Source organism: Salvia hispanica, chromosome 2, assembly GCF_029641045.1.
Source record: "Salvia hispanica isolate PSC_SH4W2 chromosome 2, Shi_PSC_v1, whole genome shotgun sequence".
Taxonomy (NCBI): Eukaryota; Viridiplantae; Streptophyta; class Magnoliopsida; order Lamiales; family Lamiaceae; genus Salvia; species Salvia hispanica.
In genome coordinates, this window is record NC_142693.1 from 18,080,089 (window position 1) to 18,205,278 (window position 125,190).

General features: G+C 37.2%; 16 protein-coding genes, 3 long non-coding RNA genes, 1 other non-coding gene and 6 pseudogenes across 26 annotated transcripts; 16 read left to right on the forward strand and 10 right to left on the reverse strand.

Annotated features, from left to right (window-relative positions):
- The first annotated feature begins 9,553 nt into the window (after positions 1-9,553).
- Positions 9,554-12,593, forward strand: LOC148931714 (cysteine-rich receptor-like protein kinase 8). The gene is made up of 7 exons (XM_089063851.1): positions 9,554-10,361; positions 10,636-10,803; positions 10,892-11,013; positions 11,109-11,319; positions 11,410-11,647; positions 11,733-11,883; positions 11,976-12,593. The coding sequence occupies exons 1-7, from the start codon at positions 9,578-9,580 to the stop codon at positions 12,327-12,329; spliced, it is 2,028 nt and encodes a 675-aa protein (XP_088919977.1). The 5' UTR covers positions 9,554-9,577; the 3' UTR covers positions 12,330-12,593.
- A 573-nt stretch (positions 12,594-13,166) lies between these two features.
- Positions 13,167-14,115, forward strand: LOC148931715 (uncharacterized). Its single transcript, XR_016135297.1, has 3 exons — positions 13,167-13,256; positions 13,338-13,631; positions 13,871-14,115. It is a non-coding gene; the product is annotated as an uncharacterized LOC148931715 (long non-coding RNA).
- Positions 14,116-14,138: 23 nt separating this feature from the next.
- On the forward strand, positions 14,139-15,632 carry LOC125201348 (cysteine-rich receptor-like protein kinase 10). Its single transcript, XM_089064345.1, has 5 exons — positions 14,139-14,295; positions 14,370-14,580; positions 14,666-14,903; positions 14,983-15,145; positions 15,222-15,632. Exons 1-5 carry the CDS (start codon positions 14,152-14,154, stop codon positions 15,531-15,533), a joined length of 1,068 nt encoding a protein of 355 aa, XP_088920471.1. The 5' UTR covers positions 14,139-14,151; the 3' UTR covers positions 15,534-15,632.
- Positions 15,633-16,544: 912 nt separating this feature from the next.
- On the forward strand, positions 16,545-19,951 carry LOC125188252 (cysteine-rich receptor-like protein kinase 8). The gene is made up of 7 exons (XM_089064868.1): positions 16,545-17,385; positions 18,277-18,288; positions 18,579-18,700; positions 18,774-18,984; positions 19,074-19,311; positions 19,394-19,556; positions 19,643-19,951. Exons 1-7 carry the CDS (start codon positions 16,545-16,547, stop codon positions 19,949-19,951), a joined length of 1,896 nt encoding a protein of 631 aa, XP_088920994.1.
- Positions 19,952-21,073: 1,122 nt separating this feature from the next.
- LOC125201353 (cysteine-rich receptor-like protein kinase 10) lies at positions 21,074-23,832 on the forward strand. The gene is made up of 7 exons (XM_089064567.1): positions 21,074-21,880; positions 22,059-22,226; positions 22,314-22,435; positions 22,519-22,729; positions 22,811-23,048; positions 23,122-23,272; positions 23,358-23,832. Exons 1-7 carry the CDS (start codon positions 21,103-21,105, stop codon positions 23,694-23,696), a joined length of 2,007 nt encoding a protein of 668 aa, XP_088920693.1. The 5' UTR covers positions 21,074-21,102; the 3' UTR covers positions 23,697-23,832.
- Positions 23,833-24,224: 392 nt separating this feature from the next.
- On the forward strand, positions 24,225-24,954 carry LOC148931716 (cysteine-rich repeat secretory protein 38-like; annotated as a pseudogene).
- Positions 24,955-30,415: 5,461 nt separating this feature from the next.
- Positions 30,416-32,172, forward strand: LOC125201350 (cysteine-rich receptor-like protein kinase 8). 3 transcript variants are annotated; one of them, XM_089064566.1, is made up of 6 exons: positions 30,416-30,585; positions 30,670-30,791; positions 30,866-31,076; positions 31,148-31,385; positions 31,453-31,603; positions 31,671-32,172. In XM_089064566.1, exons 3-6 carry the CDS (start codon positions 31,007-31,009, stop codon positions 31,998-32,000), a joined length of 789 nt encoding a protein of 262 aa, XP_088920692.1. In that variant the 5' UTR covers positions 30,416-30,585; positions 30,670-30,791; positions 30,866-31,006; the 3' UTR covers positions 32,001-32,172. The 3 variants fall into 3 exon arrangements, with proteins under 3 accessions (XP_088920692.1, XP_088920690.1, XP_088920691.1); XM_089064564.1 differs by lacking the exons at positions 30,416-30,585; positions 30,670-30,791 and having other exon boundaries at positions 30,898-31,076; positions 31,141-31,385; XM_089064565.1 differs by lacking the exons at positions 30,416-30,585; positions 30,670-30,791 and having other exon boundaries at positions 30,967-31,076; positions 31,138-31,385.
- Positions 32,173-38,861: 6,689 nt separating this feature from the next.
- On the forward strand, positions 38,862-41,225 carry LOC148931717 (uncharacterized; annotated as a pseudogene).
- A 1,299-nt stretch (positions 41,226-42,524) lies between these two features.
- Positions 42,525-43,220, forward strand: LOC125202687 (uncharacterized). The gene is made up of 2 exons (XR_016136033.1): positions 42,525-42,765; positions 42,837-43,220. It is a non-coding gene; the product is annotated as an uncharacterized LOC125202687 (long non-coding RNA).
- A 1,636-nt stretch (positions 43,221-44,856) lies between these two features.
- TRNAH-GUG (transfer RNA histidin (anticodon GUG)) lies at positions 44,857-44,928 on the forward strand. The gene has a single exon. It is a non-coding gene; the product is annotated as a tRNA-His (tRNA).
- A 1,498-nt stretch (positions 44,929-46,426) lies between these two features.
- On the forward strand, positions 46,427-48,992 carry LOC125202747 (sulfite exporter TauE/SafE family protein 2-like). The gene is made up of 4 exons (XM_048101195.2): positions 46,427-47,277; positions 48,107-48,247; positions 48,325-48,474; positions 48,558-48,992. The coding sequence occupies exons 1-4, from the start codon at positions 46,594-46,596 to the stop codon at positions 48,864-48,866; spliced, it is 1,284 nt and encodes a 427-aa protein (XP_047957152.2). The 5' UTR covers positions 46,427-46,593; the 3' UTR covers positions 48,867-48,992.
- Positions 48,993-49,481: 489 nt separating this feature from the next.
- On the forward strand, positions 49,482-51,063 carry LOC125207194 (oxygen-evolving enhancer protein 3-2, chloroplastic). The gene is made up of 3 exons (XM_048106438.2): positions 49,482-49,813; positions 50,494-50,789; positions 50,876-51,063. The coding sequence occupies exons 1-3, from the start codon at positions 49,525-49,527 to the stop codon at positions 50,972-50,974; spliced, it is 684 nt and encodes a 227-aa protein (XP_047962395.2). The 5' UTR covers positions 49,482-49,524; the 3' UTR covers positions 50,975-51,063.
- A 564-nt stretch (positions 51,064-51,627) lies between these two features.
- LOC125202830 (uncharacterized) lies at positions 51,628-53,864 on the forward strand. Its single transcript, XR_007173199.2, has 2 exons — positions 51,628-52,153; positions 52,684-53,864. It is a non-coding gene; the product is annotated as an uncharacterized LOC125202830 (long non-coding RNA).
- Positions 52,652-53,495, reverse strand: LOC148931718 (protein DESIGUAL 2-like). Its single transcript, XM_089063764.1, has 3 exons — positions 53,366-53,495; positions 53,087-53,292; positions 52,652-53,016 (listed from the first exon to the last, which is right to left on the reverse strand). Exons 1-3 carry the CDS (start codon positions 53,462-53,464, stop codon positions 52,767-52,769), a joined length of 555 nt encoding a protein of 184 aa, XP_088919890.1. The 5' UTR covers positions 53,465-53,495; the 3' UTR covers positions 52,652-52,766.
- A 735-nt stretch (positions 53,865-54,599) lies between the features above and the next one.
- HSA32 (Aldolase-type TIM barrel family protein) lies at positions 54,600-57,224 on the forward strand. 2 transcript variants are annotated; one of them, XM_048098437.2, is made up of 5 exons: positions 54,600-54,862; positions 55,387-55,578; positions 55,669-55,879; positions 56,576-56,799; positions 56,892-57,224. In XM_048098437.2, exons 1-5 carry the CDS (start codon positions 54,740-54,742, stop codon positions 57,000-57,002), a joined length of 861 nt encoding a protein of 286 aa, XP_047954394.1. In that variant the 5' UTR covers positions 54,600-54,739; the 3' UTR covers positions 57,003-57,224. The 2 variants fall into 2 exon arrangements, with proteins under 2 accessions (XP_047954394.1, XP_088921779.1); XM_089065653.1 differs by having other exon boundaries at positions 54,728-54,862; positions 55,370-55,578.
- A 144-nt stretch (positions 57,225-57,368) lies between these two features.
- LOC125200698 (uncharacterized) lies at positions 57,369-60,810 on the forward strand. Of its 3 annotated transcripts, none has more exons than XM_048098435.2 (3): positions 57,369-58,067; positions 58,298-59,046; positions 60,119-60,810. In XM_048098435.2, exons 2-3 carry the CDS (start codon positions 58,515-58,517, stop codon positions 60,703-60,705), a joined length of 1,119 nt encoding a protein of 372 aa, XP_047954392.2. In that variant the 5' UTR covers positions 57,369-58,067; positions 58,298-58,514; the 3' UTR covers positions 60,706-60,810. The 3 variants fall into 3 exon arrangements, with proteins under 3 accessions (XP_047954392.2, XP_047954393.2, XP_088921778.1); XM_048098436.2 differs by having other exon boundaries at positions 58,524-59,046; XM_089065652.1 differs by lacking the exon at positions 57,369-58,067 and having other exon boundaries at positions 58,074-59,046.
- Positions 60,811-61,678: 868 nt separating this feature from the next.
- On the forward strand, positions 61,679-66,612 carry LOC125220887 (eukaryotic translation initiation factor-like protein). The gene is made up of 6 exons (XM_048123022.2): positions 61,679-62,051; positions 62,477-63,467; positions 63,562-63,716; positions 65,386-65,422; positions 65,676-65,737; positions 65,859-66,612. The coding sequence occupies exons 1-6, from the start codon at positions 61,963-61,965 to the stop codon at positions 66,340-66,342; spliced, it is 1,818 nt and encodes a 605-aa protein (XP_047978979.2). The 5' UTR covers positions 61,679-61,962; the 3' UTR covers positions 66,343-66,612.
- Positions 66,613-67,154: 542 nt separating this feature from the next.
- Positions 67,155-69,304, reverse strand: LOC125220895 (exo-alpha-bergamotene synthase-like). Its single transcript, XM_048123038.2, has 7 exons — positions 69,208-69,304; positions 68,884-69,139; positions 68,405-68,780; positions 68,120-68,338; positions 67,895-68,033; positions 67,572-67,817; positions 67,155-67,499 (listed from the first exon to the last, which is right to left on the reverse strand). The coding sequence occupies exons 1-7, from the start codon at positions 69,292-69,294 to the stop codon at positions 67,155-67,157; spliced, it is 1,668 nt and encodes a 555-aa protein (XP_047978995.2). The 5' UTR covers positions 69,295-69,304.
- Positions 69,305-77,811: 8,507 nt separating this feature from the next.
- On the reverse strand, positions 77,812-80,011 carry LOC148931719 (exo-alpha-bergamotene synthase-like). The gene is made up of 7 exons (XM_089066096.1): positions 79,925-80,011; positions 79,594-79,849; positions 79,123-79,498; positions 78,833-79,051; positions 78,621-78,759; positions 78,286-78,531; positions 77,812-78,212 (listed from the first exon to the last, which is right to left on the reverse strand). Exons 1-7 carry the CDS (start codon positions 80,009-80,011, stop codon positions 77,919-77,921), a joined length of 1,617 nt encoding a protein of 538 aa, XP_088922222.1. The 3' UTR covers positions 77,812-77,918.
- Positions 80,012-86,416: 6,405 nt separating this feature from the next.
- Positions 86,417-87,528, reverse strand: LOC148931720 (uncharacterized). The gene is made up of 2 exons (XM_089064013.1): positions 87,222-87,528; positions 86,417-86,661 (listed from the first exon to the last, which is right to left on the reverse strand). Exons 1-2 carry the CDS (start codon positions 87,526-87,528, stop codon positions 86,624-86,626), a joined length of 345 nt encoding a protein of 114 aa, XP_088920139.1. The 3' UTR covers positions 86,417-86,623.
- A 31-nt stretch (positions 87,529-87,559) lies between these two features.
- On the reverse strand, positions 87,560-88,347 carry LOC148931721 (uncharacterized). The gene is made up of 2 exons (XM_089064870.1): positions 87,747-88,347; positions 87,560-87,639 (listed from the first exon to the last, which is right to left on the reverse strand). Exons 1-2 carry the CDS (start codon positions 88,345-88,347, stop codon positions 87,560-87,562), a joined length of 681 nt encoding a protein of 226 aa, XP_088920996.1.
- Positions 88,348-89,057: 710 nt separating this feature from the next.
- On the reverse strand, positions 89,058-91,102 carry LOC125216308 (exo-alpha-bergamotene synthase-like; annotated as a pseudogene).
- Positions 91,103-102,948: 11,846 nt separating this feature from the next.
- Positions 102,949-105,338, reverse strand: LOC125216301 (exo-alpha-bergamotene synthase-like). Its single transcript, XM_048117983.2, has 7 exons — positions 104,993-105,338; positions 104,672-104,927; positions 104,203-104,578; positions 103,907-104,125; positions 103,685-103,823; positions 103,358-103,603; positions 102,949-103,277 (listed from the first exon to the last, which is right to left on the reverse strand). The coding sequence occupies exons 1-7, from the start codon at positions 105,077-105,079 to the stop codon at positions 102,984-102,986; spliced, it is 1,617 nt and encodes a 538-aa protein (XP_047973940.2). The 5' UTR covers positions 105,080-105,338; the 3' UTR covers positions 102,949-102,983.
- A 6,387-nt stretch (positions 105,339-111,725) lies between these two features.
- LOC125202723 (exo-alpha-bergamotene synthase-like) lies at positions 111,726-113,997 on the reverse strand (annotated as a pseudogene).
- Positions 113,998-116,876: 2,879 nt separating this feature from the next.
- LOC125202724 (exo-alpha-bergamotene synthase-like) lies at positions 116,877-118,583 on the reverse strand (annotated as a pseudogene).
- Positions 118,584-119,614: 1,031 nt separating this feature from the next.
- LOC125202721 (exo-alpha-bergamotene synthase-like) lies at positions 119,615-121,787 on the reverse strand (annotated as a pseudogene). Its single transcript, XR_016135923.1, has 6 exons — positions 121,657-121,787; positions 121,316-121,571; positions 120,852-121,227; positions 120,555-120,773; positions 120,346-120,484; positions 119,615-120,253 (listed from the first exon to the last, which is right to left on the reverse strand). The product of XR_016135923.1 is annotated as an exo-alpha-bergamotene synthase-like (transcript).
- Positions 121,788-125,190: the final 3,403 nt, after the last annotated feature.

Sequence of the window (125,190 nt, forward strand, 5' to 3'; positions counted from 1 at the left end):
GATAACTTGTTACCACAAGTGGTGCGAATGAAATGAAGTTCAACGAGCCGTATATATAGAATTTTTTTAAAAAGAAAAAAGAAAAAATCGGAAGTCTGCGCCGGACGTCCTGCCTCAGCCGCGGATGAGCTGTGTCCTCACCGGATGTCTACGTCCTCGCCTTCCGCACCTAATGGCGGACGTCCTACGCGGACGATCTGTTGGGACTACCGCAGCGGAAGACACGGAAAAACAAACAGGTCCAAGACGGATCTATTTAGGTGATTATGCATTCGACTCCAATTTCATGCAATAAACATAGATCCATAGATATAACATCAAATAAACACATAATCATGCATATTTGATGTAGATTCGATTGTTACCTCATAATCCATCATTGGATTGACGTTGCTAGCTGCACCACCCGGAGATCCTTGGTTTATCGACCACGAATCTTCCGTACTATTCCCTTGTCCTTGATTCTCCATCCGTGTGGGCGGATCTTAGATTATCAATTAAATAACTTTGAATGGATCTAGGGAAACTCAATACAAACACCAAAATTGTCTAGATCTAATCCTATGAATTAGGATAGATCAAGAACAATAATCAAAACCCTAATTCTCCCACGTGCTAGGCACGAAAATCGAGACCAAGTGAGAGAGAAGAGGGAGGCGCCGATTTGCCTCCCTCCTAGGGTTAGGGTTTTGTGTTGTCTTGGATTGTGTGCTAGGGTTTCCACTTCATTCATTATTTATAGTGGACCTTATTGGGCTAGTAAGGGGATCCATGGAATGACTTAAGTGTTGGGCTCACCCATTAGATAATTAACTAATTAAATCAAATGACCCATGATTTAATATATTATCAATGGAATATAATTTTGTTCCACTAAAGAATAATATTGCACTCCCACTTAAATCACCAAATTACAAATAACTTGGGTCCATTTTATTTTATAATATTTCCCGCGTTTAAGATTATCTTGATCCGTCAATTTAATTCTTTTGTCTGCTATGTGACTAGAATTAAATTAATTCTCCAAAGAGTTTTTCTAGTTTGAAACTTTATTTATTATTCGTGGAATAAATTCCAACTGCGCAGCTTTCTGAATAATAAATTCCTTTTTCAAACACCTCTTGGGGATCGCCCCTTAGGGATTTAATCATACCACACTGGGCACGCGAATTCTATGAAATAATATTCCAATACCTTCATGTTATTCAACTACTACCATCCAAGATATCATGAACTTGAGTTACGTACAAACTCTCACATATTGATAAGTCAAAGTGGCGTTTGATTGAATAAACAATATTGATATTAATATCATAGACTATAAAATACTAAACTTTCTGAAATATATTCTTTCAGTAGATAGCAATAAAGAATACATTTCGGATTAGATCCTTTCAGTGCTTTACCACACCGGTGTTACTAATCTCTTCTTAGGTAAGAGAGAATTATCACAAACACCGCAACCGTACCAATAGGTAGCCAAAGCCTATCTAGGTTGTGAATACGTTTTTCTTCTTACTAGATCTGGCCAAGTCCCCTACTGGAAAACTCATGAGGAGATTCATCGAATTTCCCTACTTGACCTTCTTAGTAAAAAGCCTTAGACTTGTTTATTATATTTCAATAATAAACCATTATATTATATTAGTTATTCTCATAAATAGGTAAACAAGTGGACGTGGCGTTTCTCGTATACATGCACAAGCTGACTGTACAAAGGAATGTACGCTCGAAGCATCTTTTAGTATACAAACCCCAACAATCTTCCACTTATACTCATCTTCCACTTTATTGGCCTTGTGCTACACATTCACACACATTTTCTCCCAGTTATACTCAAAGCAGGCTTTGACCACTATGTACTCAAAACTATAATTCTTTAAAAAGAATCTACCAACATAGTTTTCTATAGTACATAAAACGAAAATATACTTGTAATTTATAACCTTAATTCTTGCTAAGGAGCATGATTATTTGATCAAAATATTTCTAGGCCCTTTGATCCAGTGGAATAATTTTATGTGCCTTTCTCAAGTGCACTTATACATATTCCTCTATCAAAATCCATTATTTTAATCCTTCTGAATTTCTACTAATTAAAGTAGAATACTTATAACAATATATAAAGTTTTAATCATGTCGAATATGATTCTCAAAACTTTAATTATATAATACCAACTTAACTTGGTATTATCTTTGCTATATAATTCGTGATGTAAATTTATGTATGAACATAATTACCTCATCACAATGACTAATTGGAAATTAGTCCTTATGACAAAATAAAACCGAATGTTTGCATTCTTTGTTTTATAGTCATAAATTCCAAGAGTTCATTTATTTAACCATTTGTTGTGATCTTTAGAAATACTTTCTTTGGAAATCCAAAAGCAATTCTTATTTTAATAGCTAACTTGGAAGTGTCTTTTAATGTTATTAGAGTCTTAGAAAGTGTGCAATTCATCACTTCTTTCATTCTAGGGTGTGAACCCTTTTAACTCAATCAAACATTACCTTAATTCCATTTATGAATATTCTATGAGACAAATTTAGCTCCCACTTTTAAAAGTAAAAAAATACCAGTCCCAATATTCTCTAAGGCTATTAAAATAATTTAAACAGTGCTTGGAGTTAAATTCATCCTAGTTTAATAAAATGAGCTATGAAGCTCTTATTAAACACTTAGAATTTAATCATTCATTTAAGAAAAGCTCCCACTATTTTAATTATCACTTTCACAACAAAATAAATAAAACAATAACTAATCAAATAGTCAACTCTAGGCTTGGAACATTAAAACAAATTTAATGTGCATACTATATTTACTATACAAGAACTTCTAGTATTTATAACAAATACTTATCTTGTTTCTAGTTGAATTTAATTTACTTGTCTTGTAATCAATTATTGTGATTATTTTTCTTACACCTTTATTTGAACAAACGCGATCATAAGATCATTTTATTTTGTATTGAATCCATATCGAACATTAATGTTCTATTGACTCATCAACAAAATAATGGTTCAAAAAGACTTAAGGATTAAAGAAACTTAATAATCATTATTTCTAGAAGAAAACTTCATAATAATTGAATCAACAAATTTATTCGCAAGTAAACATTTTGATATTAACCATGTTATATTTGATGTCATAAATAATTGGATAATCAAAATTTCATTTATCTAATAATGCAAGCATTATAAAATGACATTGATAATCCAAAAACACAATTGATAAACTGGGAATAAAATTCCATACCAATAATCCATATGATATCAAAACCAAACAATATAAAAAAAAAACTCTTAAAATTCAACAATGTAAACATAAAAGCAAAAATAAACTCTTCTGACTTGAACATGATCATCTCAAAAGTCCACCCCTTCTTTTCATCTTTGTTTGAGCAATCACAAGCTTGTTATAAAGCTCCAAAAACGAAAACTTTTTGTCGCTAAATAAAATTTCATTTCTGACTTCATTAAAGCTATCTGGAAGCCCATCAAGGATCATTATCTGTTGGGTTTCTGGGTCAACTTTCCCCCCCGACAAGTGAAGTTTATTGAAGTAGCCAAGCATGACTAGGGCATATACCCCCACGTCTTGGCCCTCTTCAAATACATCATGCCTTAAATGCTTCACAGCGATACCAGCTCTTACCTTAGGGGACTTTTCTTCAAACCACGTGGGCTTGTTGACCAACGGCCTATTGGGTTTATCAAACCTCTCAAGGGCATTGCCAACACTGGCCAAAACGAAGCCCTTGGGATGACATTCCGCGGTATGCCACTGATCACGAAACTCCTTGTCCTCTTCTTGTAGATGGTATGTGGGCGGACGATACTTGCTGAGGATCAATCTCAAGTCATTGATCAACCGATCAACATCAAGTTTACTTTTCCATTCCTTAAACAATTCAGAATCATGCTTCCTCGAACTAAGTATGACATAATAAATATCTCAAGTATCAATCATCTTTCGTTCAAGCTGAGAATAAATACCAATAATATAAACATGTAAAATTTCAAAGAATTGCAAATAACCACAAAACAATTCATCAATTTTACATCCACAAAAATCAAGCACAAACGTTCTTCTACTAGGTAGCCATGTCATATTCATGCAAGAAATTCATTATTTTTACTGGCCACAATGTCGACAGATAGTCCAGAGACCATAAGAATTGCATGGCTGACTAAGAATGCTAAAGCGTATAACCATAAAATTAAGCACTAAGGATTCTTTACTTGTGCGTGAACTCCTCTAAAGAAAGGTCGAACCGGACAAGCACCTCCTCCTATAGCGTCCTCTAAGTATTATTAAAATACAATCCTTATAATTTCGCAGCAATATTGCTCCGGTAAAGACAGGCCGGTCACTACTTCGCACTAAGACCAATTTTATGGAAGCCATATACAAACGTGTTGTAATTATCGCTGCATATTTTCTTGTTGGTGGTTTTAATAGTTTAATTATCACTTAAGCAGATAAGGCAGATATCCACATTCAAAGTATAATTAAACATGTACTAGCTATGCATGCAAAGCAATAAGTACATAGGCGATGCATGAGTTAAACTAGATTTTAACAAATAAAATCATAACTCAAATTAAATATTCATCTTTCATCAATAAAACATGTAAATACATTTACAAAAGGTTCACATAAACATAATGACGAAACTTGATCATTTAATTAAGCATCTAAAATAAATAGATAGAATTAAAATTCTATCTACACATAAACAAGATTATCTAAACATTAAGTCCAATCTTAAAAAATCATACATTATTAGTTAAAATAACGTATCTTGATTATTAGAATTACCTTTTAATACAATTAGGATTTACTTAGATAGAATTAATCCATCCTTATCCTAAAATTAATATCTAGGTGTATATCATAAAAGATTAGCTAAGTCTTAATTTTAAATGCCCACTTGGATATATATATCCGCATTTATCCAATTAAGACTAAATCCATTTAAAACACACCAATTAAATTTGAGAACTAAATTTCTCATAGCTTTCATAAAATCACATGACAAGAAGAATCTTATTACATCTTTAATTCAAAATGATGTTTTCTAGATGAAATAAAATTCACCTTCATCAAAATTAAAGACAAAATTCAACTTAAATAAATAATTAAGGATTTTAATAGCAAAATTAATGCTCTATGAATTTTCATACCTTTAAATCACATTTGATGTTATCTAGATGAAACAAATTCACCTTCATCAAAATTAAAGATAAAATTCAAATTAAACTCTGAATTGAATTCCAATTAAAATCCAATTAAAATCCAATTAACTATTTCAAACTTTAATAATTTAGGATTTAAGTAGCATGTTAATGCCAAATGAATTTTTCACTTCTTTAATTAAACCGATGTTATCTAGATGAAATAAAATTCACCTACATCAAATTAAAGACAAAATTCAAACTAGGAATTAGATTCCAATTAAAAAACCATCCAATTATTATACATGTAATTTTCGAAATTTTAAGGTTTATAAAACAATTGAAAACTTATGTCTTTTCCTTAGGTATATTTCTAGGAAATAATTCCATAACACACCAATTAAAATAAAGACAATTTCAATTAAACCTTAAAAATAAAATATGAAAGCATATAGAGAGAATATTCTTTAAAATTCCATCCGATTATGGAAGAGCCAAAAATTAAATTAAACAAATATTGAATTTCCTTATGTTAATTACCATGATATTATCTAGATGGAAACAATCCACCAAAATCAACTAATTAACAAATTAAAACAATTATTTGACTAATTATTCAATTGCCAATATTTAAAGAAAGCAATTATTCTCTTTTAAATTAGAATCTTGATTTAATTGCAAAATCATTCTAATTCCCACAAGATATTTAATTATTCTAGATTTAGGATTTTAAACCACAATTATAAATAACTTGTGCCTTAAGAAACGAAAACACAAAAACGAAAAACGAAGACGAGACGACGACGCAACCCAAAACCCTAATTAGGGTTTGGGCCACCACGGGCCACGCAGCAGCCGCTGCTGCCGCGTCTAGCCACTGCCGCCGCTGCTGCCACTGCAGCGTCGCCGCTGTTGCTCCTGTCCGCCGGTCGCCTCTGCCGCTCCCACTGGAGCAGCCGGCTCTGACCAGCAATGAAGACCGCTGCTGCCGCCATCGCTCCCACTGGAACAGCCGCCGCCGCCGCTGCCCGCCGCCGTCCGTCTCTGCCGCTCCCACTGGAGCAGCCACCGACGCTTGGCAACGAAGACCGCTGCTTGCGCAGCTCCTCGCGGCCTCCGACGCTGCAGACCTCACGGCTGCCGCTGCTGTCCGAAGACAGCGCAGCCGCTGACTGTGGCTGTCGCTGGTGCCGCTGGTCAGCCCCTCCATCGTCGCCCGAAGACGACGTAGCTGCTGGAGCTCGCTGCTGTCACGTGACTGTGCAGCCGCTGCCTGGAGTAGATGACGTCACAGCTGCCTGTTCTGGAGCTGATCGCCGCCGCCGCCGCTGCCGCTGCCCGCCCGAAGACGATGCCGCAGCTGCTGGCCACCGCCGCTGCCTCGCTTAGCCGGATCTGGATCGACGATCCCCGAATAAGCAAGAACCACAGCCCGGTGCTTGAACACATCTAGGGTTTAAACCCTTGCGTTCATTTATTCGTTTTCAATTTTAATCAACTTGATTTATCGCGGTCGCTTCGCTTGACCGCGATCTTAAATCTTAATTAATCGTTTCTTAATTTGTAACAATCTTTTATGTTCAACACATATGCATATTTAAATTTCAAGCATCTAGCAATTTAAATAGATCTAGCATATTAAGAACATAAAACTATAGATCTAATGAATACTTGTTTAAATCTAGAATATTCTTGTGAAAAACTTGAATAAAATCCAAGATTCATAATATTCTATCATCGATCCAAGTATTCTATCATGGACCACTTTATTTCTTGATTCAAACACATATATTCACTTAAACACATACATATATGTAATCAACAAACATATAATCTAGTACATATTACTTAGAATATATAGATCTAATGATGTTCATCATAGATCTAGAATATTTTTGTGAAAAACTTGAATAAAATTCAAGATTCATAATATTCTTTCATCGATCTAGAACATCATATCATGGATCCGAAAATAAAATCAAGAAAAACATAGATCCAACAACTATTGCATTATTTTCGAAAATCCCAAGTTCTCACACTACAATTTTCGAAAAATTCAATTAATCAAATACATAATCAGAGCCTAAAAATTGGCTCTGATACCAGTTGTTGGGACTACCGCAGCGGAAGACACAGAAAAACAAACAGGTCCTAGACGGATCTATTTAGGTGATTATGCATTCGACTCCAATTTCATGCAATAAACTTAGATCTATAGATATAACATCAAATAAACACATAATCATGCATATTTGATGTAGATTCGATTGTTACCTCATAATCCATCATTGGATTGACGTTGCTAGCTGCACCACCCGGAGATCCTTGGTTTATCGACCACGAATCTTCCATACTATTCCCTTGTCCTTGATTCTCCATCCGTGTGGGCGGATCTTAGATTATCAATTAAATAACTTTGAATGGATCTAGGGAAACTCAATACAAACACCAAAATTGTCTAGATCTAATCCTATGAATTAGGATAGATCAAGAACAATAATCAAAACCCTAATTCTCCCACGTGCTAGGCACGAAAATCGAGACCAAGTGAGAGAGAAGAGGGAGGCGCCGATTTGCCTCCCTCCTAGGGTTAGGGTTTTGTGTTGTCTTGGATTGTGTGCTAGGGTTTCCACTTCATTCATTATTTATAGTGGACCTTATTGGGCTAGTAAGGGGATCCATGGAATGACTTAAGTGTTGGGCTCACCCATTAGATAATTAACTAATTAAATCAAATGACCCATGATTTAATATATTATCAATGGAATATAATTTTGTTCCACTAAAGAATAATATTGCACTCCCACTTAAATCACCAAATTACAAATAACTTGGGTCCATTTTATTTTATAATATTTCCCGCGTTTAAGATTATCTTGATCCGTCAATTTAATTCTTTTGTCTGCTATGTGACTAGAATTAAATTAATTCTCCAAAGAGTTTTTCTAGTTTGAAACTTTATTTATTATTCGTGGAATAAATTCCAACTGCGCAGCTTTCTGAATAATAAATTCCTTTTTCAAACACCTCTTGGGGATCGCCCCTTAGGGATTTAATCATACCACACTGGGCACGCGAATTCTATGAAATAATATTCCAATACCTTCATGTTATTCAACTACTACCACCCAAGATATCATGAACTTGAGTTACGTACAAACTCTCACATATTGATAAGTCAAAGTGGCGTTTGATTGAATAAACAATATTGATATTAATATCATAGACTATAAAATACTAAACTTTCTGAAATATATTCTTTCAGTAGATAGCAATAAAGAATACATTTCGGATTAGATCCTTTCAGTGCTTTACCACACCGGTGTTACTAATCTCTTCTTAGGTAAGAGAGAATTATCACAAACACCGCAACCGTACCAATAGGTAGCCAAAGCCTATCTAGGTTGTGAATACGTTTTTCTTCTTACTAGATCTGGCCAAGTCCCCTACTGGAAAACTCATGAGGAGATTCATCGAATTTCCCTACTTGTCCTTCTTAGTAAAAAGCCTTAGACTTGTTTATTATATTTCAATAATAAACCATTATATTATATTACTTATTCTCATAAATAGGTAAACAAGTGGACGTGGCGTTTCTCGTATACATGCACAAGCTGACTGTACAAAGGCATGTACGCTCGAAGCATCTTTTAGTATACAAACTCCAACACGATCTGCACGCCGGTCGAACGTCCGGCGAAAAGTCCACCGCTGGAGATGCTCTCGAATTAGGCTTCCTTTTTTTCAGTTTTTTTTCTGACTAGAACTTTGTGACATTAATCTTTCTGTTTTTTTTTATCAAATACTCCCTCCGTCCGCCATTAGGAGTCTCATTCATGGGCGGCACGGGTTTTAAGAAATGTTAAGAAAAGTGGGTGGAAAAAAGTTAGTGGAATAGGAGTTCCACTTGTTTATATTAGTTTTAAATGAAATGTGAGTGTAATGAATTAGTGGAAGGTGGAACCCTATTACCATTTATGGCATAAGTGAATCGGGACTTCTATTCGCGGACGGACTAAAATGAAAAAATTGGACTCCTATTCGCGGACAGAGGGAGTAACTATCTAAAACGAGCAGATAAAATTGATAATTTACTCTTCGATTTGCAAGCAGACCAACACTACACCTTACTCTTAACTATGGAAAAACATATTTTAAACTTTAGCGCGAATATCTTAGAAATAATATAAAAGGGAGAAATTCTGTCAGCGAATAGAAACATCCTCTCAACCCACTTAAATTCTAAGAAGGAAGTTGTGAATGCCATTAAATGAACTAGACTTTCCATGGTTTGGGGCTACTGCGTATATACACATGGTAATACAATTCAAAAGGGAAAATTTCTTTGGGAGAATTGGAAGAAACACTCTGGTTCCTCCATTCCTCCTCTCCACAAATGTATTCATGGCGTCGCAGCAGAGCGTTCATGATTGCGTTGATCCTCATATACCTTTCATCCTTAGCTACAGCCCAGAATCCCTTACAATGCACCAGCAACGGAAACTACACAGCCAACAGCACCTACAGCAACAATCTCGACGCCTTACTCCGCTCTCTCTCCTCCAACATGACCGATTTCGGCTTCCGCAGCGCCTCCGTCGGCCAGGCCGCAAACACCGTCAACGGCTTCGCCCTCTGCAGAGCCGACCAAACCCTCGATCTCTGCCGCCGTTGCGTCGACGCCGCCGCGCGAGAGGTGCGCCAGTCCTGCCCCAACGAGAGGCAGGCCGTGATTTGGTACGAATTCTGCACCCTGCGCTACTCCAACGACCCTATATACCAAACGCAGACGGCGGATCCCACGGTTATGCTGCGGAACACGCAAAATGTCACGGATGGAGATCGATTTACGGCGGAGAGGACGGCGCTGGTGACCGACCTCGCGGCGGTGGCGGCTAACGGAAGCGCGCAGCTCAAGGTCGGCGTAGGGAGTCGGAATTTCTCCGATTCGACAATTTATGCTCTGGTGCAGTGTACTCCGGATTTCTCACGAGAAGAGTGCCAGAGATGCTTGAGCGGGGCTTCACAAGGTTACCAGAGTTATCTTTCGCAGGGCTTCAGAGTTCTAAACCCCAATTGCAATATTCGCTATGAGCTTTCTACCTTCTACAATGAAACTCGGCTGAGGGAATTAAGGGTGGCAATTGTAGCTCCAGCACCTCCGCCGAGCTCTCCTCCAGGTAATTCTGCTCTCTCGAAAAAAATCCCCAAATTGATTTTAAGAATTCGAACCCTAAGATGAACTTGTTGTTAGTCCTTGATAAAATTGCATATGTTAATTGAGTTTTGAGATTTGAATCAGAATATGCTGCCGGAAAACTTAACAACTATCAACAAATTATGCTCTGTTTTTTTTTTTTTTTTTTTTTAATTTGCTTGTGTATCTTCTAATGAAGAACTGCAAATCAGTGGCTATACTACATGTAGGTTAAACAGCTTTCCTTATAACTGCAGGAACCAATGGTACTGATCCAATACCAGGAAATAAAGATGATAATACTACAAAAGTTATCATCATCATCATTGTTGTTCCGGTTGCGGTGTCTCTGATAATTGCTGCTTTTGCCATCGTCTTTGTTATAAGAAGAAGGAAGCAGAATAAGGCATATGAAGCCGGCGAGAGTAAGGCTGTTTCTACTTTTAGATCTATATGCATCCTAATTTAGTGGGAACTAACCTTGATTATTTGTTCTGTTTGGTGAAAAATCAGCTGCTGACGATATCAGTAATGTCGAATCCTTGCAATATGAGTTTAGCAGCATTAGAGCTGCCACTAATGATTTTGATGATGTTAACAAGCTGGGGCAAGGTGGATTCGGGGCTGTTTATAAGGTAGATTAATATTGTACTTCAATAAAACAGAGCATGCATAATTCTCATCTCCGTCTCAGATCAAGTAATGCAAGTCTATTTTGCTGCAAACGCAGGGAAAACTTCAAACTGGCGAAGAAGTAGCAGTTAAAAGGCTGTCCAAGGATTCAGGGCAAGGCAATGTGGAATTCAAGAATGAGGTTTTGTTGGTTGCCAAGCTTCTACATAGGAATCTTGTCAGGCTCTTAGGTTTCTCTATGGAAGGAGCCGAGAGGGTACTAATATATGAATTCGTTCAGAATGCAAGCCTTGACCAGTTCATCTTTGGTAATCCTTTTCTTTAGTTTTGATTGAATATCAATTGTTGTTGGTTCATTTTACTAAGTAGGAATGGTTCGGTTTATATTGGACAAGCAGATCCAGTCAAGCGTTCACAGTTGGATTGGGATAGTCGCTACAAGATCATCGGGGGTATTGCAAAGGGAATTCTGTATTTGCACGAAGACTCTCGACTCAAGATCATTCATCGTGATCTCAAAGCTAGTAATGTGCTGTTAGATGGAGAAATGAACCCCAAAATTGCAGATTTTGGGATGGCAAGATTATTTAAACCCGATGAAACTCAAGGAAACACAAGCAAGATCGTCGGAACTTAGTAAGTCCAATACTAACCATCACGCAAATTCTCTAAGCAAGTATTTCTAATCCGTCCCTTACTGAATAACCTAATCTGTATACAGTGGATATATGTCACCTGAATACGCAATGCACGGGCAGTACTCCATCAAGTCAGATGTGTTTAGTTTCGGAGTGCTGGTTCTGGAAATCGTGAGTGGTCAGAGAAATGTTTGTATCCAAAATGGGGATAATGTGGAGGACCTCCTGACTCTTGTAAGCTATACACAATTCCTCTATCAATGTTCATAACAAGGCCAAATTAAGCAGACTGATATTTATTGCATCTAATGGCCACACATTCGCAGACATGGAAGAACTGGCGAGAAGGGACAGCTACGAGTATGGTAGATCCTACGCTGACGAATGGCGCTGGTTCTGTGCGCGACATGATTAGATGCATTCACATGGGACTGTTGTGTGTCCAAGAAAATCCCGCAAACAGGCCAACAATGGCTACCGTTGCTCTAATGCTCAGTAGCTCAACAATGACCCTGCCGGTACCTGCTGAGCCTGCGTTTTATATGGCTAGCCGTTATGGTCCCATGGATTCAACGAATCAGAATTCAAAAGATTCGACCTCGCTTAAGTTTGGAACGGTAGTATCTGAAGGCTCGGCATCTGTAAATGATGTTTCAGTCACCGAGCTATATCCTCGTTGATTTTGTCTTCCTGCCGAGGTTTGTGCTTTCCTCGACACAAAAATTATGCATGTAATTTTGTTATGTTTTCTCTTTTATCCGTGTATCTGAGCTAGAACTTTTGAAATAATAAAGCTGTGTAGATAATATAATGCTGTAATCAGGTAAATTAGGAGGGACTATTGTTTCAACTTCTGTAACACTAGATGTAATAGGATTATTGTTGTGTTGCGTGAATTTTATAAATACTATTTATAAAGAAATTTTAGATGATTTTTGTAATAATATAGGCTAATTTGGCAGCACTCTGTTGAATTTTAGTAAATGGTAAGATTGTATGGTCTGTTCTACCATTTTAGGAAGTTAGACTATTACACTATCTTGTAATGTAAATCTCGTGCTCGATCATCTGAATGTTGATGATTGAGGTTTTTTGTCTTTAAATTTGGCAACAATCCCGCAAAGAATTTCTCTGGAGAATTGAAAAAAATGTATTCATGTTGTAGCAGAAAAATGTCCATGATCGTCTTGATCATCATTTACCTTTCATCAACCTTCGTTACAGCAGAGAAATATCTATTCAAATGTACCAACAATGGAAACTATACACTAAACAAACCTATAACATACCTCAACACCACCATAACGAATTACACAGTATACTCAGTCAATCTCCACGCCTTGATCGTCTCCCTTCACTCGAACATGAGTGACTACGGCTTCCACAGCGCGTCCATCGGGCATGCCCCAAACACCGTTAACGGCTTCGCCCTCTGCAGAGCTGACGTGACCCTCAACGCCTGTCGCGTCTGTATGAAGCTGGCCTCGGTACAGGTGCTTCGTGAGTGCCCCAATTCGAGACAGGCTGCTATATGGTACAAACACTGTTCCATGCGCTACACTAACGATCCACTATACGAGATGAAGACGGTAGAACCCAATTTTCTGGTAAGCAGTGATCGAAATGTTTCGAATGGAGAAAAGTTCAGGGCGGAGAGGGCAGTTCTGATGGCCGATCTCGTGGCACAGGCAGCTAAAGGCAGCTCCAAGATCAAGGTCGGTGTAGGGAGTAGGGCTTTCTCGGATAATTCGAAGATTTATGGTTTGGTGCAGTGTTCTCCGGATTATCGTTGCTAGATTGTCAGGCATGCCTTAGAGAGGCATCCAAATCTTTCCAAAGTATTGCTGCGGAAGGCTTCAGAGTGCTAAACCCCGACTGCAACGTTCTATATGAACCTTCTGTGTTCTACAATGGAACTCGTCTGGCGGAATTAGGGGTGCCTGTTATTGGTTCACTACCTTCCTCGCCGGCCCGTCAGCCAGGTAATTCTTTCTGTTGGACGAAAGTAAGAAAAATTATTTTTATTGTGTTAAGTGGAGAGAGAATAAAGTAAAAAAGAGGATACAGTAGGAGTAGAAGAGAGGAAATAGGTTGTTATTTTTTCTAACAATAGAAATTGATTACCTGTAGTGGGAAACCAAAAAATTTTACTCCACTTGTTTGTGCTAATGTATTTGTTGTGTGCATCATCTAAAGAAGAACTCTTTTCTTATTTCCGCAGAAAAAGATACAATACCAGGTAACACTTCAAAACCGGATGTAAGAATCAATGGTAAAAATACAATACCAGAAAAGAAAGATGATAACACTACAAGACAAGTTTACATCAGCACTGCTGCTTCAGTTGCAATGGCTCTAATATTTACTGCGGGTATCTTTATCTTGGTTCGAGCAAGTAGGACATCATACGAAGCCACCGAGAGTAAGAGTATTTTTTGTGTATATCCATCATAAGAGAAGTTCAAGTATTGTTGTAAATTTGGTGGGAACTAACCCCTGATAATGTCTTTGCTTGGTGAATCAGCTGCTGACTATCTCGGTGTTGGTGAATTTCAGCAATATGACTTTATCAACATTAGTGCTGCAACTAATGGTTTTGATGAAGCTAACATGCTGGGGAGAGGTGGATTTGGGAATGTTTATAAGGTAATTAAGTAATAAACTAGGCCAAGCATGATTCTCAGATCAACTAATATGAGTCTATTTTGCTGCGAATGCAGGGAAACCTTATAACCGGAGAAGAAGTAGCAGTTAAAAGGCTGTCGAAATATTCAACGCAAGGCGAACCGCAATTCAAGAATGAGGTTTTCTTGGTTGCAAAACTTAAACATATGAATTTGGTGAAACTCTTAGGTTTCTCTATGGAAGGAGCTGAGAGGTTACTAATATATGAATTTGTTCAGAATGCAAGCCTTGACAAGTTCATATTTGGTAATCATTTTCTTTAGTTTTGACTGAATAGCAATTGTTTCATTTTTACTAAGTAGTAATGATTTGATTTATATTGGACTAGCAGATCCAGTTAAGCGTTCGCAGTTGGATTGGGATAGTCGCTACAAGATCATAAGGGGCATTGTGAAGGGAATGTCGTATTTGCACGAAGAGTCTGGACTCAAGATCATTCATCGTGATCTCAAAGCAAGTAATGTAATGCTAGATGATAAATTGAATCCAAAAATTTCAGATTTTGGGCTGGCAAGATTAATTAAACAAGATGATAATGGCGGAAGTACACTCAACGTTGTTGGAACTTAGTAAGTACTACATAACTAAGCAAGTATATATTCCTATTATAATACGTGCCTTACTGAATATCCGAATTTGCGTATGCAGTGGATATATGGCACCTGAATACGCAATGCAAGGAAAATACTCCTTAAAGTCTGATGTGTTTAGTTTCGGGGTGTTGGTTCTGGAAATCGTGAGTGGTCAAAGAAATAGTTGCGTCCAAAAAGAGAAGAAGAATGTGGAGGAGCTGTTGACTCTTGTAAGCAAGGTATACACAAGGCCTCTATCTATTTTAATAATATAACCAAATAATGTAGATTGATTTTATTTTTTGTAATGACCAGACATGGAAGAACTGGCAAGAAGGAAGAGCATTAAATATGATAGATCCCATGCTGACAAGTAGTTCTTGTTCAGTGCGTGATATGGTGAGATGCATTCACATCGGATTGCTATGTGTACAAGAAGATCCTGCAAACAGGCCGACAATGGCTTCGGTTGCTCTAATGCTCAGTAGCTCAACAATCTCTCTGCCTCTACCTGATCAACCTGCATTTCATATGGATTTGACGAAGCAAAATTTAAATGAGGCGAACTCCAGTGTAGGCTCGTTATCTGTAAATGATATTTCAGCAACCGAGTTATATCCTCGTTGATCACGGGCACATTGGTGGCCATGGCTGGTTCCTTGATCACGGACACATTGGTAGTCACGGCTAGTTTCTTTGAATGCCACTCAGAGCACTAATGTTATGATTAAACGATAAAACTTGCTCCAAATATTAGTCTACCATGAGAAAGACCACATTTAGCCTATAACCCAAATTATGCATGTAACTTTGTTATGTTTTCTGTTTTTCTGTGTATGTAAACCCTTGTGTAGGTAATATAATGCTGTAAACGGGTAAATTAGGAGGGACTACTGTTACATATTCTGAACCACGAGATGTAATGGGATTATTGTTTGTGTTATATGAATTGCATGAATTTCTATAAACGTCCAATTTATATAAGGTTCCGTTTGGTATATGGAATTGGGCCCATAGAATTGGAATTGAAAGTTCAATTCCAAATCCAACGTTTGGTACCACAAATATTTGGAATTAAATTCCATTCTAGTTTTTTCTCAATTCCACCATTTGAATTCTAAATAGTGTTATAAAATTGGGCCCCTACACACACTATACGCACTACACACATTATGCACACATAAACACACTGCATACACACTTTCTATATATCATTTTTACTGAACAAAGAATTGGAATTGAATTAATTCCATCAAATTCGATTCTGTGGGATTTTATTTTCAATACAAGTCCAATTATGTGTGACCCTAAAGTTATTTAAATTTGTAATAATATAGGGCTAATTGGGCATCACTCTATTGAATTCTAGTAATTGGTAAGGTTGTATGGTCTGTTGATCTACCACTTGGTACAAACACAAATATTGAAGATGTTTTGTTTCATAAGCCCTAATACCTTATTTTGGAAAGTCGTATTATTACACTATCTTGTAATGTAAATCTCATGCTCGATCATCAGAATAATGATAACTATCTTGTAATGTAAATCTCATGCTCAATCATCTGAATATTGATCATTGGGTTTTTCTTTAAATTTGCCAACAACCCCACAAAGAAATTCTCTAGAGAATTGAAAAAAATGTATTCATGTTGTTGCACAAAAATGTCCATGATTGTCTTGATCATCATATACCTTTCATCAACCTGCGTTACATCAGATAAACATCCATTCAAATGTACCAACAATGGAAACTATACACTAAACAAGCCTATAACATACCTCAACACTACCATAACAAATTACACACCATACACAATCAATCTCCACGCCTTGTTCATCTCTCTCTACTCAAACATAAGCGACTACGGCTTCCACAGCGCGTCCGTCGGGCACGCACCAAACACCGTCAACGGCTTCGTCCTCTGCAGAGCGGACGTGACTCTCCAGACATGTCGGGTTTGTGTGAAGCAGGCCTCGGTCCAGGTGCTTCGTGAGTGCCCCAACGCGAGACAGGCTGCTATATGGTACAAACACTGCGCCATGCGCTACACTAACGATCCCCTGTACGAGATGAAGACATCAGATCCCACTTTTCTGGTAAGAAGTGATCGAAATGTTTCAAATGGAAAGCGGTTCAGGGAGGAGAGGGCAGCGTTGATGGCCGATCTCGTGGCACAGGCAGCTAAAGGCAGCTCTGAGATTAAGGTTGGGGTCGGGAGTAGGGATTTTTCGGATAATGAGTTTTCGAAGATTTATGGTCTGGTGCAGTGTTCTCCGGAATTATCGTTGCTAGATTGTCAGACATGCCTGAGAGAGGCATCCAAATCTTTCCAAAGTGTTGCTGCGGAAGGCTTCAGAGTGCTAAACCCCGATTGCAACGTTAGATATGAACTTTCTGTGTTCTACAATGAAACTCGCCTGGCGGAATTAGGGGTGCCTGTTATTGCTTCACTGCGTTCCTCGCCGGCCTCTCAGCCAGGTAATCCTGTTTTGTCGGATAAAATTAAGAAAATTATATTTATTGTGTTAGGTGGAGAAAATAAAGTAAAAAATGAAAGAGAGATTAAAGAAAAATACAGAAGCAAGAGAGTAAATAGGTTGTTTTTTTTCTAAAATTAGAAATTGTTCACTTGTAGTGGAAAACCAAAAAACGAATATCAATTACTTGTGGTGGAACAGAGTGAGTCTTTAGTTTCAATTTCTATGTTAGGTGGGTCAAAAAATCAACAAAATTTGAAACGATGTATTTCTACATAAAATTTACTCACTCTGATGACTCACTTTCCTTTTTGGTTTGTCCCAATAAAATGACCCATTACTAAAACTTAAAACACTTTTATCTCTACTTTATTCGCTCTCTCTAACTTTACTATTTCAACTTACACACACAAAATAAAACTAAATAAAATTCCGTGCCGCACAAGGACATAAGGATGTCTATGGGCGGAGGGAGTACTTGTTTGTGCTAATGTTTATGTTGTGTGTACAATGTAGAGTTATTATTGTGTGATGTGGTGTGTCGTGTGTATATTGTGTAAAGTATGTGTGTGCAGTGTATATATGTGCTGATATGTGTGAATAGTATGTGTGTGTGTGGTTAAGAGCTTCTTGATTACAACTATTTGGAGTTCTAAATATTTATGTTAGTTAAGGAATACATAGAGTGGAAATGAGAGGATTTGGAGTGAAAGTCAATTCTAAATCCAATCATTTTTATTGTACAAAGTAATGGATTTAGAATGATAGGCTCCAATTCTAAATCTAAACCCTCAATTCTATGTTACCAAATTAACAAACCCTACAGTTAATTTTTGGAAGTGAAACCCTAGCTTTGTCCTTGAAGATTTGTTGTGTGCATCATCTAACGAAGATACAATACCAGGTAACCCTTTTAGACCCGATGTAAGAATCAATGGTAAAAACAGAATACCAGAAAAGAAAGATGGTAACACTACAAAACTGGTTTACATCCGCATTGCTGCCTCGGTTGCACTAGCTCTAATATTTATTGTGTGTATCGCTATCTTCGTTCAAGCAAGTAGGCCATCATACGAAATCACCGAGAGTAAGAGTATTTTTTGTATTTATATATATCCATCATAAGAGAAGTTCAAGTGTTGTAAATTTGGTGGCACTAATAACCCTTGATAATTTCTTTGCTTGGTGAATCAGCTGCTGACTATACTGGTAATAGTGAGTTTCTGCAATATGACTTTATCAGCATTAGAGCTGCAACTAATGGTTTTGATAAAGCTAACAAGCTGGGGAGAGGTGGATTTGGAAATGTTTATAAGGTAATCAATAATAAATTAGGTCAAACATGATTCTCAGATCAACTTTTACGAGTTTATTTTGCTGCGAACGCAGGGAAACCTTATAACTGGAGAAGAAGTAGCAGTTAAAAGATTGTCCAAATTTTCAACGCAAGGCGAGCCGCAATTCAAGAATGAGGTTTTCTTGGTTTCCCAACTTAAACATAAGAACCTGGTGAAACTCTTAGGTTTCTCCATGGAAGGAGCTGAGAGGTTACTAATATATGAATTTGTTCAGAATGCAAGCCTTGACAAGTTTATATTTGGTAGTCATTTTTTTTAGTTTCATTGAATATCAATTGTTGTTGGTTCATTTTGCTAAGTAGTAATGGTTTGACTTATATTGGACAAGCAGATCCAATCAAGCGTTCGCAGTTGGGTTGGAACAGCCGCTACCAGATCATAAGGGGCATTGCGAAGGGAATGTTGTATTTGCACGAAGAGTCGGGATGCAAGATCATTCATTGCGATCTCAAAGCAAGTAATGTAATGCTAGATGAAAATTTGAATCCCAAAATTTCAGATTTTGGGATGGCAAGATTAATTACACAAGATGGTAGTGGCGGAAGTACAATCCATGTCGCTGGAACCTAGTAAGTAGTAGTACATAAGTAAGCAAGTATATATTTCTATTTTAATCCATCCCTTACTGAATATCCGAATTTGCGTATGCAGTGGATATATGGCACCTGAATACGCAATGCAAGGAAAATACTCCTTCAAGTCTGATGTGTTTAGTTTCGGGGTGCTGGTTCTAGAAATCCTAAGTGGTCAAAGAAATGGTTGCGTTCGAAAAGAGAAGATGAATGCGGAGGATCTCGTGACACTTGTAAGCAAGGTATACACAAGGCCTCTATCAATGTTAATAAATAACCAAATAATGTAGATTGATTTTTATTTTTTGTTATGGCCACAAATTAACAGACTTGGAAGAACTGGCAAGAAGGAAGAGCATTAAATATGATAGATCCCGTGTTGACAAGTAGTTCTGGTTCCGTGCGCGATATGGTGAGATGCATTCACATCGGATTGTTGTGTGTTCAAGAAGATCCTGCAAATAGACCATCAATGTCTTCGGTTGCTCTAATGCTCAGTAGCTCAACAATGACTCTGCCTCTACCTGATGAACCTGCATTCCATATGGATTTAACGAATCGGAATTTAAAAGAGGAAAACTCCAGCGTAGGCTCATCTGTAAATGCTATTTCAGTAACCGAGTTATATCCTCGTTGATCACGGCCGTTTGCTTGATCACGGGCATATTGGTGGTCATGACTTGTATCTTCGCATGCCACTCGAAGCACTAATGTTAGGAATAGACGATAAAAATTATTCCATAATACTAGTCTACTCATGAAAAAGACCACATTTAGCTTATAAACCCATCATAATCCTACGAATGTGGGACAAGTTTAATTGTACCGGAGTCTTGAGATAAAACTGTCGTAAATAGTTAACGAAAAGGGTACGTAGATTCTTTTATGCACTGTTGTTTTATGAGTTAAGTAGTGATGTTTCTATTTTAGAATACATGTCACTTTAAGCATGACTTGGTGAAATTTTAGGGCTAAGAGCATCCGCAATGGTGGATGTCCCGGCGGACATCGGACCGCTGTGTGGGAAATTCGCGCGGGACATCCGCCATTAGGCGTGGGAGGGGTGGATGCGGACATCGGCTGTGGACACCTCTCATCCGCAGCTTTCCAGCAACTTCCGTCGCGACATCCACCATTGTGGTGCCATGACGGACGTCCGCCAATTTTTTATTTTTATTTAAAACTCTATATATACGGCTCGTGTCGAAATTTGAATTCCGTAATAAATTGTATATTTGTAAATTTGTGAATTTTTTATTATTGTGAATGTCCGTCATTGTGCAGTGGGATGTACTTATGACGTGACAGTTTAGTGGGAGGTCCTTATGACATGAGATGAGGTGTTTTTGGGAAGTCCAATGGAACATCCGTCCCATTGGAAATGCTCTAATAGCAAAAAAATACCAAATCTTTTTGGTCATTTCAAGTTTTTACCACAAACTAACGTAAGGAAAAATACACCAACTTCTAACTTCTAAATTTATCACAAAATTCTATTTTGCCCAAATTTAATCATATGTGATTCTTGTCTACCGAAATTCAAATTCAATCCCACTTATCTTTAAAAAAAATTCAATGTGATGATCATAGAATTCTTAAAACTATTATTCATAATCTCGTGCGTTGAATTGTTCTTGACATGCAATTTTCAAGTGATTGGGACATGATTGAATATAAAGGAGCTCTAATTCTATCTCTACGAATCAAAACTTGGAAAAAATTAGTTAAAATATGATGACAATTCATGAATCAAAGCTAGTTGCTTCGTTTTCGAGCTTGTCTCCAGTTATGAATTGGCGAAAACTGCGCATGATTCTACTAATCTTCATACACCTTTCATCCATGGCGCTGGGGCAGGGCAATCCCTACAACTGCACCACCACCACCGCCTCCAATTTCACAAACAACAGCGCCGATCTCACCGCCTTACTCCGCTCTCTCTCCTCCAACATCACCGACTACGGCTTCATCACCGCCTCCGTCGGCGCAGCCAACGGCCTCGCCCTCTGCCGCGCCGACCAATCCCCGCACATGTGCCGCGCCTGCATCCAATCCGCGTCGCGCGAGCTGCTCGAATCGTGCCCCGGCGCGAGGCAGGCTGCGATATGGTACGAGTACTGCACCCTGCGCTACTCCGACGATCCCATACACAGCACGCGTGTCGCCGATCCAGTTAAGAGACTGCGAAATACACAAAATGCTGCGAATGGAGCTGCGTTCAAGGAGGATAGGGTGAGGCTGCTGGCTGATCTCACTGCGCAGGCGGCTAACGGCACGTTCCAGCTCAAGGTCGGTGCGGGAGCTAGGAATCTATCGCGCTCTGATTTTGCGACGATTTATGGACTGGTGCAGTGTACGCCGGACTTTTCGTCGGAGGATTGCCGGAGATGCTTGACTGAAATTGCGGAAATCCTTCAGAATTATACGTCGATTGGATTCAGAGTGCTAGGGTCTGATTGCGTTATTCGATATGAAGTAGTTGATTTCTACAATGAAACTAGGCTTGAGGAATTGGGGGTAAAACTTGTAGCTTCGCAACCGCCGCCGCCGGCGACCTCGCAGCCTGGTAATTGTACTACTCAAATCCCTAATTTTAATTTGGGAAATTCCTTGGATTTGGTCCTTTGAATTAAGATGAACCTGTTGTTTTTTAATTATGTTTTTGTTAGAATGTAGAGAATCGATCTTAATTAATTTTGGGGAAAAAATGCTATAGATTAAACAACATTTTCTTATTTCCGCAGGAAGCAATGGTGATAATACAATATTGGGAAGGAAAGATGATAATAAGACAAAAGTAATGATCTTCATTGCTGTTCCAGCTGGGGCAACACTTATATTTGCTGCTTGTGCTATCATTATCTTCATTAGAAGAAGAATGAAGCGGAGTAGTGCATATGAAATAGCGAAGAGTGAGATTTCTTCTTCTCTTTTATCCATACTCATCATGGTGCATGAGTAATGCAATGCAACTGACCCTCAATTCTTTCTTGAATTAGCTGCTGATGACATTAGTAATGTTGATTCCCTGCAATATGATTTTAGCAGCATCAGAGCTGCAACTAATGATTTTTCCGATGCTAACAAGTTGGGGCAAGGTGGATTTGGGGCTGTTTATGAGGTTATTCTATATTGTACTTCGATTACTAGAACTAGCGGGATTGTCAGTTCGACTAATATCGGCCTATTTTGCTGCGAACTCAGGGGAAACTGCAAACTGGTGAAGAAATAGCAGTGAAAAGATTGTCCATAGATTCAGGGCAAGGCAATCTGGAATTCAAGAATGAGGGTTTGTTAGTTTCCAAACTTCAACATAGGAATCTGGTGAAGCTCTTAGGTTTTTCTATGGAAGGAACTGAGAGGGTACTAATATATGAGTTCGTTGAGAGTGCAAGCCTTGACCAGTTCATATTTGGTAATGTTTTACTCTAATGTCAGTAACGAACATCGTTCTTGATTGCTCATTTCAGTATATACTACTCTTTTGGAAATGTAGATCCAGTCAAACGTTCACAGTTGGACTGGGATAAACGCTACAAGATCATAAGGGGTATCGCGAAGGGGCTTCTGTACTTGCACGAAGACTCTCGACTCAAGATCATTCATCGTGATTTAAAAGCTAGTAACATACTGCTGGATGGAGATATGAATCCCAAGATTGCAGATTTTGGCATGGCAAGATTATTTAAACAAGATGAAACTCATGGAAATACAAGAAAGATTGTTGGAACTTAGTAAGTCTATAACTCAATATTTCAATTTTTTGATAGTTCTTCATAACTCAATATTTCAAATTTGAATAAGCAGTGGATATATGTCACCTGAATACGCAATGCATGGTAAGTATTCGGATAAGTCAGACGTGTTCAGTTTTGGAGTGATTGTTCTGGAAATCTTGAGTGGACAGAGAAATGTTTGTATCCAAAAGGAGGAGAATGGAGAGAGCCTCTTGACTCTTGTAAGAAATTATATCGAATGCCCTTGGCTGTGTTATTATTAAAACAAAATTATGATTATTGCAACTAAGAGTCTCAAACTCTCAGGCATGGAAGAAGTGGAGAGAAGGGACATCTGCAAATGTGATAGATCCGGCGCTGAGAAATGGCACAGGTTCTGTACGTGATATGGTGAGATGCATTCACATTGGACTGTTGTGTGTTCAAGAAAATGCTGCAAAGAGGCCAACAATGGCTTCGGTTGCTGTAATGCTCAGTAGTACAACAATGAGTCTGACAGTGCCTTCTCATCCCGCATTTTATTTGAGTTGTCGCTATGGCCCCCTAGACTCCAAAGATTCCTACTCCAGCGAAGTTAGAACAGGTGTATCTCAAGGCTCATCGTCTGTAAACGATGTTTCCGTAACCGAGATATATCCTCGTTGATTTTTCCATCCTGCCAAGGTTTGAGCTTTGCTCAACACAAAAATTATGCATGTAATTTTGTTCTGTTTTTCTCTTGTATCTGTGTATATGAGTTAGAACTTTTGAAATAATAAAGCTGTGTAGACAAAGTCTTAAACAGTTAATGAGGAAAGGGACGATTGTTTTGAATTTCGAACCACGTTGATCATAGAATTCTAACAATGAGGGTTGAACTGGTCTTGTGAGCTAGAAGACATGACTATATCCAAGTGGTGGTGTCAAATCATGTAGAGAAAATTATGAGCATTTGAGTGGAGATTAAGTTCTCTGTTTCTTCTTATGTCTTTTTCCAATTCCACTCCTGTCTTATTCCTGTAATCATGGCCCTGTTTGACACTTTCATTGACTTTCTTCTTCTTTGTGTTTGCAAAGTTAATTGGAAAAAACCGCTTATGAATTCAATAGACGATGAAACGCAACGCAGCTCAGTTGAGTAGACGCTTCTTCTCCATCCAATAGGTTGGAGTTCTTGAAATGTATCCAGTGCGCATGATTCTAATAATCATCATATACCTTTCATCCCGGGTGAGAGCACAGGAGAATCCCTTCGGATGTACCAGCAACGGGGGCTACAAGAATAATAGTGTATACAGCGCCAACCTCAACGCCCTACGCCTCTCTCTCCACCAACATGAGCAACTACGGCTTCCACAGCACATCCGTCGGCGCAGTCAACGGGCTCGCCCTATGTAGGGCCGACCAAACCCTTGAGGCGTGTCGCACTTGTGTCGAGTCAGCCTCACGCGAGGTGCTTCAGTTGTGCCCCAGCGCGAGACAGGCGGTTATATGGTATGAACGCTGCTCCTTGCGCTACTCTAACGATCCCATACACAATACGCAGACGGAAGATCCCACCTATCTGCTAATAAATACACAAAATGCTTCGAATGGAGATGCGTTCAAGGAGGACAGGGCGAGGCTGCTGTCTGATCTCACCGCACAGGCGGCTAACGGCACGTTCGAGCTCAAAGTTGGTGCAGGGGCTAGGAATCTCTCACGCTCAGAGTTTTCGATGATTTATGCTCTGGTGCAGTGTACACCGGACTTTTCATCGGAAAATTGCCGGAGATGCTTGGCTGGGCATTCCCAATTCCTTCAAAGTTATATTTCGATTGGGTTCAGAGTGTTGGAAAGACAACTTGAAGTATCCAAGAATGTGGGGAAGAGAAAGTATGAAGTTCCAACTCATTGGAAAGAGGATATAGCATTTATAATGTAGAGTCCCAATAGTCTAGTCCCTATGTATATTTGCCCTATAAATACCAATGTACAATGTATCAAATAAACACAATTCAGTGAATAAACAATCTTCTCCAATGTTCAATATCTGATTATTCAACATGGTATCACGAGCAATGTTTCGATCCTAGTTTTTTCAATCCAAAATCAGGAAACACCTTTTTCGAACTCAGAATTTTTTTCATCATCGTTCAGTACCATTACAGCCCTCTGGCCAAGATCCAGCAATATACAACTCCTTTTTTTTTCCAATCTCAAACCTGCAAACCAAAATCAAGTGAGAATCCAATTCAAATGGCCAAATCAATTGAATCAGTTTCAATAGGATTCAAACTCGATGGAAAAAACTTCCCTATTTGGTCCAAACTCATGCTCGTTGCCGTCGGCAGCCGAGACAAACTGGACCATCTTGAGGGGGATGCCATTCCTCCCAAATCTGACGATCCAAAATTCAAAGAATGGCAGGCTGCTGACTACACGGTGTTCTCATGGCTGATCCAAAACATGGAGCCCCGGCTAGTCATACAGTTTGCCCAACATCAGACGGCCAAGGCCATGTGGAAGAGCTTGGTCACAACCTTCGGCGTGAGAGCCGATCGAGTCCAAATCTATGATCTCGAAATGACAACAATCAAGACGATTCAAGGAGATAACACACTCGAGTTCTACTGGGGAGAACTCCAGAAACACTGGATCAATTTCGATGCAAGAAAACCATGTCCCTACACCTGTTGTGACAAGGGAATCGAAATTTACATGAAGGAGACGAATATTCAAAGGTTACACCAGTTTCTCGGTGGCCTCAACGACAAGTACGACAGCCTCCGGAGAGAAATTCTCAAACTTGGGGATGACACAACAGCCGAGGAAGCTTTTGGCATCGTCAAACAAGAAGAAGGGCGGACTGCGGTTTGGAAGCCATCGGTCAACCCGACTACTGACTCAGGGGAGGCCGGAATTGGAGCCGGTTTTGGAGCCCGATTCAGGCAACCGCCGCCACCCGCTCAGAACCGAACACCCGCACCACCACACACCCGCGACCAGCAACCACCACAACCACATGGATACACCCAGAATCGTCCAGCAAAAATCGACAAATCCAAGCTTTACTGTACACACTGTGGTATGAACAAACACACAATGGAGACATGCTTCAAACGCATCGGATATCCGGAGTGGTGGGAGGACGGGCACAAATTGAATCGGAATGGAACGGCGAAAGGAAAATCAGCGGTGGGGCGAGATGAGAGCACCGGAGTCGTCGCCACTGCGGGTAGCCAAAAGGCCGCCTACGCCGGCAACGACACCAAAATAACGATCGAACCTCCAATCGGAGGCGGGTGGTGGCCAGAAGCCGAAGAGGCAGCGGCAGCGGCGGCGGAAATAGCAAAGGCCCGGTGTGGGAATGCGAACGAAGGTAAAGGGTTTGGGATTTTAATCCCAAACCCTCCTCTTTTTAACTTATTACAAAATCCACCCCACATTTTTCCCCCACCCCCCTCCATTTTTAATAATTTACGAAAACCACCCCATTCTGGTAATATTTATCAAACTGGACCTCAAACTCCCCACATATACGAAACAGCCCCCCAAAGCTCATTAATCCCTGTTTTTGGCCATAAAAATTGTTCTACCTTAGACGATCCATATATGGCTCGAATATGTCATGTTCAATCGACGGAGGGTAAGAAAGATAAGCGATGGATTTTTGATTGTGGTGCTACTGATACAATGACATATGATTTAGAAGATTTATGTAACTTAACTACGTCACGGAGAAAATATGTTGAAACTGCTAGTGGAGAACTAGCTCGGGTGGAAGGGGCTGGCACTATTCGAATTTCTCCGTTATTAACTCTATCAAATTGTCTTTATGTTCCGTCTCTATGCCAAAAGTTGATGTCTGTTAGCCATGTAACAAAGGAGCTCAATTGCACCCTTCTAATGCATCCTAAGTTTTGTGTTCTACAGGGTATTCGGACGGGAGCGATTATTGGGCGTGGCACTGAAAGCTATGGGTTGTACTACGTGGATGAGATAGCTAAACCGGGCAAAGTAATGTTGGCTCAAAGAACTTCAGAACAGGATATGATGTTATGGCATAGGCGGTTCGGACATCCATCTTCGGGTTATTTGAAAATTTTATTTCCTAGTCTTGTTTCAAATTCAGCATTTAATTGTGAAACTTGTGTTTTGGCAAAGAGCCACAAACAATCTTTTCCTTCTACCGATACTAGAGTTGAGACTATGTTTTCATTAATACATTCTGATGTGTGGGGTCCGTCTCCTATTACCGGGGGACATGGGTTCCGCTATTTTGTCTTATTCATTGATGATTGCACTCGAATGACGTGGGTCTATTTTTTGAAAAATAAATCTGATGTTTTTTCAAAGTTTGTTGATTTCTACTCGATGATTCTTACCCAATTTCAAACCAAAATTCAAATTCTTCGGTCTGATAACGGGGGAGAATTCGTGAACTCAAAAATGAAAGATTTTTGTGCTAAAAAAGGCTTATTGCATCAAACATCTTGTGCCTATACACCTGAGCAAAATGGGGTAGCCGAACGGAAAAATAGGGTCGTCCTAGAAATGACTAGGGCACTTCTCCTTGATTCCAAGGTTCCAAAATATTTTTGGTTAGAGGCTGTAGCTACTTCCATTTATCTCCTCAATCGCCTTCCTACTCGCAGTTTAAAAATGAGATCTCCTCTCCAAGCCTTGTCTTCCTTAACAACAGTCCCATCTGCTCTATCTCTTGAACCCCGTATTTTTGGATGTTCCGTATTTGTTCATATTCCGAAAAATGACCGTACCAAACTGTCTCCCTGTGCCCTAAAATGTGTTTTTGTAGGATATGGCATAAACCAAAAAGGATATAGATGCTACGATCCTAACAGTCGACAAGTCATTACCACAATGAACTGTCATTTTTTGGAAAATGAGTTCTTTTATGGTTCCCAACTTCCAAGTCAGGGGGAGGGAAATACGATAGACTTCCTGAGTTGGTCACCTATGCCATACACAACAGATCCTACTGAGGGTCTACCTGAACCACCTAATACTGCCCCCGAGCAAGTCTTGCACACTATACAACCTGTGGAACCCGGTGACTCACCAATAACCCGTCCGACGCCTGAGGTAAACAATACTGCAATTGAAATTCCTGTTATTACTGATGATACTTCTGAATGTTACCCAGTAGATGGAGACACTGGACAATACATCCTTCCTTACCGGAGTAATCGAGGTGTCCCACCCAAAAGATATTCGCCGGAAAGAAGGGGGAAAGCAAGATACTCAGTAGGGAATATAGCCAGGGCAAACTTGACAAAAATGGCTAGAGCTTTTGAAGAAGCATTATATGAGGAAGAGGAGATTCCCCAGTCAGTTGAAGAAGCCATGAAAAATAAAAAGTGGAGAGAAGCTATGCAGATAGAATTGAAGGCACTTGCAAGGAATCATACTTGGGAAAAATGTCTGCTCCCAGAAGGGAAAAGCGCAGTGGGATGTAGATGGGTATTCACAATCAAACGACGACCAGATGGATCCATTGAAAGGTACAAAGCCCGACTTGTAGCAAAAGGATACACTCAAACCTATGGAGTGGATTATTCCGAAACCTTCTCCCCAGTAGCCAAGATGGATACCGTTCGAGTATTACTCTCAATTGCAGCAAACAAAGATTGGCCTTTACATCAATTCGACGTTACAAATGCCTTTCTACATGGAGAGTTGAAGAAAGAAGTCTATATGGAGAGCCCTCCTGGCTTTGATGGAGAATTCAAAGAAGGAGAGGTATGCCGACTGAAGAAAACTTTGTACGGACTAAAACAGTCTCCAAGAGCATGGTTTGGTAGATTCAGTGAGGCAATGAAGAAATATGAATATCAACAAAGCAATGCAGATCACACCTTGTTCCTAAAAAGGAAAGGAGAAAAGATTACTTGCCTACTGATCTATGTTGACGATATGATCATAACAGGAAATGATGAAGAGGAGATCGATCAACTCAAGAAAAATCTAGCAACTGAATTTGAGATGAAAGATCTAGGAGCATTGAAATACTTTCTTGGAGTAGAAGTATTAAGATCAAGGAAAGGGATCTTCATCAACCAAAGGAAATATATCCTTGATCTATTGGCGGAAATAGGAATGATGGATTGTAAACCAGCAGAAACACCCATCATTGTCAACCATGGTCTACAAATTGAAGAAGGTGCTCAACTGACAGACCGAGAAAGTTACCAAAGGCTTGTGGGGAAGCTAATCTACTTATCTCATACTAGACCTGATATTGCATACGCAGTCAGTATAGTAAGTCAGTTTATGCACCAACCTCAACAAAAGCATCTCGAAGCAGCACTAAGGATCGTGAGATATCTAAAAGGAACATTTGATCACGGGATCATGTTCAAAAAGAATGACCATTTGGAAATTCATGGGTACACTGATGCAGACTGGGCAGGGAATCCTGTTGACAGGAGATCCACTTCTGGTTACTTTACATTCATTGGGGAAATTTGGTCACCTGGAAAAGTAAGAAACAGAAAGTGGTGGCACTCTCAAGCGCAGAAGCAGAATTTAGAGGTATTAGAAATGGATTGACAGAACTCTTATGGTTACGAAGACTAATGGAAGAATTGGGGTTATTTTCACAGAAAACATGTCAGCTTTTTTGTGATAACAAAGCTGCCATTAGTATATCAGAAAATCCAGTTCAACATGATCGAACAAAACATGTTGAAGTTGACAGACACTTCATCAAGGAAAAAATTGAGGCAGGAATTGTTGAATTCCCTTTTGTTCGATCCAAAGATCAACTTGCAGACATATTGACTAAGGCAGTTGGCGCAAGAGATTTCTCGGTTGTACTTGGCAAGTTAAGTATCGGGAATCCCGTTACTTAACTTGAGGGGGAGTGTTGGAAAGACAACTTGAAGTATCCAAGAATGTGGGGAAGAGAAAGTATGAAGTTCCAACTCATTGGAAAGAGGATATAGCATTTATAATGTAGAGTCCCAATAGTCTAGTCCCTATGTATATTTGCCCTATAAATACCAATGTACAATGTATCAAATAAACACAATTCAGTGAATAAACAATCTTCTCCAATGTTCAATATCTGATTATTCAACACAGAGTGCTAGGACCCAACTGCATTATTTGGTATGAAGAAATTAATTTCTACAATGAAACTCGGCTTAGGGAATTGGGGGTGCAAATTGTAGCTTCGCAGCCTCAGCCACAGCCACAAGGTAAGTGTACACATTGTGTGGCTTGATTTTGCGTGCGAATGTGTGATCTAGAGCATTATAAACACAACATGTTTCTTTATTAGCCATACAGATTAGTCAAATTCCTATATTTACCAAATAATTAAGCATGCAGTGTGATTAACTAGTTATAAGATAAGAACATTTTCTTATTTCTGCAGAAAGTAATGGAAATAATACAACACTTATACAAGGAAAGAAAGATGATAATACGGCAAAAGTTATCATCTTCATTGCTGTCCCAGTTGGAGCAACTCTATTATTTGCTGCTTGTGCCATTATCATCTTCACTAGGAGAAGAACGAAGCAGAGCAGTGCATATAAAATAGCCGAGTGTAAGATTTATTCATCTTCTCTTTTATCCATACTCATGAGTAATGCAGCTGACCCTTAATTATATCTTCTCACTGGTGATTCAGCTGCTGACGACATTTGTAATGTTGAATCCCTGCAATATGATTTTCGCATCATCAGAGCTGCAACTAATGATTTTTCCGATGCTAACAAGCTCGGCCAAGGCGGATTCGGGGCTGTTTATAAGGTAGTTCTATTTTGTATTTTGAATCTTTGATAAACAAGAACAAGCACGATTGTCATACCGACCAATATTGACAGGGAAAACTTCAAAGTGGCGAAGAAATAGCAGTTAAACGGTTTTCCAGAGATTCAAGGCAAGGCAATGTGGAATTCAAGAATGAGGTTTTGTTAGTTGCCAAACTTCAACATAGGAATCTGGTGAAACTCTTAGGTTTCTCTATGGAAGGAACCGAGAGGGTACTAATATATGAATTCGTTCCGAATGCAAGCCTTGACAAGTTCATATTTGGTAATGTTTTTCTAGTTTCAATATAGAACATCAACCCTTGCTTGCTCATTTCAGTAATTAGTAGTATGCAGATCCAGTCAAAAGTTCGCAGTTGGATTGGGACAGACGCTACATGATCATAAGGGGTGTCGCGAAGGGGCTTCTGTACTTGCACGAAGACTCTCGACTCAGGATCATTCACCGTGATCTAAAAGCCAGCAACGTACTGTTGGATGGAGATATGAATCCCAACATTGCAGATTTTGGCATGGCGAGATTGTTTAAACAAGATGAAACTCAAGGAAATACAAGCAAGATTGTTGGAACATAGTAAGTTTTTTATATTGATAGTTCCTTTATTCCCCACTAACTCAATATTTCAATTTTGAATACGCAGTGGTTATATGTCGCCTGAATACGTGATGCATGGTATGTACTCGAATAAGTCTGATGTGTATAGTTTTGGGGTGCTTGTTCTGGAAATCTTGAGTGGTCAGAGAAGTGCTTGTATAAAAAATGAGGAGAATGGAGAGGACTTATTGACTATTGTAAGTAACATTATTATTAAAACAATACTATGTTTATCACAACTAATTAAGATTCTCAAACACTCAGACATGGAAGAAGTGGAGTGAAGGGACAGCTGCAGATATGATAGATCCTGTGGTGAGGAATGGAGCGGGATCTGAACGTGACATGGTGAGATGCATTCACATCGGACTGTTGTGCGTTCAAGAGAATGCTGCAACGAGGCCAACGATGGCTTCGGTTGCTCAAATGCTCGGTAGAACGACAATGAGTCTGCCAGTGCCCTCTGAGCCCGCATTTTATTTGAGTAGTCGCTATGGCCCCGTAGACTCCTGCTCAAGCGAAGTGAGAACAGGTGTATCCCAAGGCTCGTCGTCTGTAAACGATGTTTCAATCAGCGAGTTATGTCCTCGTTGATTTTGTCTCTACATACAAATTAATTATACATGTAAATTTGTTCTGTTTTTCTCTTGTATCGGTGTTTGTGAGTTAGAACTTTTGAAATAGTAACGCTTTGTAGATAATGTCTAAAACAGTTAATGAGGAAAAGGAGGATTGATTCAAATTCCAAACCACGAGATTCATCGTTGATCATAGCCTTTGATCATAGAATTGGTCTTGTAGAGAAAATTATGAGCATTTGATGGAGATTGAGCTAGTGAGGCTGGATTATCCGTTTCTGCATTTGAACATTTCCACTCCTTGTCTTATTTATGTAATGGAGATAATAAAGTACTAGAATGAAAGAAAAAATAAAGTATAAAGAAGAAAGTATGTTAATAATTTAACATTTCATCCATAAAAATAGTTTCGTGATTTCATTTTTGTCCCTCCATCAAAATTAGTCTAGTTATAAAAATGAAAATTTTTCCCAAATTATTATTCTTTTTTTTATCTTCCCTTCCCTTACTTTATGCACATTTTCTCTTTCTCTCCTAATTCGTCCACTTATTTCTTTGTCTATCTTATTTTATCAATTTTACATAAAAATTTGTGTCGTCCACCAATGAGATTATTTCAAATTTTCAACTAGAGGAATGTCTAGTAATTTTGTATTATAAATTTAAATTATTTTTTTATATATTTGAAAATTTCTAAATTTGAGTAATGGAAATAAAAATAAACAATATATTTGAAGATTATGTATGCAAATAAAAGAAAACTGAATATTTTATTAAAATATTGAGTAGATATGATTAACTACTAATATCTGAGATGACCAATCAAGCTGACTCAAGTCTTCCAGGTTCATCAGTGTATGAACATTAGTGGGGTGTATTTTTGTGAAGCTGCATCGTCCAGCCCATATGGACACATTTTGGGCCTAGCATTTTCTCTAGCCCAAATATAAATAAGTACTCATATTTCTCTTATTGCCTAAAAGGTGTACTAATATCCTCCTATGAAAAACGGCCCAAAAATAAATAAAAATTTCTTTTAGGGGTTACAATACTGTAATAATAGTTTAACTGTACCGGCGGCTAACGGCATGTTGCAGCTCAAGGTTGGTGCAGGGGCTAGGAATCTCTCACACTCGGAATTTTCGACGATTTATGCGCTGGTGCAGTGTACACGAAATTTTCATCAGAAGATTGCCGGAGATGCTTGCCTCGGATTTCCCAATTCCTTCAAAGTTATATTTCGACTGGGTTCAAAGTGCTACGACCCAACTGCATTATTCGGTATGGAGAAATTGGTTTCTACCGTCCTACAAGTGTACACATGTTTATTTACCGTCCTAAAGTACAACTATTGCAAGATTTTAGCTTCGTTAGTATTTAAGGGTCGATTCCACATGGACGTAAACGGTTATTAAATTGAATTAAAATGATAAATTACACCAATAGATGATAAAATTGAAATCATACAACCCATGGTGATCAAAACCCAAGATTTTAGCTTCGTTGGTTGTATATATTATTTTGGATCTTTTTATAGTTGTATGATTAAGACATACTCTCTCCGTCCCATAAAATTTGAGACAAAACTTTTGGGCACGAAGTTTAAGAATTTATATCATATAAATAAGAGAGATGAAAAAAGTAGGAAAGATAAAGAGAGTAAAGTAAATGATGGAAAAAAAAAAAAGTGATTAGATGTTGTCTTTTGCTAAAAATGGAAATGACTCAATTTTGTTGGGACGGACTAAAAAGAAATACGACTCAATTTTTTTGGGACGGAGGGAGTAATTTTTAGGTATTAAAAATTATTGCTAACTAAATATTAAAAAATCTTAATATATTTGAAGTGAAAGAGAAAAATTTAAAAATTAATAGATATTTGTGGGGCGAATGTAATTCCAAATATTTATGGGAGGTATACTGTAAATTCTCCCGCTAATAAATATGTGTAGTCTTAGGGTAGATTGACAGTATACGTGGTTGTATAGGACACTTTTAGGCGTAGTATTCCCTCCGTCCCAAGGAAGATGACCCTTTCTTGGACGACACGAGATTTTATACAACTTTATTTTGTGTGTTAAGTGGAGAGAGTAAAGTAAGAGAGAGAGAATAAAGTAGAGATAAAGGGGTTTCCATTTTAAGCAATGAGTCATCTTGATTGGGACAAACTAAAAAGGAAAGTGGGTCATCTTCAATGGGATGGAGGGAGTAATATACTTTATCCTTACATCTGATCTATCATTACATTGACTGACAAGCACTTGTATCAATGGTAGTCGGTAGATTATGTGGCATAACAATAGATTTTCAGTGACGTTTTCAAGTGACATAAAAGACCAATTTTCTAGTAGCTGAGTTATTTTTTTCCTCGCCTTTTAGTGTTTTTCACTTGTGTGGTAAAGAAAGACATATACCACAAAAATTCCGTCATTCAAATGTGATTTTCGCATAACTGTTTTCGCTACCCAATCGGGTGGAATGTGGTGACAAAGTCACCCGGACAGGTAGATGTCAACAAATTTGTGTGGTTCTCCCTGCCTAGTGAAATGTGACAAGTTTATCGGGCCATGTAAAACTTAGTTCACATTAAAAACTCCTCGTTCTTGCTCCAAATTTTGTCTTTAGCCCGTTTCGCGCCTTAATTCTTGACCTATAATCAAGCATGCAGTGTAATTCACTATAAGATTAAAGAACATTATCTTGTTTCTGCAGAAACCAATGGAAATAATACAATACTTATACAAGGAAAGAAAGATGATAATACGGCAAAAGTTATCATCTTCATTGCTGTCAAAGTTAGGAGGAGAATCGAAGCGCAGTGAAGCTGTGTAGATAATGTCTAAAACAGTTAATGAGGAAAGGGACGATTGATTCAAATTCCGAACCACGAGATTCATCGTTGATCATAAAATTCTAACAATATTATTCATTGTATTTGAGCGTTGAATTGGTCTTGTAGAGAAAGTTAAGAGCATTTGATGGAGATTAAGCGAGTGAGGCTGGATATTACCTTACCTTTCTTCTCCGCTTCTGCATTTGTCTTTGTCCATTTCCACTCTTGTCTTATTCCTGTGGTCATGGCCCTGTAAACACTCTCATTTACTGTCTTCTTCTTTGTGTAGGGCACCACACAAGTGGGTGAAAATTTAAAACTTTTCTGCTATTGTTTTGTTTTAATCTTTATTCCTAGTATTATTGTATTTGAATTTTCTTTATTCATTTGACACTCTTAGTTAAATATTCTTTCCGTTCTAACATATATAGTTGGATTTTTTATTTTTTTTTGGCAAAGAGATTTAAGAAAAATACTTCTTCCGTTATGCAACAGTGGAATCATTTTGACATTTTGATAGTATATTCTACTCCCTCCATTCTATAGTAATAAAGTCATTTTGCCATTTTGGTACGTTCCATAGTAATAGAGTCATTTCCCTTTTTAGTAAAAGTCAACACATTTTTCCACACCTACTTTACTCTCTTACTTTTTTCTCTCTTCATCTCTCTACCTTTTTCATTTTCCACTTTATTCTCCCTTTACTTAACTCACCTAACACGATTTTTCTTAATCTTCGTGCCGAAAAGAAATGCCTATATTACTATGGAACAGAGGGAATATAATAATGGAGTCATTTCTTTTTCTAGTAATATACTCCATTACTTATCTCTTATTTTACTTTCTTTTCATCTCTCTACCTTTTTTCATTTTTAATTATATTTTTCTTTTACTTTACTCACTTAACACAATTTTTTTTCTTAAATCGCGTGCCGAAAAGAAACGCATCCACTACTATGGAACGAAGGGACTATATTTCTTCCATAAGAAAAAAGAGAAAATGAAAATAAGGTTTGAAAGAGAAAATATGTTAATTGTTACTCCCTCCGTCCCATAAGTTTTGTCATACTTTGACCGGATACGAGTTTTAAGAAATATAACGGAAAGTAACTTAAAAAAGTTAGTGCAGAATGGGTCTTACTTTTATATATTAGTTTTACAATAAAATGGATCAGGAATGAGATAGCGGAATATGAGGTTCACTACCAAAAATGGTAAAGAGCGAAATGTAACAAATTTTGTGGGACGGACGGAAATGAAAATATGTGACAAAATTTAAGGGACGTAGCGAGTATTTCTTTTGTCCATAAAAAATAGTCTCATGATTTTATTTCAGTTTGTCCATCAAAATTAGTCTCACAATAAAAATTAAAAAAATCCTAATTTGTTACCCTTTTTTTATCCTTCTTTCTCCTATTTTATCCATATTTTCTCTTTTTGTTCTAATTTACTCATTTTATCTATTTATCTCTCATGCTTTACCAATTTTCCATAAAAATTTGTGTCAACTACCAATGAGACTATTTTGATGGAGTGAGGAATTGTCATATATAGAAATGATTCAACTAAGGTGGAACGTCCTAAAGTGGAAAAACGACTCAACTATGGTGGAGTAAGTATATATTTATGTCTTTTTTATTGTATTTTAATTTTTTAACTCTTAATATATAACTTAATTAAGTTATTCTACTTATATCCTATTTCTTTTGTTTTATATAAATTTAATGGAAATAAAAATAGAAATGAATATTTTATATAGTTGAATAAATTCTAAAAATATAAAATGGGACAGTTTCATTTCATTACTACTTTTTATATAGAAGTGGAGTCCACCTACACTAACTCCAAATTTTTTTATTATAAATATAAATTGATATTTTATATGTTTAGAATATATTCAAATCTATAAAAAAAATCAATATATATAAATAAAAAATATATATTTTATTAAAAAAATTGAGTGAGATAAGAAAGGATTAACTACTAAGATCTTAGATGACCAAATCAAGCTGACTAAGTCTTCCATGTTCATCAGTATATGAAAATTCCACAAAATAATACTCCCTCCGTCCCATATTTGGAGTCACTTATTGTTATGGCTCGGATTTTAAGAAAAAAGATGTAGTGTGTAATAAATGAAGTGAGATAGTGGAGTGTGTAATAAATGAAGTGAGATGGTAGAGTGTGTAATAAATGAAGTGAGATGGTAGAGTTGGTTGAAGGTGGGTCCCTTTTGACTTTTGATTTTTGTTTTAGTTTATTTTAATGTAGATAATGGCATTTGGATGTAATTTTGATGAAGAATGGGGTAAAATTGTATGACCAAATATGGAAAATTCTAAAAGTGACTCTTAAATTGGGACGGACTTTTATGGCAAAAAGTGACTCTTAATCTGGGACGGAGGGAGTAAATGTGAAAGGAGGACATAAGTGGGAACACTTGAAATGGAAAAGTGATGTATTTTGATGCTAGTTATGTACCATCAACTACCACTCCTCCGTTTCACAGTAATGGAGTTATTTTACTATTTTGGTATGTTTTATAGTAGTTGAGTCATTTCTCTCTTTAGTAAAAGTCAATATATTTCTTCTCACTTACTTACTCTATCTTACTTTATTCTCTTTTTATCTTTCTATCTTTTTCAATTACTATTTTATTCTTCATTCACTTAATCCAATTAACATAATTTTTTTTAATCTCCATGCTAGAAAGAAATGCATCTTAATTTTTTTTTTAATCATCATAAAAAAATATCTTAAACCATATAAAAAATATCTTAAACCATTAATTAATTTGATAACATTTTGTATCATATTCAAATATTTTGTAAAGCACTGATTCACTTTCTTGCATGAACTGATACTGTCGAAGCATGCAACAACAAACGTCATTCTCATTCATATTGAAGTTCACTACATTTATGTTGATTATTATCCTATTGATATGTTGTTATATGAGATTTAATAATATTCTTATTTATTTCCAACTGATACAGGTATACGGGCCAACTGATATGTGCTTATGCGAGACTGATATGAATGAAAAATATTTCGGCATAACTGATAATCCCTCCGTCACAAGATATTAGACCTCTTTCTTTTTTCGCACTCATTTTTGAAAAATAATATATAATACTCCCCCCATCCCACAAAAGATGTCACACTTTCCTTTTTAGTTTGTCCCACAAAAGATGTTACATTTTCTTTTTTGGAAAAAGTTCTCTCTCACATGCAGGGGCGGAGGGAGGGTGGGGCCAGGGGGGCCCATGGTCCCCCCACCAATTCTTAAAAAACCTAGGGGTATTTTAGTAATTTCACTATAATTATAATTTATATTATATATAATATTAGATATAGGTTTCAGAATCTTCGTTCCTCTTAATTTTATATATATAAATATTAGTGATATATAAGTTTACCTTCCTCTTAATTTATATATATATAATATTAGTGATAGGTTTCAAAAAATTAGATATAGGTTTCAGAATCTTCGTTCCTCTTAATTTATATATATAAATATTAGTGATAGGTTTACCTTCCTCTTAATTTATATATATATAATATTAGTGATAGGTTTCAAAAAATTTATACGAATCGTTGCTCTTAATTTCTCCTTCAGCCGTTCCAATTCTGAAATTGGTTATTTAGAATTAGGTATATTTCAAAACTCAAATATAATTTAATTGATTTTTCTACATGGTTGTATTTTTGTTTGGTTGCAATAATAATTCAAAGGGGGAGAAAGAAGATAGGTATGTAATTCAATGCTATGGTTGTTCTGATGTTGGAATTTTTTAACCCCAATTCTTTATTTGATGTGTATGTGTTAATAGGTTTATACTATTTGATTTGTGAGTGTGAGTCCCAATGTTATTTCTAAATTATTGTTTGTAATGACAACTTTTTAGATGTGATATTTTGGTTACTCTTTATTCTTTTAGTTGTAAAGTATAAGATGAACTTTATTATGTTTTGTGTAATTGTTTATATTTTTGTGTAATGATTTATATTCTTTTACTAATTATTGTTGACTATTTTTGTAGATATATGGATCGTTATTTCAAGAAACTTTCTTCCGTTGATTCTTCATCAGTTGAACCTTCACTTCTTCAACCTCAAGAATCATCCAATGAAAATAAAAATAAGGTTGATTTAGAGAATCTCCCAAGTGATCCAGGAGAACGACCTGATATAATGAGTTATCCACCAAATTTAATAGAACAAGTTCGCAGAGCTTACTTACTTAAAGGTCCGTGTCAACCACGTAATCATGATTTTCGTCCTACAGTAGATGGAAATCGAAAACGTAAATTTGTCTCACATTGGTTTGATGAATTTAAGGATTGGTTGGAATATAGTGTTACGAAGGAAGCAGCTTTTTGTTTATATTGCTATCTTTTTTCAAGACTCCACGGAAATGGACAAGACGCTTTTGTATCAGGGGGATTTACGGTCTGACGCAAGAAAGAAAGATTAAGAGATCATGTTGGAAACCATAAAAGTGCTCATAACAGGTGTAGATTAGCATGTGAGGATTTGATGAATCAAGCCCAACACATTGAGGTCTCTTTAGCAAAACAGTCAACACAGTCTAAGCTTGATTACCGCCTGCGATTAAATGCAACGATTATTTCTCTTCGTTATCTTATAATGCAAGGATTGCCTTTCCGCGGTCATGATGAGTCAGAAGAATCATTAAATCAAGGTAATTTTCTTGAGTTCTTGAAAGTTATTTCTTCTTGCAATGAAGAGATAGCTAGTGTTGTGCTAAAAAATGCTCCGGAAAATCTCAAACTTACATCACCAGATATTCAGAGAGATATTATAAATGCATTTGCTGTTGAGACAACAAAAGCTATTGTACATGATATGGGAAATGAATTTTTCTCTATATTAGTCGATGAGTGTCGAGATGTATCTGTCAAAGAGCAAATGGGTGTTGTAGTACGATATGTGGACAAGTATGGATGTGTTATAGAACGTTTTCTTGGTGTTGTTCATGTTAGTGATACAGCTGCAACCTCACTTGAGAAAGCACTTGATTATTTGTTATCTACTTATGATTTAAGTATATCTAGTTTGAGAGGTCAAGGATATGATGGCGCAAGCAATATGAGAGGAGAATTCAATGGATTGAAGAGTTTGATACTCAAGAGAAATTCTAGTGCTTATTATGTACATTGCTTCGCTCATCAGCTTCAGCTCACAATTGTTGCTGTTGCTAAAAAACATAAAATTGTCGGGTCTTTTTATAATTCTATCTCTCGTTTGTGTAATACTGTTGGAGGTTCTTGTAAGCGCAGAGATATACTTCGGGAGAAACAGAGAGAGAATATTATTAAAGAGATTGCAAGTGATGAAATAAGCACGGGAAGAGGACTAAATCAAGAAATGTCATTGAAGCGACCTGGAGATACTCGTTGGAGTTCACATTACGGTACTCTTGTCAGCTTGATACATTTATATTCTTCTATTGTTGATGTTCTTGAGTATGTTGGGGAGGATGGTCATGACGATTCAATAAGGGCTGAAGCTGATGATGTGTTAGAAATTATAAATAGTTTTGAGTTTGTCTTTGTGTTACATCTGATGAAGCAAATCTTGGGAATTACACATGAACTCTCTCAAGTGCTACAAAAGAAAGATCAAGACATTGTTAATGCGATGAATCTTGTCAAGGTAGCAAAATCACGTCTGCAAATAATGAGGGAAAAAGATTGGGATATATTGCTTGCTGATGTTTCTAGGTTTTGTAGCAAATATGATCTGGATGTGCTTGACATGGAAGATGAGTTTGTAGCTCGAAAAAAAGGAAGACGTAGAGCTGAGAAAATGAAGAATCTCCACTATTATCGAGTTGAGCTCTTTTGTTCTGTTATTGACTTGCAAGCTCAGGAGTTGAATCAACGTTTTAATGAAGTCAACACAGACTTAGTTTTATGCATGTCATGTTTTGATCCTAGGGATTCATTTTCTGCATTTGATTTGGAGAAGCTGCTTCGTCTTGCACGGTATTATCCTTCTGAATTTTCTGAAGTTGCTTTGTCTGAGCTTGAAAATCAACTTGAGAACTTTATTTTCGATGTGCGCATAGATGAAAAGTTTTCACAAATATCAGGAATCAGTGGTCTTGCTCAAAAGATGGTTTCTACAAGGAAACATGAAGTTTTTCCAATGGTTTATTTATTAGTTAAGCTGTCATTGATTTTACCAGTTGCCACTGCATCAGTAGAAAGAGCCTTTTCAGCAATGAAGATCATCAAGACTTCTCTACGTAATAGCATGGGAGACCAACTATTGAATGATTGCTTAGTTCCTTACATTGAAAAGGATGTGTTTGTTAAAGTTACTAATGAAACTATTATGCAGCGATTTCAGAAGATGAAGAATAGAAGACAAATGTTATGATGTGATTGCATTTAAATTTTACATTTTGAACCTTATAATTTAATTATGTAATTATTTTTTGAAGTTTAATTTTGGACCCCCCACTATGAAATCTCTGGCTCCGCCACTGCTCACATGAATATAAAAATTATATTTTCTCTCTCCATTTAACACACAAAACAAACCTCCTAAAATTCCGTGTCGTCCCACAAATATGACATCTTTTGTGGGACGGAGTGGAGAGAGAGTACAGTAAGAGAGAGAATTATGTAGATGAGAGTCTTTTCTACATAATTCTTTTTCTTATTTTACTTTTTCTCCACTCCAACTATTTTATATTATTTTTCTAAACGAGTGCGAAAAAGAAAAGGGTCTAATATCTTGGGACGAAGGGAGTTTCTTGATACCCTGACCGAGCGAGGAAGGGAGTACGAGGTAATTCTACGAGGGGATCTAACCGAATTGCATATGTTCAAATTATAAATTTGATAACAATTTGTATCATGTTCATATATATTCCAAAAATAGTCATAATTTATATTAACTGTTGCAGTATTGAATATATCAGTTTCTAATACAAAACATATCAGTTTTACGATACAATATTACAATATATTTTCAAATTTATCGATCGGAACGTATTTAATTAGGATCTTGTTAGATTTCTTATAAAATTATCTTTATTTTGATATTTTTTTTAAAAAAATTATTGAAAATATATAACTACGTAAAAAGTTCAAAATTTTAAAAATATTGTATGATGGGATAAGGTAGATAGCTAACCATATACTACTATTTCATTTTAATGCAAGATGAGAAATTGTATTTATAAAAAGATGAGATAAGATTTACTCTAAAAATGACGTTATTCACACTTTTTTAAGACCCCGCCTCTATCAACCATGTAATATCTTTTATATCATCAAAAAATTATATCAAAATTCATAATTTGATCCTCTATAAATAGAGATTACATTTACTACAATTTTGCACACCAAAAAAAATTGAGTTCACCGTAAAGATGTGGGAGATTCCAAACCTAATAATCCTCCTTCTTCTTCTTCTTCCATTGCACATTTACGTAGCCACGTCCCAGCCAATTTGCGGCGTTAGCGGCGAGACATTCGCAAACAACAGCAGCTACGAGGCCAACCTCAACACCCTCATCGCCTCCCTCTCCTCTGGCGGCATAGGCAGCAGGCGATTCCTCAACACCTCTGTCGGCAACAGCCCCGACACCGTCAACGCCGTCGTCGTCTGCAGAGGAAACATCTCGCTCCCTTCTTGCCGCAAATGCGTCGCCGCCGCAGCTCCAGCAACTGGAAAGAAGCCGTCTTCTGGAACGAAACGTGCACGTTCAAGTACTCCCACAAACCCATATCCGGAGTCCTAAACATCCAGTCATTTCCTCACCTTCCAAGCAAGAAGATCTTGCTGGAGAGCTTCAGTCGATTCGCGACCATCCCATGCGCCGGTAACAGTACTACTAATGGAACTGGTGACGGTACTACTAGTAAAAGTGGTGTCGATTCGCCGGCAGACACAGTACCATCCACAAAAGGTCCTTTTTCTGTCACTTTCTGACTTTTGATTTGAGTGTCAGCAAGTGAAGTTTGTTTTACTAATTTGCAGGAACGAGTGTGGATACAACGCGTATCATTGATTCAGTTATCAGTTCCGTAGGTGCGACGGTACTACTAGTTGTGGTTGGCGTCTTATTTAAAAGGAGAAAAGAGAAGCAGAAGGCGAAGACGAATTTTGAGATTAAAAATGAAGTAAATGTCGGTTCCGTATCCACGCGCTAGCCTCGTTTTGTGTTTCGAGTGGGGTGTAGCTTTCCACTGCAATTGTTAGCACAGCATCACGGGTCGTCACGGGTTGTGTTTGTGATTTACATTTTACACTATACCATTGTGGTTTATGGGCATCCTCTCCCTCATAGAGGATAAGTTGTGCTTGAGATGTTGAAAATTCATGTATATTGAATGAATATGCAAGTGTGTTTTAATACTAAAACTATCGGTACCAATCTTTATCTAAATAAGGTGTGTTCCTTTTTGGCCTGTTCTAAAATAGTATAAATGATCACCTATAACATTGCTTACTATATACTCCCATCGCTCAATGGTAATAGAGACATTTTTTTCGTCACACAATTTTTGTGTCAAGTGAGTTAAGTAAAAAAAGAATAAAATAAGAAATGGAAAGGGTAGAGAGATGAAGAGTGAATAAAGTAAAAAATTACTTCCTCCGTCCGCCATTAAATATCCCATTTTTCCTTTTTTGTCCTTCTGCCAATAAATGTTTCATTTCACTTTTACCATATTTAGTAGGTGGACCATATATTCCACTAACTCATTTCATTCACATTTTATTATAAAATTAATATATAAAAGTATGTTCCACATTTCACCAACTTTTCTACCCACTTTACTTCATAAAGTCAAATAATTTCTTAAAACTCGTGCCGGTCAAATATGAGACATTAATGACGGACAGAGGGAGTATAAAATAAGAGAGAAAAAATATGTTGACTTTTACTATAAAAGAAATAACTCCACTATAATAGAATATACCAAAATGACTCTATTACTATGGAACGAATGAAGTAATTATTAGTTCACCAGTAAGAAACCAATATAGATCAATCTCAAAAAGAAAATGAATGTGGAAATACTCTACTAAATAAATTTGAATGTGGATGCTAGAATTCTCACCAATAAATTACAGCCACCTCATAATTGAGTCATTTTTCCATTTCGAAAAGTTCCCTCGTAGTTGAGTCATTTTCATATATAGTACTCCCTCCGTCCCATAAAAGTTAAGTCGTATTCCTTTTTAGTCCGTCCCAACAAAGTTGAGTCATTTCCTTTTTTAACAAAAAACAAAACATCTAATCACTCTTACTGTATTCCATCATTTACTTTACTCTCTCTTATCTTTCCTACTTTTTTCATCTCTCCTATTTATTTAATATAAATTCTTAATCTCCGTGCCCAAAAGTTTTGTCTCAACTTTTATGGGACGGAGGGAGTAACTTTTTCCTCTTTCTTATTTTACTCTCTCTGACTTTATTCACTTTTTACATTATTCTCTCTACCTTTTCTCTTTCTTACTTTTTTTATCTATTTATTTAACACACTCAACATTCATTTCTTAAACTCCGTGCTGAAAAGTTCCGCCTCAACTATGAGGGAACGGATGGAGTAGTATTTTATACTCCCTTCATCCATGGTTTAAAGTCTCATTTTAACTCATTAGGGATTTTAAGATATGTGAAGAAAAATGAGTAGAAAATTATAATGGAACGTGAATCTCACTTTATATATTAATTTTATAATAGAATGTGAGTGTATTGAATTAGTGGAAGATGGAGTTCATTTAGTAAAATGAAAAAAGTAAATGTAGATATTATTTCGTGGATGGAGGGAGTTTTAATAAGGTTTTATTTTTGTGAAGCTGCATCGTCCAGCCCAGATGGACACATTTTGGGCCTAGCGATTTCAGTAGCCCAGATGCAAATAAGTATATTTCTCTTATTGCCTAAAAAAAAGTTGTACTACTGTCCTCCTATTAAAAACGGCCCAAAAAAAAATCTCTTAAGTGTGATACATTACATTAATAAAGTTTAAATTTAATTGTATACAACAAAGTGGCTGTAGTTTAGTGGTAAGAATTCCACGTTGTGGCCGTGGAGACCTGGGCTCGAATCCCAGCAGCCACATTTCTTTTGTTATTGAGAGTCACCATCTGGCATTCTGGCTATATTTACTTATTCTTTTTATATATTTATTAATTATTAATAAATAAATGTAAAGAAAGAGTTAAATGATTACAAACCACCAAATAGTTGGAGAGTTTCATGTCAACATTTGACGTGTCAATAAATAAATATTCGAGAAAAATAAAATTGACAATGGCAATTTATGGGACGTAGGTGGTAGGGCTAGATCAATAAAAAGACGACAATATGGTAAATTGGTACTAGTAAAATCAATATTGCAGTTATCTGATCGTAGAATATAAAGCAAAAGGCGTTTTTTCTAGATAAGTATGACTAGAATCATTTGTCGCCGCGTGTGCATATAGTATTTCGCACTAAACACTTACCTAAAATTTGAATTGATAGATTACTGAATTTCTCGATTCAATGCGTTTCTTTTCAGTAATACTATTTTTAGTTAAATAGGCCCTAAGTTTCTGTTAGTTCACCATGAATATCTCATATCTCATATTGTTATTTGATTATTCGCTAAATGACTAATTTTAGTGTTACTTTATTTATTTCATAAAATAAAAAGTTTGAGAATAATAAAGATTTCAATGCAAAAATAATAAAGTGTGAGAGATAGAAAAAAAGTGATTAAGATATTATTAGTAAAAAAAACACCAAAAACCGAAACTGGACATTACTTTTGAATGGGCAAAAATGTAAATGTGGTCAATTTTTTAATGAAGTAGTATTATTTTTAGTATATAGGCATGACATTTTATTAGATCATTTTACTACGTGTTTTACTATTACTATGAAAATAATTCCCCTTTTACATGATTTAAAGTCTCGTTATAGGTAAGTGTTTTAAGAACAACTATGAAAGGAAAACTGATGAAAAAAATTAATACTATGTAGTAATTCTCATTTCATATATCAATTTTATAAGGAAATACGAGTATATTGATTTAATGAAGTATGATGCCATTTATTCAAAATGGAAATAAATAAATAGATATTTAAATCATGGACATCTATACGGAGGATGGAGTATACTAGTTAGTATTACCTCCGTCCCTCAAATTTTGACATTGTTTACTATTTCGGTACGTCCCTAAAAATTTGACACAATTCATTTTTTACCATTTTTGGTAGTGGACCTCGTATTCCACTAATTCATTCCTACTCATATTTTATTATAAAACTAATACTTTAAAAATAGACCCACATCATACCAACTTTTTCAACTCACTTTCTATTATATTTCTTAAAACCCGTGCCAAGTCAAAATGTGTCAAAATTTTGAGGACAGAGGTAGAGCCGTAGAGGTAGCTACCTAAAAGTGAAGCTTACATTTTACTAATTTTTTTTCGCTCAGTTTTTCATCACATTTTCAGAAACACGGTGTCAGCACCAAAATGGGACACTTAATCACTTGAATGGAGTAAAATTTAATTTATGAATACATAGACAGTCTCTTAATTTGTTAGTACGCATAATTCCAAATTCCGGTACCACTTTTAACCTGCAATCCTTATTCCAGAATTAGAGTTTTTCTTAATCTTTCGCTATTTCTAACTGAAATTGTGTAGATTCCAGCAAATCATTCATCATCTCCAGATTGCCAATTTCCTATAAATTCAAGGTTTTGAGAATCCAAAATTTCAGAAAAAAAAAATGAAACATACATTATTCCTCAAATGTCTGTTCCTTCTCACCATCTTGTCTTCCACCTCGTCTAAATCTGGCGTTGAAACATCCAACACAGTTGAAGGGATCGGCATTCGGTCCGCGGCAGTCGCAGCCTTGTCATCCCTCGCCGCCGCCATCTCCAGCGCGGGAGGCGTCGGCGGCGGGGGGCTGTTCATACCCATCCTGACCATCGTCGGCGGCCACGACGTGAAAACAGCGTCCACATATTCAGCTTTCATGGTAACGGGCGGCTCTGTTGCCAACGTGGCGGCCTACACTCTGTGGAGGAGCGGCGGCGCCAGGCGGCTGATTGACTGCGAGATGGCGCTGCTGTGCCAGCCGTGGCTGCTGCTGGGCGTGAGCTGCGGGGTGGTGCTCAATGTGGTGTTCCCGGAGTGGCTGATCATGCTCATGTTTGTGGTCTTCGTCGCTGGATGCACCTTCAAGACGTGCAGGTCGGGGGCTGCGTGCTGGAGGTTGGAATCGCGCGGGTTTAGAGAGGAAACGAAGAACGGTACTGGTGAAAGTACGAAAATGCCCCTGTTGCGCGCTACTGCGGATCAAGTCGAAGACGAGGTGCGGACTCCATGGGTGTCCATTGGGATGTTGGTCCTCATCTGGTTTTCCTTCTTTGCTCTGTATCTCCTTCGCGGAAACCACTACGGACATGTACGCTTAACTACAAACTTTTTTTTATCTCTACTAATTTAATCGATCCTCTAAGATCCAGCGACTTCGTTGGTCACGCCTGGCCCCTTCACTAGGCCATTTTTTATGGACCAAACAAGAGAATCACTAAACAAATTAGTCTGTTAGGAGGAGGAATCAATTTAGTCTATATACACCCCACTACTTGCTTGTTACAATTGATATGGGATATTAAAATCCGTCGCAATCGGCCCTTCTTCAGAGCCAACGTCCTAGTTGGTCACGGCTAGTTATTTGCTAAGCCAACACTTTGCCTTGTTGGTCAATACTGTTTTTTTATCAGGCCACCACTATGATTTGACTCCCAAAATCATTGTTGGTAATGGCGTTGGTCACGGTTGTCATCCGCAAGCCACTATTTCGAGTAATTTTGGCTATCAACAAAAGTATCAATAATATTATACCTTAAACAAAAGAACTCATTCCATGATACTAGCCTATTAGGTCGAGTTCCTTTAGTCTATAAATCTCTCATCAGTTGTCCTTCACAATCGATATGGAGCATCAAAGTCCGTAACACAAACACTCCAAGCGGAGCCAATGCCCTCATTGACGACGACGGGATCTTTCCCCATGCCACTAGAGTTGGTTCTCATATGTCATGATTCGTTTCTTCCTCAAGCCATCACTCTAAGTCGTCGAACATCTCAATGGAAGCATCAATGTCAAACCAAACATGAAAATTCATCCCAAAAAACTAACATATAAAGAGAATTCATTTTATCTATAAACTCCACATTTTTGCTTTACCCAACCAATATGGGGTATTATGAGTTGCTGGTTTTTGCAGGGTATCATTGAGATAGAGGCTTGTCGAACAGGGTACTGGATAATCTCATCGATGCAAATTCCTCTTGCCATTTTCTTCACTTCATGGATCCTCTTCCGCAGAAAGAGTCCTACAAATAGTACTATTGCTTCAACTCAGCAGGTATCTCAACGAACATTGACTGCAATCTGTTCTCTTCTCTGCTACTACAATTTAACTATCTCTCTTGATGACAAAAGGAAAACGGAGGGCGAACGAGAAGGCGGCCATCCAGCGAACTCGTGTTCCCGATAATGGCCCTACTAGCCGGCCTTCTTGGTGGAGTTTTCGGAATCGGAGGTGGAATGCTCATAAGCCCAATTCTCCTTCAAATGGGAATTGAGCCTCAAGTAAGTAGTTAATTACTAGCATTGGTTCAACTGAGTCATGTTATCTGACTAGTTTACACCATTAAACTTGCGTTGTTGCGTAGGTGACAGCAGCGACGTGTTCTTTCATGGTACTCGTGTCATCGAGCATGTCCGCGCTCCAGTACTTGCTGTTGGGAATGAAGCAGATCTATGCTGCTCTAACGTATGCAGCCGTCTGCTTCGTTGCCTCACTTGTTGGACTGACCGTGATACGAAAGGCGATACTTAGACACGGCCGCCCCTCCATCATCGTCTTCTCTGTGGCGACGGTGATGGCTCTGAGCATTGTTTTGATGACTAGCTTTGGAGCTATAGATGTGTGGAGAAGTTACACAACTGGCCAGAACATGGGCTTCAAGAACCCATGCTGACTTGTCTCCCCTAGCTTCTTACATCTCTGCTTTTTTGAGTTTTGACTATTTTGAAGAGTCATGTAGTAATAATATATTGCCTTTACAACAATGTGTTACTATATATGCCTATATGTTTACCCAAATAAAAAAAAAAAACTGCTTTGCGTTGGCTTCGAAATACTTGCGTTATGTGTGTTATAATCAAAACTGAACCACATCTTATTGCAAAACGCAAAACTGTCATTTTAGGTAACATATAACTCACTGTTAGTTTGTTTTAAATTATTTCAAGTCATCTTTTTAAAAAAAATGACCTTAAAAATAGACTAACATTGACCTCCACTACTATCCCTCGAAATGACTTTCATATTTTGATTCTGTATTCTGCAATAAATCAAGTTATGTGCAATATATCACAACCTTGTATCACTATCATGAGACTCATAATTTTATGATTCAAGAAAAGACAAAGGAAATTGAAGACAAAAAATCATTAAGGCCTACGTGGCATAAGCCCAGTGGCTAGAAGAGCATACATGTCATGATATTGCAGACTGATTGGTTGATTGCATATCCAAACTCAGATAAGGCGCTTCCTCATCTCATTTATACTCTGAAAAAAACACTGATATTTTTTATTTTGCTTTTTAACAAACTAGGAAAACAATTTTAAAGAATGGCTCAAGCTATGGCTTCAATGGCTGGCTTACGCGGCTCTTCCCAGGCGGTCCTCGACGGCAGCCTTCAATCCAACCGCATGAACAGCAGCGGCAACGCCACCCGGACCGCCGCCACGAGAACCGGATTCAGCATCCGCGCGCAGCAAGGCGAGACCGAGACCAGCCGCCGCGCCATGCTGGGGCTTGTCGCTGCTGGGATAGTCTCCGGCTCCTTCGTTCAAGCCGTGCTCGCTGAAGCCAAGCCCATCAAGATCGGAGGCCCACCACCTCCCTCTGGTGGCCTACGTAAGTAGCCCAGTTTCTGTTTCATCTTTACTAGGGGTGGATCGGTACGGTATATCGTATTGAGAACGTCATACCGCATACCTTACCGAAAACTGTGGTATGACAAAATATCATACCGATACCAATGCGGTATATACCGAAACTTCGGTATCGTTAATTTTTTATACTGTTATCGCGGTATTCCGTGCTTTTACGATATACCTTAGTACGGTATGATATACCGTAGTACCGTTATGAAAAACAAATATCTTTTATACGCAAAATATTTAAAAATATAATTTCGGAGATTTTTTCTTTCTAATTCTATTTTAGATTATATAAATATATTAAATATAATGTAATATATATAATATTTCAACATATACCGATTTTTCGGTATATGTTGAAAGGATTCGGTATACTGATTCCACGTTATATACCAAATATTCGGTATATCACGGTATACTGAGGTATAGGAGAATTGGTACATTTACCTTACCGAAAGATTTCATACCGTACCGAAAATTACGGTATAACGAAAAACCGGTATTTTCGGTACGATAAGTGCGGTATTTCGGTATTTTTGTCGAGCCCTAATCTTTACTAAATACTGCTTCCATCCCTAATAAATAGTTCTGTTTTCTCATTTCATTATCTCTCTCGTATTTTACCAATTTTTATATTAAAAACAACTGTGACAGCTGGAACTTTGAACTCGGACCAAGCAAGAGACTTTGACTTGCCATTGAAGAACAGGTTTTTCATTCAGCCACTGGCACCGACGGAGGCAGCAGCGAGAGCTAAGGAATCCGCGAAGGAAATCGTCGGTGTGAAGTCGTTGATCGAGAAGAAGGCGTGGCCGTACGTGCAGAACGACCTTCGTTCGAAGGCAGAGTACCTTCGCTATGACCTCAACACCATCATCTCTGCCAAGTCCAAGGAAGAGAAGCAATCTCTCAAGGAGCTCACGGGGAAGCTCTTCGCAGATATCAGCAACGTTAGTTCTTTAATTTATGATCTTCTACGCCTTTTTCACCATTCACAGCTACTGATCTTGATGTGATTTGATTTGTGTGTTATCAGCTGGATTATGCTGCCAAGATCAAGAGCCCTTCTGATGCAGAGAAGTATTATGCCATAGCTGTATCTACGCTTAATGACGTTCTTGCTAAGCTTGCTTAGATGCTACTAATGTTGTAAGAATATGTTTTTAGTTAATGGGATGTATCTACATGAATCTTAAATAATTTTGTTTCTATTTTTATCAATAACATGTGCATTAAATGATTATTAATCGAGTATCGTAGTTGATGTTGATGTATTTATACGTGAGTTTCTTATCTAAAAAAATCTGAAACAAAAAGATGGAGCAGTAACTTAAAGATTTTCAATGATATTGTTCTTAGTTTGTACTACTTCATACTGAACAAAAAGATGGAGTAGTAACTTAAAGATTTTCAATGATATTGTTCTTAGTTTGTACTACTTCATACGTCCACGAAAAATAGTTTAACTTTTTCATTTTAAGATGTTCACTAAAATAATTTCATTTCAATGATTAAAAAGTTTTTATTTTATCCTGTATTTTACTTATCAATGAGATCACAAAATCAGTGCGTAGATTTCAACGTTTATTGCGGGTCCATAACATACAAAATAATAAACTCAAATAGTTTCAAAGTATAAAATTAAGGACGTCTCATATAAATAGGAACTTTAAAGATGGCGCAAATTTTAATGCGAAATTTATAAGGTATAGGGATATTTCAAAAGGTTTACCGCACAAATGTCATAGATATCGAATAAGTATACCACTTAGTTCATTGGATACATAGTGGAATTCGCAAAAATCAAAGATCACGGGATAAGTTTTTATAATTATACAAGCTCTAGAAAATCAAATTTCGACATGGAAAACAATTGTTAATTAATTTTCTTTTCTCACCTGTCTTTCACTCAATACATATCATTGGGCCCAATTAATCACAAAACCCTTGATTTTTGTATATACAACCGCCACCAACCGCTCGATTGATTTGATTTCCTCTCTAATTTTCTTATATTAACCCCTTTCTGTAATTTTTCAGTTTATTCTCTTCCTCCTTGAGCGTTCTTGCTTGGAAAAAGTCACCTCTTTTGTCCTAGTAGTATATTATTGTTAATAAATTCGTGAAATGAGTTCAAATCTGGATCGGACTTTATCCAGATTCGAATTCGTACATGAATTTATAATAACAATCGAATTCAGGAGCTGTGAGTGTCGAGGGAACGAATTCGCCACCGAAATGACTTGAATCGAGTGGCAGAGGCGAAGGTTGATTCGGAATTTATGAATAAGAGGTTTTACTGAGGTGCAGGAAGGTTAATTTTTTTCTCTGAATTGTTCTTATAAATTGCAAGGATTTTCCGTTATATTGTGTTTATGACAACTGATTAATCTTTGTTACTGACTTCTAGATACGTTTTGCTATCGAACTCCATTGTTTAATGACTCGTTCACTGAAAAATATTTCCTTATTTTCACTCTGAATGAGGAGTTATTTCTTTTGTTTAACTGTGTGTTTACTCATCTGGCTTGTTATGTTGTCTCGATTTGGGGAACTTTCTTGTTCTCTTCCTTTCTATCATCTGTTCTTCAAGTGTTGACTTGTAGTTAGGGATTTTGACTATGGGTTATAGTAATCTTTCACAGATAGTTTGATCATTTTTTGATGCATGTGGCCTGATGAGTTACCATAGGCCATAGCATGGTTGGGACCAAATCTTTCATTAAAGTATTTCGATTGTTCATCGTGGTTTGTTCGTATGTAAAGCATAACATGTTAATGATCTGAGCTGCGCTTCCTATAATACTAGTACTAGGTATGTAAGGTCAGAATGTCATTTTCCAGAATGAAAAGAAAGAATCATGTAAAGATGACTAGTTGAAAATGAAACATCAAGGCCAAGAAAGGAATGTGGAAGATGTGAAAAATCAGGCAGGAAGTGGTTGCTGATCTGGTTTGGGTTGGTGGGCGTGGTTGTGTTGCTGATGCGGATTTTTTTCGTCTCTAAGAACAGCAGCTGCAGATACATAATAGGCAACCGCAAACAGTCCATGAATGAAACACAGGATCCCTCCAATAGACAGCTGCTGTTGATGGCTCATGCCGCAGTTCTTTCTTGTTTTCGAGTTGGACAACACTCCCGATATCAGCAGGATGAATGCAATCCCCAACATAATCCTGTCAGAATCCACCATTAGTTTCAACAGTGTCTAGAAACACTGTGCTAAACAATCTGATAATCAAATACCATGACATCATGAGGGAGGCAGCAGCGAGTTGCTTATTAGGCGAAGCCCTGTCGAGTTCTTCTTTGGAGCTGATGAAGACGCATCCCGCCAGCAGATTGGCTACAATGTGTGCCAGGCACAGCATCACCACCGCAGCCAGCCCAAATTTGAAAGCCTCGTAGCTGGGATCTCGGCACTCGAATATCCACACCCTCAGGTTTTGAGCCTATACACATCAAGCCATATGTTAATGGTACTTATTACAATAATTGAAATGGGAGTGAGATGGAAAGACGAACCTTGTTCTGAGCAACCTCGCCCTGTATGCCGAGAACCCCGGCTATGATGTCCAGAGCCATGATGAGGAGACATACGAGGAAATCCATGTTCTTGGCCATGGCTGTCTCTTGAAATTGAATGGATGTCGGAACTGTTTAGGTTTTGAGTATATATTGTTGTTGAATGTGGAGGAATCAGAATAAAGAGGAGGTGGATTAGCTGGGTTTGATTCTTGGAGTAGAAAAGGTGTCTTTTGTCTAACTTTAATGGTGGGATGGATTCGTTTCATGGCGAGGAAGAAAAGCAGTGCATCTCCAGACTAGACCTGCAAACACCTTACTCCATCTCCATCTTCATCTTCTTCTTCCTATTCATCCTTTAAACATAGTACTATTTCCTATTATTGAACATAATACAACAGTATTTTCTCTTTGACAGTAGGTGATTTTTCCTTGTGAAAAGATAAAAAAACTAGTACTACTACTATAATACTCCGTATTTGGATTTTGATTTTTTTAATTTTATAACAATCTGAATATTTATATATATACTACAATGGTGTTCGGTTTACTAGATAAAATAATACCAAGATGTAATCTAAGATTGAGTTGTGAGATTATTTTAATCGTAGGGATTTAGCTATGACAAATTATCTCATCTGAAATTGAATTGTGGGGTTGAATTTTATGAGTCAAACACACTACACATTTAATCCGAATTACAATCTTGCAAACCGAACACCTAGGCAAAGTCAATTGAGTTATTGAGAAATCGCCTCAAAATAAATTACAGTACTATTAAGAACCACTAGTACTGAATATGCAGTCACAATAAACACAGCATAATAAATGCATGTGACTTCAATTCTCTTACTATAATTATTTTGCAAAAAAATATTTTTTCAAAACTTATGTCAAAGAAGTTATCAATTGCAGAAAATAAAAGAAAGTTAACTGTCAAAAACAATTAAATATCTACGTGTCCTTCTCAGAGTTTTGTTCTTTTGTATTTTTCATTTAATTTATTTGCTTAATCGTTCACACAAAATACACGTAGATGCTAATTAAAGGGAAATTATTTGATTTAATTTTTGTAATTTAATTTTTGAACGCACTTACATGAATTCGTAATATAAGAATTTAATCTTAGCTCATTGACTGGAATAAACGTTGCCATTTTTCAAAAAGAAAAGGGTTGCTATTTCGAATGAATTTATCATTATCCATTAAAATAATAAAATGAAATATTTCCAGAAGGTGCTCCAGACTTCTACCACCATCAATGGACGTTCTCTCCTACCTCTTTGTATGTCAGCTATATTCCAATCAGATCAAATTCATATCACATTCTATTGAAATTCGGTATCAAAGAAGGGGTAAAAGGAGGAGGAGAAAATGGCAAGTTATCGATGGAAGACACTCTTCGAAGAAGAAGATCGTCCAGAGAAGCCTAGGAGGTATGGTGTCACCGAAATGAGGGGACCTCATCACTCTCTTTTCCCCCAAAATCTCCTCCAGGTAATTTCCCCTTGATCCACTGAATCATCACTGCATTATTTCCTTGTAATTTCTCCGTCCTAATCTGTTTGGTTAGTATTTTAACTGGTAATTGTGGTATGAGCGGTGCTTCGATTTCAAGTTTCTTCAAGCTCATCTCTCCTTTTAATCTTTTACTGATTTGGAATTCCGAAGTATGCTTGTCAGATCAGAGGTGACGGTTTCGCATTATGATTCATTCACTTCCATTTTTCTTCAAATTTCGGACTGATTTTTGTGTGCATGGAATGATGATGAGGTCGTGAAGATCTATGGCTTAACTTCGTATGTTTTAATAGAAATTCTGGTTATTAGATTAGTCGGTGTTTCCCCTCGAGTAGAATCGCTGTCATTGCCAATTTATTTAATTGAATCATTATTTAGGGCTTAGATTGTCAAATTGTGCAATTTGCTGCTTAAGACATGGATGCAATTTTGTTCGAGTATCAATTGTGCAATTTGCTGCTTAATAGTTCTGTAAACTGACATGAACCTATTTGGCACAGGATGTTTTTGACTCTATGGGGCAATTTGTTGATGGTCTCAAGTTTGCTGGAGGCTCTCATAGTTTGATGCCTAAGAGTTACATCAAAGAAGTGACTAACCTGGCACATAAGCACAATGTGTACGTTAGCACTGGGGACTGGGCTGAATACCTACAGCGCGGAGGTCCTTCTGCTTTCAAAGACTATATTGAGGTAATGTTGTTGAAAAGTTTTCCTGTTACAGAATTTCATATCATAAATATGACTACTTTTCCTTGTGATAAATATGCAATTATGTATTAGGAATGCAAAGAATTGGGATTTGATACCATTGAGATTGACGCTGGCTCACTTGGAATTCCTGAAGAGATTCTTCTGAGATATGTGAGGCTTGTCAAAACGGGGGGTCTCAGAGCTAAGCCTCTGTTTGCTGTGAAGTTTAACAAGTCAGATATACCTATTAGTGGTAATAGAGCATTTGGATCTTACACGGTCCCTGTGCAGCGAACATCTGGTGAGCACTTAACTTGTTAGAGCTATAATAGCACCATGGATTATCTAGTGTTCTACTTCTATTAGTGAAGTTGCATCTGTAATGCCTATATTATACGTCAAGCATTTCATAGGACTAAGGGCTCTCAGTGCTAAAAGGGGTAGGGTTTAGGGCATTCTCTCTGTTAAGTTCTTTTGTGGAAAGTGATAGCATCAGATTGTTTAGTTTGAAAGCATTCTATTGGTATGGATCCTTGGATTCACAAATAAGGTAGAAATCACTATAGCAATCAGCTAAAGCAAGAGGGTTAACAAAATAAGATTACAAGAGACAGTTGGATCTCCAATTTTTAAACCCTTTTTAATATACTTATATCCTTCAGTAGATCATTCCAAATGACAATAGCCGTTTGCTTCATTAAACGAGCATGCACCGTCACATCATTGCGTTTAGAAGTCAGGTTAATAAGTCAGTCACTTAACTGATCTGGAGTGATGTGTTCATCATCTTTATATTAGACTAGTCACAGTAGGATTATCACCTGTTGGATGAAGTTAGATAGATGTGCTCTTATAAAGTACTTGATAGTTTTAAGAAATCCCTCACATAATGCTTTAAAATGCCCAAATCTAAGCTGAGATCAGAACATAAATAGTGAAGGTTATGGTGCAATATCAGCCAAGCTACATAGACTAATATTGTTTCCTTATTCTTCAGAGCTTGTTGAGGATGTGAATCTATTGATTAGGAGGGCAGAGAGATGCCTTGAAGCTGGAGCAGACATGATAATGATTGATGCTGATGATGTCTGTAGACAAGCAGATTCTGTGAGGGCTGACATTATAGCAAAAGTCGTGAGCCGTTTGGGGCTTGAAAAAACCATGTTTGAAGCATCAAATCCTAAGACGTCTGAGTGGTTTATCAAACAATATGGTCCACATGTAATTCCTTCTAATCCCCTTTTCAAATATCTGTTCCTTTTTCATTTTTTATTTGCTGCATGTCTAAAGTTTTGTGTCTAATATGCCTTAAGGTAAATCTTTTCGTGGATCATTCTCAACTCATGGATCTGGAATGTCTCCGCGGCTGTAACCTGGGCAAGGATCATGTATCTGTTCTTGGTTCATCATATTACCGATCCTAAGCTGATGTTCTATCATAGAAGTTCTCCACTAAAGTCATAAGTAGTAAAGCTTTGTATGCAGTGATATGTTATATTCTCAATCGTGTTAAATCGTTCGTAGCACCTGCTTCCTCGACTTGTAATGTTTGTGTGTTTAAGACATCATAATAGCTTAAATGTAATACACTCTATCTGGCTGTATGTTTTTGTGTCTTAGTGTACAAAGTTATGTGGATTTCGGAACTGAATCTATGTAGAATTGAGCAGAGGGGAACTTTCGCTGAGCTTTGTAATGCCGATGTATAGTGGTTACTTAGCTCAGGTTGCTCTATGCATACTTCAAATTACATCTCTGAGCCCAACTGATTTTCATGATTGCAGTTTTCTACTTCTGGAAGTAAAAGGAATGTGATGTGTGTATGAATTTGGCTGTATTTGTTCGGTTTCTATATCAATATGTTATGTTGCACCTTTATTCTGGGCGGCCCTAATGAAGTAATTGATCTTTACTTTTCAATCTTTCTTGTTAAACAGGTCTTATCTTCCTCTCCTTTTCTTCCAAATGTACATCTTGTCCAGTTTTATCTGTGGGGAATCTTGGTCTGAGTGCATGTTGCTGTGTTATACTAATTTGATTTTAGTTGATTAGGCTTTATGACCCACTGATGCATCAATTTATTATCCTAACGTATGGAAAATTGAATTTCTGATTATTTTTGGTCTGTGAGGGCAAATCTGGGCAGGAAGGCATGTGCCTAGTTAATGTAAAGCATGGCCTGGGTTGGTAGAGCATTTAAATGTATCATAAATGAGAGTATTTCCTCGACACTTTATTGATTTGACTCATATAATGATTCTCAATGAATTGAGGAACCTAAACATTTATATTGAACTGAATAAATTGCTTTAATAGTGTCAGATTTGCTCTTGTCTTGGGCAGCTCTTGATCATTGTGCCCAGCATTTTTCCCAGTAGAATTGATGACTAGTGAGGTTGGTGGTGCTAACATGGAGATGAAACAAGGTCTGGATCGAGTTTGACCCGCGCATACAAGAGTGCAACCTACGTAAAATTCTTCGAAATCAAGTACGATTTATATGTATATGTGTTTAGTATCTTTGTCACATACACAAGAACTGTCATTTTCTGTTAACAACTCACATTAGAGAAAGCATCTCTTTCATAAATTTAATAAATTAGGTGGCGAGTTTGGTCCCTCGTTTTCCAAGGGATTGAATTATTGAATAGAGTGATCCATTCTTGTTGCAATATTTTATCTCAAAATAATGACCTTTTTACTCCTATTATTTTGGCAGGCTAATTTCTGTATTGCTCTGTTTCGAAAAAAACGTGCAATGTCATTCGAAATCCTTACCATTTGTGGCCTAATCTTTCATATCTACAGTCTCAAATCTCAATATATTAGCCATAAATAATTCTATAATTCCTCATTTAGTCACTATTGCGTATATCTTCCACATCAATGTTCTCCATGTATTATTCTCTCTTCACACTCGCTGTGAATATATATTTATGATCAAGAAATCAAACAAGCCAAAAATGCCGGCTGTTTGGATTGGTCTACGGAGGTCGATGAAATGCCGATCACACGAAGCCGATGTCCACGATCCGGATGCAGGGAGCAAGAATCCGAGCACGAAGAAGCCGAGTAGCGTTGGCAGTGGGCGGTGTGGTTGTTCGAGATCGATTGCGAATCTGAAAGACGTGATCAACGGGAGCAAGAGGCATACGGAGGAGAAGCAGCCACGGATCAGCAGCCCGAGATCCATCGGAAGCAGTGAGCTTCACAACCCGATAACGCATCATGTTGTGCTTGATAGGGCTACTTGCGAACTGAAAATACGCGGTGGCTCTGATTTTGTCGGGTTTCATGTGCGGCATAGGCCGGTCGTCTTGGGCAGTCCGGTCAGGAGGTCGTCGAGGAAGGGGGGCATTGCTTTGATGAGGCCGAGATCTTCGTTCGGAGGCCCCTTCTGCCCTAAATGTGGCGACCAGTTTGTTAGATGGGAAGCTGTTGAGGCGCATCATCTCTCTAAACACGCAGGTTTGCAACTTTTCAGTTAATGTGGTTTGGTTCGAGTCCTAGGGCATCAACATCAGCGTGCTTAGGGAGGGAATAGCGTGTGCGTGCGTGCTTAAAGCATGCTACCGCAGCTTCCTAAGCACGCCTTTATGTGGCAATTAATGTGTGACACATGACACGTTTTTTTATTATAAAGTCCAAATAAAAAAAAATAAGGAAAATTGGTCTCTAAAGCCATGAACTTTGCCTAAACTTTTGTATTTCCCATGAACTTTGAAATTGGTATATAATATCACGAACTTTGCATTTTGTTTGGTATTTCCCAAACTCACTCAAATAAGATATTTTCATCAAAATCTTATTTAACATAGACCATCGTGATATGTTTTATAATATTTGAAACCACTTTTTAAGTTCATAGCATGTAGCATAAAAAGTCACGTTGAAAACCACGTTGATTTAATTGTGTCAAGTATGATAAAAGCCTCATGAGTTAGTCAAATATAGTAATAAACATGCCTTGGGAAATACCAAACAAAATGCAAAATTCGTGATATTATATACCAATTTCAAAGTTCATGGGAAATACCAAATTTTGGGCAAAGTTCATGGTTTTAGAGACCAATTTCCCAAAAAATAAATTTAGTTTTTAATTATGTACTTCATCCATCCACGAATAAGACCATCCACGAATAAGAGTGTCCACTTAGTTTCATGAAATGTAAGTTGAAAATGTTAGAGAAATGTAAATTTTACTTTTTATGGAATGTGAATAAGACTCCTATTGGCTTACAAATCGAAATAGCAAAATGAGACTATTCCTGTCGACAGATGAACCGAATGTTAAAATGAGAATTCTATTGTTCATACTGAAGGAGTAATTTTTTATACAAACTATGATTGTTTTTCAATTATTTAAGCTTTAGTTGTTTTAATTCGTAAATCATAATTGTAAGTATATGTGAATAGTGTAAATGTTTAAGATTTAGTACGCAGATAATTGTGGTAAAAGCAAGCCAATGGTATAAGTACTTAACATTTAAGTGTTTTTGCATGAACGTCTTACTAAATCATTGCGTCTCTGTGGATTTAGTTAGTGAACTCGGTGAGGGAGACTCTTCCCGAAGAATCGTGGAGATAATATGTCGAGCGAGGCTCGACAAAATCGAGAGGATTCTGAAGGTGCACAACATGCAACGAACCTTAGCCCAATTTGAGGAGTACCGAGAGCTAGTGAAAATCAGAGCAAACAAGCTAACTAAAAAGCATCCACGTTGCCTGGCCGATGGGAACGAGCTGCTGAGATTCCACGGTGCAACAGTTGAATGCCCTCTCGGCCTCAAGGGGTCGTCCGGTCTATGCACTTCAGAGAAATGCAGGGTGTGCCAGATCCTAAGAGACGGGTTCGTGGCAAAGAAAGAGGGAGTGTTCACTGCTTCGACGAGTGGGAGAGCCATTGAGATGGTGGAGGGGGATTCGTCGTTGAGGAAGGCCCTCATAGTTTGTAGAGTGGTAGCCGGAAGGGTGCATAGGCCGGTCGAGAGTATGGAGGAAATGGCTGTTGAATCCGGTTTCGATTCGGTTGCTGGGAAAGTTGGTGCTCACTCCAACATTGAAGAGCTCTATTTGCTCAGCCCCAGAGCTCTGCTTCCTTGCTTTGTGGTCTTATATAAGTGTTGAACATAGGTTTGATTAGTCTTCCACTTAATAGTTTTTATATCATTAATTCTGCTGCTTCTTATACTCCATTCTTTGGAAATAAGTGTATAATGTCACTTTTCCTTATGAGCCTGTCTCTTAAGATGTCTTTTTGATAGTAATGTTGGGTTTTTGTCATTCAAAGTAGTTTAAAATTGCTTGAAAGGTGATGTCACGGAACTCTATAATTTCATTTTTAATTGAAATATGAATTTATATACACTATACAATTAGAAATGGTACGATCAAGAGCATACCAACTATCCATTTCAATTTTAAATCGGTACCCGAAAAATTGATGTTGAACAATGGAATTTGAACTTACACTAATTAAAAAAAAATTCAAATGTTCATGTAGTATTTTTTAACTCACCAGTTTTTTGATGTACTTCGTATATTTAAATACAATTAATTCATAAAATATGATTTTTTGTTATTTCTTAAATTTCTTTCAATCGTAAACTTTTGTTTCAGAAAAACCTTGCCAAAGAAATTGTGACTAGTACTTAGTAATTTTAAATAAACAATCAAAATTTGATGTCATAAATAACCATCCATCACACACCAAATTACGCAAATCAGAATACTGAATTAAATGATTTTTTATCAACCATATATTACTCCAAGCCTTTTATAGTAAGCTAATAATATTGATTTGATTTGCCGAAACAAGAAATGTTGAAATCATTTGTTGAATCGACTTCAAAATCTAATTTCAGTATTTTCAATTTTGTTTCATCCTAAAAGAGAAAATACCAAGGTTTGGAGTTAGTATAATTAAATGCAGTGTTGAATCTTGGATTTTCCATTTTTAAACAAGGGAAGATCTATTTAATAATGGCAACATTTAATTTTAGCATATTTATTTTCAAATGTGAAAAATGAAAAAAAAAAATCGAGAACGCGTGGCAGTGTTCTGTGAAAGTACAACACGGGAAAGCGGAGGAAATAGAAAATGAAATCTCGCTAAAAGTACAACACTCAGTTTCCAAACCCTTCCCCCAAATCTGAAATCCCTTCTGCCTTTAACCTTCTTCTCCCCTCGATCGATTCCATAAATTTGCTATCTATCGATTCCGTGACGGATATATCTTTCCCAGGGTTTTTCTTCTCGTCTTTTTTCAATCTCTTTGCTAATCGATTTGTAGAGATTCGTTTAATCCGTATATATAAATTTATAAATTGGTATCATACAATCCCATTAATTCGATATTTTTGGAGAGCGGAAGTGAGAGGAAAATGTCGAAGAAGAAGGCAACGATGACGCTGAAGGATTTTCACGGCGGCTCGATTCCTTCCGATCTCCCTCTTCCCTCTGCACCCGGCGTGTGAGTCTGGTTTTGCGTTAATTTATTGGAATTTTGGTTGTTTTCCACAATTTATTTTGGAATGTGTTTTGCGATATCTTGGTCTTCTGAATCTGCTTGGATATTTCACAACGCATCTCATGTAGCCGCTTAAGATTACTTTTTTTTTATACGGTTGATTCTATTTGCAATAGATCTTAAGGTATGTGTGCCATTATTATATTTGGTGAAGAAAGACTTTAAGTTCTTGGTGAATGAGGCTTTGGATTTGATCTCACTATCTGGTATGCGGATTTCTTGTTTTCTGAAACTTTTGAATTGCAAAACCCTTATTATTGTTTAGCTTGACTGAATCGTATGAGTTATGATGGTATATAAGGTTGTGCCTTTTGTAGAAATTATAGAGTAAACTCTAGACACTCATATCATACATAATATTTTGACAGGACTGCAAGGCCCGTTGATCGTGGTGGATTTGATCGGCAGATGTCATGGGGTAACTCGGCAGGAAGGCCTGAACATCGGTTGCGGCCAGCATCTGCTGGCTCAGCTAGGGCCCTTGATGAAAAATCCCCATTTCTAAGTCATAGTTCCCATATAGGTCGTAATTTTGATGAGGATGAGCGCAAGCCTTTGGATGGTGGTTCAGGTCCTCGCAGAACAGTTGCTGACGAAAGCTTTCGTGCTCAACCTAGTGTTATATCTGGTGCTAGAGTTGGTAGTAGTCCTTCAATTCCTGTGTCTCAGCTATCAGCTGGCTCCACTGGTGGCTCTTATGCAGGGAGGGTTGTTGAAGTGCATAATTCGAAGTTCAACAATCAAACTTTAAGTGGCAGTCGCAGTTATGGGTCAAGTTATCCAGTTGTTGGCGGCAATGCTGGGCAATCAGTGGCTGGATCACATCCAAATGCCTGGGGGATAAGGAAGGAGGCTTCTAGCATGAAAGAGCCTGCAGCTGCTGCATGGTCAGCTCCAGAGGCCGAGACAAAGTTAGCCCATGCCAGTGCACTCGAGAAGATCTCATCTGGTCGGTGGAGCTCAAACCAGCAAATTAATCCTCAAAAAGATGCTGCAGCCTTTGGACATCCCGAAACCGATGGGAAGTTTGAGTATAATTCTAGTAATTCACACATTAGGAAAACCTACAATAGGTTAGATGTGGTTGCTGACTCAGACTATCAAGAAGTTGGTTTGGTTGTGCATGCCGAAAGAAGTCTAACATTTCACGGTGGTGGAAGGGAGGTTCCGCAAGCTTGTGATAGGGCAAAATCTGCCATACATGTGGATTCATATGAGAAAAGCACTCCTGCTACTGCTAATGGTTTCCAGTCTATTCAGTCAACATTTTCTTCAGAATCGTCTGAAAGACCTAAGCTCAAATTACTTCCAAGATCTAAACCATTGGAAAATATAGAATCTCCAATTGATCAAAAGCAGGTAAATTTGTGAAAAAGGCTTTAAATCTTATTTAAATATTTTATACTATAGTTTAGCTTTAACATTGCATTTCTGTTTTTATTTTTGAGTTCAGAGATATGAGCAGACTAGTGATAATCTCCACATGGAGGACAACCATGAAGTTAAAACCTCTATTGTTGGTGATCGAGCTCCAGAGCGTCCAAAACTGAATTTGAAGCCACGATCACAATCCCATGAGCAACTGGAAGGAAACAAAGAAGTCAAAAGGTTCAGAGTTTGTGTTTTCTTTTCTTTTAGATTTTTTTTAAACTTGTTGTTATCTCTTTATTTTCCTCTGTCAAATCTTGTATGGAGATATCTGTTTGATTTATCAGGTCTCTCCCAAGATAAGCTACTCATAGTCAATATCTTTCTGGTAATTCTGTTCTATCAGATAGAGGGACTAATGGAATTTATGGAGGGGTGTGAATATATATATATATATATATATATATATATATATAGGAAAATGATCAATACAAAAATGCATCTCAATACAAAATCCAGACCAAATCCTGACCAAGAGATTTTTCAATCTAATGGTCAATAATTAAAGAAAAACACAGTGGGTCATTATAAAGAAGTTTTAGGTCATATTATAAAATTTGGGTTTGAGGTCATGTTAAGATCATTTTATGTCATCCTTATTATAATGACATAAAAATAAGCTTACGATGACCTAAAAATGACCTATGTATGCTCGGTTCTGTAATTTTGTATTAAGAATGGGTTTTACATAGATCAAAACTATATATATATATATATATATATATATATATATATATATATGCTTTATAAGAATTGTATTATTAGTCTTTAGTGGATGCTGACAATGGGCTTTGCTTTTCTGAAATTGTTTCTGGCATGGTCATATATAATCTAATACCCTAAAGCATAATTCATATATGAAGTATGCACAAGTATGGGGGGTGAGGTTGGGGGTGATTGTGTAATGCTGTAGTTTGATATAGTCCCCATTTACAGGCTCAATAAAAAGCACAATGTTATGGCTATGACTGTTTCCTTTGTAGTGGCCTAGTGGGTGTAATTTCTGTCCCTTTATAGGGAGTGGGTCCAGATTAATTGAAGATTAAAACCTATACAATTAAATATTGCCTATGGACGGAAGAGGGAATGAGGTAGGCAATTTTAGTTGAAATGGATTTGTTTATCCACTATTGTTTTTACTTATGCTGCATCTGTGACTTGATTGGTGGTTTGTTACCTGGTTTATTTGTTTATTTTCATTGCAGCTATCTAAACGTGTCTAGTTATTTTGATAAACTGACAATGTTGACTGTTGAGGTGTATCAAATCTGGTGGCTTTGAAAAAGAGAGAACAATGTGCTTAAAAGAAAATAAAAATACTTGGATGATGTTGCAGTTGCACCCAGAGTCACATCTTGAGCAATGAGCAGCATGGATCATCTTTATCTGATTTTCTTGTACCCTTACAATTCTATAATATAATATTTACTTTGAAGGTAACGTTTATAAGAGAATTATATGCAGCAGTTTAGGTACTATTGCCATTTTGGGAAGGTCCGAATTGAATATAGCTATTTCTTGAGGTTCCTTGTTTATTTGAAAGCTTGTTAATATTTTGTTTGGATAAGCTATGTTAGACCTGGCAGAAAATGTATGGTTTCCTTGAAGCCTTTGTTTCACACTGCCCATTGTTTACACTTACATGGACAACGAATATAACACAAATCTGTTGGGTCCACTGAATTGGAATTTTTATCTGATTTTGCACGGAAATAAAATGGTTAAACTGGCTGCACTTACTTTGTTCCGGAACAACTTTATCTGTGTGTGTATTTCTATTTGAATTATCCTTGTCTCCAGTAGGAGGTATAACTTCTGAAATATTTTCTGCTTTGTTTTGTTGCTCTAGAGGGACTGTCTTTGGGGAAGCTCGGCCTCGGGAATTGGTGAGTTCACTTTTATCTCATTTCAGAAAGCTTGTTTCCTCCTTGTAGTTGTAAACAAAGAATCTGAATACTGTTTCAGAAAACAAAGAATCTCAATACTTCTATTTAATAATCTCAAAGCTCAGGGTGTATTTTAGCATTTTTCTCATTAGGAAAAGAGGGATATGCAAATTCTGTCTCGTCTAATCAGTTCATATTGTTTCAAAGCTAGTATTGCCTTTGCATTTGTTAAGAATTGCTGGAATTGTGGCAGGTTCTTAAGGCACGTGGGGTTGAAGATGACTTAAACAACTACGAGGGTCAACCTGCATTGAGGTATTTGGTTACTTTTGTGCAGCTTTGGATGTTAATTGTTATTGTACATCTGGCTGTACTTGATATTTAGGCATTCATGAAAATGACTCTTGTATTTTATTTGCATTTTTTACACTTATAGGGTGAAGGAAATTTCTCCAAAGGGTGATGCGTTCATGCATGGATCTTCTACACGCCACAGCGAAAAATATGAAGGTATTCCTACCAATCAAAGGGTGGCTAAATACTCTAACAGGCGAGAAAACCAGCTGGATGTTGAGAGAAGCGATTCACAAAGGAGGAACAAGCAAAGCGAAATTTGGAGAAATAATAAAGATGCTGAGAAGAATCGGAACCAGCAACCAAAACAGCCACAGGACAGGGCACCATCTCCAGAGACTTGGCGAAAACCTATTGAGCATGGCAAGCCAGCACCAACTGACGCCCCCATACGTTATGGGAAAGCAGCATCTGCAGTTGAGCTGGCCCAGGCCTTCTCAAAATCAGTATCAGATCCAACTGCTGCTGATCGAGCCTCTGGTCCTAGAGGCATCCCTGGTCGCAACCAGATGCCCTTTTCCAGACTTACGGGCCCAACACCAAGGCCTCAGATCAATGGTTACTAAAGTTGAGATGAAGAAATTGTGGGAGGAAGAAGGTCACAGGCCTGGAGCTATGCATTATGCTGAGGCAAATTTGGGTGAATTAATGAAATCTGGAGGCACGCAACATCTGGCCAGACGCTTGCGCTTATAAGAAGAACAAAGGACGTGAACCACATTGTTTTTATGTTGTACCCATCATAGGGGATTAAACTAGATTGTTCATGGAATAATTATTAACTGAACAACACCCTCAACCAACTTGTGTTGATTGTCATTCAGCAACTTTTGAAATTCTGTGCTAGTTACTTTTTTTTTTTCTTGATTTCGATTTCTGTGATGTGCATCTCTATAAATACTTTTGGTGTTGATCATGTGGAGATTGAGAACTTTGTGCAATAATTTCAACATAGTAAGAAAACACACTTGATAATTATACAGAATGTTGGATACAAGTTAATAAACAGCAGCTAGTCTCTTTGTGATAGAGATCAAGCTAATGATCTCCATTATCTCTTGAGATCATTTTCATTATTGTGGAGATTGATGAAAAGATTGTTTTAAATGTTGAGGATCTGTTTCCTTGTTTATTAATATGCTGATTCACTTTCCTAGATTAGAGTGCGTAGGAGCCCTATAAATAGCTACTCTTTAGAAGAGCTAGATATCTGGGAAAATAAAGTGTATTAGGACGGTATCAACCGTAGGCCTCTTCGGAGGATTATCTTGGCCTCTTCGGAGGATTGTTCTTCTTTTATATTAATTTCAGTTCTTATTTTACTTCCGCCTTTCACTCCATATCACTTTGTTCAGAACTCAGATTTGATGAGTTGAGTTCAAGGCATACTTATTGAAATACAACATATGTTAAACCTGCGGCATGAGAATTTAAGGCATGGGAATGGCTGAACAACAAGGGAAACCAAATTTTTCTTGGTTTCGGAATGGGGAAGGCCGAAACCATCTCCATGCTGATACATGCAGAGTGAGATTCGTCCAAGATTCATGGCAGTCTGCCCGAAATTCTTTATAGGATTCTCCATCAATATATCCTTGTTCATTCGTGTTAGTGTCGTGTCTATCAGCTGCTTTATATGCTTGCGAGCATCCTCCTCAGAGCATCCTGTTTCCTTCATGTAGCACTGAATTGACTTCGGAACATCCCCTCGTTTCATTTCATCCTGTTTTAAGAACATAACTATATTCAAACATGGGTGTGTTGGATTGACTAGTACATAGTTTTCTTAACTTACAGATGAAGTTGCCAAGTCATCGGCCAGACGAAGAACTGTGGCTGGCCAACGAATGATGCCAGGATATTGCTCTAAGCTCTTCAATTCCTTCTTGTTGATAGGATTAGTGGTGAAGTAACCATAAAAAAGAAGTAAAGGGCCAGAGATGGAAATCCATGCTGTATTTAGGTACTCATCTGTGGTTGGGACATATCCACTATTAAACCATGCTGCTTCTAAGTAGTAAGCTCTGCACAGTTCTGCCCACTGAAACAACAAACACATATCACAACTAAGATTTCTCACACATGAAAATTCTGTTGTGTATATACAAATGTTTTTACCAGATTCCTCATATTTGAGATAACATTGAAACCTTGTTCTCTGAGTATATGATAAGCCAATTCATTCACAGAGTTGAAAAGAGCTAAGAAGCAAATTTTCATACATTCCGGAAGGCTGTCCAGTGAATTAATATCCCACCTGAAGGTAGTACTAGCATTTATATGAATAGTAGCAATTGATAAAGACTTATGTATGTTGATTGTAAATGAAGTAAGCAATCGAACCTCTCAATTGTGTGAGTGAACAATTGAAGTTCCTCCAAGGTTCCATATACGTCGTATATGTCGTCTATTATGGTGATCATAACAGCAACCTTGCTCATAATCTCCCTTGAATATCCAAGATGAGGCTCCGGAATGAATCCCATAGCCCACAAGAAACACTCTGCCAACCGGTGCCTAACGAATCCCAGCTTTTCCGGCAGACCAGTTTCTTTATACCAACTGAAATTGTAACTCATCGACAATGAAAGCTTAAACTCCTAGTAAAAAGTAATCTATTAAATTTACCTTGAGAGTAGCTTGAGCTCTTGCTGGTATGTTGCTTGTACCATGTTATAGTCCAACTTAGCCAGCTCCACCAGAGTAAGGTTTGCTTCGGATGTATTCTCGTACGCTTGTATGAACCACCTGGCTTCTAGCTTGTGCAATCTCCAGTGCAGAGGAACCTCTAAAGCATGCCTCACTTGTTCCTTTAGACGCGGCTCTGTGATTTGCTCAAGTGTTTGAGCAAGATGGTTCAGTGAGAAATCTTTGGCTAAATCCATTATGTTTTCCCCTTCCATGCTTAAATACGAAGCTTCATACAGAGATACGAGCCCTCTCACGTCTTCACACAGGGAGACCTTGAAATTTCCTTCCTCATCCATCAAACTACAGAAAACCTCTGCACCAACAAATCCGTTAAGGATTAGTTAGTTAGTTAGTTAGTCAAAAAAATATTGTTAGTGTTAATTAGTTTAGTTTCATTCAAATGTGTTATAATTAACCTTGAGGAACATGATAACCATGCTGTCTGAGAAGTCTGAATTTGAGAGATGTGAAATGCAAGTCCTCTTCTAACCATTCTTGTGCCTCATACATCTTGTCTAACATTTTTGCTATCTGGTCCTTGAAGTGGCCAGATACACCTAGTCTCGTTACATTGTCGATAAGGTGAAGCTGGTCGAGCTCTTGTTCAGTTTGGTGGATCAGTATTCTCACCAGACCTTTCAGCTTCTCAGCTTCGCGAACGTACTTCTCTCCCTGCATTAATGTTCAACACATTGAATGTGTTGGTGCATGAACTGTGATTAATGATTCTTTAGTTTTACCGTGTATGGACTTGCGAGGGACTGTATGTAGTCGTTATCCCAAACACCAGCTTCATAGTTTGCAGACCTCCTAATCACCTCCTCCATGATCAATAGATTGGGAACTGAACAAGATGAAAATACATAATCAGAAAACAACAAGTTAAATAGAGCTAAAATGGGCAAAGCTTAGCACTTACCAGACTTGACAGACCACTATTTTACAACTATCAAAAGATTTGAACAGTATTGTACGAGGTTAACCTAGAGAAAAATCGTACCGTGGTTTAATAATGAGTGATGAGATTCGCCTTGATATTATTTGAGTTGGAGGCAGGGAGATGGTATACATAGAGTATAGTAATATTAATACCGCTGACAATTTTAATTTGGTAAGGACATCTTTTGCATTTTTAATCCAACTTTGTGGCATCTCTCTCTATCGTCAGCAAACCAATTCAAAGGTGAGATTAAGGCAAGAGAAAATACATTTTTGCTTTTTTTTTTGTTTGACCACTGTGTTCCGAACTTGCCTCCAGCGAAATCGGATTAATCCTGCTCGATCGAGCTTGCGGATTAAGGCCGAAAGTCTCCCAGCGAGTGGTGGGGTTTGAATCCGTAACCGCAAGGTCACCACAACTCCGCATTGCCAACTGTGCTACAACCCGCTACAACCCGTTGATTCATATTTGCATTTTTTAATCCAACTTTGTGGCATATCTCTCTCTCTAGTCAGCAAACCCATTCAAAGGTGTGATAGCAAGAGAAAATACATATTTTGCATTTTTTTATCCAACTTTGTGGCATATCTCTCTTTCAAACCAATTCAAAGGTGAGATAAAGGGAAGAGAAAATACATATTTTGCATTTTTTAATCCAACTCTGAGGCATATCTCTCTTTCAAACCAATTCAAAGGTGAGATAAAGGGACGAGAAAATACATATTTTGCATTTTTTTAATCCAATTTTGCGCCAAATCTCTCTCTATCGTCAGCAAGCCAATTCAAAGCTGAGATTAGATCATCCACTATGGTAAATAGGCCAGTCATAGGCTAGCCTGTTCCTCCTCCTGCCACATAATCCAGTACTGAAATTCCTCCTGCCACATCATCTAGACAAGCAACTGGACAAGCAATAGGCTAGCCACAGGCTAACCACATCATCAGCACTATTAAAAAACAACTAAATTTACGAAATTAAACACAAAGTATAGAATTAAATTTACCACACATATACGGTAAATATTCGTTTAGTTTTATTTATATAAAAAAAGTACATTAACTAAAAATTAAAAAAAAAACATAATAAAAAAAAAATTCGGGCTTCCACACACGAGCCACCGTCCCACTCTACTTCTCGTCGCCGTAGCCGCAGTCCTTGCCGCCATCCCCGCTGCCACCGGCTGCACTCCCGGCATCTGAGCTCGCGCCTGATCCCCCCAACTGTGCCGCGAAGGTATCCAAATCGACCCGCATACTCTCGAGCATTGAGTGAAGAAACTTCTTCTCCTCGGGGTTAGTTGTCTCCTTCCATTCGTAGAAGATCTTGTACATCTGTTTGCGTGTTTGTTGACGCGCGTAGAAGGCGAGCTCGGCTGCCGACTTGCCAACGGGGCGGGGGGGGGGGGGTGGTGGGACCCCTGGGCGACTGCCCTTGCTGCCCGTTGCGCCATCCTCTGACCAATCGGGCGAGTGCGGCGAGTGAAGGATGGAGGGGCCGACTCCTCTGGAACATCCTCGTGGAGGTCGTGGGAACCGCCGTTGCTGCCGCTGTAATCACCGGCATAGTTCAGCCGCTGCTTCTTCGGCCAGCCAGCATCGACACCCGCCCGGAACTTCTCGGAATCCATCAGCACCGATAGCAATTCCAGTAGGTGAATTCCTTATACAGCCCCCGCACGGGGAAGACTTTCTCCGCTATCCTCCTGCAATCCTCGTCAGTCTGGCCACTGGTCTTCATGCGGAGGGCGTTGGTGTACAAGCCCGCAAATCGGGAGACCGCAACCCTGATTCGCTCTCACCCCTTCCGGCACTCCTCCCCGGTGTATGCCTTCCCATGCGGGCATGATGTGGATCCATGTATTTTGTGATCCATTTCCCAAGGATTTACCCAATTTGTAGGTGATTGATCTAATATTTTTGTGAAGTAGATTTTCTATTGTATCAATAATGGCAACCCAACAAGAATTTAGGAAACTAACATGATTAAAGCAAGAAGTAACATAGGATAGGGTGGAAATTGAGATACATAGTCATTGATGAGGTAAGCTAAGACATTTACAACATACTAACATGCATCCATGGCTAGATCTTCAAGGAAACCACAAACCTTGAAGCATACCTCTACTTGATCCATACTTCACTAAGAATTGACGAACCAAGCAACCTAAATCTAGGAATTGGATAGGAAACCCTCTCAAAGAGGAACAAATCTCTCAAGCATATAATTCAGCAAAAACCTAAAGAAAAGAAATGACATCAAGAGGTATTTATACTATGGGTCCAAAAATAGAAAGTTGGCCTACAAAATCTAAAAAATCGGCATAATCGCCCGGTCGGGCGTTTTTCACATGCCAAAATGCACGGCCCGGGCGTTTTCCCTGTCCCCGGGCGATTTTCACAAGCAAAACGCCCAGTCGGGCGTTTTTCCCGAAGCTCTCGGCCTTCTCTGCGCGACTTCCGTAAAACCGCCATAACTCCCTCATTCGGACTCCGATTGGGATGTGCAAGATACCCACGCGAAGCTGTTTCCAAGACAAAGACAATGGTGGTAGTTTCATAGCTTTAGGATGTCATCTCAATAGGACGATTTCCAGTTGAATCCAACTGTAGTTGAAATCCTTGACGCACGACTTCCATGATCGTATCATCCTCCCCTTCTTGGAAAGGATTTGTCCTCAAATCCGAGCCGACTCTATTCATTGCCTCATCGGGAATCCCTCTAGCTTTGTTGGACCATTGGATTGTCTTCTCTTTCATCCTCGGGCCCCAATCAACCCATGGCTCACGCCGAAATGAAGACCCTTGACGTCTAGCACTCGTGGTCATATCAGGGCAATTCCTCCGGTAGGCTGCTGCAATTTTAGCCCACATGTTAACGATCCTCTGATTGTTCGAAACGAGGGGATCGTCACAAACAGACACCCAATCCTTGGACAGCGCGACGTTCTCATCCGTCCACTTCCTCCGTACACTGTCGTCATCAGCCGGCTGCGACGACTCGCCTACCACCTTTTTCCCCTTCTTCTTCTTCTTCTTCGGTGCGCCCTAACCCTGCCCCCGCCCCTGACCTACTCCCTTTGTCTGAATGGGAGTGTCTCCGAATCGAACGCCCGGTAACAATCCTCTATGGAGAAAGTGTCATCTCCAGCGAATTGCGTCTCCACTGGGGTCGATGTATGGGAAGACGCAGTCAAAAAATCAAGAGTGGGGCGATTGACATACTTGGATTTTGCTTGGTTTTAGAGAGTAATATTGCATGGTTTTGTTCACAATTCGTCTATTATCGGATATGATTATGATTAATTATCTATTATTTTGGTATTTGACCATTTTGTTAAGAATGTGTAGAAAAAGGTACAAAATATATGGATATGCAGCAGCCTTGGTTTGAAACAACATTAACTGGAGATTTTGAAGTCCAATCATCCTCTAATGCATATCAATCTCTTTGTCCTCGAAAGAGCTTCGCGTTGGTATCTCGCACACCTCAATCGGAGTTCGGTAGAAGAAGTTATGGCCGTTATACGAACACTGCGCGTTCCAGAAAATTTCACGCGGCCGGGTGAATTAACCACCCGGCCGGGTACGGTGCTCTGCTCGGAAATAGTCAGAAAGTGGTAAAAAATGACCACCCGGCCGGGTGAATTTTACTCTTTATAATTCCACCCGGCCTGGTACGCTATTTTGGCGTATTTTTATGTCAAATTGCGATTTTTTATGGGGGATTAAAAGAAAGAACGTCTAGGTTTCATAATTCAACACTTACCGCCTCCAACACTCACACACACTCCTAAGAACACCTTTGAGAGAGTGAATTGGAGATTGAAGACTTCCAATTGGAAGATTGAAGTTGCAATTCCATAGATTCATTCTCACAGGAGTATCTTAATCTTTTCTCCATGTATTTCATTGAATCTTGTGTTTCAAACATGGTTTTTTGTGAAGAACATGTGTAGCTAAACATTTATTGTAGAATTCCTGGTGAAGATGCACTAGTTTCATAGTTTTTATCCAATTAATTTTGTTCTTACCGTGCTCTTGTAGTTATTTGATTATTCTTGGGTTTATTCCTTTCAATTGCTTGATCACCACTTGATTGTGTAGGATTAATTAGATTAATCGGGAGATGAAATAATTAATCTGGAAATAAGAATAATTCACACCTTAATACAATAAAACTCGGGAGAGTTGAGGTTTTGAGTGAGGTCTTTGACCTAATCGAGCTTTTGGGAGTTAAGAGTTTTAGGATTAGAAGGGGACTTCAATCCTAGCACCTAATCTGCAGGTTTCTCACCTCGGGAGGGGTTTAATCTATAATTGTGGTCGACTTAGTAATTCTAGAGAACCAAAAGGTAAGACAATTTGATTGGATAAGAGCTTGGAATTGTGCATCGAATCCTTGAGTTCTACAATTTTCTCCATATTATCTTTTCACTCCATGTTTACTTGTTTTTATTTATTTATTTGCTCATTATATGCTTTTCATAGTGTTAGAAAAAAAACTAAATCTTTCCCGATTCTCTAGATAGTAGTCAATATTTGTTCGTGGTAGTTAAGTTGATACAAATTTGTCTATGTGGGATACGATACTCTTGCTTGCAAATTGCTACACTAGCCTCGTACACTTGCGGGTATCACTTGTGTTAAAATAAGTCTAGTTAGCGATAGACATTGCCCCCCTCCCCGCGTCACGGGCTGCACAGGCTGCATCATCTGTGGCATCTGCCCCACTCCCGGCATCATCTGTGGCATCATCTGCATCCTGGCTCCCCAACCGGGCATCATCTGCATACCGGGTTGCATGCCCGGTACCCCCTGCCCGCCGCCCTGCGCAATCATCTGCTGCCAAGGGTACATGTTGTAGTACCCGCCGCCCATCTGCCCCCATCCCGCTCTCGCGGGTATCGCGGGAGTTTGAGTCCTGCTCGTCGCTGGAGTAGACTCGTTGTTGTGATCCATTTCGTGTTATTGCTCTTGTACAGAAATTAAGAGAGAGAGAAAATTCGTTAAAACAAGTGGTGCGAATGAAAATGACGTGAAAATCGCGTATATATAGTGTTTCGAAAATTTAATAAAAAAAAATAAAAAATTGCGCTGGCCAATCGCCAGCCTACAATGGCGCGAGCGGATCGGCGAGCGCATCGGCTAGCGCCCAAGAATCGGCGAGCGCTCGCCGAAATTCTCGCCAATTTCGCGCTCGCCGGTTGCAATGGTTTGGCGAGCGGACCGGCTAGCACCGGGTATCGGCTAGCCGATCGCTCGCCTATTACTGTGGATGCTGTTAAGGGAAGAGAAAATGTTCACTGCTAACCGTAGGAGTAATATCTCAAATTAGTTACCCATTCTCAAATCCGAACAATTTTGTCTACAGAGAATCTATATCGATTTTCCTTATTACTCCATCTGCACCCGTAAAAAAAACTACTTTTGACTCGGTACTAGTCTCAGCGCATAATTTATAAAATACTAACAAAAATAAAATGAAAAAAATGATTTGTGTATTATAAATGGAATGAAGCCACAATTTTTTTTTCTAAAATAGTGGTTATTTACATAGAATAGTCTAAAATGACAAAATTGGTCCATTTTTATGAGACCGGGAAATTATGAGTAGTAGTACAAGTTTAGATCATCAAACCCGCGCCCAAAATCCGAAAGTTGGTAAAAGATAAAAAGGCCAAGTTTGAGCGAGATTATAATAGATTTAATATGTCGAGAAACTCTTTTTTTTAGCGTCTGTGAGCGCGCCCTTCGGTCTTTTTCTCCCCTTTCCTTATTTACCCTTTCTCTCAAGGTCTCATCCATGTCTCCATCGGAGAACATTGCTCCAATTCCATTTGATTTTTTTTTTATAAATTCAAAAACTCATCTTGTTAATATTTTTTCTGTCATTCTTTTACCAGACTAAAGCACAATTTATCATTCTTACTACAAAAATGCAAGAATTACTTTGAATTTTTCTTCCGCCAAGCACAATCCATATTATCCAAATTAAAATTGAAATTCCGGGGCCGAATTATACCCAAATTTTCAACGATGCACGTACGAACTCCACATTAGCATGATATTGTGCTCGTGACTTTGTTCTTGATATTGCTTGCACATTTATATTTTTCCAATGTGGGATATTTGTACCCCAAGACATTATGACCGATAATTGGATATGGATTAATAACACAAACAAGGGTAAGTAAGAAAGTTTATGCATACGCGTGTGGTAATAAAAATAAGAGTGAACTACATAAATGGTACCTGATGTTTCACTTTCGGACGTAAATGATACCTGATTTTTATTTTATATCGTTTTTGGTACCCTGTGACAAAAATAACCCCAGGTACCAAACATGTGATTTCTTTGTTATGGAGGATATTTTTAGAAATTTCATTAAATAGTACCAAACATGTGATTATTTTTTCTTCCTTTCTTATTTCTTCTTTATTTTCTCTTCTTTCTTTTTTCATTATTTACTTCTTTCTTTTTAGTAGTTTATCTTTATTTCTTCTTTCTTTTTTTGTCCTTCGGTTTATGTTTCTCCTTCCTTCTTTTTTCTTTTATCTTCTTTTTCTTCTTACTTTTTAGTTTTTTATACATTCATCTAATTGCACTCATAATATAAATCAAGAACAAAATGCCTAATTAAATTAATTATTAAAAGTAATTAAATTAATTGAATATTTTTTATTTTAATCGTTTTAAGGTTGAAACACCTAACTAAAAATATTCAAATCTTTATATCATTATGAATACAATTAACAATTATTATTAATATTACATAATATTATATGATTCATAATATATATAGTTATACTATAATGATTTATTAATTACTACTCCCTCCGTCCCACAAAGATTGTCCCATTTTTTCATTTCCGTCCGTCCCACAAAGTTTGTCCCATTTCACTTTTACTCCCTCCGTTTCGCCATAGTTGAGTCATTTTCTATTTCGGGAAGTTTCTTCATAGTTGAGTCATTTCTATATATGGTAACTTTTTTCTCTTTCTTACTTTACTCTCTCTTACTTTACTCTCCCTACTTTATTCACTTTATAATTTATTCTCTCTATATTTTCCTCTCTCTTACTTTTTTATCTATTTATTTAACACACCCAATATTCATTTCAAAAACTCTGTGCCGAAAAGTTTCGCCTCAACTATGGCGAAACGGAGGGAGTACCATTTTTATTCACTTTACTCTCTCTACTTTATTCACTTTATACTTTATTCTCTCTATCTTTTCCTCTCTCTTACTTTTTTTATCTATTTATTTAACACACCCAATATTCATTTCTAAAACTTTATGCCGAAAAGTTTCGCCTCAACTATGGAGAAACGGAGGGAGTACCATTTTTGGCAGTGGACCTCATATTCAACTAACTCATTCCTACTCATATTTTATTATAAAATTAATATTTTAAAAGTAGGACCCACATCCCACCAACTTTTTCAACTCACTTTTCATTACATTTCTTAAAACCCGTGCCGGGGTCAAAGTGAGACTATTTTTATGGGACGGAGGGAGTACTATTTTTTAGTATTATAAAAATAATATTATTATAAATATAATTGTGACTATAATTAATTATATTTGAACGATATTAAAAAATAAATTAATTATTAATTTATAAATCAAAATAATAATATTAATATTGATTAATAATAATAGTATAAAAAGTGAGGAGAATGAGAGAAGATATTATAATATCACTTTTGGTACTAATTTTATGTATGCCCAAAATATCCTCTATGACATAAATGGGAAAATGTATTTGTTTAGAGGACATTTTGGGAAGAAAATTGTATCAGGTACCAAAAATGAGATTTATAGGTACCAAAAACGATATAAAATAAAGATCAGGTACCACTTACGTGCGAAAGTGAAAGATCAGATACCATTTATGTAGTCCACTCTAAAAATAATTTGTGTTAAATAAAAGTATGTAAAAATAATTAAATCTCCAAATCTCCCAATGTTATTTGTTAGTTGAGATATTTTTCTATTTTGGAAAGTTATGAAAGAAGGATTTTGCACGTGTGCACATGTTCCTTCTATTCAGCGATATTTAAAAGAGTTCTCACTAAGAATAGTAGTATATATATATTGTAAATTAGGGTGTTAGAACCCACGAGGAACGGTCGCATCCATTGTGAAAGCCATTAGCTTGCTTCCGTTATTTGCTTTGGTTTGGACTGGTGTGCTTGCCATGTTCTTTATTTGTATCCCTAGTTAGGTTGGCTGTCTCAGTTAGACAGGGCTGGTTATCATTCTGCTACTTTCCGAATTCTTTGTCAATTACTATGTCAATTTTCCACCTTTTTCTTGATGATTATATAAAAGCACTTGTTTGATATACGCAAAGAGAAAAAACACACTTGATAATTATACATGGCCACAAATTAAGAAGCATGTTGTGAGATGAAACTTAATGTGGAAAGAAACAGCAACTAGTCTCCTAAACCAGGGCATAGGGACTCATTATTTTACAATGTATGTTTAAAGCTACGCGTAGGAATTCAAGGCATCGGAAAGGGCTGAACGAGAAGGGACACCAAATTTTTCTTGGTTTCGGAATGGGGAAGGCCAAAGCCATCTCCATGTTGATACATGCAGAGTGAGATCCGTCCAAGATTCATGGCAGTGTCCCCGAAATTCTTTATGGGATTCTCCATCAATATCTCTTTGTTCATTCGCTTCAGTGTCGTGTCTATCAGCTGCATTATATGTTTGCGAGCATCCTCCTCAGAGCATCCTGTTTCCTTCATGTAGCACTGGATTGATTTTGGAACATCCCCTCGTTTCATTTCATCCTGTTTAAGAAAATACTACTATATTCAAACATGGGTGTGTTGGATTGACTAGTACATAGTTTTCTTAACTTACAGATGAAGTTGCCAAGTCATCGGCCAGACGAAGAACTGTGGCTGGCCAATGAATAATACCAGGGTATTGCTCTAAGCTCTTCAATTCCTTCTCATTGATAGGATTTGTTGTGAAGTAACCATAAAACAGAAGTAAAGGGCCAGAGATGGAAATCCAAGCTGTATTTAGGTACTCATTTGTGGTTGGGACATATCCACTGTGAAACCATGTTGCTTCTAAGTAGTAAAGTCTACACAGTTCTGCCCACTGAAACAACAAACACATATTAGTACTTCCAAACTTCGTCAACATTACCATAATCATAGTATATAGATAATAGATACAGATGTTTTTACCAGATTCCTCAGATTTGAGATAACATTGAAACCTTGGTCTCTGAGTATATGATAAGCAAATTCATTCACAGAATTGAAAAGAGCTAAGAAGCAAATCTTCATATATTCTGGAAGGCTGTCCAGTGAGTTAATATCCCACCTGAAGATAGTATCATTAGTGGCTGCAATTGACAGTGATGATATATGTGAATAAATGAAGCAATCAAACTAACCTCTCAATTGTGTGAGTGAACAATTGAAGTTCTTCCAAGGTTCCATATACGTCGTATATGTCGTCTATTATGGTGATCATAACAGCAATTTTGCTCAAAATCTCCCTTGAATATCCAAGATGAGGCTCCGGAACGAATCCCATAGCCCACAAGAAACACTCTGCCAACCGGTGCCTAGCGAATCCCAGCTTTTCCTTCAGACCAGTCTCTTTATACCAACTGAAATTGTAACTCACCAACAATGAAGACTTCCATTCTTAGTAAAAAGTGAAAACAAGTACTAACTTTACCTTGACAGTCGCTTAAGCTCTTGCTGGTATGTTGCTTGTACCATGTTATACTCCAACTTAGCCAGCTCCACCAGAGCAAGGTTTGCTTCGGATGTATTCTTGTATGCTTGTATGAACCACCTGGCTTCAAGCCCCTGCAATCTCCAGTGCAGAGGAACCTCCAAAGCATGCCTCACTTGCTCCTTTAGACGTGGCTCTGTGATTTCTTCAATCCTTCGAGCAAGTTGATTGAGTGAGAAATCTTTAGCTAAATCCATTATGCTCTCCCCTTCCACACTTAGATACGAAGCTTCATACAGAGATACAAGCCCTCTCACATCTTCACGCAGACATGCCTTGAAATTCCCTTCCTCATCCATCAAACTACAGAAAACCTCTGCACCAACAAATCAGTTAAGGATTAGTTAGTTAGTTAAGATAATATTGTTAGTATTAATTAGTTAAGTTTCATTAAAATGTGTTATAATTAACCTTGAGGAACATGATAACCATGCTGTCTGAGAAGTCTGAATTTGAGAGATGTGAAATGCAAGTCCTTTGCGAACCATTCTTGAGCCTCATAAATCTTGTCTAACATTTTAGCTATCTGGTCCTTGAAGTGGCCAGATAGGCCTAGTCTCGTCACGTTGTCGATAAGGTGAAGCTGGTCAAGCTCTTGTTCCGTTTGGTGGATCAGTATTCTCACCAGATCTTTCAGCTTCTCAGCTTCGCGAACGTACTTCTCCCCCTTCATGATTAATGTTCAACACATTGAGAATTAAACTAGTTCAATGTGTTCGTGCATGAATTATTCTGGTTTTACCATGAATGGACTTGACAGGGACTGAATGTAGTAATCATCCCAAACGCTAGCTTCATAGTTTGCAGACCTCCTAATTATCTCCTCCATATCAATAGATTTGGATTCTAACAACCGAAAATAATTAATTAGAAACTTAACCGACTCAAATTGATTAAACAACGACTTAAATAGAGCCAAAATGAAGCAGACCTGTTATGTAATGAGATGCGAAGTTCACCGTTTTCCAACAATATTCAAAGCTCGAAAACTGGTTTACAGTATTGTAGGAGGTTAACTCAGAGTAACATCGCACGTTGATTCTATGAATGATAAGATTTGCCTTGATATTATTTGAGTTCAAAGGGATATATATATAGTAATTCGAGTAATATACTCCCTCCCCGATGATCATGTGTCCCAGTTTTTCATTATTTTTGTCCCTTATTAATTGTCTCCTATCATTTTTACTAATTTTCACCTCTCATATTCCATAAATTGTTTATTTTACTCATACTAATACCTTCGTCCTGCATTAACTGTCACATTTACTTTTCTGCATTCGTTTTGTAAAAATGATAATAAATAGTTAAAATCGAGAAATAGTAAAATAAGAGAGAGAATAAGGTAGAGAAGAATCTTCTTTACATTATTCTCTCTCTTACTTTACTATTTTTCCACTTTAACTATTCATATTATCATTTTTACAAAACGAGTGCAAAAAAAGTAAATGTGACCGTTAATGCGGGACAGAGGTATTATTGTTTTATGGTAATACTAATATAATACTCCCTTCATCCCGAGATAAGCGAGTTGTATTGCTTTTTGGGATGTCCCTCTAAATGAGTCAATTCCCTTTTTTTAGCAAAAAATCATTTCTCTTACTTTATCCTCCAACTACTTTATTCTCTCTTCACTCTACTCTTATCTCTCTCATTCTTTACTCTCTCCACTTTAACTATTTAAATATCAATTCCTTAAATCACGTGCTCAAAAAATGTGTTTTGCTTATTTTGGGATGAAGGGAGCAACACAAAAATAGGACTCATATTCCACTTACTTTTTAATACATTTTTTTTTTATAATTTTTTAAAATTCACGACGAATTAAAGTGGAACATGTTGGGAGACAAAGGAGGTACTCCATAAGATTGCATGAACGGTTGTTAAACCGTTTAAACAACTGTATTTTTTTTGTTTTATTTTCTATTGGGCATTTCTACATTACTACTACCAGTCTGTTTCTTTTGTTTTATTTTATATCGTCTTATAACAAACATACATATTGTGACGTATAGGGTTGGCATCATATGTAATACATATTAAACCCGTGTTAAATGTAAGAATATGGACGAAAATAGCGAACACAGAAAGAGAATAAGCACTGATATTTTTCCTTGTGGTATGTTTTCTTAGTTCCTTCGACTGGTGAAGATCTTTTCTCATGCTTATGCTAACGTGTGGTACAACTTTTGTATAGCCAAGTTATGCAAATGCATCGTATCCACAAGTACTACTCCCTCCATCCCGAAAATTTGTCACTTATTTCCATTTTCGTCCATCACTAAAAATTTGTCACCTTTCACTCTTACTATTTTTGGTAGTGGACCTCATATTCCACTAACTCATTCACACTTACATTTTATTATAAAACTAATATATAAAATTAGGACCCAAATGCCACTAATTTTTTTAACCCACTTTCTATTACAATTCTCAAAACCCGTGCCGAGTCAAATGGTGACAAATTATGGGGGACGGAGGGTAGTTTAATTATAACTATTACAATTTGAATCTTTTGTAGTAATTCTAGACTATCAAATAATAATGGGTAATTATTCATTATTTCTTCTGTCTTTTTAGCGGAGAGAGGAAATTTGATTTAACTATAGTGAGACGGTTGTAATACTTAATTGAAAACTGAAACTATTCTCAAACTAAGAAAACAATGGAGCACGAGAAATACGACCTAACTACAGTGGAACAGAGGGAGTACTTGACTGAAAATTGAATCTATTATAAAAATAAGAAAACAAGTAAAAGTTACTACCCCGTGCCCCAAATTTTGACACAGCTTACTATTTCGGTCAGTCCCTGAAAATTTGACACACTTCACTTTTTACCATTTTTGGTAGTAGATCCAATATTCCACTAACTCATTCCTACTCACATCTTATTATAAAACTAATTAATACTTTAAAAGTAGGACCCACATTTCACTAAGTTTTTCAACTCACTTCCCATTACATTTCTTAAAACTCGTGTCGGATCAAAGTGTGTCAAAATTTGGGGACGGAGGTAGTATATAGATTAGTTGAGCAACAGAATCTGAAGGTATGATTTCAACAACTCTGAAAAAATTCTAATCACTAGTTCAATGGTCATCTAAACTCAATTCTACTAAGAACAACATTAATTTAATCTAATTCAACTCGAACGTAATACATTGTACACTACTTACTACAATCAATGTTTCCATGTAAATATCTAAAATATTACTCCCTCTGCCTCTTAAAATTTGGCACCATTTGACTCTGACAAAAGTTTTAAGAAAAATGTAATCAAAAGTGAGTTGAAAAAGTTAGTGGCATGTGATTCCTATTTTTAATATATTAGTTTTAAAATAAAATAGGAGTGAGAATGAGTTAGAGTGGAATGTAGGGTTCACTACAAAAAATGGTAAAAGTGAAAGGTGACAAATTTTTAGGGACGGACGAAAAATGAAATAGGTGATAAATTTTCAGGGACGGAGGGAATAACTAGCAACTATTAACGGTGTAGTCTGAGTTAATCTCAAGTTCCTCGACCTTATTACTGATTATGTTTATTATTTTAAACTTGTACTTTCTTCATTTCTTGTTAATTAACTTCTTCTAATTATAAAAGAGATGTTTATTGTATTACGTGAAGGGAGAATAAAGAATGAGGGTGAATAAAGTATGAGAATTGAGGAGAGAATATTACTTCTTTTTTTTTTTTTTATATCAAAATTAGAAATTATTCAAATAAAATTAACAAGGAAGAAATGGAGTATTAATACACCTTTTTTAAATCTTGTATTAACATATATATATACATAAACCATTTATTAAACAAGGAAGAAATGGAGTATTAATACACCTTTTTTTAATCTTGTATTAACATATATATACATAAACCAATCAAATCTGTAACTGTATAGTGTTTAAAAGAACAATAATAGTTGAAAAAGAATTACGTATATGAATGCTAGTTTCATTCCTTATATAAGATTATACTACTATTAACTTCGTTATCCACAGAATGATAAATTAAATCAATAAATACAATGTAAAATCTATGATCCAAAGTTATATATTCGAACTCTAATATGCATATATAGTAGAAAGGAAGTTGGGTGGTATTTTAGGCTGAAGAAATCCTAAATTTGGAACAAGCTACAAGGAAATTCTGCATTGGCGCACGAGCCGTGAATCCATGGAGTGAGACGTGCGGTCCCGGTCGTTTGGCCTTGCTGCCTTTGCTAGGCAGCATGCGCCATGCGTGAGGCTTGCAGCCACACACGGGCTGTGCTGCTCTAGTATATATACTCGTGCACAGTTCATGCGGTCTCTATTGAACTATGAATTGTGTTTCATTGAACTGAATTGATGTTTGTGATACATTGTTGAATCCTATTTATAGGATTAGAAAAGTAAATGTACATGGAAACTATACACTTAGGAACTATAACACAATTAATGTTATATTCCTTGAAACTCTATAGTTACTCTTTCCAACATTCTTGAAACTCTAATACCATTAACAACACTCCCCCTCAAGTTAAGTAATGGGATTCCCGATACTTAACTTGCAAAGTACTTCAGTAAAGTTCCGAGCTCCAACTGCTTTTGTCAGAATATCGGCCAGTTGGTCTTTAGATCGAACAAATGGGAACTCAATAATTCCTTCCTCGATTTTTTCCTTAATGAAGTGCCTATCTACTTCAACATGTTTTGTTCGATCATGTTGAACTGGATTTTCTGCAATGCTGATTGCGGCTTTGTTGTCACAGAATAGTCGGCAGGTTTTCTGTGTTAAAAAACCCAATTCACTCATCAGTCGTCGGAGCCACAATACTTCCGTTAAGCCATTCCTGATTCCTCTGAATTCTGCCTCTGCACTTGATAGTGCTACAACCTTCTGCTTTTTACTCTTCCAAGTAACTAAGTTTCCTCCAACGAAAGTAAAGTACCCAGAAGTGGACTTTCTATCTACTGGATTTCCAGCCCAGTCAGCATCAGTATAGCCGTGAATCTCCAAATGCTCACTTTTCTTGAACATTATCCCATGGTCAAAGGTTCCTTTGAGATATCGGACAACCCTTAAAGCTGCTTCAAGGTGGTCGGTTTGGGGTCGGTGCATAAACTGACTTATCACACTTACTGCGTATGCGATATCTGGTCTAGTGTGTGACAAGTAGATCAATTTCCCCACTAACCTCTGATAGTTCTCTCGGTCGGCTAGCTGGGCTCCTTCTGTTATTTTGAGGCCATGATTGACAACTATTGGCGTGTCTGCTGGCTTACATTCTAGCATGTCAGATTCAGTGAGTAGATCCAAAGTGTATTTCTTCTGATTGATGAAAATTCCCTCCTTTGATCTTAGAACTTCTACTCCCAGAAAATATTTGAGTGGCCCCAAATCCTTCATTTCGAATTCTGTCGCCAAATTCTTCTTTAGCTGCTCTATCTCTTCAGAATCGTCTCCTGTGATGATCATATCATCGACATAGATTATCAGGCAGGTGATTTTGTCCCCTCTCTTCTTAGTGAAGAGTGTGTGATCTGCATTACTCTGTTGATACTCGTACTTCTTCATAGCCTCTGTAAACCTTCCAAACCATGCTCTCGGAGATTGTTTTAACCCATATAGGGTTTTCTTTAGCTGACAGACTTCTCCATCTTCAAAGTCTTCTTCAAAGCCCGGGGGAGCTTCCATGTATACTTCCTTCTTTAGTTCACCATGCAAAAAGGCATTAGTTACGTCGAACTGGTGTAGAGGCCAGTCTTTATTTGCTGCAATGGAGAGCAATACTCGAACCGTATTCATCTTTGCCACTGGTGAGAATGTTTCACAATAATCTACCCCATAGGTCTGAATATACCCTTTAGCTACAAGACGCGCTTTGTATCTTTCAATGGTTCCGTCGGGCCTTCGTTTGATGGTGAAGACCCATCTGCAGCCTACTGTTCGTTTCCCTTTCGGCAGTCGACATTTCTTCCATGTTTTGTTCCTCTCCAAAGCCTTTAATTCAATCATCATTGCTTCCCTCCAGTGTTTGATATTTAAAGCTTCTTTCACTGTCTGTGGGATTTCTTCTTCACCATATAGTGCTGCTTCAAATGCCCTAGCCAATTTCGTTAGATTTGCCTTTGCCACACTGCCCACCGGATATTTTGACTTTCTTCCTATTTTCTCTGGAGAGTATCGTTTAGGTGGAACTCCCCGATTAATCCGATTCGGCAAAATATACTGCCCAGTATCTTCATCAATGATTTCCTGTACTTCTTCTTCTGTAATGACAGGGTCAGTGGTAATAGCAACAGAGTTCTCAGTATAATTGTTTACCTCGGATATCGGAGGGGTTGGCGATGGAGTGTCACCTGGTTCCATGGGTTGAGTTGTGTTTGAGACTTGCTCGGCGACAGTATTAGCTGGCTCTTGTGGATCCTCAGTGGGAGCAAGATTTGACATAGGCAACCAACTTATCGAGTCGACATTTATTTCCCTTTCCCCCTGACTTGTAAGTTGGGTATTATAAAAGAACTCGGTTTCTAAAAAAGTGCAATTCATTGTGGTGATGACTTGACGTTTTTTCGGGTCGTAACATCGATACCCTTTTTGATGAATCCCATAACCAATGAAAACACATTTAGCAGCACACGGAGAAAGTTTGGAACGTTCATGTTTTGGGATATGAACGAACACCGAGCATCCAAAGACACGGGGATCAAGGGAGAGAGCGGAAGGGACTGTGGTCATGGTGGATAACATTTGGAGGGGATTTTTTAAGTTGAGGATTTTGGTAGGGAGACGATTGATAAGATAAACAGATGTAGCGATTGCTTCAGGCCAAAAATGGTTGGGTACCTTAGATTCTAAAACGAGAGCTCGGGTCATTTCAAGGATGGTACGATTTTTTCTCTCAGCTACCCCGTTTTGTTCTGGAGTGTAGGCACATGATGTTTGGTGAATAAGACCTCTTTCAGCACAAAAGTCCTTCATTTTGGTGTTAACATACTCTCCCCCATTATCTGACCTAAGGATTTTAATTTTGGTTTGGAACTGTGTGAGAATCATGGTATAAAAATCAGAAAATTTGGAAAACACATCGGATTTGTTTTTAAGAAAGTATACCCACGTCATACGAGTACAATCATCAATAAATAAAACAAAAAAACGAAAGCCGTTCCCACCAACAACTGGAGCTGGACCCCACACATCAGAGTGAATTAAGGAAAAAACAGAATCAACTCTAGTATTACTGAGTTTAAAAGATTGTCTGTGGCTCTTGGCCAAAACACATGTTTCACAATTAAAAACGGAGTTCTTAACGAGATTAGGAAATAAAATGTTTAAATAACTTGAGGACGGATGCCCTAACCGCCTATGCCATAACTTGACTTCCTGGTCTGAAGTTCCGTGAGCCAGCATTCCTCTGCCAGATTGAGCTATCTCATCCACATAATACAACCCTTGGTGTTCAGTGCCACGCCCAATCGTCATCCCCGTCCGGATATCCTGCAGAAGACAAAAATTGGGCTTCATTAGAAGTGTGCAATTAAGTTCTCGTGTCACATGACTGACAGATAACAATTTTTGAGATAAGGTTGGAACATAAAGACAATTGGAAATTTTTAAAGATGGTGATATTTGAATGGTCCCTGCTCCAGCAACCGGGACAAGTTCCCCACCAGCAGTCTCGATACACACCCTTTTAGACTTCGTCAATTCTCCAAAATCTGCCCTATCATATGACATGGTGTCCGTCGCCCCACAATCAAAAATCCATCCCCTCTCATCCACAATATTTATATTTTTAACCGTGAAAGCCACAGGAATATCAACATTTGGTTCTATATCAGGGTTATTGTCAAGCACAGAAAATCTATTTTGGCAATTAATCGGGGGGTTAACATTGTAATTTAACTTAAAATGGGGCTTATTTCGAGTTAAATCACAACTATTGGGGTGGAATTTGGAAAATTTGGATATTTGGGACTCATTTTGCAAGACATGGGGTTCATTATGAAATAAAGATAAATTAGAAGGGTTTGGGGGCAAACTCCCAAACCCTATACCTTCAATTGAACGAGTAAAAGAGGCGGAAGACTTCGGCGCCGCTGCCCCCCCTCGCTCACCACCGCTGCCTGTTCCCCACCACCCGCCTGCAATTAGGAGTTCTCCCGGACGATTCCCGTCGCCCCCAGCGCCAGTGGCCATCTGGTTGCCCGCTGGAGCGACGACTCCTCCATTCCCATCGACCTCTTCTCGCCCAATAGCCGTTTTTACTTTCCCAGCACCACCCTTGTTCGCCTTGTGCCCGTCCTCCCACCATTCAGGGTAGCCGACGAGCTTGAAGCACGTCTCCTTGGTGTGCTTTGTCATTCCACAGTGGGAACAATGGAGTTTCGATTTGTCAAGTCCCTTTCGGTTCGTGAAGTTTCCGTGTGGGGGCAGCGCCGGTGGAGCAGTGTAGGGCAGTGGTGGTCCGCATGTCTGCATGTGTGGTGGTGGCAGATGGAATCGGGTACCGAAGCCCGCTCCAATTCCGGTTTCTCCTGGGTCGGACAGTCTCGCCGACGGTCTCCACACGGCAGTCCGACCTTCCTCTTGTTTCATTATTCCGAATGCTTCCTCAGCTGTAGTGTCGCTGAGTTTGAGAATCTCCCGCCGCAGGCCATTGTACTTGTCGTTTAGCCCGGCGAGGAATTGGTATAATCTTTTGGTCTGCGTCTCTTTTTGGTAGATGCCAGGACCTTTGTCGCAACATGTATATGGACAAGGCTTCCTTGAATCTGTGTCCACCCAAAGTTTTTGGAGTTCACTCCAGTAGCCTTCGAGGCTGTCGTCCCCTTGCAACGTTCTTGTTGTCGTGATTTCAAGGTCGTAGACTTGTACAGGATCGACTCGTGCACCGAAGGTAGTGACAAGGCTTTTCCACATAGCCTTGGCTGTCTGATGTTGGGCGAATTGCACGACGAGTCTCGGCTCCATATTCTGGATAAGCCACGAGAACACCGTGTAATCGGCAGCTTGCCATTCCTTGAACTTGGGATCGTCTCGTGCCGGCGGCTCATTTTCCCCCTCTATGTGATCCAGTTTCTCCCTGGATCCAATGTTTACAAGCATCAATTTTGACCAAATAGGGAAATTTTTTCCGTCAAGTTTGATGCCTATAGAAATTGTTTCAATTGATTTGGCCATTTGGATGTGATCTGACTTGATTTTGGTGGCTGTTTCAGGTTTGAGATTTGGTTGGGATGTTTGTTGCTGGATTTTCGAATTTTGGATCGGGTCGAAAGATTGAAAATGAAGATTTAGGATCGAATTGCTCGTGATACCATATTGAACTATGAATTGTATTTCATTGAACTGAATTGATGTTTGTGATACATTGTTGAATCCTATTTATAGGATTAGAAAAGTAAATGTACATGGAAACTATACACTTAGGAACTATAACACAATTAATGTTATATTCCTTGAAACTCTATAGTTACTCTTTCCAACATTCTTGAAACTCTAATACCATTAACAACAGTCTCGATCCCATTACTTTATGTCTTTTTTACTTTTGATCCGTTTTAGTAATTTTTCTTTCAAAACTCAGCAAACTCGTTATCATTTCAAAATATATAGAAATTAACTACAACACATATATAAATCTCATAAATCAATAAAAAACAGAAAAAGAAAAATCCCCAAATATCAATAAAATACCTGAGTTTATCAATTGATAGTTGCCTTTTCATTGTGTTCCACTTCTACGTGTTGGTTTATGCACTATTGTTTGTTTGGTGTGACTAGTTTTGTGGTTGTAGGCTTTTGGTTTGCTTGATAATCATATAAAAGCACTTGTCTCATTTATGCTAAGAAACATGTTGTTGACATGGATTCAAGGCATGGGGACTTAACAATGTATGTTTAAAGCTGCTGCATAGGAATTCAAGGCATCGAAAAGGGCTGAACGACAAGGGACATCAAATTTTTCTTGGTTTCGGAATGGGGAAGGCCGTAGCCATCTCCATGTTGATACATGCAGAGTGAGATCCGTCCAAGATTCATGGCAGTGTCCCCGAAATTCTTTATGGGATTCTCCATCAATATCTCTTTGTTCATTCGCTTCAGTGTCGTGTCTATCAGCTGCATTATATGTTTGCGAGCATCCTCCTCAGAGCATCCTGTTTCCTTCATGTAGCACTGGATTGATTTTGGAACATCCCCTCGTTTCATTTCATCCTGTTTAAGAAAATACTACTATATTCAAAAATAGATGTGTTGAGGCTTAAGCTATGTTATAAATTAGTACATAGCTTTCTTACAGATGAAGTTCCCAAGTCATCGGCCAGACGAAGAACTGTGGCTGGCCAATGAATAATACCAGGGTATTGCTCTAAGCTCTTCAATTCCTTCTCATTGATAGGATTTGTTGTGAAGTAACCATAAAACAGAAGTAAAGGGCCAGAGATGGAAATCCAAGCTGTATTTAGGTACTCATTTGTGGTTGGGACATATCCACTGTGAAACCATGTTGCTTCTAAGTAGTAAAGTCTACACAGTTCTGCCCACTGAAACAACAAACACATATTAGTACTTCCAAACTTCGTCAACATTACCATAATCATAGTATATAGATAATAGATACAGATGTTTTTACCAGATTCCTCAGATTTGAGATAACATTGAAACCTTGGTCTCTGAGTATATGATAAGCCAATTCATTCACCGAATTGAAGAGAGCTAAGAAGCAAATCTTCATGTATTCTGGAAGGCTGTCCAGTGAGTTAATATCCCACCTGAAGATAGTAGCATTAGTGGTTGCAATTGACAATGATATATGTGAATAAATGAAGCAATCAAACCAACCTCTCAATTATGTCAGTGAACAATTCAAGTTCTTCCAAGGTGCCATAAACGTCGTATATGTCATCTATTATGGTGATAAACACAGCTACCTTGATCATAATCTCCCTTGAATATCCAAGATGATGCTCCGGAACGAATCCCATAGCCCACAAGAAGCACTCAGCCAATCGGTGCCTTGCAAACCCCAGCTTTTCCGGGAGACCAGTCTCTTTATACCAACTGAAAGTGCAATTCACCAACAATGAAGGCTTCCACTCTTACTAAAAATTTAAAATTAGTACTAACTTTACCTCGACAGTCGCTTGAGCTCTTCCTCGTATGTTGCTTGTACAATGTTATACTCCAACTTAGACAGCTCCACCAAAGCAAGGTTTGCTTCGGATGTATTCTCGTACGCTTGTATGAACCATTTGGCTTCTAGCTTCTCCAATCTCCAGTGTAGAGGAACCTCCAAAGCATGCCTCACTTGCTCCCTTAGACGCGGCTCTGTGATTTGGTCAAGCTTTCGAGTAAGGTGAGTCAGTGAAAAATCTTTGGCTAAATCCATTATGCTTTCCCCCTCCACGCTTAAATACGAAGCTTCATACAGAGATACAAGCCCTCTCACATCTTCACATAGACAATCCTTGAAATTTCCTTCCTCATCCATCAAACTACAGAAAATCTCTGCACCGACAAATCAGTTAAGGATTAGTTTGTTAGTCTGAATTTGAGAGCTATGAAATGCAAGTCCTTTTCTAACCATTCTTGTGCTTCATAAATCTTGTCTAACATTTTTGCTATCCGGTCCTTGAAGTGGCCAGACAGGCCTAGTCTGGTCACATAGTCGATAAGGTGAAGATGGTCGAGCTCTTGTTCTGTTTCGTGGATCAGTATTCTCACCAGATCTATCAGCTTCTCAGCTTCGCCAACGTACTTTTCTCCCTGCATGAATGTTCAACAAATTTAGAAACTCGTTCAATATGTTCGTGCATGAAACGTAGTTAGTTAATGATTCTGGTTTTACCATGAATGGACTTGCGAGGGACTGAATGTAGTCGTCATCCCAAACACTACTTTCATAGTTTGCAGACCTCCTATTTACCTCCTCCATGATCAATATATTTTGATCTTAACAAGCTGGTTTATTAATGAGTGATGAGATTTGCTTTAGATATTATTTGAGTTCGAAGGGATATATATAGTGCTCCCGATTATGTCTCCCAATTTTCTATTTTGATTTGTCTCATATTAATTGCACACTTCATTTTTTCTACTTTTGGTAGTGAACTTCCATTAACTTTTTCAACCCATTTTCTTTTACACGGAGTATTGTTTAAAATTCCTGACAAATTAACATGGAACACATATTGAATATTGGGGGACGAAGGAAATAGTATAAGATTGCATGAACGGTTCTTAAACCGTTTAAACAACTGTCTTTTTTGTTTTATTTTATATCGTCTTATAACAAACATACATATTGTGACATATACTTTTGGCATCATATATATACATATTAAACCCATGTTAAATGTAAATCAATGCCCCTTTTCAACGAGACAATTGCATGAGGAGTGGAATAAAATAAGAATATATGTGGGCAAAAATAGCCAACACAGAAAGAGAAATAAGCTCTGATATTTTTGCTTGTGGTATATGTTTTCTTAGTTCCTTCGACTGGTGAAGTTCTTTTCTCGTGCTTTGCTAATGTGTGGTGCAACTTTTGTATAGCCAAGATATGAAATGTATTTGTTGAAGATAGAAGATTGAGTGTCTGTTTTGTGAGTGAGAGAGAAGATAGGGGGAAGAACGTAGCTTCTTTATTCAATGAACTCTCATCTTTACAATATGTGAATGTGGAGAATACAAGTAACTACCACACTAGAGCTACAAAACTAACTCTTATACTAACTCAAAGATCAAGTGCAAGAGGCTGCACCGAGTCAGTTACAACCAACCTAACAAACTAGATTCCACATAGCTCCTATCTTGATCTCATGCATCGCATCTCCATCATAACACTCCATGAACCCCCTTAGATCCATAATAGCATTCCATGCATCCGTTCACAGCTGTGCATGGCCATATTCTCAACAATCTCCACCTTGACCATCACAGCTACTTGGCATGGAAATTGTACAGGTTCACCAACCTGCAACAATAGTCAAATTTCTCCTTGCTCAATGGCTTAGTGAGCATGTCAGCTGGGTTGTGAGCTGTGTCTATCTTCACAACTCTAACTCTTCCACTTTCCACCTCATCTCTTATGAAGTGAAGCCTTACATTAATATGTTTGCTGCGTTCATGAAACATTTGATGCCTAGATAGACAAATGGCTCCATTGTTATCACAATGGACTGAGACTCCTTCTTGTTGAATTCCAAAATCCGAGATTAACCCCATCAACCATTTGCACTCCTTTACAGCCGAAGTAAGAGCCATATACTCGGCCTCTGAAGTGGATAGAGCCACTACACTCTGCAAACCTGACTTCCAACACACAGCAGAGCCAAACAAGGTAAATATGTATCCTGTCTGAGATCTTCTGGTGTCAATGCTAGCTGTATTCTGAATCACAAAAACCAACTAAAGGCTCATTCTCAACTCCACCTTCTTTGGTAAATAGTATCCCCAGGCTATCTGCTCCCTTAAGATATCTCATTGTCCACTTTAAAGCACTCCAGTGATGTCTTCCATAACCAACCATATATCTGCTAGTAGTGCTTATGGCATGAGCAATGTCAGGCCTTGTGCAAATCATCATGTACATTAAACTTCCAACTATGTTGGAGTATGGGATTAACTCTATTTCCTTCTTCTCAGCCTCAGTTTCAGCCTTTTGCTCCTTTGTCAGTTTGAAGTGCATGGCCAGTGGAGTGGAAGTGATTTTCATATTTTCAGCTTTGAACTTCTTCAAGGTCTTCAAGATATAATCAGTCTGTAGTAGCCATAACTTTCCCTTCTTTCTATCTCTGATTATATCCATGCCTAGGATCCTCTTAGCCATTCCAAGATCCTTCATATCAAATTCTGCCTTAAGTTGAGACTTCACCTTTCTGACCTCTGCAATGTCTTGCCCTGATATGAGCATATCATCCACATACAATAGTAGATAGACCGGCTGCTTTCCCTTCTGCCTTTTGATGAATACACAACTGTCATACAAAGATCTGCAGAAACCCAACCTAGACAAGCTCTCACCAAATTTCAAGTACCATTGCCTACTGCTCTGCTTAAGGCCATAAATGCTCTTCTTGAGCATACACACTTTATCTTCAGATCCTGGCACCTCAAAACCTTGTGGCTGAGTCATATAGATTGTCTCTTCTAAGTCTCTATTTAAGAAAGCCGTTTTGACATCAAGCTGCTCCAACTCCCAATCCTTTCTTGCAGCTATTGCTAAGAGGATCCTGATTGAATTGTGTTTAACTACTGGAGAAAATACCTCATTAAAGTCAATTCCCTCCTCTTGATTGAATCCCTTTGCCACAAACCTTGCCTTAAATCTCACATTCTCTGCCTGTGCTGACTCAACCTTCTTCTTAAACACCCATTTACACCCAATCACCTTCCTGAATTTAGCCTTATCCACTAGAATCCAGGTCTTGTTCTTAATCAGAGAGTCTATTTCCTCTCTCATAGCATGAATCCACTGCTTAGACTCTGAACTAGCAATAGCCTCTGCATAGGAGTTGGGCTCAGCAAGCTCAATCTGCTCTGCTATATGAAGAGCATAAAAGAGCATATCAGTGTCTCTGTACCTGGCTGGAACCTTGACATTCTGCCTTCTCACTCCCTAGCCAGCTGATATGTTGCAAGTTCATCTGGAAGCTCTGTATCTAGATCATCATCAACTCCAGTAAGGTCGGAGATTTCACTTTGAATCTCTCCAGTATCAGAGTCATTAGTGTCTTCTATACCACCAACATGGACATTCTCCTCCACCTCAAAGTGATAATCATCTGCACTAATCCCAACATCAATAACTGGATCAGCCTTTCTTTCCAGAAAAGGCATCTTGTCTTCAATGAAAACAACATCTCTACTAATCACTATCTTTTGATTATTTGATTCTGTACACCAGAGCCTATAACCTTTCACACCTCTCTGATATCCCATCATTACACACTGCAGAGCCCTTGCATTTAGCTTGCCTTGTTTCTGGTGTGCAAAGGCCTTGCAGCCAAAAGGCTTCAATATTGAGTAATCAGGTTTCCTCCCATACCATCTCTCATCAGGTATGGCTCCTCCAATCCCAGAGGCTGGACACTTGTTTATCAAATAGGCTGCTGTGCTAACTGCCTCACCCCAGAAATGCTTCTTAGCTCCAGATGAAGACAGCAGACATCTGACCCTCTCTAGCAAAGTTCTATTTAGTCTCTCGGCTATGCCATTCTGTTGTGGATTCCCTGGTACAGTTTTGTGCCTCTTTATCCCATTCTCTTGACAAAACTGATCAAACTCCTTTGAAAGATATTCTAGCCCATTGTCAGTTCTCAAGATCTTGGGAGAGCACCCCTTTTCTTTCTCTACTTCCTTACACCAAATTTGGAAAGTCTTGAAGGCATCAGACTTTTCCTTCAATATGTACACCCATGCCTTTCTGGACCAATCATCAATTATAGACATGTAGTATTTCCCTCCACCCAAACTCTTGACTGGAGCAGGCCCCCAAAGATCTGAATGCACATAATCTAAAGGTAATGAAGAAGTATGTTTACCAGTAGGGAAGCTGAGCTTCTTTGATTTTCCCAGCAAGCAATCCTCACAAGGTTGCAGCTTCTCCTCATGAGCAACATCAATCAGCTGCAATCTAGCCAGAGCTTTGAGAGTGCCTTCTGCTGGATGTCCTAATCTCGAGTGCCATTGCTCCAAACTTGGCTTAGACACTGAGTGACTTTCACCAAGAACAACCTCTGCCTCAAGGTAATATAAGCTGCCACTTCTTCGAGCAACCATCTTTACTTGTGAATCTTTTGAAATCCTCATCTCACCTTTTTCTTAAATGAATGTATACCCCTTTCTTTCCAAAGTTCCCAGTGAGATCAGATTCCTTTTAACTTGTGGTATATACCTCACATCAGATAAAATCTTGAATGATCCATCAGAGACTCTCAACATGATGCTTCCTATTCCTTTGATCCCACAAGTCTGATTGTTACCAAGAAGCACAGATCCTTGCATCTCCTTGAGGTCTTGAAACCATTCCTTTACTGGGCACATATGAAAAGAGCAACCAGAGTCCATTATCCAAGAAGCCCCTTGACACTGATCCACAACGTTTATTACCTCTGTCACTTCATCTGCCTCACCATTAATCACATTGGTGTGAGAATCACCCTCTGCTGCTTGCTTTCTTTTCCAAGCATAGCACTCCTTCTTCAAGTGCCCAAGCTTCTTGCAATAGTGACAAGAACGTGTCTCCTTGGATGTAGATGCCTCTGGCTTGGAATCTGTAAACTTCTCAGACTTCTTTTTGAACTTCTTCTTGCTAAACCGCTTAATGTTCAAAGATTCAGGCAGAGAGTCAGATTTCTTTGCTGCATCCCTTTGTAACTCCTTGGCCATCAAAGCTGCTTGTACCTCAGCCAAGGTAATCGCCTTATCCCTTCTATATAAGATAGCATCTCTCATTTGATCGTAGGAATTAGGGAGAGCATTAAGGACTAAGATTGCCTTGTCTTCATCACTTATTTTTACATCTACAGCCTCAAGATCATCTATAGATTTAGTGAAGTCCTCTAATTGCTCTGAAATAGATTTATCTTCGCTAAAACTATAAGAGTAAAGCCTCCTTTTCATATAGAGGCGATTAGCCAAGGATTTTGCAAGATAAACTTCATCTAACCTCTTCAATATGCCTGCGGCGGCGGTCTCTGATTGAATCTCCCTTAGCACCTTATCCCCCAAACATAGGATGACCGCGCTGTGGGCTTTCATCTGCATCTCGTCGAATTTCGCCTGAGCTTTCTCATCCAGAACGGTCGCCGCCTTCCCTTTGTCATCGGAATCAGCCCCGTTCAAGACTGCAGCTAAGCCTTGCTGCACAAGAACCGCACGCATCTTTAATTTCCAAAGACCGTAGTCATTCTTGCCCATTAATTTCTCAGCTTCCAATTGCGCAGCCATGATCGCCAGAAGATTGATCGGAGTTTCCCACAGACGGCGCCAATTGTTGAAGATAGAAGATTGAGTCTCTGTTTTGTGAGTGAGAGAGAAGATAGGGGGAAGAACGTAGCTTCTTTATTCAATGAACTCTCATCTTTACAATATGTGAATGTGGAGAATACAAGTAACTACCACACTAGAGCTACAAAACTAACTCTTATACTAACTCAAAGATCAAGTGCAAGAGGCTGCACCGAGTCAGTTACAACCAACCTAACAAACTAGATTCCACATACCTCCTATCTTGATCTCATGCATCGCATCTCAATCATAACACTCCATGAACCCCCTTAGATCCATAATAGCATTCCATGCATCCGTTCACAGGCTGTGCATGGCCATATTCTCAACAGTATTATATGATTGTAGGTTTGTGTTAAAATGACAACCCCTCTTAAAATAATACCGTGACACTGCTTATACAACGATATTATAAACGCTACACAACAATATTACAAACACTACACAACAATCTATAGATTGTTGTATAGTGTGTCGGATATTGCTGGACAAGAAATATTGCTGGATAAAGACCAGCAAATTGCTGACCATCTTTTTCCAGATTTTTTTTTGCCACGTGGCAGCTTATTATTCGTCCACGTGTACAAATGATTGGCTAGGAATGGTGGTATGGTGTTATTTTAAGGGGTGGTGGCACCCTAACATGCCCCTATGATTGTATCCACAAATACTAGTAGTTTAATTATAACTAGTATTAACATCCGTGCTATGCACGGGACATAAATTTTTTAAATAATGAATACATATTCTAATGAAACTATAGAAATAGATTATATACAATTTTATACAATTCAAATTAAGAAATATAAAACAATAGAAAATATATCAGCAAACGATTTTACACAATTTTAATTTATGATATAAATGGAGTAAAATAAATAAAATAGATTATAAAGAAGAAATATATGACTAATGATCAAAGAACAGAGATCGCATAGATAAAATCAGATAATTAGAAAAACCAAATAGGACTCCAATTATTGAATTCACGAAGTACTTTATATGTTTGAAAATGCAATTTTACATGGCACAACTTGTCTTCTAATATTATACTATTGTTCTATAAGTCCTTAGTTTATGTTGCCGTCAAATCTCCCGAATAAGAGAGAACATAATGTAGAAAATAGTTGTCTCTACTATAATTATTTTTAAATCGTGTACCGAAAGAAACGCCTCCACTACCATAAAAACGAGGGAGTATCATTTCTTCAAAACAAACGCAAAAAAAATAAATGGCTCAACCACCTTGGAACGAAGGGAGTATAAAACATCTTCATTTTAATTCAAACTTGACAAATCCAAATTACTCTCGTTCAAATTACACGAACTATGTTGCTCAATAACATCTCCACTTATAATTATGAGACTCTCAAGATCCACCAACATCAACGACACAAATAAAATTTGTTATTAATAAAATACATGTTAATTACAAAAAATAAATTAAATATAATTAAATATTCAAAACAAAACTTCATAAAATAGGGACAAATTAAGAAATTTACAACAATTATACTAAACAAAATTATATCAGCAAAGATTATGAATTTTTGGATTCTCTGTTTCTTTTTGCTGGTAAAGGAAATGACCTCACTATAATGAGACAATTAAAACAAAAAAAAATCAATTTAAATACAGTGTAACAAACAAAACACTTAACTGAAAACTTAACTTATTCTGAAACTAAAAAAACAATTAAAAGAAATTCGACATAATTATAATAGGACGGAGGGTGTAATTTTAGAAAACTAAAAACTATTCTAAAACTAAAAAAATCCAAGTAAAAGTTATAAAGATTAGATGAGCAACGGAATCTGAAGGTATGATTTCATCAACTCTTAAGCAATTCTAATCAGTAGTTAAATGTTTATCCAACTTAATTATACTAAGAACATCATTAATTTAATCTAAATTAATCTCGAACGTAACTAGATTATAGACTACTTACTACAATCAATATTTCCATCTAAATATTACTCTAGCTAGCAGCTACTAACAGATACTAGACACTATCCTCAGAGTTAATCTCAAGTTCCTCGACCTTATTACCAACTTTAATTTGTTTATTATGTTAAATTTGTATTCTCTCAGTTTCTTGTTAATTAACTTCTTTTTTTTTGCATGAATTTTAAGAAAAAGAGATGTTTACTGTATTAAGTAGAGGGAGAATAAGGAATGAGAGCGAATATAGTAAGAGGATTGAGGACAAAATATTACGAGTACTTTTTATTGAAATTAAAAATTACTCAATTATCTTGAAATTTCCTTAATGAAAAATGAAAAAATTAACAAGGAACCAAGGGGTACTAATGCACATCTTTTGGATCTTGTATCAACATATACATAAACCAATCAAATCTGTAACCATATGATACGATCCCATATCTCTCATATCTTAGGAAATCTCAATTACTTAGTTATCTTTTATTTTTCCATATCTTTGTTTTTTATTCAGTAAGTTAGGGTAGTAATCTAGGGGTCATATTATAATGCTTATAGCACACTAATCCAAAATCAAAACCAAATCTCAACCCTTAGATTTTAAAATGAGTGGATGAGATTAAATCTTACGAATCTCAATAAATAGTAGACAAAATATCAACAAAAGGGTAATATCGTCATTATGTTAATATATGATAATTTTCATAAATGTTTTTTTATATCAACATAGTGTATTACAAATATCAACAATATGACATAAGAATATCAACACTAGTACAAGAAAATATCAACACATATTTATTGAGATTTTTACATGGTTTTATTGAGATTTTTTGATGTATATGTTGATAAAAATCTGGTTATCAACATTTATGAAAACTAAAATAAAAAATATCAAATTTCATCATCCGAACGTCGTCAGAACAAATGCAATTGACATCTCGTTGGAATCCTTATAAAATTATCTTTAATTTGATATATTTTTTGCGAAAAAATAATTTAAATCGAGAGAGTTACGTAAATTTAAAGTTTAAGATGATTTTAATGAGAGAGAATTGACATTAATACCCTCTAATTTTATTTATTAATTTTCTTATTTAAAAATATAATCCATGTGGCATTATTTCAACCACTAGATCTTCTAATCTAATGGCTAAGATTTAGTTTTAGTTTGGGATCGCTAATTAGTTAGTAATTGATCACTCCCCAGTATTCTAGTATTATAAATATGAGAGCTTGTTCTCTTTTTAAATCAATCAATGAATGAAAATATTATTTGCCCACATATCTTGTGAATTATCTCTCAACCCTAGTTCTCACGCTGCCCGACGGAGGAATCGCACATAGCCTGAAACTATTACTTCCGCCGACCCGACGAAGGGCGCCGAAACACTTTTCGATTGTCGCAAACACGCTGCCGATTGCAGTTAAGGAGAATGTTCTTAACAAACTGGTGCTTTCATCGTGATCTAACCCTCCCACCATCTCGAACCGAAGCTACACCGCTGCTCGACGGAAAACATTCCTCGCACAGCAACTGCTCTGGTTGTCGAGTCTCGCATGTCCGCCGAGCTCTAGTCGCCAGAAAACTCTACTTCTGCAATGCCCGACGGGAATGATTCCCGCGCGCCGCGTCGAAGTCAGACCACCATCATGTCGTACGTCTACGTCAACTATCGTCGTCATCAATACGACCTTCCTCAGCCTGCGCAGCCGTTCTGTCCCTACCAGCCTGTCCAACCACGGCGTGGAACCAGCTGGGACCCTCCGGACAACCGCGATCCACAGGGTTTTCCACCCTATGATCAGCCGCTTCACCACATCGGATCGATCCAAAACTGCCACCCCACCTGTTGGGATCCTCCCGGAATCCGACCGTTGCCGAGTTTCCAGCCCTATGACCAACCACAGTTGCGACAGCCCTCTTGTTGGGAACCACCGCCTCGCCGTGCATTAAGAGGATGTTCGGATTATGATCAGCCCGTACAGCGAATTGATCGCTGCCGTCCACCGCCATATATTGGCCCATATATGGACCCGGATTCAGACCTGCAGCCGCGACAATCCTATGCACGATATCATTCGTGGAAGCCTCAATATCAGCCTCGTTCAGCCACCAAAGCGGAGGACCTGATTAATGCAAAGTTAGACCGCTTATTGGAAGCATTTGACAGGATAGAAACTTGGGTCGGTGCCACAAATCGCCGAATTAGCAAATTCCGATCGTCGTCGCAGCCCGAGCCCGATCTTGATCAGCCAACGCTCCGAAAGATGGCATATCCTCCTTCGAGAAATGATGAGGCTTCTTTTGGGCCTTCACGTTTAGTCCCCAATGACTCAGCGGCTCCACCACGCCACCGCACCAAATCCGATCAAACCATCAACCTTCGTGTTGGGAACCACCTCTAATGGCAACCCCTGCTGTAGACCAGATTCACCAACCCTACCAGCCGCCACCGCAGCTGCCGCGATCAGATCTCCCGCCGCAGCAGCCGCGTCTAGCACCGCCCTTGGAGCTGCTGCCCTACTCCACTCCAGGACCTTCCCAGCCCTTGCAACCGCTACCGGAGACAGCTCCATTGTTGGCCTCTAATCGTCTTCCACAAGCTGTTGTCCCGAGCTCAAGGACAAAGGAGAGGCAAACGAATCTGCGAAATGCTGGTGAGTATGGTATGATACATAAAGTTGTGTCTTGTTCTCATGATGTTGTGGGAGAAGAAAACATTGTTGAAGATAAATGAAAAGAGAATAAGATGGGACTGAAGGGTTTAGTTGGGAGTAAAGATGATGAAGATAGTGACATATTTAAGATGATCAAAATGATCACTGTGTGCGCATTCGATCATGGTATATGTGTCAGTTTCAACAATAAAAAAAAAGTGAATTTCTTGCTATGCAGATGGTAAAATCGGATCCACGTGATAGCAAGAAGGAGCTTCCCCATGAAGAAGTAATCAAGTGTTTGTTTGCCACAGGGACCTTTCGCATCGAGCTACACATGCCTGCACACCATGTTGTCTTCAATACTGTTTCGGAATTTAATGGGGATTTGAATGTCACTGATATTACAAGCATGGATCCTCTACGCCGATGGAAGGTTGATTCCTCGGCGAAATAACAAGTCGTGTTTGATCATTCAGGGACGTGTGGCAGAGCTTCCCATGTTAGCGTTGAATTTGGATGATCACATCAGTCTACCTTCGTTGATTTTTTGTGGAGGTGATAAAGGGAAACACTCATCTGCTCGGTGTGTGTTTGATCTAGGAGGAGACGCCTCGCCAAGGCTTTTGCTTTCAACTCTCGTCGTTGCTTCGTGGTTTCCACCTTGAGGACAAGGCGGATTTCAATCGTGGGGGAGTTGATACGATTCTATATCTCCCATATCTTAGGAAATCTCAATTATTTAGTTTTCTTTTATTTTACCATATCTTTTCCATATCTTTGTTTTCTTGTTCAATAAGTTCGGGTAGTATTCTAGTATTATAAATAGCAGAGCTTGTTATCTTTTTAAATCAATCAATGAATGAAAATATTATTTGCCCACATATCTTGTGAATTATCTCTCAACCCTAGTTCTCACGCTGCCCGACGGAGGAACCTCGCACAGCCTGGAACTATTACTTCCGCCGACCCGACGAAGGGCGCCGGAACACTTTTCGATCGTCGCAAACACGCTGTCGATGGCAGTTAAGGAGAAGGTTCGTAACACCATATCTAGTGTTTAAAAGCACAATAATAGTAAAAGTCAAAATGAGTTTGAACAATAACTAGTAACATTATCTATTAACTTTTAAAATTAACTAGTAAAAGTCAAAATGAATTCTCAGTTATCCACAGAATCATAAATTAAATCAATAAATACAAAGTAAAACATGTTGCAATCTAACTCAAACTAGATAAAATTTGGTGGAATTGAAATATAAAATATGGTGTAAAATCTATGATCCAAAGTTGTATATTCGAACTCTAATGATGCATATACAGTGGAAAGGAAGTTGAGTGGGATTTTGGGCTGAAGAAATCCTAAATTTTGAACAAGGCTACAAGGAAATTCTGCATTGGCGCACGAGCCGTGAACCCAAGGAGTGAGATGCTCGGTCTGCGTAGCTCTACCGGTTGTTTGGCCTTGCTGCCTTTGCTAGGCAGCATGCGCCATGCGTGAAGCTTGCAGCCACACACGGGCACAGTTCATGCGGTGCTCTCGATCCCATTACTTTGTCTTTTTTACTTTTGATCCGGTTTAGACTTTTTTCTTTCAAAACTCAACAAACTCGTTATAGAACTTAACTATAGCACATATATAAATCTCATAAATCAATAAAAAAAGAAAAGTATAATCCCCAAATATAAATAAAATACCTGAGTTTATCAATTAATAGTTTCCTTTTCCTTATGCACTCTATGGTTTGTTTGGCGTGAGCTAGTTTTGTGTTTGTAGGCTTTTGGTTTGCTTGATAATCATATAAAAGCACTTGTTTCATTTATGAGAAGAAAGAAACCACACTTGATAATTATACATAATGTTGGATACAAAGTAAGAAGCATGTTGTGACATGAATTCAAGGCATGGGGACTTAACACATACTCCCTCTGTCCCATTAAATATGCAACGTTTGCTTTTGCGCACTTGTTTTGGAAAAATTATAATAAATAACTAATGTGGTGAAAAAATAAAGTAAGAGAGAGAATAATGTAGAGGAGAGTCCCTTTTATATTATTCTCTTTTTTACTTTATTTTTTCTTCACTCTAACTATTTATTATTATTTTTTCAAAACACATGTGAAAAAGCAAACGTTTCATTTCTAATGGGACGGAGGGAGTATTAATTAACAATGCATGTTTAAAGCTGCTGCATAGGAATTCAAGGCATCGAAAAGGGCTGAACGAGAAGGGACACCAGATTTTTCTTGGTTTCGGAATGGGGAAGGCCGAAGCCATCTCCATGCTGATAGATGCAGAGCGAGATTCGTCCAAGATTCATTGCAGTCTGCCCGAAATTCTTTATGGGATTCTCCATTAATATCTCTTTGTTCATTTGCTTCAGTGTCTTGTCTATCAGCTGCTTTATTTGCTTGCGAGCATCCTCCTCTGAGCATCCTGTCTCCTTCATGTAGCACTCCATTGTTTTGGGAACATCCCCTCGTTTCATTTCGTCCTGTTCAAGAACACACTATATTCATACATGGATGTATTGAGGCTTAAGCTATATTATAAATTAGTACATAGTTTTCTTACCGATGAAGTTCCCAAGTCATCGGCCAGACGAAGAACTGTGGCTGGCCAACGAATAATACCAGGGTATTGTTCTAAGCTCTTCAGTTCCTTATCATTGATAGGATTTGTTGTGAAGTAACCATAAAACAGAAGTAAAGGGCCAGAGATGGAAATCCATGCTGTATTTAGGTACTCATTAGTGGTTGGGACATATCCACTGTGAAACCATATTGCTTCTAAGTAGTAAGCTCTACACAGTTCTGCCCACTGAAACAACAAACACATATTAGTACTTCCAAACTTCGTCAACATTACCATAATCATAGTATATAGATAATATGTTTTTACCAGTTTCCTCAGATTGGAGATAATATTGAAACCTTGGTCTCTGAGTATATGATAAGCCAATTCATTCACAGAATTGAAGAGAGCTAAGAAGCAAATCTTCATATATTCTGGAAGGCTGTCTAATGAATTAATATCCCACCTGAAGGTAGTGGCATTTATGTGAATGGTAGCAATTGATAAAGACTAATGTATGTTGATTATGAATGAAGTAAGCAATCAAACCTCTCAATTGTGTTAGTAAACAATTGAAGTTCTTCCAAGGTGCCATATACGTCGTATATGTCGTCTATTATGGTGATCATAACAGCAATTTTGCTCAAAATCTCCCTTGAATATCCAAGATGAGGCTCCTGAACGAATCCCAAAGCCCACAAGAAGCACTCTGCTAACCTGTGCCTAGCGAATCCCAGCTTTTCCGGCAGACCAGTCGCTCTATACCAACTGAAATTGTAACTCATCAACAATGAATGCTTCCGCTCTTACTAAAAAGTCAAAACTAGTACTAGTAACTAATTTACCTTGACAGTCGCTTGAGCTCTTGCTGGTATGTTGCTTGTACCATGTTATAGTCCAGTTTAGCCAGCTCCACCAGAGTAAGGCTTGCTTCAGACGTATTCTCGTACGCTTGTATGAACCACCTGGCTTCTAGCTTCTGCAATCTCCAGTGTAGAGGAACCTCCAAAGCATGCCTCACTTGCTCCCTTTGACGCGGTTCTGTGATTTGGTCAAGCTTTTGAGTAAGGTGAGTCAGTGAAAAATCTTTGGCTAAATCCATTATGCTTTCCCCTTCCATGCCCAAATATGAAGCTTCATACAAAGATACAAGCCCTCTCACATCTTCACACAGACAAGCCTTGAAACTTCCTTCCTCATCCATCAAACTACGGAAAATCTCTGCACCAACAAAATCAGTCAAGGATTTGTTAGTTAGTTAAGAAAATATTGATTTTCATTAGTTTAGTTTCATTAAAATGTGTTATAATTAACCTTGAGGAACATGATAACCATGCTGTCTAAGAAGTCTGAATTTAAGAGATGTGAAATGCAAGTCCTTTTCTTGCCATTCTCGAGCCTCATATATGTTGTCCAACATTTTAGCTATCTGGTCCTTGAAGTGGCCAGATAGACCTAGTCTCGTCACATTGTCGATAAGGTGAAGCTGGTCGAGCTCATTTTCAGTTTCGTGGATCAGTATTCTCACCAGATCTTTCAGCTTCTCAGCTTCGCTAATGTACTTCTCCCCCTGCATGAATATTCAATACATTCAATGTGTTCGTGCATGAACTGTTATTAATTCTATAGTTTTACCGTGTATGGTGTTGCCAAGGACTGAATGTAATCGTCGTCCCAGATACTGGCTCCATAGTTTGCAGTCCTCCTAATCACCTTCTCCATGATTGATCAATATATTTCGATCTTAAAAAGATGGAAATAATTAATCAGAAACAAAAACGATTTAAATAGAGTAGATTCAGAGATCACTATTTCACAACTATCAAAAGATTTGAGTATGAGGCAGAGTCATGAAGTTCAAAGCATAGACATGTGAAGGAGCTCGAAAAACGGTTTACAGAATTGTACGAGGTTAACTCAAAGAAACATAGTACGATTGTTTAATAATAATGCATGAGTGATCAGTGATGAGATTTGCCTTAATATTAGTTGAGTTGAAGGGGATATATATAGATTACAATATACCAATACCACTGATAAGATAAGGATATAAGATTTGTTTGCAATTGAAAAAGTTACAATATCTCATATTCAATATTAGATGTAAAGGGAGAACTGAAACCACTACCTCATATAATACGTATCGTGGGCCACTTGTTCTATAACCAATTTATTTTAGGATAGATCCCTTTGAATATTCATCATAGTATCAGAATAGGTCGCCAACTATGGGCAAAATTTAATTGATCTAGCAATATATTTAAACTCCAATTGAAAAAAAAAGACCCATCCAAACCCTAAACCGATCAGTATATTTAGACTTTAAATTTGGATCAGTTCAATAGAGAGTTGGTTCAACACAATAAAAAAGTAAAATCCCTCTAAGCTTAAGCTTCACCTGAAGGATTTGGGATAGGATGTTTACAACTAAAACTGAAACCACCACTATATAAGTCTCATGGACCACTCTTCTTATCACCAATTAGTTGTCCAATATAACCCTATCAATTCTAATACTCCCTCTGTCCCCCAATAAACGTCTCATTTTGCCATTTTTGTCCATCTACCAATAAATGCTCCATTTATTTTTTACTATTTTTTATAATGAACCCTATATTCCACTATCTTTATCCTACTCATATTTTAATGAGAAAATATTAGATTTAAACATCTCTATCCCTCCTGCATCCGTGAATCCGCCAATGGTTATCCATTGCATGAATAAATTCTTGAATGCTGACAGTATTATGAACTGACAAACAGTGTGATCATTCATGTGTACTCTTCACATTATCACACAAACTTTTAACGTTGTACACTGTACACATATATACACTGGGCTTAATAGAGGTAACGTCTTTTTTGGTCCATAAATTTCATTAAAATATCATTTTAGGTCCGTGAACTTTGAAAATATCATTTGAGGTCTATCTACTATGGGTTAATATCAATTGAAATACTTTTTTACTATTTCCAAGTTTTTCTGGACCAAAATACCATCAATATTTTTAAGGGTATATATTTTTAATAAACTTATCATATCATATACTAAGATTTTTTATAAATATCTTTACTATATATTTTTTATGAATTTTCTAAATATAATTTGACCTTAAATATTATCACTTAATTTTGTGACATGCAAGAAAAGATCCTTATTTAATTTTTTATTATTAAAGAAAAGTTCTTTATTCAATTTTAAAATTCTTTAATATAAAAAATTGAAGAAGCAATTTGACTTGCATGTCACAAAATTAAGTGATAATATTGAAGGTCAAATTATATTTAGAAAATTCGTCAAAAATATATTGTAAAGATATTTATAAAAAATATGAGTATATGATAAGTTTATTAAAAATGTATACTCTTTATGGTATTGAGGGTATTTTCGTCCAGAAAAATTTAAAAATAGTAAAAAAGTACTTCAAATGATATTAATCCATAGTTAATAGACCTCAAATGATATTTTCAAAATTCACGGACCAAAAATGATACTTTGGCAAAGTTCGTGGACTAAAAAAGATGTTCCCTCTAAATATTATTGTAATTTTGTACAAGGTAAATACGAATTGTAATTTTGTACAAGGTAAATATGAATTAAATTTGAATCTAAAATGACATTTTGTGTACCAGTTAAATTAGGGGTGGGGACAATATATGAAATACGATTAAAAATTTTGGTGTCAAATAAAATAAAATAAAATAAATAAAAATAAAACAGTATGTGGATGATGTTAGAGAAATCAGATAGAGGTGTATTTAAGTTAAACGATGTCATTTTAATGAAGTCGTGTCACGTCGGCATGTTTTTTCTATTTAGTTTTGATTGATACTCAATTTGTGAAAAAACTATAACAATTTATAAGTTTGTGTATTTATTCACGAGTTTTAAAGTTCATGTATTTATGTGATGTACAGTTACACAATACATTTTCGAAATCTCTACTTATCATCTTGGTTATTGGTCGATATATAATATTAATATATCTTGGGCCCACGTTATTGTGTTATTCACATAAAATATTTTATCCTAAATTTATGTATACGGTGGTGCATGTACCTATTCCATGTTAAAAACGAGAAGAATATCCCAACTCGGATCCTCTAATATTGCTTTGTATCTATGCACAATTATGTATACTTGTGATGTTTACCTATTGCTTTGCAAGCTTACTAATAATTGGCTCTAAATCACTATCTTTGTCTCAAACTCATTAAAAATAAAAATGATAAGTTTTGCACTACAAAATTTCGTGGACGGAAATGGGTAAGCGGTCAACTTTTTCGTGATGTGTGGCGATTATCCTTAGATCCAATAGAAAATATTTCACAACAAAATACCAATTTTATGCTTAGTTATATTTAAATAGCATAATAAAGTAAAGACAAAAAAAAAAAAGAATAACAAGGACGAAAAATGATTTCCTTAAGGGTATGATTTATAACCAAATACACAAATTTATTTAAACACGTAAAACAAAGTAAAATCACCAAGAACAAAGGAAATATAGCAAACATAAACCACCCCAACTTCAATATACATGTAAGACCCGCATATCTTTTAATCGAAGAGAAAAAAGAAACATACTATGAAGTTTTATGCACGATGCTAGTTACATCATCAAATCATCGGCCGTTGGTTGAAGGTAGGAATGTTAAATTGTCAATGCAATGCAAAAGTCCGTGAACTGACCCGAATACCCCGTAACCTGAATAGGGTTAAGGTAGAAAATATCTATCAAATAAAAATTCAGCCCAATTAGTCCTCATCGATTTTCTTGCAACACTTAGGGTTAAGATTTGTAAACTTATGTCCCAATAAAATTTTAATATAATTAGTTCATACTCAATTAATCTATAATCTGAATAGAATTATATCCTAAATTAGACCAGTCCAATTAACATCCCTATCCCTCCGATGCTTACATATGTGGGATCTTCCCAACAAAAAAGAACAAAACAACAGTATCTCTTTTAATATATCAAAAAATTATTCATTACTTACCAAAAATTTGGAAAATCTGAAGTAAATCTTTCGTGGAGAGTGTGAATTGGGCGGTGTTCATTCTGCCCCCCCTTTCTAATCTCAATTTAATTAATCATTCACAAATCCGATTAATTTCGTCTATGTAGATTGCAATCTATATCGATTCTCCCTATTTCAAGTTCATATCACCAAACCCTGAAAAGGCCAGTTTTTGCACTGTATTGTTTTTAAAATAAAAATATTTAGGATAGAGGATTAGCATTGTTTTTTTTTTTTTGATAGAGGAATGAGCATTCATATTCTTGTCACATGTAAATTAATTAATAGTATAAATATTTAAAATGGGCCATTACCGTCAATTGTGTTAAAATAGATCCTTTATGTTATTATAATAAAGGTTTGGGGCACAGTTGCACCCCTTTTCTATTAATTTATTTTATTTATATTTTATTTAAATTTAATATATATGGGATATATTTCACTAATTTTTTATTTATAATTTTTTATATTTCTTAAAATTCACGATAAAAAGAATTGAGGCTCCTATTTACAAATGGAGGGATAAAATTGAACACGTAACCATAATTAAAACAAAGGACGTTGACTACTGTTTTAGAAGAGTAGTCGTAAAATTTTTGTGTTATAAAATTGAACACGTAACCATAATAAAACAAAGGTTGACTACAATATAGTATTATTGAGTGTGTGGTTGAAATAAAAACATAATAATCACTTTCCCTCAATCAAATTACAGTCTTAATTATTGATTAAGTACTATTTGACTAAATTTTGATCAAAGGATAAGTTGCAAGTCTCAATATTTATTGTTTGCTCCAGTTCACGTCTTTTCAATATTTATGACTTCAAAATCTAGAATTGTTCGAATTTTATAAATTTAGCAAATTCATCTCAATATTTTTTTGCATGCTCCGGTTCACGTCTTTCAATATTTATGATTTCCAAATCTTGAATTGTTAGAATTTTATAAATTATGCAAATTCAAATCATGTCATCATGCATACTAATTAAGTTTGGCAAATGATAAATATCTATGGTGTGTATTGGTATAATTCATTATTCCTCTGCCCCATAATAGATATCACATTTGGGAATTGACACGGGATTTTATGTGATGTATTTTTTTGTGTTAGATTAAAAGAGAAAATAGTATATTTATATTAATGTTAGAGGGAGTGTTTTCTTAAAAGGGAAATGTAAGATCTTTTGTGGGACAAACTAAAAAAAAGTGCGACATCTATTATGGGACGGAGAGAGTACCATAGTACCGAGGTCGGCTGCACATGTTGGTATACTTTGAATTCGATCAATTAAAACTATGCAAACCAAACTAATTTTATGCTCTGGATTAATGGAGTAGCATATTTTGAATGGTCTTATCATAACTTACAATTCAATAATAATTTTAAGCTAAATTGCGACAACTTCAAGAAATGTGAATATATATCTAAAATGTGAGTGATAAAATGACAATCATTTAATTTGAATAAGAAACGAGAAAAACAAGAAGAAAAAAAAATCACGCTTAACATAATTCATATTACTAATAATAGATAAACGATACAAACGCGATGGGATGACGAAACAAGAAAACAAAATCACATTTAACATCATTACAAAAACCATATATAAATATATTAAAGAAACGATCCAAAGTTTTCTTCTAATCTATTCCTCACAGTGAGTTTCATTTTCAAATAATAGCACTTACACTATTTAGTCGATTGGACAAAATGATGTGTACGTGGTTGACGGTGTGTGTCATTTTCAATTTCAAATTTCAAACATAGCAATAGCATACACTTGCCAAATATTTCCATTTTTCAACATTGTCCTTGAAAATTGAAATCATCGAAAACTAGCTATTTTTGTGGCGCATTAAATAAATATACTATATATGTTTTCACTCTTCTTTTTAGTTTGTCCCATTAAAGATGTCACATTTCTATTTTAAAAAAAAGTTCTCTCTCATAATAATATAAATATTATATTTTCTCTTTCCACCTAACACACAAAATAAAACTTCTTAAAATCTCGTGTCGTCCCACAAGTATGACATCTTTTGTGGGACGGAGGGAGTACCATAATTCTACATATTACACATTTTGAAAATAAAATAATGCATGTCAAAAATATGAACTTTCCTAGTACTAGCTGGAATCCATTAGATATCTTATAACGTAACAAAATATACTGCAGTCCAAACATTGATAATTTTACTTTATACTTATAATATACGTACATGAGAAAAATGTATACACCTCTTTTTAACTAATAATATGCATACATGAGAAAAATGTTTAATGGTATTATAGGAAATTCTCTTAGCGTGCCACGACTCTCATATTGACATATTGTCACCATTAATAAAAAAGACACTATTAATGTGTAAAAGCTCTCAAACTCACAGGCATACTGGCTAACTTGATAGAATTCCGAGAAGTGAGCACATAATGCTCCCAAAAAAAGTAAGTGATGAATGCGTGTATGGCAAACTAATGTGAACTTTGAGAGGCAACTAAAATCTCAAACCAACTTTCTAACAACCTTCCTTAAGAAAAATGCACATGCATGCATGCAAACAATTAGCTCAACTTTTGAGAAATTAATATTGTTGCATTTGGAATAATAACTTGAAGATTTGAACCTTCCATAAGAAAAATGCACATGCATGCATGTAAACAATTAGCTTAACTTTTGAGAAATTAATATTGTTGCATTTGGAATAATAACTTGAAGATTTGAACCTTCCATAGTGAATGTTATCAAGCATAAATGCTCTTTATGAAGGAGAAAAAATTCTACAATTATGCTTTGAAGTCCAAGCACTAGAGAGATGCAAATATGCAATAAAGGCTAAGATGAATGCATTAACCAAAAATAACTCCACACCACAGTATTGTGAGTTCATAAAAGGGAAGAGACTAGTTGAATGTCAAGGTGTCTTCACCATTAAAAGAAGATCAACTGGATCGATAGAAAGGTACAAAGAATGACTTATGGGAAAAAGACTATACTGAGATATATCGAGTGGATTACTTTGAGACATTTTCTCTAGTAGCAAAGAGAAATATCTTTAGAGCATTGTTTTCAATTGTATCACACAAGGAATGACATCCATATCAAGTTGAAGCCACAAATGTCTTCTACATGGTTAATTAAAGATGAGGTTTATATGGAAGGGTCACAAGGAAGGATTTGCAATCATTTACTTTAAAGAGATGAAAAATGACTGTGGAAGAAGCACAGTTAGGTTGGCTATCTCAATTACCATGCCAATTTTCCACCTTTTTCTTGATAATTATATAAAATCACTTGTTTTGTTTATGCAAAGAGAGAAACCACACTTGATAATTATACATAATGATGGATACAAATTAAGAAGCATGTTGTGACATGAAACTTAATGAGGAAACAAACAGAAACTAGTCTTCTTGATCAGAACTCATATCTGATGAGTTGAGATCAAGGCATAGGGACTCCACTTATTGAAATACAACATATGTTTAAAGCTGCGGCATAGGAATTCAAGGCATGGGAATGGGCTGAACGACGAGGGACACCAATTTTTCTTGGTTTCAAAATGGGGAAGGCCGAAGCCATCTCCATGCTGATACATGCAGAGTGATATTCGTCCAACATTCATTGCAGTCTGCCCGAAATTATTTATGGGATTCTCCATCAATATCTCTTTGTTCATTAGCTTCAGTGCCGTGTCTATCGACTGCTTTATATGCTTGCGAGCATCCTCCTCAGAGCATTCTGTTTCCTTCATGTAGCACTGGATTGATTTCGGGACATCCCCCCGTTTCATTTCATCCTGTTTAAGAACATACTACTATATTCAAACATAGATGTGTTGAGGCTTAAGATACATATAGGCTATAATACATAGTTTTCTTACAGATGAAGTTCCCAAGTCATCGGCCAGACGAACAACTGTGGCTGGCCAACGAATGATACCGGGATATTGCTCTAAGCTATTCAATTCCTTCATTTTGATAGGATTTGTGTTGAAGTAACAACAAAAAAGAATTAGAGGACCGGCAACGGAGATCCAAGCTGTATTTAGGTACTCATCTGTGGTTGGGACATAACCACTGTGAAACCATGTTGCTTCTAAGTAGTAAGCTCTACACAGCTCTGCCCACTGAAACAACAAACAAACATTACTACCAAACTTCCTCAAGACATTATAGTATATAAATAACATATACACATGTTTTTACCAGATTCCTCAGATTTGAGATAATATTGAAACCTTGGTCTCTGAGTATATGATAAGAAAATTCATTCACAGAATTGAAGAGAGCTAAGAAGCAAATCTTCATGTATTCTGGAAGGCTGTCCAGTGAATTAATATCCCACCTGAAGGTAGTGGCATTTATGTGAATGGTAGCAATTGATAAAGACTTATGTATGTTAAATGTATAAATGAATTAAGCAATCAAACCTCTCAATTGTGTGAGTGAACAATTGAAGTTCTTCCGAGGTTCCATATACGTCGTATATGTCGTCTATAATGGTAACCATAACAAGCATCTTGGTCAAAATCTCCCTTACATATCCAAGATGAGGCTCCGGAGCTAATCCCAGAGCCCACATAAAACACTCTGCCAACCGGTGCCTAACAAATCCCAGCTTTTCCGGGAGACCAGTCTCTTTATACCAACTGAAATTGTAACTCACCAACAATGAATGCTTCCAATGTTACAAAAAAGTATAAACTAGCACTTGCTTTACCTTGACAGTCGCTTGAGCTCTTTCTGGTACGTTGCTTGTACCATGTTATATTCCAGTTTAGCCAGTTCCACCAGAGTAAGGTTTGCTTCAGATGAATTCTCGTACACTTGTATGAACCACCTGGCTTCTAGCTTCTGCAAACTCCAGTGTAGAGGAACCTCCAAAGCATGCCTCACTTGCTCCTTTAGATGCGACTCTGTGATTTGGTCAAGCCTTCGAGTAAGGTGAGTCAGTGAAAAATCTTTAGCTAAATCCATTATGCTTTCCCCCTCCACGCTTAAATACGAAGCTTCGTACAGAGATATTAGCCCTCTCACATCTTCACACAGACATGCCTTGAAACTTCCTTCCTCGTCCATCAAACTACAGAAAACCGCTGCACCAACAAATCAGTTAAGGATTAGTTAGTTAGTTAAGAAAATATTGATATTCATTAGTTTAGTTTCATTCAAATGCACTTTATTATAACCTTGAGGAACATGACAACCATGCTGTCTGAGAAGTCTGAATTTGAGAGATGTGAAATGCAAGTCCTTTTCTTTCCATTCTTGTGCCTCATATATTTTGTCTAGCATTTTAGCTATCTGGTCCTTGAAGTGGCCATATAGACCTAGTCTCATCACATTGTCGATAAGGTGAAGCTGGTCGAGCTCATCTTCAGTTTCGTGGATCAGTATTTTCACCTGATCTTTCAGCTTCTCAGCTTCGCGAACGTACTTTTCTCCCTGCATGAATGTTCAATACATTGTGTAAAATACATTCAATGTGTTCGTGCATGAAATGTGAATAATGATTTTAGTTTTACCGTGTATGGACTTGCGAACGACTGAATGTAATCGTCGTCCCAGATACTGGCTTGGTAGTTTGCAGACCTCCTAATCACTTTCTCCATGAGCAATAGATTTGGATTCTAACAAGCTGAAAATAATTAATCAGGAAACAACGAGTTAAATAGAGCTAAAATGATGAAGCTATATCAAAGCATAGGCATGCATGTGAAAGAGTTGAAAACCAGTTTACATATTGTACTACCAGGTTAGCTCAGACAAACGCCGTACATTGTTTGGAAACGAGTGATGAGATTTGACTTGATATTAGTCCTAGTTTAGCTGGAGGGGGTATATATAGACCATATGGATACGAAGACCACTGAATAAGATCGCAAGGGTTGTCGATTGAATCATAAATAAAATGGATATTGACACCTAATATCATGGAATTTTCAAAAAGTTGAGTTTTTCCCATTAACTTTGAAATTGACAAATAATATTACCAACTTTACCCTGGCTTTGTTATTTCTCATCAGTGAAAAAATTCCGGCTATATTAATAGATTGATGAATAAATTTGGAGGGTGTGCTTCAAGAAAAACTATTTTCAAAGATTGAAAATCTTGAAACTCTCGAAGTTGTTGTCGAGAAATTACGTAAAAAATGATATTATGTGCCGAAACTTTTCCATTGATGGGAAATAACAAATTCGGGATAAAGTTTATAATATTATTTGTCAATTTAAAAGTTTATAGGAAAAATTCAACTTTTTAAAAATTACATAATATTAGGTGCCTATATAAAAGAAAGAATTGAAACTAGGATAAGTTTAATGGGCCATAACTCTTAGAACTTAGACCAATAGTTAGTTTTAGGATAAGTTTAATGGACCATAACTCTTAGAACTTAGACCAATAGTTAGTTTTAGGATAAGTTTAATGGGCCACTACTTTTAGCACTTATAGTTTCTGGATGAAATTCTATTAATTTTTATAGATTAAAGTCTAAATTTAGTCCTTTAAATTTTTTTGGTTTTTTAAGTTAAATTTGTAACTTTTTGTTCCAAAAAATATGTTTTGGTCCAAAGTTAACATTTTCATTAAATTTAACTGTCAAACGTGATTTGACCAAATTAGTGACTTAATTATAAATCTAATTAACCGATTAACCTAATTAATTCAATATTAACTTTATAAAATGCTTCCTCCGTCCATGAAAAATAGACCACATTGTGAATGACACGAGTTTTAATATGGAATTGGTAAAGTAAGAGATAAGTAGTGTTAGTGGAACGTGAGGTCCATATTATTAGTAGTGTTTAATTGTGTTAGGTAGCAAATGTGTGGTCCATTTTCAAACTTGCTCTATTTTTCGTGGACAACCAATAATAACTAATGTGGTCTATTTTTCGTGGACGGTAAGAGTATATTTTACTTATATCAAAATATATTAATATTCATAAAATATTTTATACATATAATAAAAAATAGTAGTATGAAAATTTATAATCTATTTTAATAAAAAATAATAAAATATTCAAGTATTAAAATTCATAAAATATATTTTTATCAATAATAAAAATTAAACTAAATTAAAATTTATAAATATTTACAAATTTAATTTTTATTATAGGTAAAAAAATATTTATAAATTTTAAAGTTTTTTTAGAGTAAATGTAAAGGACCAAATTGGACTTTAGTCATTTTTATATGGTATCAGAGCAAGCAGTCGACTACGAGCCAAATTTTGGTTAAAAAAATTGACTGGTCTGTAAATCTAGACTTTAATTTTGGGCTAGTTCAATAGATTGTTGGTCTAATCCAATAAAAAAAATTCTATCCCCTCCAAACTTCAACCTAAGGAATTTGAAAGAAGAATGTTATAAGATCGCACATTGGTGAAAAGAGAGGACTAAAATCACCACTATAGAAGTATCATGAGGCACTCTTCTAATGACTAATTCATTTTAGGATAGAAACCTATAAATTTCTAAAAGCATTAATTCTTCGATACTTCTTACACTGTTGATAGTCATATGAAATGACATGCACATTAATTGTGATCATTATGTGTAGTCTTCACATTATACTATACATATCAAACATCCTGCCCTACACCCGCCAACGGAAATAAATACATATTCTACTACATATTGAACCCGTGCGAATAGTAAATTAATGGCATAAAATAGCTATGAAGAGTACTCCTGGTAGTCATTTTCCCATATTGTAGAGTCAATCAGTGTAGTTGTAAAATACTATATCAGTCCCATAATATGAGTCCTATTTAATTTAGGCACAAATTTTAAAAAATATAAAAAAAAATGAGTTGAATAAGTTAATGGAATATGAATCTCACTAATATATACTCCCTTTATTCCATAATAGTGGAGAATTTTCTTTCCGGCAGGGAGAATTAAGAAAAATGTGTGTAGTGTATTAAATAAAAAGATACTTCCTCCGTTCTCCAAATTTTGTCACAGTTTGACTGGGCACGGGCTTTAAGAAATGAAATAGAAAGTGGGTTAAAAAGTTGGTAGCATGTGAGTTCTACTTTTAAAGTATTAGTTTTATACTCCCTCCGTCCCCGATTAAGAGTCACACTTTAACCGGACACGAGTTTTAAGAAATATAAAGAAAAGTTAGTTGAAAAAATTAGTGGAATGTGAGACCCATTTTTTTATATTTGTTTTATAATAAAATGTGAGTGAATTGAGTTAGTGGAATGTGGGACCTACTTACTATTTATGGTAAAATTGAAGTGTGACTCTTAATTGGGACGGACCGAAATGGAAAAGTGTGACTCTTAATCGGAGACGGAGGGAGTACTTTTTATCCTTGGAATTGATTGATTTTTAGAAAGGTATATTGCACTTTTTGAGAAGGTATAAACATGATATACTGTTTTCATTTATCTTCTTCCTTTGGAGTTGCTCTAAGAAGTATATTTCATTCTTGTAAACCATTATTCAATTTTCTAATACAATTCATTTTACTCATTTCTCAATTTCTTATAGATGAAGTTCCCAAGTCATCGGCCAGACGAAGAACTGTGGCTGGCCAGCGAATGATACCGGGATATTTCTCTAAGATCATCAATTCCTTCATTTTGATAGTATTTGTGGTGAAGTAACCACAAAAAAGAATTAGAGGACCGGCAACGGAAATCCATGCTGTATTTAGGTACTCATTTGTGGTTGGGACATGACCACTGTAAAGCCATGTTACTTCTAAGTAGTAAGCTCTACACAGTTCTGCCCACTGAAACAACAAACAAATATTACTACCAAACTTCCTCAAGACATTATCATAATCACAGTATATAGATAACATATACAAATGTTTTTACCAGATTCCTCAGATTTGAGATAACATTGAATCCCTGGTCTCTGAGTATATGATAAGCAAATTCATTGACAGAATTGAAGAGAGCTAAGAAGCAAATCTTCGTATATTCTGGAAGGCTGTCCAGTGAGTTAATATCCCACCTGAAGATAGCAGCATTAGTGGTTGCAATTGACAGTGATGATATATGTGAATAAATGAAGCAATCAAACTAACCTCTCAATTGTGTGAGTGAACAATTCAAGTTCTTCCAAGGTTCCATATACGTCGTATATGTCGTCTATAATGTAACCATAACAACCATCTTGCTCAAAGTCTCCCTTGAATATCCAAGATGAGACTCCGGAACGAATCCCATAGCCCACAAGAAGCTCTCTGCCAACCGATGCCTAACAAATCCTAGCTTTTCCGGCAGACCAGTCTCTTTATACCAACTGAAATTGTAACTCACCCACAATGAAGGCTTCCACTCTTAGTAAAAAGTAAAACCTAGTACTAACTTTACCTTGACAGTCGCTTGAGCTCTTTCTGGTACGTTGCTTGTACCATAATGTACTCCAACTTAGACAGCTCCACCAGACATATTCTCGTACGCTTGTACGAACCACCTGGCTTCTAGCTTCTGCAAACTCCAGTGCAGAGGAACCTCCAAAGCATGCCTCACTTGCTCCTTTAGACGCGGCTCTGTGATTTGGTCAAGCCTTCGAGTAAGGTGAGTCAGTTAAAAATCTTTGGCTAAATCCATTATGCTCTCCCCTTCCATACTTAAATACGAAGCTTCATACAGATATACGAGCCCTCTCACATCTTCACACAGACATGCCTTGAAATTCCCTTCCTCATCCATCAAACTACAGATAACCTCTGCACCAACAAATCCGTTAAGGATTAGTCAGTTAGTTAAGAAAATATTGATATTCATTAGTTTAGTTTCATTCCAATGAGTTAGAATTAACCTTGAGGAACATGATAAGCATGCTGTCTGAGAAGTCTGAATTTAAGAGATGTGAAATGCAAGTCCTTTTCTTGCCACTCTCGAGCCTCATAAATGTTGTCCAACATTTTAGCTTTCTGGTCCTTGAAGTGGCCAGATAGACCTAGTCTCGTCACATTGTCGATGAGGTGAAGCTGATCGAGCTCTTGTTCAGTTTCGTGGATCAGTATTCTCACCAGATCTTTCAGCCTCTCAGCTTCGCGAATGCAGTTCTCCCCCTGCATGAATATTCAATACATTCAATGTGTTGGTGCATGAACTGTGATTAATGATTCTAGTTTTACCGTGTATGGACTTGCAAGGGACTGAATGTAATCGTCACCCCAAACACTAGCTTGTTAGTTTGCAGACCTCCTAATCACTTTCTCCATGAGCAATAGATTTGGATTCTAATAAGCTGAAAATAATTAATCAGAAAACAACGAGTTAAATAGAGCTAAAATGAGGAATCTGAAAATAATTAATTCAATTTAATTTGGGCACAAATTTTTAAAAATATTAAAAAAATGAGTTGAATAAGTTAATGGAATATGAGTCTCACTAATATATAGTACTACTTTCGTTCCATAGTAGTAGAAACATTTCTTTCCAGTACGGTGAATTAAAAAAAAATGTGTAATGTATTAAATAAAAAAATGGAGTAATAAAGTAAGAGAGAGAGAAAAGTAGAGAGAATAAAGTAGGAGAGAGGGAAAAGTAGTGAGAAGAAATGTGGTGACTTTTAGTAATTAGAGAAATGACTCCACTATTATAGAATGTACCAAAATGACAAAATAACTCCATAGAAAGACTAAAAGTGTTTCATATGTTTCCAACAATCCTCATCATTGATTAGAGCTCTACGAGCCATGGCGTATCAATAAATTTTTATTTGGGATGCTTTATTTACTTGCAAAGACTTTGAGCTTCACAATTTTCTTCCATTATGTTAGTTGTGAACATTTCATACAAGTTTGTTAATTAATTGTCTTATACAAATATAAATATAGCAATTGCACAACATATTAAATTACTTTGGACCCTAAGCCTACAAGTTCAAACCAACTTTCCGGCAACCATTTGTAAGAAAAATGCATATGCAATAGGCTAAGATGAATGCATCAACTAACTAAAAATAACACTCAAGAGTAGTGTGAGTTTATAAAAGGAGAGATGTCAATGTATCTACGAAGATCAAATGATCGATAATATCGAATGAAGCCGAGTGCATGAGCTGATTACATAAAAACCACACTTGTTTTATTTATGCGAAGAGAGAAACCACACTTGATAATTATACATTATGTCGGATAGTACATATTAAGAAGCATGTACTGTGACATGAAACAACAACCAGTTCCCTAAACCAAGGCATAAGGATTCATACTTATTGAAATACAACATATATATATATATATGTTTATAGCTGCTGTGTAGGAATTCAAGGCATCGAAAAGGGCTGAACGACAAGGGACATCAAATTTTTCTTGGTTTCGGAATGGGGAAGGCCGTAGCCATCTCCATGTTGATACATGCAGAGTGAGATCCGTCCAAGATTCATGGCAGTGTCCCTGAAATTCTTTATGGGATTCTCCATCAATATCTCTTTGTTCATTCGCTTCAGTGCCGTGTCTATCAGCTGCATTATATGTTTGCGAGCATCCTCCTCAGAGCATCCTGTTTCCTTCATGTAGCACTGGATTGACTTCGGAACATCCCCTCGTTTCATTTCATCCTGTTTAAGAACATACTACTATATTCAAACGTAGAAGGCTTAAGATACATATAGGCTATACTACATATATTGTTTTCTTACAGATGAAGTTCCCAAGTCATCAGCCAGACGAAGAACTGTGGATGGCCAGCGAATGATACCGGGATATTGTTCTAAGCTCTTCAATTCCTTCTGGTTGATAGGATTTGTGGTGAAGTAACCATAAAAAAGATCTACAGGACCGGAAATGGAAATCCAAGCTGTATTTAGGTACTCATTTGTGGTTGGAACATAACCACTGTGAAACCATGTTGCTTCTAAGTAGTAAGTTCTACACAGTTCTGCCCACTGAAACAATAAACAAACATTACTACCAAACTTCCTCAAGAAATTATCATAATCACAGTATATATAGATATAATAGTTACATATGTTTTTACCAGATTCCTCAGATTTGAGATAACATTGAATCCTTGGTCTCTGAGTATATGATAAGCCAATTCATTCACAAAATTGAAGAGAGCTAAGAAGCAAATCTTCATATATTCTGGAAGGCTGTCCAGTGAGTTAATATCCCACCTGAAGATAGTAGCATTAGTGGTTGCAATTGACATTGATATATGTGAATAAATGAAGCAATCAAACCAACCTCTCGATTGTGTGAGTGAACAATTCAAGTTCTTCCAAGGTTCCATATACGTCGTATATGTCGTCTATAATGGTAATCATAACAGTCATCTTGCTCGACATCTCCCTTGAATATCCAAGATGATGCTCTGGAACGAATCCCAGAGCCCAGTAGAAGCTCTCTGCCAACCGGTGCCTAACAAATCCTAGCTTTTCCGGGAGACCAGTCTCTTTATACCAACTGAAATTACAACTCACCAACAATGAATGCTTTTAATCTTACTAAAAAGTAAAAAACTAGTACTACTAACTAATTTACCTTGACAGTCGCTTGAGCTCTTGCTGGTATGTTGCTTGTAACATGTTATAGTCCAACTTAGCCAGCTCCACCAGGGTAAGGTTTGCTTCGGTTGTATTCTCGTAAGCTTGTATGAATCACCTGGCTTCTAGCCTCTGCAATCTCCAGTGCAGAGGAACCTCCAAAGCATGCCTAACTTGCTCCTTTAGATGCGGCTCTGTGATTTGGTCAAGCATTTGAGTAAGATGATTCAGTGAGAAATCTTTGGCTAAATCCATTAGGCTCTCCCCTTCCATGCTTAAATACGAAGCTTCATACAGAGATACGAGCCCTCTCACGTCTTCACACAGACATGCCTTGAAACTTCCTTCCTCATCCATCAAACTAGAGAAAACCTCTGCACCAACAAATCAGTTAAGAATTAGTTAGTTAGTTAGTTAGTTATTTTAGTTAAGAAAATATTGTTATTAATTAGTATAAATAACCTTGAGGAACATGATAACCATGCTGTCTGAGAAGTCTGAATTTGAGAGATGTGAAATGCAAGTCCTTTTCTAACCATTCTTGTGCCTCATAAATCTTGTCCAACATTTTAGCTATCTGGTCCTTGAAGTGGCCAGATAGGCCTAGTCTCGTCACGTTGTCGATAAGGTGCAGCTGGTCGAGCTCTTGTTCAGTCTGGTGGATCAGTATTCTCACCAGATCTTTCAGCTTCTCAGCTTCGCCAACGTACTTCTCCCCCTGCATGATTAATGTTCAACACATTGAGAATTAAACTAGTTCAATTTGTTCGTGCATGAAATGTAATAAATGATTCTAGTTTTACCGTGTATGGACTTGCAAACGACTGAATGTATTCGTTGTCCCAGATACTGGCTACGTAGTTTGCTGACCTCCTAATCACCTTCTCCATGATTGATCAATATATCTCGATCTTAACAAGCTGGTTTAATAATGAGTAATGAGATTTGCCTTGATATGATTAGTTGAGTTGGATGGGGTATATATAGACTATAGTGATACTAGTACCACTCATAAGAAGATAAGATTGCATGGGCTGTCAATTGAAACACATAGTAAATAAAGACGTACTGTAATAATATAAAATAGAGAACTGATACCACTATATAAGTTTCATTGATTCGTCGACTTGGTTTTAGGAAGAGAAAACTTAAATTTATAGGGTTTTATCACCAATTGGTGTTAGGATAGAATCCTAAGAATTTCTATTGTGGTAAATGTAACTGACCTAACGGAATATTTGGACTGAAATTGGAAAAATCACTTACCAAACTATAAATTTGGGTTAGTTGAATAAATGGCTGGTCTAATCCAATACGAAAAAGTCCAACCCCTCCAAATTTCACCTTGAAGGATTTGAGGTAGGAATATAACAATATCTCACCATTATATATGTCACATGAATCACTCCTTCTATCACCAGTTAATTTTAAGATGAAACTCTATAAATTTCTATCAAAATTAAATCTTAGAAGTTTCTTATACTATTGAGTGTCTTATGAAATGACATACACACTGTGCTTATTCATGTGTAATCTTCGCATTATACATATTAATTAACTGTTGAACAACCCGCCGCCTCTGCCTTTCCTAATTTCGCCAAAGGATATGGATAACATTGCACGTATCAATTCTCGATTGCATGAATCGATTCTTCAATGTTTCTTAATACTGTTGATAGTCTTTTTATATATATATATATATATATATATATATATATATATATATATATATATATATATATATATATATATAGGGTGCGTTAGGCTCCTTTGCACCTTAAGTGTCCTATTTCCTTCTTAATCTCAGCCCTTGGATCCTTGAATTGGATGGTTGTGATCAATGCATTATTAGTCTATAATGTTGCATTATTAGCCGTTGTGCATTATTAGAATGAAAATGTGCATTATTAAATGACACGTGGCATTAATCTAACCGTCAGATGACAAAATCGTGGGACTAGGATTAAGAAGGAAAAAGGACAAAAGATATGAAAAGTATTTGAATACATCCCTATATATATATATATATATATATATATATATATATATATATATATATATATATATATATATATATATATATATATATATCACTACTCTATATATATATATATATATAGATCAAAACCATATATATATATATATATGAAATGACAAAATAGTCACGCGTACTCTTCACGTTATTCATATACATATTCACGTGATTAGTAAATCAATGGCAAAAATAGAGTTATGAAAAATGTCATATTCTTATACTCTTATATTGTAGATTCAAATTCTAGCTGAAATTAACAATAAAGACATTTTTGCCTGACTACTAGCGTTAATATATACTAGGGTTATAAGTATGGGAGAAAACGATGCTACTGATTTTGCATACAAACTTGACAATTGCGAATAATTATATAGAAAAATGATATGGTACATACCTTGTACGAGCACTTTATATATTTGAGTACCACCACTCGTTCAATGCTCACTTAATGTTGTTTGTGTTAGGAAGAGAAAAATTAGTCCAATGAGTAGACGGACGAACAGAAGCTTCCTAACACAAAACTTCGGCAATTCTAATAGACATTCATGGGTTCCATCCTAAAACCAACGAGTGATAGGAGGAGCGCTCATAAGACTTATATTGTGATTTCAGTTCTCTTTATACGAGGAGGGGTCCATGAGACTTATATAGTGATTTTAGTTCTCTTTATACACCGATAAGCGATAGTTGTAAGTATTTTTTAATTAGTTTCAATTGCCAACACATGCATTTTCTATTTAGTTTTTGTGTTAGGAAGCTGCTCCCAACGATTGATCGACATCCGAAGATTGGCGATCGGCTTGTGTTCCGCCGTGGTTTCTAGTCTTGATATCTATCTAGCGGGCGCGTTTGGCGCCAAGGCCATCATCTCTTGGGTTCCGGCGGTTGGGCCGGTTCGGCCTCCTCACTCTTCGTGTCCTCGAGTGCTCCAATCCATATATCATTGGAGATTGCGATCGTATCATTTGGATTGGTATTCAATTTGTGAAAAAAACTACTCCTGTTCCATAGTAGTAGAGTCATTTTCCATTTTGGTATATTTCGTAGTAGTGGAGTCATTTCCCTTTTTAGTAAAAGTCAACGCATTTCGTCTCACTTACTTTACTCTCATACTTTATTCTCTCTTCATCTCTTGCCTTTATCATTTCCTACTTTATTCTTCCTTTAGTAAAAGTCAAACACATTTCTCTGAATATTTATTCAAATGTACTTTTAAAGTTAATGTATTTTGGTGTAGAGATGTGCGTATGATTTATAGTAACACACAATACATTTTCGAAATCTAAACTTATCATCTTGGTTATTGGTCGACATATAATATACTGAGGTCCAAGTGATTGTGTTTTTCTGGTAATATATTGATGGGAATTAACGTGAGGTTAATTCCTATGGAAGAGAAAATATTGAAGAAGAGGAAAACAACGTGACTTTGTAGAGATTTGGGGAGATTGGCGGTTTCTCCAAGAGGGAGAACCGATGGAGAGAACGAGATTAATAATTTAATTCTTCATTCTGCTTGATAATAATAAAAGACTCCACACATATTTATAATATGTGTGGTACAAAAAGATCTCTATAAACTAGGAAAACAAATCAAAAGCAAATCAAATCCTAACCACTATGGAAAGTAAATAAAATCATAATAACTAAATAATACTAAAACATAAATAAACTAAATACATATACGGAGAGAATATCAGCTCCCTTTCGGAATAAAATAGAATATTAGGTCCCTATCAACTCTCCCACCGTTGAAAACCACCATGCCCTCAAGGTGGAAGTCAGAAAAATAATCTTCCATCTCGTTGTCTTTGTTTGGATCTTCGCCTGCAAAAATAATTATATCATTGACTTTGTTTGGATCTTCGCCTGCAAAAATAATTATATCGTTTAGGACCGCAACGAGTGATGGAGATTCCGTCTTTGGACATGAGATCTCTTCCGCGACTTCAGTGACATAACCAATGATGACAACATTGATTTTTGGGCTACGGGATTTTGGAGGAAATTTGGTTTCCACCAAAACCATTGACGCATCCAGCTTTTGAGGCGATTCGTCATCAATTTTTACCATCTCTTCGATGATGGGATCAAACTTGATATTTGTTGTTGACTCATCATTCTTTGTTGCAACAGGCTTGATGACATAATCAGATGTGGCCTCCTTTTTAGCCATAGCCTCCTTTTTAGCTAAATATGCCACTCCCTCTATAATTTTGTTCAGAAGTTTATTCGTCTCGGGGAAATAAATGGCATCCTCATCAAAATTATGATAAACAGAATCTAGAAATTCTTGCCATGA

Excerpts from the sequence above, each read along its gene's own strand:
- LOC125200698 (XM_048098435.2), top strand. The coding sequence starts at position 58,515 with ATGATCAAGAAATCAAACAAGCCAAAAATGCCGGCTGTTTGGATTGGT. Across the intron at positions 59,047-60,118 it reads TCATCTCTCTAAACACGCAG|TTAGTGAACTCGGTGAGGGA; the intron begins GTTTGCAACTTT and ends CTGTGGATTTAG.
- HSA32 (XM_048098437.2), top strand. The coding sequence starts at position 54,740 with ATGGCAAGTTATCGATGGAAGACACTCTTCGAAGAAGAAGATCGTCCA. Across the intron at positions 55,579-55,668 it reads CTTTCAAAGACTATATTGAG|GAATGCAAAGAATTGGGATT; the intron begins GTAATGTTGTTG and ends ATTATGTATTAG. Across the intron at positions 55,880-56,575 it reads CCCTGTGCAGCGAACATCTG|AGCTTGTTGAGGATGTGAAT; the intron begins GTGAGCACTTAA and ends CTTATTCTTCAG.
- LOC148931719 (XM_089066096.1), bottom strand. The coding sequence starts at position 80,011 with ATGGAGGAGATAATTAGGAGGTCTGCAAACTATGAAGCTAGCGTTTGG. Across the intron at positions 78,760-78,832 it reads TTCACTCACACAATTGAGAG|GTGGGATATTAACTCACTGG; the intron begins GTTAGTTTGATT and ends TACTATCTTCAG. Across the intron at positions 78,213-78,285 it reads ATGACTTGGCAACTTCATCT|GATGAAATGAAACGAGGGGA; the intron begins GTAAGTTAAGAA and ends TTTCTTAAACAG.
- LOC148931720 (XM_089064013.1), bottom strand. The coding sequence starts at position 87,528 with ATGACAAAGCACACCAAGGAGACGTGCTTCAAGCTCGTCGGCTACCCT. Across the intron at positions 86,662-87,221 it reads TTTTACTCGTTCAATTGAAG|GATATCCGGACGGGGATGAC; the intron begins GTATAGGGTTTG and ends TGTCTTCTGCAG.
- LOC148931714 (XM_089063851.1), top strand. The coding sequence starts at position 9,578 with ATGTATTCATGGCGTCGCAGCAGAGCGTTCATGATTGCGTTGATCCTC. Across the intron at positions 10,362-10,635 it reads TCCGCCGAGCTCTCCTCCAG|GAACCAATGGTACTGATCCA; the intron begins GTAATTCTGCTC and ends TTATAACTGCAG. Across the intron at positions 11,884-11,975 it reads TGGAGGACCTCCTGACTCTT|ACATGGAAGAACTGGCGAGA; the intron begins GTAAGCTATACA and ends ACACATTCGCAG.
- LOC125188252 (XM_089064868.1), top strand. The coding sequence starts at position 16,545 with ATGTATTCATGTTGTTGCACAAAAATGTCCATGATTGTCTTGATCATC. Across the intron at positions 18,701-18,773 it reads GATTTGGAAATGTTTATAAG|GGAAACCTTATAACTGGAGA; the intron begins GTAATCAATAAT and ends CTGCGAACGCAG. Across the intron at positions 18,985-19,073 it reads CCTTGACAAGTTTATATTTG|ATCCAATCAAGCGTTCGCAG; the intron begins GTAGTCATTTTT and ends TTGGACAAGCAG.
- LOC125220887 (XM_048123022.2), top strand. The coding sequence starts at position 61,963 with ATGTCGAAGAAGAAGGCAACGATGACGCTGAAGGATTTTCACGGCGGC. Across the intron at positions 63,717-65,385 it reads GGAAACAAAGAAGTCAAAAG|AGGGACTGTCTTTGGGGAAG; the intron begins GTTCAGAGTTTG and ends TTGTTGCTCTAG. Across the intron at positions 65,738-65,858 it reads GAGGGTCAACCTGCATTGAG|GGTGAAGGAAATTTCTCCAA; the intron begins GTATTTGGTTAC and ends TTACACTTATAG.
- LOC125201348 (XM_089064345.1), top strand. The coding sequence starts at position 14,152 with ATGTCTTTGCTTGGTGAATCAGCTGCTGACTATCTCGGTGTTGGTGAA. Across the intron at positions 14,581-14,665 it reads CCTTGACAAGTTCATATTTG|ATCCAGTTAAGCGTTCGCAG; the intron begins GTAATCATTTTC and ends TTGGACTAGCAG. Across the intron at positions 15,146-15,221 it reads TGTTGACTCTTGTAAGCAAG|ACATGGAAGAACTGGCAAGA; the intron begins GTATACACAAGG and ends TGTAATGACCAG.
- LOC125216301 (XM_048117983.2), bottom strand. The coding sequence starts at position 105,079 with ATGGAGAAGGTGATTAGGAGGACTGCAAACTATGGAGCCAGTATCTGG. Across the intron at positions 104,126-104,202 it reads GAGCTCAAGCGACTGTCAAG|TTGGTATAGAGCGACTGGTC; the intron begins GTAAATTAGTTA and ends TTACAATTTCAG. Across the intron at positions 103,278-103,357 it reads ATGACTTGGGAACTTCATCG|GACGAAATGAAACGAGGGGA; the intron begins GTAAGAAAACTA and ends GTTCTTGAACAG.
- LOC125220895 (XM_048123038.2), bottom strand. The coding sequence starts at position 69,294 with ATGGAGGAGGTGATTAGGAGGTCTGCAAACTATGAAGCTGGTGTTTGG. Across the intron at positions 69,140-69,207 it reads CCCTCGCAAGTCCATACACG|GGAGAGAAGTACGTTCGCGA; the intron begins GTAAAACTAAAG and ends ACATTAATGCAG. Across the intron at positions 67,818-67,894 it reads TCTCAAATATGAGGAATCTG|TGGGCAGAACTGTGCAGAGC; the intron begins GTAAAAACATTT and ends TTGTTGTTTCAG.
- LOC125201350 (XM_089064566.1), top strand. The coding sequence starts at position 31,007 with ATGGAAGGAACCGAGAGGGTACTAATATATGAATTCGTTCCGAATGCA. Across the intron at positions 31,077-31,147 it reads CCTTGACAAGTTCATATTTG|ATCCAGTCAAAAGTTCGCAG; the intron begins GTAATGTTTTTC and ends AGTAGTATGCAG. Across the intron at positions 31,604-31,670 it reads GAGAGGACTTATTGACTATT|ACATGGAAGAAGTGGAGTGA; the intron begins GTAAGTAACATT and ends TCAAACACTCAG.
- LOC125207194 (XM_048106438.2), top strand. The coding sequence starts at position 49,525 with ATGGCTCAAGCTATGGCTTCAATGGCTGGCTTACGCGGCTCTTCCCAG. Across the intron at positions 49,814-50,493 it reads ACCTCCCTCTGGTGGCCTAC|CTGGAACTTTGAACTCGGAC; the intron begins GTAAGTAGCCCA and ends CAACTGTGACAG. Across the intron at positions 50,790-50,875 it reads TCTTCGCAGATATCAGCAAC|CTGGATTATGCTGCCAAGAT; the intron begins GTTAGTTCTTTA and ends GTGTGTTATCAG.
- LOC125201353 (XM_089064567.1), top strand. The coding sequence starts at position 21,103 with ATGAATTGGCGAAAACTGCGCATGATTCTACTAATCTTCATACACCTT. Across the intron at positions 22,436-22,518 it reads GATTTGGGGCTGTTTATGAG|GGGAAACTGCAAACTGGTGA; the intron begins GTTATTCTATAT and ends CTGCGAACTCAG. Across the intron at positions 22,730-22,810 it reads CCTTGACCAGTTCATATTTG|ATCCAGTCAAACGTTCACAG; the intron begins GTAATGTTTTAC and ends TTGGAAATGTAG.
- LOC148931721 (XM_089064870.1), bottom strand. The coding sequence starts at position 88,347 with ATGGCCAAATCAATTGAAACAATTTCTATAGGCATCAAACTTGACGGA. Across the intron at positions 87,640-87,746 it reads AATAATGAAACAAGAGGAAG|ACATGCGGACCACCACTGCC; the intron begins GTCGGACTGCCG and ends CCACACATGCAG.
- LOC148931718 (XM_089063764.1), bottom strand. The coding sequence starts at position 53,464 with ATGGCCAAGAACATGGATTTCCTCGTATGTCTCCTCATCATGGCTCTG. Across the intron at positions 53,293-53,365 it reads GCGAGGTTGCTCAGAACAAG|GCTCAAAACCTGAGGGTGTG; the intron begins GTTCGTCTTTCC and ends TGATGTGTATAG. Across the intron at positions 53,017-53,086 it reads GCCTCCCTCATGATGTCATG|GATTATGTTGGGGATTGCAT; the intron begins GTATTTGATTAT and ends GGATTCTGACAG.
- LOC125202747 (XM_048101195.2), top strand. The coding sequence starts at position 46,594 with ATGAAACATACATTATTCCTCAAATGTCTGTTCCTTCTCACCATCTTG. Across the intron at positions 47,278-48,106 it reads GCGGAAACCACTACGGACAT|GGTATCATTGAGATAGAGGC; the intron begins GTACGCTTAACT and ends TGGTTTTTGCAG. Across the intron at positions 48,248-48,324 it reads CTATTGCTTCAACTCAGCAG|GAAAACGGAGGGCGAACGAG; the intron begins GTATCTCAACGA and ends TGATGACAAAAG.